This window comes from Leptodactylus fuscus, chromosome 6 (genome assembly GCF_031893055.1).
Source record: "Leptodactylus fuscus isolate aLepFus1 chromosome 6, aLepFus1.hap2, whole genome shotgun sequence".
NCBI lineage: Eukaryota > Metazoa > Chordata > Amphibia > Anura > Leptodactylidae > Leptodactylus > Leptodactylus fuscus.
Genome location: NC_134270.1, coordinates 142574865 through 142719043, shown reverse-complemented (window position 1 = coordinate 142719043; position 144179 = coordinate 142574865). Strand labels below are relative to the sequence as shown.

Genomic DNA, 144179 nt, shown 5'->3' with positions numbered 1-144179 from the left:
GGAAAATGAAAAAATCTATGGAAATGAAAAAATCTTTACTAGGTGAAGGATAAGATCTAAAGCCGGTCATACACATTAGATTAATGGGGTTTCACAGACTTCTTAATTGATTACCTATCCTTAGGATGAGTCATCAAATGAAGATTCAAGGCGGTCGAACACCTAGGCCCCTATGTCGATCAGAAGCTTGAAGACCAAACAAGCACCAACATCCATATCATAGTGGTTGTGCTTGGTGTAGCAGCATAGCCCCTTTCATTAGCATGGAAGTATGCTGGGATCTATACATGAGACTGATGTCACAAAGCCTGTAAAAGATAGGTCATCTATTGACAAGCCCAAAAAACCCCTTTAATACTGGTCAAATCCTAATGAAAGTAGGATCAGTTTACCATTTAAGGGTGCATGCACACTACGTAACGCCGGGCGTGTATGAGAGCCGTACACGCCGGCGTTACAGCAGGGCTGCCGAACACTTCCCATTCACTTCAATGGGAGCGCTCGTAACAGCGGCGTTTACGAGCGCTCCCATTGAAGTGAATGGGAAGTGTTCGGCAGCCCTGCTGTAACGCCGGCGTGTACGGCTCTCATACACGCCCGGCGTTACGTAGTGTGCATGCACCCTAAGGCAGCATTCACACTGAGTAACGCTGGCGTTTTTTGTGCTTATTTTGGCACGTAGCGCCGCGTTTGCACCGTACAACACTACCGCAAAATAGCACGGCGCAAACACGGCATAAACGCGGCGTTTATGCGGCGCTACGTGCCAAAATAAGCACAAAAAACGCCAGCGTTACTCAGTGTGAATGCTGCCTAAAGCTACACTCACATTGGCACTGGCATCTCCGTTCAGTTTCTCAATGCAGTGTCCGGCAGAAATCCTGGACGAAATCCAGCAATGTTTGGTCAAAAATAACAAAAACAATGGCTCACAGACGATTTTTCAGTGCCTCTGTTAAATTGACAGACTAGAACCTAATGCAATGTGTATGGAGGCCCTACACTGTCGTAATGTGAGAAAGAAGGATGGGCCTAGCTAAATTTCAACACCCAATCCTTATGTTCTCAGGCGATAAGCCAACATTGGAAATGTCTAGCATTTTTCGGTTCTCATTTTTGACTCCCCACCTTCTAAACTCCATAACTTTTTTATCTTTGCATTCATAGAGTCATATGAGGGCTTAATAGTGGAATAGAAGATTAGGTGGCACTACTCATGCAGCAACTAAAAATCTGTATGGGGATGAGCAAAAAACGCATAAAAAGGTAGTGCTCTAAGCAGAAAAATCGTCAGAAAATTGATGAACAAGTAGAAAAATACTTGGCACTCACCCAAATGCGTAAAATTCAAACTTTATTTCTCATAGTCCAAGTTTTAAAAATACAGCTCAGTGAGCTTGAAAAAGTGCAATATAGCACGAAATGGCTGTCGCTCAACTCAGAGTGTGCCTCCTCCCGTGTTGTTATTATTAATTATTATTATTATTATTATTTATTTATATAGCACCATTAATTCCATGGTGCTTTACATTTGGGGGTTACTTACAATTTGGGGGTTACATACAATACACAGAATACACAGGTAGATATTATACTAACAATGACCGACTAGCACAGTGGGGTAGAGGGCCCTGCCCGCAAGGGCTTACAGTCTATGAGGGAAGGGGGGTAGAGACAGAAGGAGAGGGGGAGACTGTACAGATGGCAGTGCGGTGATAGTGTTATTGGAGGTTGTAGGCCTTCCTGAATAGGTGAGTCTTCAGGGCCTTCTTGAAGCCTGTGATTGTGGGGGTCAGTCTTATGTGTCGTGGTAAGGAGTTCCAGAGTATGGGGGATGCACGGGAGAAATCTTGGAGGTGGTTGTGTGAGGAGTGGATGAGAGAAGAGCGGAGTAGGAGGTCATTGGAGGATCTGAGGTTACGTGTGGGCAGGTAGCGGGAGATTAGTTCAGAGATATATGGAGGAGACAGGTTGTGGATGGCTTTGTATGTTAGCGTTAGTAGCTTCAACTCAATTCGCTGGGCTATAGGTAGCCAGTGGAGGGACTGGCAGAGGGGAGCAGCCGATGAAGATCGGGGGGTGAGGTGGATTAAGCGAGCAGCGCAGTTTAAGGTGAACTGGAGGGGGGCGAGGGTGTTAGCTGGGAGTCCATGGAGAAGGGTGTTGCAGTAGTCTAAGCGGGAGATTATGAGGGCCTGGACGAGCATCTTGGTAGTTTCCTGGGTGAGGAAGGGGCGAATTCGGTGGATGTTCTTGAGTTGGAGGCGGCAGGAGGTGTTGAGGGCTTGAATATGTGGCTTGAAGGATAGGTCGGAGTCCAGGGTTACCCCAAGGCATCGGGCCTGTGGGACAGGGGTAATTGTGGTTCCATTAACTTTTTTTTTTTTTTTTTTTTTTTTTAAATGTAGATTGTGAGCCCCACATAGAGCTCACAATGTACATTTTTCCCTATCAGTATGTCTTTTTGGAATATGGGATGGAAATCCACACAAACACGGGGAGAACATACAAACTCCTTGCAGATGGTTGTTTGCCCTTGGCGGGATTTGAACACCAGGACTCCAGCGCTGCAAGGCTGCAGTGCTAACCACTGAGCTACCGTGTGGCCCCCTTGGTTCCATTAACTTTGATAGATGGGTCAGGTGGAGGGGCCATACAGGATGGGCTGAAGATGATAAACTCTGTTTTCTCCATGTTGAGTTTGAGAAAGCGGGAGGAGAGGAAGTAGGCTACGGCCGCTAAACAATCTGGAACTCTGGCCAGCAGGGAGGTAATGTCTGGTCCAGAGATGTAGATTTGGGTGTCATTGGCATAGCAGTGGTACTGAAAGCCATGAGATTCTATGAGTTGGCCCAGGCCAAGGGTGTAGTTGGAGAACAGGAGGGGTCCTAGGACAAAGCCCTGGGGGACACCTACAGAGAGAGGGCGAGGTGAGGAGGTGGTGTGCGAGTGGGAGACGCTGAATGTGCGGTCGGTGAGGTATGAGGAGATCCAGGAATGGGCCAGGTCTGAGATGCCAAGGGATGAGAGAATTTCTAGCAGGAGGGAGTGGTCAACTGTGTCAAAGGCAGAGGAGAGGTCGAGGAGGAGGAGGACAGAGTAATGGCGCTTGGCTTTGGCGGTTAGCAGGTCATTGGTGACCTTTGTTAGGGCAGTTTCAGTGGAGTGCCGGGGTCTGAAGCCTGACTGAAGTCTGTCAAAGAGCAGGTTGGATGAGAGATAGGAGGAGAGTTCGGAGTGGATATGCTGCTCAAGTAGTTTTGAGGCGTACGGGAGTAGTGAGATGGGACTGTCTCTGATGGTGTCAATTTTAGTTTTAAAGTAAGAGGCAAAGTCGTCAGCTGAGATAAGTGATGTCGGAGAGGGGGCGGGAGGACGGAGGAGGGTGTTGAAGGTGGAGAATAGCTGTTTGGGGTTGCGAGAGAGTGCAGATATGAGTGTGGTGAAGTAGACCTGCTTTGCAGAGGTAAGTGCGTTATTAAATGAGAGAACTGCTTCTTTCTACTTGAGGAAATCCTCCTTGGAGTGGCTTTTCTTCCAGAGGCGTTCTGCAACCCGCGAGGCACGTCTCAGTTTTTTAGTCAGGTCAGTGTGCCAGGGTTGTCTATTGATCGGTCGGGCTCTGGTGTATGTGTAGGGGGCCACAGAATCAAGGGCTGAGGTAATGGTGGTATTATAGAAGGCAGCAGTGGCATCTGTGTCCTGGCGTGAGGATATGTCAGCGAGTGGTAGGAGAGAGTCTGAGAGGGTACAGGTGTCAAGGCGGTTGAGGTTCCTGTGGGGGCGTGTTGGTTTAGCGGTTGGGGTGTCTATTGGAGAGGAGAGGGTAGAGAATGTCAGCAGGTTGTGGTCCGAGAGCGTGGATGAAGAGTTAGAGAGGTTGCATATGGAGCAGAGGCGGGTGAATATTAGGTCTAGTGTGCCCCCCTTTATGTGGGTGGCAGAGAAGGACCATTGGGAGAGACCAAAGGAGGCGGTGAGGGCCAAGAGACTGGAGGCGGAAGGGTGGTCTGTGTTAATGGGGATGTTGAAGTCACCCATGATGATGGTGGGGCTGTCTGTGGATAGGAAGTGTGTGAGCCAGGTGGTGAAGTGGTCGATAAAGGCAGCGGTAGGTCCCGGCAGTCGATATATGATGGCCAGTTGGAGGTTGGAGGGTGAGTAGATATGAACAGAGTGCACTTCAAAGGAGGGGGGGTGAGGGCAGGTAGCACCTGGATAGGGGCAAATGAGCACTTGTCTGACAGGAGGACGCCTACACCTCCACCAGGTTTGTTGTTGGGGCGGGGAGTATGTGAGAAGTGCAGACCTCCATAGGAGAGGGCGGCGAGGGAGGCTGTGTCTGAGGGTGTCAGCCATGTTTCTGTGAGACAGAGAAATGTAAGTTTATTAAGAATAAAAAGGTCGTGGATGTAGGCAAGTTTATTACATACGGAGCGGGCATTCCATAGTGCACCAGGGAGGGCAGGGGGAGGGGTAGGAGTGAGTGTGATTGGTTTGAGATTTCGGAGGTTCCGTGTGCTAGCGCCAGGTGTGGGGATTTGCTGGCGAGGTCCAGGGTTAGGAGATATGTCACCAGAAGTAAGGAGGAGTAGGGAGAGTGACAGCAGGTGTAGGTAGGAGAGGGTGCGGGGGGGTTGTATGTGTCTGGGGCGGAAAGCCTGCAGGTTTGTGAGGAGCTGTGCAGAGAAAGTTATATGGTGGGGTAGGAGAGAGATGAGGATTTATTTACTGACCAGGCTGGTTTGGGGTGGAAAAGTGGTTTTTACAAGGAGTGGGAGAACAACAGTGATTAAAATGAGAAGCATTTCTGTTAGACAAGTGAGCAGTTTACAGCAGTTGGATTATGTTACCTTCTGGTTCAATTCTGGTATAATTCTGAAGTCTACACTTAGATGCACATTTGGATTGCACACTGATTAGCTCAAATGACCAGAGGCCTTACATTTATACAAGCCAAAGTTTGTATGATGTCTATCAGGTGTGAATGGGCTGTGCATATAAGCAGACACAATCAGGCCAGAATCAAAGTAAAGGAAATGAGACCAGGGGGAGCCCAGCAGGGTGTATAGACAGGTATCACAACTGATAAAATGGCTACAAAATGCTTAGAGACATACCAACAGAATGCTTGATTGATAATAGCAGGTAGAAAGAAATACAGTTAAACTGGACACAGGGGTGACACTGAAGATATATGTTCATGTGATAGAGACATACCTGTGGAAAGAGAGAGGAACAGGGTCAGATCACAAAAATGGATTGTGGATGACAGTCTACTTCATTCTGTTAATGTATTTTTAAACTTGGACTATGAGAAATAAAGTTAGAATTTTACGCATTTGGGTGAGTGCCAAGTATTTTCCTACTTGTTCATCAATTATATGAGGGCTTAATGTTTGCGGAACACATTGTGCTTCTTAATGGTACCATTTATTATTCCATGCAATATACTGGGGACCTGCAAAGAAATTGAGAATGGGGTGAAATTGGAGAAAAATACGTTTGTGCGTCTTTCTTATAGACTTTGTTTTCACAGTGTTCACTGCGCAGCTAAAATGATATGTCACCTGTAGACTATGGGTATGATTATGGAAATACCAAATGTATATAGTTTTTTTTTTTGCATATTAACCCCTTGAAAAATGTAAAAACATAAGAATTACTTTGAGTCACCATCTAACACCCGTAACTTTTTTTAGATTTCTGTGTATAGACATGCATTAAGCATCTTTTTTTTTTTAAAGGTAGATTGTGAGCCCACATAGAGCTCACAATGTACATTTTTCCCTATCAGTATGTCTTTTTTGGAACTTGGGATGGAAATCCATGCAAACACGGGGAGAACATACAAACTCCCTGCAGATGTTTTTTTTTGCCCTTGGCGGGATTTGAACAGTGGGACTCCAGTGCGGCAAGGCTGCAGTGCTAACCACTGAGCCACCATGTGGCCCCTATTTAGCATCTTTTTTTTTTTTGTGGAGTCAGATGTACTTTTTAGTTATACCATTTTTGGGAATGTGTATGGCTTTGATTATTATTCATTGAAATTTATGAGATTTTCAACTTGTTTTATTTTTTTTCCCCATTACTGCATTCACCATATTACTGTATACTGGGTGTTTTTAGAAACAGGGATAGTTAATGTGTATGTGTTTCACTGTATTTTTTTAGTTTGAGTTTTATATGTGTTCTAGGGAAAGTGCGGTGATTAAATTTTTAATTCTATTGCGATTTTGGTTTTTTTTTACTGTAACTTTTAGAACCCCTAGAAGTCTTGAACCTCAGGAATCTGAACACTAATGCAATGCATTGTTAAAAAAAAAAAAAAAAAAAACAGCTCTTCTATTACAGGTTGCATAGAGACTGGGAGGCTTCAAAAAGTGGTTGTACCCATGCTCCACTGGGAAAATGGCACTTTGGTCAACTTTTGAGGTACCAGGATATTTAATGCCTGCCATCAGTGCAGACAATGGTTGCAGGCATTGCAGCTGGCTCTCTGTTGTATTATAGCTATGTTGGCCGCTCAGCTCCTGACCTTATGCAAAGTGGAGGCCAATATGGATACTATCAAGGCCCTTGAAATAAGTCCAACTCTTTAGTCCCTTCATGTTTGCAACAACCTGTTATGTTGCGGTATGACATGGCAAGACCAACCATGCAAAATTAACCACAAAAATGTTCCTTCTGGCGACAGAAAGACTTCCTACTCGCATTCACTTGTACAGTAGACTCGGTCAGAATCCACCAAAAGATCAAGCAACATGTTTTTTTTTCCGCTAACTGATTTTTTTAGCTGGTGGAAAATGAAGCATATTGAAATGAATAGGAGGTAACACTTTTGTAGATTCCTCTGCAAAAATTTTATCATGTGAACTTAACCTTAGGATATGTTCAGATGGAGAAATTTAAGGGAGTCTTCAAGCTCAAAATCCTATCCAAAAACCATCCATATTCTTGCTTATCTTGTGTTCAATAGGAGGCAGTGCGGGACACTTCTTTTTTTCAAAAGAGAAGCGTCTTGTGCAATTTTGGCATGGTAGAATCAATGTGGAAAGTGTGACAAGTGGCTTCACAGTGATCATACACCTTGTATACGAAGCTAATTATGGATGGAAACCCTCACCAGAAATCTGATTCTTAGCCTCCATGTTCTGACCCAGGTTCCACAGAGATGGTTTTGGGAGAAGAGGTTGAGGAGTTGGAGGCAACGTGGGGCCTCAGCCTTAAAGACTCTCCATTCTAGAGGAACTGCATTGTTAGCAAACAAGGACTGAGGACTTGACCTAAGGGTCATCGGACTTCATAGCACAATAAAGTTCACTGATAAAGAAGATTATTGTAATAAAGAAGATTATTGTGAAACAATCCAAGTACAATATAATCTCCAGCATTTTATTGGACATCGCCTGATCTCATATAGATTCATGGAAGAGGAACAGGATGAATCACAGGTTACATAAACGGGTGCCTAAGACCATAAACCCAAGAATGAATTGCCTAGAACCACAACAACAATTGTATTGTCAGTGTTGTGTTATTATAACAAGGAATTTCTTAGTTAACAAGCATGTCTTCTCAAGCTAAAGTAGATGGTTAGCCAGGCTCATCCAGTCCCTGCTCACCTGAGAAATATTAAAACAATGCCCTGCCCAAAATGTTTGGGGCTCAGTCATTTTACAAAACATTCAGCACAAAAAAGTCACAAGAAACAGTGTCACGCTTGTCACTGGGCTGTCTGGTATTGCAGATGAGGAACATTCAAATGACTAAGGCTGAGACCACACGTTGGGGAAAAGCAGCATTTTTTTGTTGTAGTTTTTACTGCAGTTTTTGAGCCAAAGTCGAGTGACTGGAAAAGTAATGGGAAATATATAATAAGTTCTTATACTTCTTCCTTCTGCTAAATCTGCTTTTGGGTTTGACTCAAAAAATGCAGCAAAATCTGCAACAAAAAATGCCTAATACTGTGCAGTGATACCAGAAACAACCAATGGACAAGAGCGCTGCTATTTCTGGTGACGTTTTGAGATAATGTGTGACAATGGTGTAAATAATAGAGATGAGCGAGTAGTTAAATATTCAATATTCGATATTCGTTTCAAGTAGCCCCTCAATATTCGACTACTCGAATCGAATATTGAATCCTATTATACTCTATGGGGGAAAAATGCTCGTTTCAGGGGTAGGCAACATTCAATCAAATTATACTTACCAAGTCCACGAGTGAGGGTCGGGCTGGATCCTCCGAGCAGTCTTCTCCATGCAGCGTCCCTGCGGCGTCTTCCGGCTCTGAATTCACTCTGCCAGGTATCGGGCCTGGGCAGAGTCGACTGCGCATGCCCGCAATACAAGAAAATGGCCGCTTACAGTCAAATTTGTATCAGTCTCAAAACTTTTGGCTACAACTGTGTATCTAAAGTTGGGTCAATGGGAGACTATGACTGTCCGGCATATGCTTTCCCAGCACATACGACAAAATTACAAATATATCAGGATATGAATAATGCCCAATCTACACGGGGGATAAGAATCAAGGAAGTCAGCACCGCAGAAGGTAACATCTAAGAACCGAGAAGTTTAATTAAACCAGTATAATTGGACACAGTGAAGTGGAATGAATATACTAATAGTTCTGTACAGCTTAATTCAAGACATACTGTAGCTATCTGATCTGATCTTATGGCTTCATGTAAAGCTGTACAATAGGATTAAAGTTTAATATTGTCATTCCCATAACTTGCAAACCAACAAATCTATATGATGAAATATCTGACGAACACATTGATCTGTCATTGATATCGTGTCCTACTTCGCAGATATATAAGTGCCATTATGTTTGAAACAAGATACCAAATCTGTACAAATTCAATAATTTATGGCTGCAGTAATACAGAGTATTGGTGCCGGGGTGATGTAACTTTTTCAAAAATTTTATTACATACATCCAAACGCACTCATTGACAAAAATGTCCGACTGCTGCAAAATTTGTCATGTAGTTATGTCTCAGACAGATATATAAGGGATTACATATGTGGCCAGATAAGACATTGGGTTTTAGGTATATGAAGGCCCTAAAGACCACCAGCAGAGAGGATTGTTTGGTCAATTGTTTGGTCACCGACAAGCATGAGCAGGGACCACAATTTTCTTGTCCACCATCTAAACACAGATGGCACCTTCATTACACATTCTTGTCTGTGCCTGGACCATGTCCAGGTGCTTTTCAGATGGAAATGTAGTGTCACGTTGCCCATTACGTGCTCTACTGTTGTCAGCCAGTCATTGTTGCCTTCAGTTGCTGTGGTGTTGTGAACAAGGAACCTGAACTGCTAAGGACTGGAACGTATCATCTTTAGCAATGTATCCAGGTTCTGTTTGGGATCCGAACAAGTCAGGATTGAGTATGAAGGTCTCGTGGTGAGCATCCAGGAGCTTCAACCTATTACACATTTGAGTGTCACCTTCAAAAATATTAAAAATAATACGCCCAGGACAGACCCCTGAGTTTCACCACTTTTGACTGTACACCATTCACATTAATACTCTGACATCAATACATCAGTTGACACTAAGTTCACATTTCCTTTTCCTTTTCCATTATATTGGTCCACCAAGTCAGACTTGGAGTTCTTTAAAAACTCCGGTGGAGGTTAATACTTCATACCTGTGGTTTAGTGGGTTACTCACCCATCCAGGCTCCAGGAATGTCCAGGCTGTAACAGGAAAATGGTCACTTATTGGACACTGGGACTCCAACCATTCCATTGCTCAGTGTAGATCCAAGTGATCATACACCTATCTTGAAGATAAGGAATACCTTGTGATTGTAGGACAATCCTTTCAAAATAATATATTTTTTATTTAAGATCATGAAGTTATACAATCATACCTCTTACACTACATTCACAATCTTCTGAAGAACAGAAAAATGGACTGCAAAAATAGTGGGTGTGAACAGAGCTCAAAGTGTCCCATTGAGTATAATGGGGTCCACGAGATGGCCCTTTTTTCCACTGAAGAAAGTCAAGCTTGTAGAATTTTTTTGGACAATGCTTTCTGATGGATACTGTAATGGAGACTCCCTTACTTCCACAGGTCAGGTATAGAACTTATTTCCAGTTACACCAATGTTTTCTTGACAATTGATAAGACATATTATTGGATTAATATAACTAAGCCTATTTGTTATGCCACTGTTGGGTAGTGTAATATGTTGCCGTTGCAGATTTATGTAACAATGCATATTGTGCTTACTCATAACCCAATTATCTGATCTGACTTATTAATCAATACTGTATAGATCACCAAGGTACGTATTTACAATGCAAATGTCAGCAAGGTCACATGATACATGCCAAAAACTTCAAAGGGAGGGAATTGAAACCTCAGGATAATCCAGATGTTCTTGATTTCATCTCGTCATGTACTAGAGAATCTAGTTTAACAGGGTGTGTTTTCCTCCACAAAAGATGCCCGGCACTGACTAACATGTATTAATAATTTGTTGCTGATTGAGATGAGGACACCAACGAAGACAGAAGTCTGATTCAACATCGGTTCTACACTTTGATCTCTTACCCTTTCCAAAAAGGCAGCATCCTCATTGGCCCAAGGACGGTGTTATGCTGGAAAGCTGAAGTTTTTTATCGGAAGCCACTAAAAGTCAACAGGTAATGAATACGATGTAGAACTGTTGCTATGGTCTCCATGTGTCTTTTTGATGGTTGAAGCTTAGTTCCATTTTTTTCCATTTTGATTTGTCCATTTTTATTTTTTTGTTATTCACTGTATGGTTTACATCGTTTAGAATTGTAATAGTTTGGGCATTTTATACGCAGAAATGCCTAATAGTTTTTTTCTTTATTTTTCTATGTGATTTAGAGAAAGAAGGACAATCAAATTTTGTTAAAATTTTTTTAAAAATTAAAAAAAAAATAAGTTTAATTGCTTAAACAATATACTGCAATAGTTTTGTATTACAGTATATTGTGTATATACTACTGTTACACTACACTATACCTCTATAGAGCATAATAAAAGCTATATAACGATAAACCTGAGAGCCTTTCATAGACTCCCGACTCATGACAATGGATTGAAGTCCTGAAGGGCAGTGATCGTTCCAGGGACACATGCAGCAGATGATTTTTAGGGTGGAATCTAGGCTTTCCTTCGCCTGACGCACTGGCTCAGTTCACTACCCTTACTCTATATCTAAATAGATAAGTAGCTTGTGGGTGGCCCCCTGACACTTGGGGAACATGCCTTGGTTGATCCCCATACCTACGTCTACGTCTTGCTCCCCATAGCTACACTCCTGTTAAATGGTCACAATTGACTGTGGCATTTAAATGGTTATCATCTGCGCCGACCACTCCATACCCCCACCTGACGTCATGATGTGCTATTATACACATTACACGTCAAGTGTCTAGATGTTTTTGATTATAATTGATACTACTTTGTTGGGCATTGTTTAGACTATATGTGTCTGTGAGAAAATTTAGGGAATTTGTATCATGAAAAATTGGGATCCAAACATCTCCAAATTCATGTTGAAGCACTTTGAGACATGGCAGAATTGGATACTGAGGCCCCTCACAATTTTTCACGTTTTGGATGGTGTTAAATGTCGAAGTTATGCCAAATTTTTGGACTTTTATCAACGTAAAAATTTATACTAAATATAGCTTTGTCCCCAACTGGATATTTCGGTTTCTGCATATTAATCAGGGTGTCTCCCACAGCGGTATTCTCTATATATTTATAATTATACTGTTCAATCCTCAAATATTTTTATTTTTGTTAAGCTACTGAACTTTGACTGCCCCGAAATTGCATGGTACCAACAATTTATACAATAGCAATTTCCAATTGGTCTCTGGTCACGATTTGGAATAAGAACAGGTAGTGAAAATGCAATAGGGCGATAGGGTCAACATCATAACAGATTACAAATGATCATTTCATATGTCCATATGTTAATCTGGATAAAAAATGGTAACAAAAAGATCAAAGAAGGTCTACACAATGTAAAAGTAAATGTTGTACATCTCTAATAGTAGTTGTATAGGTTGTAGCATTGACTGGGGAGGAATGGATGTCTGCAAAAACTTCTATCACTTAGGGACAGTGAATGTAGGTATGGATTAAACTGACAGAGTCCTGGAAATAATGGTTTTCTAGAGAATTGGTAGACTTAGGTGTCGATTAAGTCACCATTGTAATGAGCCAAGAGAAGAACTGCAGTAGCCACTACACCCTGCCAAAAATAAGTGGTAGGATGACCACCAAAGCCTGTATTACGAACAGTACATATGTGAAAGCAATGGATATGTAAAATTATAAGGATAAAATGGAACACAAAGATTGATGAGGAAAAAGGGGAGATACCGGGGTCCATGAGATCATTGATTGATCAACCATTATGTATCATACCAAACGTACAAGTATGACTTCTGAAAACTTGTCCTGTCTTGTTTTCTCTATACAGTTAATACTGTATAACACAATGTTACATTTCACAGGATCTATGACTTTACCAAGCTGTCTATACTTTAATAAATATGCAATATAATTATCGTAAATTGGCAGATGCAAAGCAACTACTGCCAACAAATCGGGAATCTTTTTATATGTTTTTGAAGGAACTCGGCAAGGAGATAGTTTCAGATCTTCTGTAGATGTAGGCTTGCTCCAATCCTTCTGTCTCTTCATGTAATCCCAGACAGACTGGTTGATGTTGATATGAGGGATCGGTATGGGTCATATCACCAATTCCAGAACTGTTCATCCAAAGGGCAAAGGTCACACCAAATAATGATTTGATTTAGAATTCTCTTTGGTTCATTGACTTAATTTTCTTTAAACTAAATGGATTTTTCTCTCTGTTCATTTTTACAATATAACTATAATAACAATTAAACCAACATTATACATTATACCGCTCAAAAGCTAACCTATGCATTTCCATGGTTATAGGCCATAAGCAAACCGTGTGATCTAATCGTGCAGTCATACTCTTTTTCTATGTACCCCCTTTCTTAGGAAAACAGGGTTCAGATGACTGGAGGATCAGACTACATACATGGTTTGTAGTCTGTAATCATGGAGACATTAAGTCTTGTTGCTTTTTGAAAAATTTTGCAACAAAATGACAAAGTATTGCAAAGGTTTATGTAGTCTCTAAATTGAATAAGATACGCATTGCTTTATCTCTCTTTTATATGATTTCCATGCAAATATAGTATTGTGCTTGGTATGAAAATACTAACTCGCTCTTATGTACTGGGTTATGAGCGGAGGTCAAATTATAAGACATCCAGGCACAAATGTTTGTTATCCTACCATGGTAACTTCAGACTTGTCATGTTAGGATACAAATTATACTACAGGAGTACAAAGAACAAGAAAAAGATGTAAAACAAGCTATAGGTATATAGAGTTCTTAGGAAATTAAAGTTCCTTTCTCTTGTATTGACTCCATATATTGTAGGCTAGTAATGTTAACACTTTAAGTGCTAGTCTAACCACAGTAGTTGTGTTAAATACTTTGCTATATGGTTGCTGCAGCCATTTTTACAAAAGTGATCGGCCACATTGGCTGTCACTTGTGAATTTGCTTCTCCACATTACATGTGAATGTCAATTGTAATTCAGGGACAAGCAAATATGGACGTGGAACTTTTTGGTTGGTTGATACTGTATGTCTCATAGCCAGTACCTGGAAGAAATTATTTGTGTGACCCCCACCCCTCAACTATGGGACATTTGTAACTATAATGCTAGTTCTCTGTGCTCACCACCATACCATATTTCCCAGCAGACTTAGCCACCTGGATACCTCTGTGAGCACACCTATTTCTTTTAGGATTACGTGCTGACTTGCTAAACTTCCTCCTGCTAATGCTTGTTTTCTTGTATGCATATTGGTTTATTTAGTCACAGCCTAGCTTTTGCAATGTCTTTGTTGTCATTTTTATGATCTGTTATGTTTATGAGTTATGTTATGTTGCGTTATGTTTCTGTCGGATACCAGAGTCACGTCTGCAATTCTGGGGATGGGTTTGTCCTTCCATTTGTATCTTGAAGCAATGCCTTGGTTTTTTTCTGTATGAACATGTGTCCCTTCTGTATTTATGAATTTTGCCCTAGTCTCTGCCTGCTATGTTTGGTCACATATGTCTTTCTGTTCTGTATGATCTTTGGGGTACTGTTTATACTCTGTGTTTGTGTTCTGTCTGCTTTGATATTAGTTTGTATTCACGTTATGTGTTTTACGCATTTAGAGGATCAGTTTTTATTAACAGAATACACCTTTAGGCTCATGCCCCACATTGCGGAAACATGTCTTTTTCTGCTGCAGATTTTGATGCGGTTTTTTGAGCCAAAGCCAGTCAGTCAAGAACGTCCTTCTTCATAGCAGCGTCTATAGCGCTGTACAGAGTGAGCGGGGAGGAATGCCCCCTCCCCTCCTGATAGTAGTCATCTATGGACGAGTACTAGGGCAAACGAGAGAACTGGTCAACAGCGTTACAACTATTCCTGTGGTGCCGCGTCCCCTCGCTACTGACACCTGCATTTTTACTATTACTAAAGCGGACCCTTTTGGAGACGAGTGGAGAGTCTGCTGTTACGTACCTTTCTCATGAACATATGGGGATATTCCCTCCGTGTTTCTAACAGCTTACATTAAGAGTCTGATGAAGGTATTTGTATATACCGAAAAACGTTTAACTCTGTCTCTACTGATATCACGAGTGCTAAATAAAAAAACTACACATTTTGGCACAACTCAAGTGTGACGTTCCATCATTCCTATGAGCTACGGTACCGGCACTGATAGCTCTTCACCCGGGGCACAGAACGGGAAAGACAACAGTGCTCTGAATTCAGCGCACTGTCATCTTTCCAGCGGTATATAAAATCGCATGTGCCCCAACTCATGAAAGGTCCTCTATAAAAAGCGGATAGACACAAAAACCTGTGCACCCCATAGATTATACGGTTTCTGACGATTTTATACTGAAACTGAAGGCGAGAAAAGTCCTCCTTCATTGATTTGACTGGAATTTGGAACAGGGTGCACGAACACTGCCCGAATGCTAGTGTGAAGCTAGCAATATACAGCCCCATGCACAGAAATATAAAAATGTTACGGGTCCGGATACGATGACTCCAAGAACTTTAAAGGGAACTCAGCACCTTATGGCTCACTGCAAATACATTCAACTCAACAATAAAACAGAATGCCGAGTCTCCCTCTAGTGGTGACTGCAGTAAGAGTCCCCAGATTACCCCGCGCACACAAGTTGACTGACAGCTTTACAGTATGTGTACGTACAAGGTTGTCACTCTCTATGTATGGGTGGTTTAAGGTTCTAACAATAGGTTGTCTAAAGCAAACATTTGCATCCAAGTTTTTATATGGATGTTATTCCCACTCTAGGAAAATATTTTCTCGCTTGTTTATGTAAAGAAGTGTTCTATTCCTGTGGAAATAGTAATTTTAGTAATTGGCTTAATTACCTGTACTTATGTAGATTACATAGGCAGATTATATGACAGCATAAAATGACCATCTCAACTATTCACATGTAAAAATATTACAACATTGTTATGAGATGCGTATAATGTGATTGATACACAAGGTTGTGTCACTCTGTTATATGGAGTTCGGCTTCCTACACACAACCATGAGCATTGTCAGTGTACTAGCTGTGTTGTTCATGGCAAACACACTGATCCATTATATTCTAATGGTCCATATACATACTGGTGTATTATCCAGGGTCTGTGTATGTGTCTGTGATCCTGGGGCAGATTCTCAGGACGGGGCCTTATACCTGTATTTTTTGTGTCTCAGGCTCATTGAAGATATTGAATGTGTCTATGGAGATATCATCCATGTGCCCTTTCACCATGCCATTCAACCTCGTACCCGGGACATGCAAGCGAACCTTACTCTGAACCTATGGCCCATTTTAGTATTTTTCCTTTGTTGTATACCAAGAACAATCATATATTTCATTTTTCCAATTGCCCTGTATGAGGACTTGTTTTTTTGCGGGACAAGTTGTAGTTTTCAATGGCACCATTTGGGGTTACATACAATATATCTCTTTGATGTTCCCTCTACCTAGATTGACAGGATCAGAGATTATTTCAATCCTGGGCATTAAGAGCCAGTGTCTGGCTATGACTACATAGTTAAGCAACAGCTTTACCCAGCACATGAGGCATGAGGCCCATAGGAGGGCCATACAAAGGCATATGTATAAGTTTAAAGCCTTTTAGTGGCCACCTTACAAAAAAGTAAAGTGGTCTTCCATAGGATAGGTCATCAATATCAGAATTACAGTGAATGGGAGAGACTTTCCATTGGTATTCATTCCAATGTTACAGTAACAATGGATGATCTCTTCCTTCTTATATACATTACAAAAAAAAAAAACAGAAATCACAAGGAATGGGTCTTCCATGTTGGGTTCCTATCAGATGCGAGTGGTCATTTTGCCAGCAGTGTGAACATAAGGTCCCACATTGGGGTTTTTAGCCGCGTTTTTCTACATGGAAGCCTCACCCAATATTCCTTTGACCCAGAAACTGAAAGAGGGCAATATGTCTCATAATTTTTTTGTGTGAATGGCTATGTTTATAAAGTTGAAAACTTGTGTCTGGCCTTTATTATTGTCACCCACACCCATGTCACCAAACCAAACAGAGAGGTAGTCTGATCACAGTCGTGGCATTGTGTAAGACTTATCAAAAAAAACCACAAGCTAATTGGTTGTTCCCTTAAAATAAAGCGTCTCCTCTCATGTACTTTGGCTCAGTCCTATTGTGTGAGTTGATTTATTAACTCTGTAATGTCTCATTTTGTCTGTAGTTTACCCCAAGAATTTGTAAAGAGCTGCGGAATATGTTAGCGATATAAATAAAATGTATTATTATTATTATTATTATTATTATTATTATTATTATATTAGGGTATTTCAAGGTGTCTTTAGAGCATTGGACAGTGGATAGTCTCACAAGCACGTTCTTACATTTTTATTTGCGAAGCCTTTATTTGTACAAAAATTGGAATGTTCCTCATACGGAAATTAGAATAAAGTGCTTTGGAGCCATGGCCGAACCTTGATGGCCTCGATTTCCAGCTCTGCTTCTGCAGAAAAACACAGTCCAACCCTGAAAGATGGATAGATGGATATATAGATGCATAAATAGATAGAGAGATAGAGAAATAGATACATATCTGTACCCCTATACATCCACATATGCACCTTTGTATCGATCTTTCTAACTATGTATCTATGAGTTTATTCATCTATGCATCTATCTACCTATGTACAGTATGCATCTATATAAGCCTATCTATCTATCTATCTATCTATCTATCTACCTATCTATATATCTGTGTAAACAGATGGCCATTCATTTGCCTCCATTTGTGTCCATTTTTGAATCCATTAAATGGATGTAAGAAATATGATCTCAATAGAGCCTGACTAGGCAGCGAGCTATCAGATTGTAATAGTGTATAAATGGTGCTGGTGTATTTGATGGTGGATAAAGGGTTGGTTCTTGCCAGTGTAATATTATTATTATTATTACCAGTGTAATGTTCCCCTGGATGCTGGGAGGATTTTAGCTGCTTCACAAAAATACAAGCATAAGGGGACTTGTGAGACTGTCCATTGCTAGGTACTAGGGCTGGCTGCATCACAATCTTCGTGATGGTAGAAACCCTTAGGTAATAACTAAGCTAAAGACATCATTCCTCATATACAAAAAGAAAGCTCCTGGGCCCCAATGCCAAATCTGTGTCAGGCCCCCCAACTATAATGTGTTGCTTAGAATGCTGGTCCCCTCAAATTGGGAACAGACATCTTATGGACCCATTAAGGCTCTTGGGCCTGGATGCAACTACACAAAAAACAGGAAAATAAGTTCTATTACACATACTAAATTATTGGCACGGTCACCTTGAGAAGTAATAACCTCTGATCCAGTAGCCGATTACTGCAACCGTAGCCAAAACCTGCTGGTGGTGACGGAGGTTTTTGGAGGACGGTGTTGTATCCCCACACCAGTGAAGTTTTGGTCACCAAGGGCCCAGGGATCTGCTCATACTGCTGTTATTGAATGTTCCTGTTCAGCTGTATATGCCTATGTGATGATAGTAGGGAACGCTGCAGCACAGGCCTAGGTGTCTCTGGCATATGTGTTCTGTGTCTCTCCATTGCTCCACCCGCAAGGAGCACAGTTAAGTGACCTGGGAATGGGCAGTGCGGTTGGGAAGCTGCTCCCTTAAAAACAGCCAGAAAAGCAGTACATCAATTGCTGAGGAATGCAGGGCTGGACACAGCCAGATAAGCGCCATATTGTGCACCGTCCCACCAACATGTGTGGCTAGACTGCAGTATGCATCATTGACACCACCATCAGTGAACTTAGCTTTGGCACCCAATACAAGTGAACTATCAAGAGGGTGGTCTCGACCGCTCAGTGTCAATGGTTGAGGACGTTGTGATGAGAGTATTAAATAGTGACTTGCATGTTATACCCGCAGCAGGTCAATTATTGCAGTATTTTTCACCTACAGTTTTCAGCCTTGCAATGCCATAGTTAAAAGCTGTAGGGGGCTCAATTTCAAGTGTTTTTTTGCAGTGGTGGGTTACCATTTAATGTCAAAATAATACTGCTATACACAGCCAACACAAAATCGCCATAAAGTGCCCAATTAATTTGCAATTTTTATAGGGATCCATAAGAAAAGATGATCAGTGTATAAGAAATGACTTGGATATTTTGTGATGCCAACTACACCCTTGGGTGGATCTGGCCTCTATGACTAGTCATTTATCACAGGATTATTAGACTAATTAGCTCTTCTTCTGTCTTTTGTTTATACCTAATCCAACGATTTGCTTGTAACAATTTATCAAATGTGCCGCACTGAGTCACCCTGATATGAGTGGATTACTTATCTTTATGCTAAATCTGTATAAATTATTGCCAACCATGCAAGTGATGTCGACACTGTAGAGCATGCTCTGCCAGAACAGGCAACAGGATCGTCTTCTACAAGCTCATTGGGAATCCAAACTTGTTAGAGAAATCTGCTTCAAGAGGAGCGATGTTCCACGCAAGCCCCATCCATTAACAGCTTCCACCTGGGCCTTGGTGCTTGATGTGGTACAACTGCCCCTTTGCCACATAGAAAGACATCCAGTATTATAAATGACACATGGCAGATGAGGGGCCCTGGTATAAATTTTGCATTAGGGCCCCTGAAACTTTAATTTACTCCTCTGATGGGAGTCAAGATGTTGCAACCGTAATACTAATACTAAACTTTGCTTATTAAAGGAATCCTATCATTGGATACTCTTTTTTTCTCGATAACACGTCGGAATAGCCTTAAGGAAGGCTATTTGTCTCCTACCTTTAGATTTCTTCTCCGCACCGCCGTTCGGTAGAAAATCAGGTTTTCTTCTGTATGCAAATGAGTTCTCTTGCAGCACTGGGAGCGGGCCCAGCGCTCAAACAGCACTGGGGGCATCCCCAATTTTGCGAGAGAACTCTCCAGCGATGCCTCTATCTTCTTCAGGTACCTGCCTCTCTTCTTCCATCCTGGGTTTTCAATTATCTAGGCCTCGGGCAGAGCCGACTGCGCATGCCCGGGCCACAAGAAAATGATAGGATCCCTTTAAAAGGAGTTGCACAAATGGTCAAAAGTTAGACTAAAGCTTTTAAACTCGTTTCTTTATTTTTACCTAAAAATTGGCTCCAGGGTTAGTTATGGAACCTTGATACAATCGTTGTCCCGGTCTTCTTCCTGTTCACAACTACATTTTTCAACATAAAAAGCTATAAATCTTGTCATTTCCTTATAATCCCTTGCACAGACGGAGTGCCCCTTTGTGGTCACTTGCTCGTTTTTTCATGGTTGAGATAGCACCAGTGTGGCATCCTGTTTTTTCGCAGAACCATTGACTTTCAATAAGAGACTCGGGACTGTGAAAATGTATCCATGTTTCTAATCCATCAAAAAGTAGACTATTCTCTCTTTTTTTTATGGATCGGGGCATCATTCGGCCATGAACCTCGGTAGTGTGAGTAGAGCCTAGAAAGAACAGCGTCTTGTTGTGGTCACATGCTTCCCATCATTTATGGGAGGGTAGGTAACCATTAATCACATGGGGCATATCACCAAAAAGAGAAAATTACCCAACTTCTGGCAATTCAATTCTTATTTAGACAGACATGATGTTAGGATAGCAGATGCAGATCTGAGCCAACAGTACAATGATCAAAATGGTTAATATGGCACTGTGTCCAACACCCTCCAGGCTGCACCAACTTCAACCCTACAATGGTGTTGACCAGAGCCCCAGATGGTGGGGATGGACCTGGTGGCACTGTTGGATGGAGTGGTACGAGTCGGGAAACGCCAAACACACAGCGCACCACAAATCACAGTAGAATCAGATATTGAGATCTCTTACCAGCAGGTTTCTTGGGTAGCAGTGTAGGTCCAAGGATTCAGAAGGCTGTGGTGGGCGGTCAGCAGCTGGCATCAGAAAGTCAAAGCATAGTCGTACAGTCCGGAACATCAGGCAGGCCGGGTAACAGGAGCGGTAGAGCAGTACAAAATCGGTGTTCAGGAAGCAGAGGATTATAGGCAAGCCGGGGTCATAAACAAGAGCAGGCACAGTATGCAAATCACGAGGCAAAGGCAGGGTCAAAGGTCAAGGCAAGGGGGGTCAGAACACAGACAATCAAGACAGGGGAAATGCTTGCTACCCATACAAAGAGTGCAACTGAATAGCCAGCGGCGGTCCGGAGCCAAAGACCTCCTTAAATAGGCTGCAGCCCGCCGCTAGGTTGAAAACCGGAAGGCCCCAGTCCGGCTGAGCAGGAGACGGCAACCCCCGCACAGCGCTGCAGAGGCTCCGACCCTGCTTCTAATATATGAAAGTTGCTTGGTACCGTAGATGACATATTGACATATTAATTTTTTTCTATTTTTGCAGGTATTTTAGGACAGTCTGAAAATGGCAGAAAAGATGATCCTGTCTTGTAAGTCTCCCTGCCTTCATGAAGAACTGGCAGGAGAGTTTAAGGTGCTCAGCGCAAGAGAAATTGGCAAAGACGTGGTTCTGAATCTATCGATGACAAACCTGACTACTGACCCAAAGCTGGTTAATGTAGACATCAGAGCATGTGCAGTTCTGTACACAAAGAAGGAGATCAATGAGCTTCTCAAAGACAATAAGAAAATTTGTGTTGAAGCCTGTGAAGGTAAAATGACTTGGAAGGACTATATTTTGAGAATTATTTTTTTTTAAATTAGATGCAAATTAGTTCTTCTTCAGAAAACTGTCTGTCTTGTGCAAGTAAGTCAATATCCAACCCATTAAAGAGTCTTGAAACTTGAGAAGGAACTTTAGTGAAACCAGAGTTTCCAAAAGGGAGAGTCACCCACCAGTAGACAGCTATGTAGACCCATGTCAGTACAGGACAGGGTACTGGTTGGCTTGATGAGACGTATTTGATGTAGCTTTCAGGGGGTCCTTATGAAATTCAGCTTGAGTAGGGAGTCTTATCCACAGCTTCTCCAGGTGTTTCTTACTTTCCAAGGAATTACATTCCTTAGTCATGTCTAGAGGCTTTATTATGGATTGGACATTGATTTACAGGTTGCGGCCTAGTTTTACCCCTCAATTTGCATCAACGTTAAAAGGGCTTATATCTTTGGACTGGCTGAACAGATTTGGATAAACAAAACACCATAATCTGTCATTGGGCTTTAGGCCTGGTAACAGGTCCTTTTTAAGGACTAGATGTGGCAATACCTATTGTGACTCTTAAAGGATTTGAGAAAGTTGTCTGGGACATAGGAGACCAGGATGCATACAAAGAGATCTTTGGATCCAGAAAAAATAGTCCTTATTATAAAGTGTCAATTGATACTCTCAGATAATCCATTGGCGCTCCATGAAGATTTTATAAATTATTTGTAGCTATTAATTCTGAAGCTTTGTGTTTCTATCATGGATTTGCCCATTATAATGGCAAAACGTCTACACGACACTAGTGTGAATGTCTCTTGTGTGTTCAATCATGGCACGGAGAACCATTTTTACATTTAGTTTTGGTGCACTCCAGACTATGCTGATTTTTGATCGGCAGAGGAACAATGTCTGACTTCTGTGACAAATTGGTGTCAGGAAGGCATTGCGCCACTTTGCTTCGGACTCTGCTTGCGTGCACGTGGTAGGTCATAGAAAAAGTGCCATGGAGGACAACAGCAGAAACAACCAAATTCTAGTTTTCTCTTAGGCTAAAGCCCCACGTTGCGGAAATCCAGCTTTTTTTGTTGCAGATTTTGTTGCATTTTTTTGAGTCAAAGCCAGAAGTGGATTGACCAAAGGTAGAAGTATAAGAACTTCCTATATTTTTCCCATTCTTTTAGAAGCCATTCTTCACTTTGGCTCAAAAAACCGCAACAAAATCTGCAACAAAAAAAGCTGTGTTTTTGCAAGTGGCGCCTTAGCCTTAGGCTGAGCCTTGCACTGCGGAAACGCAGCTTTTTTTTGTTGCAGATTTTGTAGCGTTTTTTTGAGCCAAAGTCAGGAGTGGATCGATCAGAAGAGAGAAGTATAAGAACTTTTTATAGAGTTCCCATTCCTTCTGTAGCCATTCTCGGCTTTGGCTCAAAAAACCGCAAGAAAATCTGCAACATAAAAAGCTGCGTTTCCGCAACGTGAGGCCCCAGCCTTAGAGAGATTTTTACTTAGATACAACAGGCATGTGTCGATTGCGATAAACCCACATTTTAATACTATAGGTGATCATGGATATTAATTCTGTCATTATGCTATGTGTTTATTTAGGGGCAGAAATACCCGTGGTTATAACCTATGCTATGTATGATAACTTACTGACTGCCGATAACTCAATCGAGGTGACAGCCGTATGCACCTGTGAATCATATGACGGACTACTGATCATCGAAAAAAATGTTGTCCTGGATAACCCAAAATTTGAAATAAAGGTAAGATGTCGAATTTATACTAAGGCTGCATCTTTTTCATATTGTAAAGATATATTAAAGGGATAGTCCCACAAAGAATAAATCCTGCCTATAATCGTAGAAATGTTTGTTTTTGCACTTATTAAATTGCTTATATCCCCGGACATTCTGGGGGTACTATCAAAATAGTGCTACCTTTATTTCTTTGGATAACCTTAGGAGGTGTAGGAATTTGACGCAGAATTTGAGGCAGTATCCGTCTCAAATTCTGCCTGAAATCTAACTCCTAACATTCCTGCATGCGAACACCCCCTTAATTATGTCCACCTCAATAAACGTGTTGAGGTGGACGCACATGCTCAGTCATACTTTTCTCTCCACCCCACTACTGAAGCAGAGGTCTTGCTGGTGTTGTCAGACGATACCTAAGCAAGTGCATATCAGACAGACTGTCTTGTTCTCTTAGGGTACATTCACACGGAGGAAAATGGTGAGGAATTTGGTGTGGAATTTCAGCGTTGAAAAAAAGCCTCCCATTGAGTTCAATGGGTTTCTTTTTCGGTTATGGCAGGCTTTTTTTTCAGCTCTGAAATTCCACACCAAATTCCTCGCCATTTTCCTCCGTGTGAATGGACCCTTACATCTCATCTCGTCTGACAAGCAGAAAAGACACCGCAGTTTCAGAGGCAGCTGCTGTACAAAACCAGAGATTCATCTGAATACTTGGTAGGACAGAGAAAGAAGGAAGAGAGTCCACCATAGCACCTTTTGTAGAAACAGCAAGGGGATGCTATTCTGAAGTTACTCTTAGAATATCTGGAGATATAAGGGTTTTTTAAGTGTAAAAAATTGTTTAGAATTATGGGTTGAATTTAATGATATGTAATATATAGAGATGAGCGAATAGTATTCGAAACAGCAGTTTCGAATACCTTGCTCCATAGGAATGAATGGGAGTGGCCGGCGCTTAACCCCTTGCAGTTCGCCCCCTCCCATTCATTCCTATGGGAGCGAGGTATTCGAAACCTAGAGTCTCGAATAGTATTCGCTCATCTCTAGTGGCAACCCCTTTAAGGCTGAGACCCCACATTGCGGAGATGCAGCTTTTTTTGTTGCAGATTTTGCTGTTGTTTTTTTTTTTTTTTAACCCAAAGCCAGGAGTGGATTGAGCAGAAAGCAGAAGTATAAGAACTTCCTATATATTTCCCATTCCTTCTATAGCCTCAGCCTGAGCGTTGTGAAAGCAAAGGCAATGTTAATATGATTGTCCACTATTGAGCATTGTTTCCTAGGTTTTATATAGAAATCTAGTCCAAATAATCTTCTCCTATCATAAATACATGGGAGAAGATCAGAACATCAGACCACTGCTTTACTTAAGCATCCAGCAGTACTGTTAGCTATTAAATCCCCAAACCCTAATGATAATGAGAAGACTCTGTGTATCCTTTCACAGTCTATACAGCAAAGCTGACAAGTGAGGTTCAGAAACATTTGTTAGCTGTGACTGCTCTAGAATATAAAGCATACAGTGAAGGAAATAAATATTTGATCCCTTGATGATTTTTTGAGTTTGCACACTGACAAAGACATGAACAGTCTGTAGTTTTAAGAGTGAGAGATAAAATATCAAAAACACAATCCAGAGTCACATTGTATAAATTTTATAAATGCATTTGCATTTTGCATAGAGAAATAAGTATTTGAAATATTGAAGTATTTGGAAAACAAAACTTAATACTTGATGGCAAAACCCTTGTTAGCAAGCCCAGCAGGCAGAGGTGTTTGTAGTTGATGATGAGGTTTGCGCACATGTCAGGAGAAATTTTGGTCCGCTTCTCTCAGCAGATCATCTCTAAATCATTTTGAGACTGTCACTTGGCAACTCGGAGCTTCAGCTCCCTCCATAAATTTTCTATGGGATAAGGTCTGGAGACTGGCTAGGCCGCTCCATGACCTTCTTTTTGAGCCACTCCTTTGTTGCCTTGGCTGTATGTTCTGGGTCAATGTCCTGTTGGAAGACCAGGCCACGACCTATTTTTAATGTTCAGGGTGGCAGCGCCGATCATTTTAGGTATGTCATTGAGACAGATCCAAAGGATAGGTCATAAATATAGCTGGCCCAGAAAACCTTTTTAATTATTGAGGCTGTAATGACTATCGCATACGTGCAAAGATGAACACCAGCTTGTTGACAGTTTCCAGATAGTAATCGTATGGTCATTAATTTCATGCTTACCTTTAGCTAAAGAAAAAAGCCATTGTGAACAAACCAACTGAAGTGGACATCGTCTTCACCAACCCCCTCAACAAAGTGTTGTCTAATATTGTGGTGACAGCAGAAGGAAGCGGACTGCTAAAAAATCCCATCACAGCCAAGTAAGTGATGGATTGGAGATTAACAACCTCAGGGCTCGTTCACATCTGCGCCCGGTCTCCGTTCTGCAGGTTTCCGTTTCCTGCACAAAACAGAGGCAGGAGACGGAAACCTGCAGGATTCTTTCAAGCCCATCTATTTGAATGGGTTTGAAAGATGTCCGGCTGTGAGCGTTTTATGCTCTCCGCCGCGAAACCGGTTTTTTAAAATTGGACACAGAGTCGGACATGCAGTACTCTGTGTTCGGTTTTAAAAAAAACGGTTTCGCGGCTGAGAGCATAAAACGCTCACCACCGCTCACGGCCGGACCCGGTCTGACAGCTTTCCGTCTTCTGCAGCTCTGAACGGAGATTGAACGCTAGTGTGAACCTAGCGTCAGACGGTTCAGCTTTGAATGAACTTCCCAGACTACTGGGATCCTTCTCCCCCCACTAATAGAATGGAGAACTCATAATAATGATAAGCCACTATAATACTATATAGATCCCAGAGTATAATAGGTATAGATACAGGTGTGGAGCAGAATCCTAATAAACACTTATACACCTGTTCCCTCACCTCTCCTGTACCTGGTTCCTCTTTCAGTCTTTTGGGTGATGTCACAGGCCATAGGAGGACCACTGCGGGTCTGCACCAACACCATGATACTTTATCGCAAGCATCTTGATGTAAGCGCAGCCGTGTGATCCCAATCAAAGGCCTCAACAATCCCCCCCTATGGCCTGTGACATCACCTAGGAGGCCGGAGGAGTACCCTAAGGGGGCGCCGGATGCAGTCAAGGAGCCCAGGAGAGGTGAAGGAACTGTTTATTAATTTTCCGCACCTCCCGTGACTTTCCCGGTCTTCCTGTAATAAGATGTTCCATTATGCATTATGTTGTACTTTGGCTATAATTTTTGGAAATGCGGCAAGGGTTATATATTTCTAATTTGTAGTTATAGTGGCTACTGTAAGAACGTGATATGACTACAAGGTCTGCACGGAAGAATTTTCTATAGCCGTGTTTCACAAGTGTACCAGCAGATGGCAGTAGTGTAACAAATATAACTGAAAACCTTCTTTGCTTTGTGGCTTAGGCCCCATTCACATCTGCGTTTGGGTTTCCGTTTGGGGAGTCTGCATGGGGACCACCCAAACCGAAACATATACGCATTAAAAAGCATATATCTGGGAAACCCGTGGACCCCATAGACTATAATGGGGTGCATATGGTTTCCACTCGGTGTCCACATGAATCATGTAGAGTTTAAATTAATGCAAGCAGCACTTTTCTCTCAGCGGAAACCGATCAGAAACCACACGGACCTCATTATAGTCTATGGCAGGGGTCCTCAAACTTTTTAAACAGTGGGCCGGAGGCAGAGCAGGTCGCACAGACATCGGGAGCGGTGCCCTCCAATAGGTAAAGTAAAGTGCACCCATGGCCTGGCCCGAGCTCCCCAGGAGCTTCATTATAAATGCATGCCTGCCGGCGTTGTCGGCGGGGCCAGACAGAAGTGCTTGGCGGGCCACATGTGGCCCTCGGGCCGCAGTTTGAGGACCCCTGGTCTATGGGGTCCGCGGGTTTCCTTAGGCAACCACTTTTTAATGTGTATAGGTTTCTGTTCGGGGGGTCCTCAAGCGGACTCCCCGAACGGAAAATCGAACGCAGATGTGAATAGGGCCTTACATTATTTAAAAAGGGGTGTCCCAAGGTCACCTATTTACAGGATTGTGGATAAATGTATCACTGGGGGCACTTTATTCATGAAAATGGGGCCCACATACCCTTTTTAAAGGGGTTGTCAGGGAATTTGACACAACCTGTCCATGTGAGGCTGATGACTTCTGGCATCCAAGCACCACCCGGGACTGGTGAGTATGCTATATTTTTTATTTTCCACCTCCTACGGGTTGCTCTAATTTGTGGACAACCCCTTTAAGTGGAGCAACTATCAATCTTGGGACAACCCTTGCGGCAAAAAGATAATGTATTGTACCTCTGTTACTGTACCTCAGCTTTTAAATGCAGCCTTAAATCCATAAAGGTAGGACTTTGGGCTCGGTACAAGATCCAAGTCGTATTGTAGCATTCATGTTTTGCTCCATTGGATTCTGTATTATGGAGATCTTCTCCCCTGAAAATTTGGAGAGGCTCTGCATAGAACACATGGAGCTCCTATGACAGAGAGATTCTGCGTGCCGCCATATCCTGTATGTGGCTTTTGATATCACACTAGTGTACCTGGAGTATACGAGTCTCTGTGATGCCCACATTTTATGAGTAATGTAAAATTCGGACTTCTTATAACATGATATATTTGTATTTCTTGTGTGTGTGTGTGTGTGTGTGTGTGTGTGTGTGTGTGTGTGTGTGTATGTATATATATATATATATATATATATATATGTGAATGAATATTTATATTGTATTTTTCAGGGCAGACTCGGTGAAACCAAATGAGACCATTACAATTACCTTGTCACTACAACCATATAAATCTGGCACCAAGCAGCTGTTGGTGGACTTCTCAACTAGCGGTTTCCAGAATTCCAAAGGATATCAGGAGATGGAAGTTCATGATGACGAATAATTTATTTATGGCGATTACATGTCGAACACTACGAGATAATTTATAATTTATGCCTGTATTTCAGCAGGTTGCCACACATTATGTAGGACACCATCACTTCCCATTCGAGCAGTGCTTAATCCGTCTTATCCTGTACACTTGTGTTCCCTGACAGCACAACAATTCCCCGGATTCTGTTTAACACAGTTTCCACTACGTTGCCAAAACCGCTACAGGCATGTTTTATAGACTGCTTACCGGATGCTATCAGCTTTATGAAGGTCACGTACCGCTACGTGACAGATAATCTTTCTGCTGCTTTTGCTTTACAACTATGGTCATTTGCAAACCGCGAAAAGTAAGCGACTACCAACATCTCAGACCAAGAAATGAGTCGGGGTATACAGAGAAAGACGTAACGCCCAAGTAAAAGGGAAAACTGGATTTTGTCTATTATATCTACAATAAAAATGAAGCAACTTTACAAATCTCCTACTGTTTTGTATCTACAGATTCTATGCAGGCCAATGTGTGTCCATGGTAACAGACTACAAACAAACTGTGTGTGGTCTGAGCTTGTGTATACTCCATCACATCTGTCATAATGAGAATACCCCTTTAAGACTGCCACATGCCACCCTTGCTCATTCACATAATAGAACTCACATGGCCCCATAGATATCCATAGATGTCCATTTGCTCATTACTGCTCCCTAAGACATGAAACTATGATATGGGGTCCTAGGGTGTAGCACATGCACTACAGTACTGGGCCAAAGTTTCGGCACCTGTGGGAAAAATTCAGCAAAGTTAGTCTGAGTTTACATCTGCACTGGGTGACTATCCAGCACAGGTTTGTCGGAAATCCTTGGTAAAAAATATCCTGCAAGCCTGACATTTTCGTCCTCCAATTTCAGGGGGAAAAATGTTCAAATGACTGACACCATTTTAGTAAGTAGCGTCCCTTGGGATCCGATTACAAGGATCATTTTTCTGTTCTCTTCGTCCTGCGATGAAGCGAACTATCCAGATGCAGATATGAAGAGAGCATTAGGGTAAGTTCACACGGAGGAAAGTGTGAAAATCATGGGCGCAAAATAACGCAGCGTATACGCTCCTAACTCTCATTGAAATGAATGGAAGCATTTTGAGCGCGTCATCTGCCGGCACGTGTATACGTGCCAGATTGCGCTCCACTTTCCTCCGTGTGAACTCCCCCTTAGAAAGCTTTCAGAAATAGAAGGGTTATTAATTTATTATTGTCAATTAGAAAAATGAAGTGAATGAAGAAAAGATAAATCTAAATCACATCAATATTTGGTGTGACCTTCGTTCTTTATATTCCATCAGTTCTTCTAGGTAGACTTGCAAACAATTTTTGAAGGAACTTGGCAGGGGGGCTGTAGATCCTCTGTGGATGTAGCCTTGCTCCAACCCTACTGTCTCGACATGTCATCCCAGACAGACTGGATGATGGTGATATCAGAGCTATATCTCTGGAGGCCATATTGACATGACTTCCAGGACTCCTCCTCCAAAGGGCAAAGGTCACACCAAATATTGAAGGATTTAGAATTCACTTTTCTTTCTCATTTTGCTAATTGACAAAAAATAAACTACTCCCTGCGTGACCACTGAGTTCCAATCATAGGCCTCAGCAGTGAGCTTGAAGCACTTGACATCAGAGAGACTGGAAGAGGGTACCGAGGAGTGCCAGATGTCCAGGAGAGGTGAGGCAAAGTGAGTATGATATCTTTACTCACCTCTCCTGGACCTCCACTTAGGCGACCCCAGAGTATATTAGTTTTTCATGGGTGGCCAATCCAGATAGTCATTTGCATTAATAACCCCCAGGATATATTTACAAGTTCAGGTTTTCAGATGCAGATTTTGAAGTCAAAACCAGATATGGATCCTAAAAGAAGCAAGTATTTAGGACATGGGCTACTTCTGTTTGTTTTTTTTAATCCATTTCTGGTTTTGACTTCAAAATCTCCTGAAAACATGAGCTTGTAAATATAACCTACTTGTACTGCGATATCCAATAAAACAGGAATTATTTACACACATTTTGGTGCATTGTGCTTATTAATGTATGTGCATGGACTAGAATCAAGAAACTAGACTAGAAACAAAAGAGAAATTGTATTCTCTGAAGTTTCTTAAGACCCCAGAATATAATAGGTGGAGGCCCAGGGGAGGTGTAAAAAGTACATAAGATTTATACTCACCTTCCCTCTCCTCTGTTGGGCTTACCTGTGATGCTCCCTTGGGTCCTCTTCTGGCCCGGGATCACCACTGAAGCCATCTTAAGTCACAAGGGGCACAGCATACATGTACAGTAAGGAATAGAAGTATACTTGCAGCCATACAGTACACACACACTTACACAGTATATACACATTCATATACAGCATATAGACACACATATACTTATACACTTGTACACATATGTATGTATGTATGAGTATGGAGGTTTCTGCTAGAGCTGTTGTCCATCTTTACTGCAGGTCTTGACAGGGAACAATACACACTGCCAGCCTGCAGAGATGAGAGAAAGCAAGTGCCAAAGTGGCGGTTGAGATTGCTGGAGCCTCACAAGTTGGACCCATAATGCCCCTGCACACAGTATTATGCCCCATAATGGCCCCTGCACACAGTATTATGCCCCATAATGGCCCCTACACACAGTATTATGCCCCATAATGGCCCCTACACACAGTATTATGCCCCATAATGGCCCCTGCACACAGTATTATGCCCCATAATGGCCCCTGCACACAGTATTATGCCCCATAATGGCCCCTACACACAGTATTATGCCCCATAATGGCCCCTGCACACAGTATTATGCCCCATAATGGCCCCTACACACACAGTATGATAACCCTAGAGTATGATAATCGAAGGCCCAAGGGGGGAATACAAACATAAAAGCCACTGTTATTTACCTATCCCCAGCTCCACTGTACTCCCTGCTGATATCAGCCATCTTCAATAACATACGGGACATCACATGACCCAAGCCTGCGTCACAATGCATATTGACGCAGACCCCGGTCATGTGACGTCAGGGATGTTACATTAGTAAGCCCGAAACCTGCCCAGAGCCCGGAGAGGTAAGTAAATGTGGCCTGTTATCGGCTGGAGTTATTCCAGCCAGCATTGGCCTATTTAAAAAAAATGCAGCGGTATCAGCTGTCGCCGGGCCCCTTCATGTCCCGGGTCCTGTGGCAGCTGCTACCGCTGCTACCCCGGTAGTTACACCCCTGGATTCTTAGGACTTACTCATTTCATTACATATTGATAGAGGCGTGAGTATCACTATACATGAGTGGAGATATTGGGCACTAGATATAACATCTACACTCACCGGCCACTTTATTAGGTACACCATGCTAGTAACGGGTTGGACCCCCTTTTGCCTTCAGAACTGCCTCAATTCTTCGTGGCATAGATTCAACAAGGTGCTGGAAGCATTCCTCAGAGATTTTGGTCCATATTGACATGATGGCATCACACAGTTGCCGCAGATTTGTCGGCTGCACATCCATGATGCGAATCTCCCGTTCCACCACATCCCAAAGATGCTCTATTGGATTGAGATCTGGTGACTGTGGAGGCCATTGGAGTACAGTGAACTCATTGTCATGTTCAAGAAACCAGTCTGAGATGATTCCAGCTTTATGACATGGCATTGCATTATCCTGCTGAAAGTAGCCATCAGATGTTGGGTACATTGTGGTCATAAAGGGATGGACATGGTCAGCAACAATACTCAGGTAGGCTTTGGCGTTGCAACGATGCTCAATTGGTACCAAGGGGCCCAAAGAGTGCCAAGAAAATATTCCCCACACCATGACACCACCACCACCAGCCTGAACCGTTACCGATACAAGGCAGGATGGATCCATGCTTTCATGTTGTTGACGCCAAATTCTGACCCTACCATCCGAATGTCACAGCAGAAATCGAGACTCATCAGACCAGGCAACGTTTTTCCTATCTTCAATTGTCCAATTTCGATGAGCTTGTGTAAATTGTAGCCTCAGTTTCCTGTTCTTAGCTGAAAGGAGTGGCACCCGGTGTGGTCTTCTGCTGCTGTAGCCCATCTGCCTCAAAGTTCGACGTACTGTGCGTTCAGAGATGCTCTTCTGGCTACCTTGGTTGTAACGGGTGGCTATTTGAGTCACTGTTGCCTTTCTATCAGCTCGAACCAGTCTGGCCATTCTCCTCTCCTCAACAACGCATTTTCGCCCACAGAACTGACGCCCTGAATGCCCGCCCAGGGTGCACATTCGGTAAGTAGAGCACATTCTTTTTTAGGTTATTATTTTAAAACGGGGGGTAGTTTAACCCCTTCCCGACATGCGCCGTAATAGTACGGCGCGTGTCGGGTCTGTAACTATGGCGACCGCCCGGGAGCCGGGCGGCCGTCATAGCCGCCGGGTGTCTACTGCTTTAAGCAGTAGACAACCGGCTCTAATGCCTCCGATCGGTCCCCGGACCGATCGGAGGCATTAACCCCTCCGGCGCTGCGGTCAAAGGCGCCGGAGGCGCCATTTTCCCGGTGGCGCATGGGCGCCGCCATTTTGGCAGGGATCGCCGGCTCCTGGAGCATGCTCCAGGGCCGACGTCACGTTGCCATGACAGCCGGGAGCCTTATTAAAGGCTCCCAGCCGGTCTGCAAATTCTCTCTTTTGCAGGCTGGTGTATACAGCCTGCAAAATAGATGATGATTTTTTGCAATGCATTGCAATGCATTAGCATTGTAATGCATTGCATTAGTGATCAGACCCCCTGGGGTTCAACACCCCTAGGGGGTCTAATAAATGCAAAAAAAAAAATAAAAAAAAAAGTAAAAAAAAATATAAAAAGTATTAAAAGTTCAAATCACCCCCCTTTCCCTAGAACAAATATAAAAGTAGTTAAAAACTGTGAAACATATACATGTTAGGTATCCCCTTGTCCGAAATCGCCCGCTCTACAAATCTATAAAAATATTTTTCCTGTTCGGTAAACGCCGTAGCAGGAAAAATAGTCAAAAGTGCCAAACCGCCGTTTTTTCACTGTTTTAATTCTGATAAAAATTTGAATAAAAAGTGATCAAAGCAATAGCACTTCCCAAAAATGGTAGAACTAAAAAGTACACCCGGCCACGCAAAAAAAAAGACACCCTATGCATCCCCGTACACTTACGTATAAAAAAGTTACGGCCGTCGGAATATGGCGACTTTTAGAAAAAAAAAATTTTAACACCGTTTTGGAATTTTTTTTAGGGGTCAAAATGTAAATAAAACCATATAAATTTGGTATCCCTGGAACCGTACCGAAACACAGAATACAGGGGACATGTCATTTTGGCTGCACAGTGAACACCGTAAAACCAAAGCCCGTAAGAAAGTTGCAGAAATGCATTTTTTCTTCAAATCCACCCCATTCTGAATTTTTTTCCTGCTTCCCAGTACATTATATAGAATAATTAATGGTGACATCACGAAGAAAAAATTGTCCCGCAAAAATTAAGACCTCATATGACTTTGGGAGCGGAGAAATAAAAAAGTTATGGGGTTTAGAAGGAGGGGAGTCAAAAACGAAAAACGAAAATCAAAAAATGCCATCGGCGGGAAGGGGTTAATATAACTTTTACGGTGCCTGAATAGCCTTTTTAAAGGCTATGCATGCATATATGGGGCTCTATCAGCATGATTTTGCTGATAGAGCCCCTTTAAGTATCTTCATTATTGAGGTCTTTTATTAGTACCTCCATATGTCTCACATATTAGTAAACTTTATATGAGTCACACAGGGCTTAATATGAGGGACATGATGGGGTTTATTCCTATTAATGTGAGGCACACAGGGGTTAATATGAGGGACATGATGGGGTTTATTCCTATTAATGTGAGGCACATGGAGTTACTAAGACTAAACTAATAACCCCAAATGCCTGACATTAATGAGAATAGTAATCCTATGTACCTGTGTGTTTCTTACCTTCACTTTGCTAGCAGCTTCCTGTCCTCCTCGGGAACGTTTGCAGGATGCAGATGGCAGGAGCTATCACTATAGCAGGCAGAGACCTGAGCGATTAAGCTCCACCCCCTGGGTTTCCTGCACCCCTCTCAAAGGGGAGTGTCCTTATGCCTCAGCTCTAGCACAGCACTGAAGACTCGGACTTCATTTAACTCTTGCAGGTCCTGTGCTGCTGGCGTGCCAGTGAAATATGGCAGGAGTGGCACTTTTGGCACATGTGCCAGGGGTTGCTGACCTCTGCTGTAGAGGGTAATATGAATTTTGTGGCTTGCTATGGACCAAAGTGTGTGAGATTGCAGAGATAATGATGTGAGTTTGGGTTTTGTGGGGGTCCTGGGAAAAACGTATGTGTGCTATTGTGACGAAAAGTAGCCTATTGCGCAATCGAGTGTAGTGAGCGGGTTTTGCGTGATTGAGGAACAAACATACAAACATCCAAACACACAAATCCACAAACATCCAAACTCACAAACTTTCACCTTTATAATATTAATAGGATGAATAGGCAGCCAATGTAGCGACTGGCACAGACCAGAGGCATCGCTGTAGCGTCTAGCCTGATAGATGAGCCTGGCCGCTGCATTCAGAATAGATAGTAGGGAGGAGAGTTTAGTAAGGGGAAGACCAATTAGTAAGGAGTTACAGTAGTCAAGGCGAGAATGAATCAGAGAGACAATAAGTGTCTTTAATTTATCTCTGGTAAGGAAAGGGCATATTCTGGATACTACTAAGGAGTATTTATGTATAGGTCACAGGTAGATACTGAGAATTACACCAACAGCATACAGTGAACATTATACACACAACACTCACTCTCACAAAGCAAACACAGACTCCTACATACACACACAACGCTTTAAAGTGGTTTTCTGCGTGGGAACCAATTTTGATACCATTGGCCTGTCCTCCAGATAGATCATCATTATCAAATTGGGGGTGAGAGGGGTTACTCAAGTGAATGGGTGCAGACTCAGAACACTACTCCAGGAAATAAATGATACAGTAGATCTCCCCTCTGTTGTTTGTCAGCAACATTTTCTTAACTTTGTTAAAATTCGGTAGGGAACAATGAGGTTTCTCTACTGATGTCCATTTTGACTGGAGCAGACTTAGGGGAATTGGTCTAGAAAAGGGGATAAGTTTAACAATATTAATGTCCTACTGTATGCAGACAGGGCAGAACAGGGAGGCTCCTGCCCCAGCCAGTCGTCTTACAGACAGAAACTCGAAGGTGAGAAGGAAGAGGAGACATGGTTTTGCTCTCAGGACACAGATAAGATTTCCTTTTCTTATATATTTCTCATCTTTAATTGTTATTTGAAATAAAATATTATGAAAGGAAATGAAGAAATGAAAGCTGGAAGTGCTGGAATATTTACTTATTTTTTGTGCATTTTCTATATTTAGTGTTCTTTTAAGTGATGCAAATAGCACTGCCATTATGGTAACTTTTCTGCCTGAAGTGCTTTCTTCCTAGAATTGCATCCAACTCTAATAAATTAGTCATGATACAGTGAGACATTACATGATAGCTTGTCTATGCAGAAAGAAAAATGAGAAAAGCGATCATAGACAGGTTGAAACACAAGTAGTACTTTTCCTGGAGGCATTTGGTGGGGGCACTATGAAGCTTGTCACCGGAGTACAACAGGAGGATGCTACCATATCGTAGAAGAACGTACACCCACTGTCTGAACCTGCTCCAACCGGGCATACAGATAAAGCCAGAGCCACCTGCTTATTCCTATTAGCAGGTAACAATATCAGCTGGTACATACAGACATGACAGGTCTCATTAGATTGATAAGTGCTGATCACCTTCAGGGAAATCCAGGGTTATGGATAGGTTAGGTTTAGCGTAAATGCAACATAATTGGCAAGTCTATGGCTTTTAAAACATCAAATTAACTGCATGAAATGACCCTAAGGGTACAAAGTTGGTCAAGCTCATTGATCTTGGCAGGACCGGTTAACTATCTCATGTGTATGGGGGTTTACTAGCTCTACCCAGCAACTGATCTAAGCGAGAAAAAGAAGGATCAGGCATGTTGAATTTCAATATGACTGATCCTTTGTTTTCACTGGAGATAAGTGTCTGGCAGCAGCTTATTCCCCTTTTCCCATCAACAACACATGCATGGTTGGCCAAGCCAAGAGTGTTTATCTATGGTGGTACCAATGGATATGACCATGAATGTAAGAACTTCCTATGGTCTGTGGGGAACCGCTCAGGTAGATGCTTGTAGCAGTGCAGAAAATAGGGACACAGACGCTGGATTGCACACAAGTTCAGGCTTTATTCACATGTAATGCATACACTGCTTTTACAAAGCCACAGGATAAACAAAACAAAACCCTTCTCGGCTGAGAAACTAACTTAAACGTAAGGAAACTTTTCCCTGACTATACAGGAGACTGGCTACGAGTCTCCCACCTTGGCAACAACAATGGGTGGCACAGTACCTGCTTTGGAGGTCCAGCTCTGTCAGTGTGGTGCCAGACTCCTAGTCTTCACACACAGACTGTTATTAGGGCCTGATTAGTCAGCTGACCTCCCTGGTGTGAGTCTTTACCATACACCCTTTAGGTGCCTGGCTGGAATATAACTTGTCTTCCCAGACCACACCCTTCACTCTCTCACAGGTCTGAGAAATGTTAAAATCCCAGCCAGAAATTCATTATTGTTAACAAGTTATCAGGCAGGGACACTACAAGTATAAGAAGATAAGCCGGCCACAATAAAGACAACCTTGGCTGGGTTTCAAAGTATAGAAACATCCTGCATTCATGGTCGGATCAATCGGGAATTGATCAAGGCAACGGGTCCGCTTGGAAACCCAAAAAACAGAAACCCAATCTGCTTAAAAAGTAGTTACCCGTGGAAACCTGTGGACCCCATAGATTGTAATTGCTTGCAGGTCTTTACTCTCTGCAGTTTTCATGCAGAATGGGGGACAGCATCCCTGAACAGAGACTGAATGGCGGTGTGAACCTAGCCTGAGAGTAGCAGCATAGAAAAGATAAAGAGCCAGAGATCTGTCAGGATGTGACATGCCATGGGATCAGGACAACAGACTGTTACCACTAAAATAGTTAGAGAAAATCTAGGTACTATTCCGTTATCGGGCCAGCAGCAGCGCATTTCAGCACCAGCTTTCGGGACAGCAGTTCAGTTCAGCAGCGGGAATTACAATGACATCCGAGGACTGCTGGCCCGATGCTTGTGCACAGTAGCCAGTTCATCAATGACCCCCCCTCCATCTCCTCCTCCTTCCAGTGCTGCCCCCCAGCTCTCCTTACATCTACCCCGTACCCTCTCCCCGCCACATGACTAAGCCGATGCTGGCCCGATGATAGAGGCTGTGCTTGTGTGTAGTAGGCAGTACATCGATCGATGCCCTCATCCTCCTCTTCCTTCCAGTGCTGCCCCCCAGCTCTTCTTACATCTGCCCCGTACCCTCTCCCTGTAATAGGCCTCACCGTAAATCTTGAGCAATGAATGCTACTAGATAGCCGCCGGACGCTGCAGAAAGTTTGTCCCTCCGGCTCGCTGTAGCTCACCGTTCCTATAGTCGGCATGTTTCTTGTCAGGGCCTGGATTGAGCCCCGGTGTCTTTCCTTTCGGTCTCGGTACTAGCGCTGAGGTGAGGCCTAGTCGTGTGGCGGGGAGAGGGTACGGGGAAGATGTAAGGAGAGCTGGGGGGCAGCACTGGCAGGAGGAGAAGGATGGGGGAGGGGGGTCATCGATGTACTGGTTACTGGGCACAAGCATCGGGCCAGCAGTCCTCGGATGTCATTGTAATTCCCGCTGCTGAACTGCTGTCCCGAAAGCTGCTGCTGAACTGCGCTGCTGCTGGCCCGATAACGGAATAGTACCAAAATCTATAAATCTCTGAAAAATGTTTCTTATTTATATTTGCAAAATGTTTAACTTTAATTGTCTACAAATCCAAATATGCTTATGTTCATGGGAATACCCCTTTAAGGATGAAGACTGGGGATCTCTTAGACTCTGCAGTCTAGTCTAGCCAATGACAAATGGACTGTGGATCTCCTGTAAGTGACTACAACACTTTCCCACTGCTTTCACATTTTCTGCACTGAGTCACTGTACCTTCACTTTTATACAGCATACATAACTTTTCTTCTGAATTTGAGTCTATATATTCTATATATCTGAAATCTCCACTGCAACGCATTTAGGCTGTAGGATCCATACCATAAGAGTCACACAGCCTCTGTGCATACTCATATGGGCACCGTGCAGTGGTCTAACATGTACAGAATTATTAGGCAAGTTGTATTTGAGAGGATTCTTTTAATTATTGTTCAACAACTTTGTTCTCAATCAACCCAAAAGACTCATAAATATCAAAGCTTAATATTTTTGGAAGTTGGAGTGTTTTTTTTTTTTTTAGATTTGGCTATCTTAGGAGGATATCTGTTTGTGCAGGTAACTATTACTGTGCAGAATTATTACCTGATTTACATAATTGGTAGTTGGCTTTCAAGCCTATGCAGCTTGGAGTAGGACAACATGTATAAAAAGGATGATGTGATCAAAATACTCATTTTCCTAATAATTCTGCACACAGCGTAGGAATGGGGGGGCCCCGTTGCGAACTATTGATAGACCCCAGAGAATAACAATCAGAGACCCAGGGGAGATAACAAACATAAAAAACACTATTACTTACCTCTCCTGGGCTCCAGGGCACTCCCTGCTGATGTCAGCCATCTTCAATGACGGAAGAGCCGTCACTTGAGTTGGGGCTGGCATCGCAAAGCATAAGGGCATGGGACGTCTGGGACGTCACCAAGTAGACCTGAAGCCTTCCGGAGCCCAGGAGAGGTAAGTAACAGTGTTTATTATGTTCCCTAACCTCCCTTGGGCCTCCAATCATTATACTCGGGGTCTGAAAAGACCCCCCCAAGTATAATTATAGTGTTTGTGGGGTTCGTGGGCTTGCGGCCTTACTTACTGATATCCCTCCTGCTCATGGCTGCTGGCACTTCCCCTTCTGCATAGGCGGAGCCAGAATAGGCGGAGTTACCAGCAGGTAATGGCCGATTAAAAAAAAATAAAAATCTGCAGCGATAGTGGTTGTGGCCCCCTAATGTCCTGGGCAGCTGCTACTGCTGCTACCCCAGTATTTACGCCCCTGGCACTGTGCTAGTGTGCGTGACCCTAAATGGCTTCTGTTCACATGAGTTCTTAAACAGTATCACACTGTTAGTTTCTGTGAACTTCCCCTGCCCTGAACGCACAGACTGAAAAACTTTTTTGTTCACTTTAGTGACTAAGACATTTACTACTCAAGTATTCTCACGTAGGACTCACAGGTAGCATAGTATTTCACAACCACTGTGGATATACAAAACAGTTCCTTATAATTTCGGGTGTAATTGGACATGTTAATCTGCCCTTCTTGGCATTTATCAACAGAGCTGCTGGCAATAATGTATCCTTATTAGGCCGAAAAGGGTAAACCCTTAGGTGTGTCCCTTCTTGACAAGTGGGAGCAGCGTATTCATATTGGAGCATGGAGAGGTTTTGTCGGATTCACTGCACTGTAGCCCCGAGACTATGAGAAGTAAGAGTCATACAACAGTCAGCAGACGTTTGGCGTTATTTTAGTGCCATTTTGTGCAATCTAAGGACATTGACATCACAGGTTTTCGAGCTCAGACTCTGCTGTGCCACAGTACAATCCTGGGTGGAGAGAGAGAGAGTGGAAAGACTCACACATACATATTTAGAGAGTCAGACCAAAGAGCAGGCTACTGGAACCACCATTGCCAAGGTCACACCACATCTTATACTTCCATCATTGTGAGAGCTGTTGGTTGCATGTTTTGCATCATAATCCACTACAGTTGTATGAACCGTTTTTCTACAACCATCTGTCTCCTGAGACATTTATCATCGTCTACCATCATAGGCATTCCAACTTCCATCTGGCCCAGGAGGGCTGAAAACACCTCAGCTCTGCACCAGCCCAGGAGGAGAGGTGGAGGAGTTTGTTAAAGGGGCTCTATCACTGGGAAAAGTCATTTTTAACTAATCACATCCTTGCATAGGCTTTAGAAATGCTATACACGGCTAAATATAGGGCAAAGATTGGCAAAGCAATGTAAATAGAACACTATGCTAAAAAAAGCGCACTGCCACAGAAAATGTTTAGCAAAAAATATATAAAGCTTTATTTAAATACATTTTAAAACATATATAAGACAGAAATAATGAATGGGGTGATACAACCAAACAGAACAATGAAGGCCCAAGATGGAATACTAATGGTTGATGATGAATAAATGACACTTACATTACATATATATAAGGATATGTAAAACATCCATAGTTTCTAAAGTGCATATATAACATACATAGTTTTTTAAAGTGCAAATATTCTGTGAAATAACATGATGCCAAGTAATAAATTACCTATGGGTGGACCTTCATGTAGTGAACGCGCCCCGACGCGCGTTTCGCCACTACCGTGGATTCGTCAGGGGGAAAAAAAAATAAAAAATTTAGAAATGCTATTCCACACCTACCTTTAGTATGTAGATTGACTCAGTGGTTTCTGAATAAGTCTGTTTTTATTCATATGCTAATGAGCTGCCAGCCAGCACAGGAAGTTTCCAGCAGCACTCGTCTCTCCTATTATCTCCTATGTGTGTGCAAACAGGAAGCTGGGTCATCAGCAGTAGCAACAGCCTGTGCTGTGCTCATAGGAAACAATAGGAGAGGAGTGCACGATGTATCGTGCACCAGTTTAATTAGCATATGCATAAAAACTGACTTATTCAGAAACCACTGAGGCAATCTACATGCTAAAGGTAGGTGTGGTATAGACTTTCTAAAGGCTGTGCAAAGATGTGATTAGTTAAAAATGACTTTTCCTAGTGATAGAGCCTCTTTAAGCCATCAAGCCACCATGTCCATTACTACTTCAACAACTACTACTACTACTACCAGCCTCCAAATATCCTTCAACATGTTGCTGCACATGGCATGGCATGTATGTATATATGTATGTATGTATGTAGTATTCGTCTAGAAGTATTACTTAAAAGGAAGAATAGCTCAGTACATATGACAGCTGGAGGAGCCTGTATTACTTGGAAGCTCTGGGTAGTTCTGCCATGTAGCCTTAACTTGCAGTGAAATGGCCAATGGTAATTTTTATGTATATGTTATTGGCAAGAATGAACAATCCTTCTATGGTGTAATAATAATGTGTAAATTTACAAAGTGCAAAATTGTTGCAATCACTTAGAAGAAAGACAACGATAATGATAATTGCCTAGTGAAACAAAAGCTATTAGTAGTTCAGCGCTGAATATTAATCCCTTCATGCAATGGAGAATTTATATGTTTCATTTGTTCTTTTTTATTGCCTAATTTCTCATACTCATAAGTTTTTTATGTTTCTGTTCACATGGCCATATGAGGATTTTCTTTTTGAGAGAAAGTGTATTAAGCTTTATTTGTACAATATAATGTTCCATACAATGTATTGCTTAAAAGGTAAATAAAAAATAAAAATATTTTTATATATATGTATCTTGTATTTTATACTAGCTGGTACCCGCGACTTCGTCTGCGGTGATTGTAGAAGTGGGTAAATACAGGCGCGGGTACGGTTTTCGTACTGTGTATAAGGTATGGGATATGAAATGTACCGTATTTTCTGGACTATAAGGCGCACATAAAAACCTACGATTTCCTCAGAAATCGTAAGTGCGGCTTATAGTCCGGTGCGCCTTATATATGGATGGAAGCGGCGGCAAAGTCTGCGTGCCGCTTCCATACATACATAAAAGGCACCATAAGGGTGCATTCACACTACGGAACGCCGGCGTGTATCACAGCCGTACACGCCGGCGTTACAGCAGGGCTGCCGGACACTTCCTATTCATTTCTATGGGAGCCGGCATGCGAGCGCTCCCCATAGAAATGAATGGACAGACACTTCCCATTCATTTCTATGGGAGCCGGCATGCGAGCGCTCCCGATAGAAATTAATGGAAAAAAGCAGTCCATTCATTTCTATGGGGAGCGCTCGCATGCCGGCTCCCATAGAAATGAATGGGAAGTGTCCGGCAGCCCTGCTGTCACGCCGGCCTGAAACAGAACGTGAAACTTACCGAGCGGTGCAGGGCGGGCGGGCATTCAGGCCTCCTCTTCCTCCGATGTCCTGACCACTTCCTCCGGCGCTCGCTAACTGATAATGGCCTGGGCGCATGCGCAATATCATAATGCTTCTACTACGGCTACTGCGCATGCGCCCAGGCCATTATCAGTTAGCGAGCGCCGGAGGAGGAGGACGGAACATCGGAGGAAGAGGAGGCCTAAATGCCCGCCCACCCTGCACCGCTCGATAAGTTTCACATTCTGTTTCAGGCTTTTATTTTAAAACGGGGGGGTAGTTTAATCTAACTTTTACGGTTGGGCTCTATCAGCATGATGTTGCTGATAGAGCCCCTCCTCGCCTGCCGAGCGCTTCCAATAGAAGCGGCTGGCACGCGGGGGGTTAAGCGGCCACTGGCAAAGTCTGCCTGCCGCCGCTTTCAATAACATATAATGCGCACCGGACTGCGGCTTATAGTCCGGTGCGCCTTATATATGAACCGAGACGGACTATAAGGCGCTCATGGGCAATGCACCTTATAGTCCAGTGCGCCTTATAGTCCGTAAAATACGGTAACTGTGTATCTTGTTTTTGCTGTAATTCTGAGAATACGTGAGACTTTTGTGTTGAATGTAATTTGTATTTCAGCTGCTGTACGGTGTTCTGAGAAACTGTACATAGTGTCTTTGGGACAGAAGTATTTCAGGTTAATATACTTCAATATACAACATTGTATGATTTGTTATTTTCCGCCAGTACATGTAAGTTTTGGGCACAGGATACTCTTGAGCAAGCCACATAAAGTCTGGCCCTGTGCATGACAGTTCAGTAACTCCATGTGCCTCTTAGTAATAGCAATTAACCCCATCATGTCCCTCATATTAACCCTTGTGTAAGAGTTACTGATATGTGAGAGACTTGGAGGTAATAGTTAAGTATCTTCATTATTGAGGTCTTTTATTAGTACCTCCATATGTCTCACATATTAGTAACCCTTATATGGGGCCCACAGGGGTTAATATGAGGGACATGATGGGGTTTATTCCTATTAATATGAGGCGCACAGGGGTTAATATGAGGGACATGATGGGGTTTATTCCTATTAATGTGAGGCACATGGAGTTACTAACACTAAACTAATAACCCCAAATGCCTGACATTAATGAGAACAGTAATCCTATGTACCTGTGTGTTTTTCAGTTTCACTTTGCTAGCAGCTTCCTCTTCTCCTCGGGGAATGTTTGCAGGATGCAGATGGCAGGAGCTATCACCATAGCAGGTAGAGACCTGAGCAATTAAGCTCCACCCCCTGGGTTTCCTGCACCCCTCTCAAAGGGGAGTGTCCTTATGCCTCAGCTCTAGCAGAGCACTGAAGAGACTCGAACTTCATTTAACTCTTGCAGGTCCTGTGCTGCTGGTGTGCCAGTGAAATATGGCAGGAGTGCCACTCTTGGCATGTGTGCCAGGGGTTGCTGACCTCTGCTGTAGAGGGTAATATGAATTTTGTGGCTTGCTATGGTCCAAAGTGTGTGAGATTGCAGAAATAGTGATGTGAGTTTGGGTTTTGTGGGGGTCCTGGGAAAAACGAATGTGCGCTATTGTGACGAAAAGTAGCCTATTGCGCAATCGAGTGTAGTGACTATGTTTGTGGAAAATTTCAGCCAAATCGGTGGAGCGGGTTTTGCGTGATTGAGGAACAAACATCCAAACACACAAACCCACAAACATCCAAACTCACAAACTTTCACCTTTATAATATTAATAGGATATATATATATATATATATTAGAGATGAGCGAACAGTGTTCTATCGAACACATGTTCGATCGGATATCAGGGTGTTCGCCATGTTCGAATCAAATCGAACACCGCGTGGTAAAGTGCGCCAAAATTCGATTCCCCTCCCACCTTCCCTGGCGCCTTTTTTGCACCAATAACAGCGCAGGGGAGGTGGGACAGGAACTACGACACCGGGGGCATTGAAAAAAATTGGAAAAAGTCATTGGCTGCCGAAATCAGGTGACCTCCATTTTAGACGAATAGTGGATTTCAAATCCGGGTCATATGAGAATGTGAACTTTGTGACTATGAGACAGGGATAGCTGTACAGGCAGGGATAGCTAGGGATAACCTTTATTTAGGGGGGAATGTTATTAAAAATAACTTTTTGGGGCTCTATCGGGTGTGTAATTGTGATTTTTGTGAGATAAACTTTTTCCCATAGGGATGCATTGGCCAGCGCTGATTGGCCGAATTCCGTACTCTGGCCAATCAGTGCTGGCCAATGCATTCTATTAGCTTGATGAAGCAGAGTGTGCACAAGGGTTCAAGCGCACCCTCGGCTCTGATGTAGCAGAGCCGAGGCTGCACAAGGGTTCAAGCGCACCCTCGGCTCTGATGTAGGAGAGCCGAGGGTGCACTTGAACCCTTGTGCACCCTCGGCTCTGCTACATCAGAGCCGAGGGTGTGCTTGAACCCTTGTGCACACTCTGCTTCATCAAGCTAATAGAATGCATTGGCCAGCGCTGATTGGCCAATGTATTCTATTAGCCTGATGAAGTAGAGCTGAATGTGTGTGCTAAGCACACACATTCAGCTCTACTTCATCGGGCTAATAGAATGCATTGGCCAGCGCTGATTGGCCAGAGTACGGAACTCGACCAATAAGCGCTGGCTCTGCTGGAGGAGGCGGAGTCTAAGATCGCTCCACACCAGTCTCCATTCAGGTCCGACCTTAGACTCCGCCTCCTCTAGCAGAGCCAGCGCTGATTGGCCGAATTCCGTACTCTGGCCAATCAGCACTGGCTAATGCATTGTATTGGCGTGATGAAGCAGTGCTGAATGTGTGTGCTTAGCACACACATTCAGCTCTACTTCATCGGGCTAATAGAATGCATTGGCCAGCGCTGATTGGCCAGAGTACGGAATTCGGCCAATCAGCGCTGGCTCTGCTGGAGGAGGCGGAGTCTAAGGTCGGACCTGAATGGAGACTGGTGTGGAGCGATCTTAGACTCCGCCTCCTCCAGCAGAGCCAGCGCTGATTGGTCGAGTTCCGTACTCTGGCCAATCAGCACTGGCCAATGCATTTCTATGGGGAAAAGTTAGCTTGCGAAAATCGCAAACTGACAGGGATTTCCATGAAATAAAGTGACTTTTATGCCCCCAGACATGCTTCCCCTGCTGTCCCAGTGTCATTTCAGAGGTGTTGGCATCATTTCCTGTGGTGTCATAGTGGACTTGGTGACCCTCCAGACACGAATTTGGGTTTCCCCCTTAACGAGTTTATGTTCCCCATAGACTATAATGGGGTTCGAAACCCATTCGAACACTCGAACAGTGAGCGGCTGTTCGAATCGAATTTCGAACCTCGAACATTTTAGTGTTCGCTCATCTCTAATATATATATATATATATATATACATATATATATATATATATATATATATATATATATGAGAAAATAATGCAGAAGTAATCTAGATTTCATATTGTTCCCTACTTACAAAAAAAAAAAAAGCAAAATCCAAAAAGTAATTTGGAGTAATTGCAACATTCATTATGTGATAAAGTAATTTTAGAGTTCATTAGTTGACATTTTCGGATGCAACAATATGTTTAGTTTTTTCATTGGTTAGGTAGTTTTATATGTAAAATGGAGATGGTGGGTGATTTAACTTAAATTTTGTTGATTTTGAAAAACTTTTTTGAAGTTTACGTGTTCTTGGTTCCCTAAGGGACTTTAATCTTCAGTCTTTTGATCACTTATACTATACACTGCAATGCTTTTGTATTGCAGTAAATTGTTCATAGATCCGTAGTCTATTACACCCTGCCCAAGTGGGATTCACAAATGGTGGCAAGTCTGGAGGCCTTCATTTGGTCCTGAGCTGCAATGGCTGGGGCATAGCTGGAGCCCCTCCTTCTAGGTAGCTGTTCAGATCCTGCAATCACATTTGACCATTGTAACTGAGGAGTTAAACTACCATCTACTACCAACTACTATATCACAAAGAGTTCTGATGCCATATACTTTATAATACAGCTGGCACGCAGTGTATGGAGCAGCAGTGGCGTAACTAGAGGCCTAAGGGCCCTGGTGCCAAAGTCCAGAATTGGCCCTCCACAGAAGTTTTATTTCCCTTTTTCTCCCCCCGCAGAATCCGTCCTTGACTATGCTCTGACCAGTTGCTCCAATTGGCATGGAAAGGTCAATTTTATCTTTTTTTGACAGTGGAAGGCTAAGTGTCATAAATCTTCTCATTCCAGTTCACCAGAGGACAGGGGTTGAGAGTCATTTTATGAAATGAGAGGTGGCGTTGGGCCACAGTGTATGGGTAACTTCATGGTGGAGAATTTGGAGCTGATTTTGGGGTGGATTCTGCCTCAAAATGAGCTCTGAAATCTGTCTCCCATTGTTTTCAATAGGATTGAGAGATGCGACTTTTTCATCACTATGAAAAAAGAAGCATTGTGTTCAATTTAGCCATGGTTTCTGCAAAAACTGTGGTTCGAGGTTCATGTTTGTTTAGCCCCCATTGTAACCCAAAGCTCTGCCATGGGGCAGAATGGGGGCAGAAGACTGCCTCAGATTCCTCTCCAAATTCCTCCCTAAAGATGGAGCCCCATGTTGCAAAAACATCATGTAAAATGTTGCATTTTACATTACCTGCAAAGTTAAAGCGATTCTAATGGCTGGCTAATCCCATCCACATATTGTAGAAAAAAAAATTGCAGCAGAAAAGCTCCAATTCCAAAAACGCTCATGTTTTTGGAAATCGCAGCATGTCAGTTATACCTGCGGAAACGCTGTAGTTTTCCTATAGGTATAATAGGGGCAGAAAGTCCGCAGAAGTAAACCCTGCAGAAAAAATGTGCGCTCTTTTCTGCAGCAATTCGCTGTGTGGGGCTCTAGCTTGATAGTGTGATAACAATAAATAATAAGAACATAGTTTTATAAATAGTATAAAATTAAGATGATAGGCAAAAGGTAAAATAAAATAAAAAACACAAAATGTAAAATGTAACAAATTTAAGACATAAAACCCAGAAAGCTACAATGTTATAACCCGTCCACATTTGTGAAATTGCATATAGTTAGACAATGTAAAAAAAAAGTGCTTCCCCATGAAAGTGATGAAATCTCGACAAGACCCGGTAATCCGTCACCACACCTACGTTCAAGCAAAGCTGGCAAGAAAAAAATTGTTTCAAGTGAGAAAACCAGTTGTGATCTACCAAGTCAGAAAGTCAGCAATGACTCCTGCCGCCCCACCTCGCCTCCTCTGTTTTATATTCCATCCAGCAGACAACAAAGCCAGCAGTGTCACCACGTCATACACCTGGTGGATGTGTCTCCAGGAGCGCAGGAGGAAATAAGACGAGGCAGAATGACACAAGGTAAGTCACATCGAGCACAAGTAAAGCCCTTTGTGATGTGGGAATAGATTGTTTGTGACGTATTGATGGAAGGTTTGTGGGGAGGAACCTGTACTTGGAGCAGTAATCCTGCAAGATAAGGTCAAGTGAATGTTGACCATGACGGTCTCCTTTATCTACAGGGTATAGCTATAGGAGGTGCAGAGGTAGCAGTCACAACTCCGGTGCCACATAAGAAGCGTCTAGTACTATAGGGGGATGGATTGATAACTTGCATTGGGGCACGGAAACTTCTTGTTAGGCCTTGGCATTCGAAGAGTTGTGTTTTTGAATTTGTTATATACGTTAATGACTAATGTTTCATTCCAGACCTCAGTCTGGGGTTACTGTACATGCAGATTTTTGTGACGTGGCCGCTTCAATAGCATTACAGCAATATAAACCACATGTAACATACTCCTGCGTAGTTGATACTTTTGCAAGACAGTTGCATTAAAATCTTAGCATGAAACGTCCATACTTATGTAACAAATATGAACTTTTATAAAGTGAAAAATGTTACCTCCGGGTTGTTAGACTACAACTCTTTGCATCCACACTCAGTTGTTCTTTGTATCCACATAAAAATTAACAAGCAGGCTGGGAGTTGTAGTGTTACAATGGCTGGAGTGCAGAAGTTTGCAGAATTCTGCAAATAGATTGATAGATAGATAGATAGATAGATAGATAGATAGATAAGAGATAGATAGATAGATAGATAGATAGATAGATAGATATTAGAGTGAATAGGTCTCATATATTGCTATGTACGGGGTTACACAAAGTTAGAAAAACCAGGCGTTTCTCTTCCAGAAAGGGCAGTGTCTGATATCCCATATAAACACCATTCACTTGAATGCAACCATACTATACACGGCCCAAGGACAAGTGTCTGGTATTGCAGAACAATACAGCATATACATAAACTAGAGCGAGCTCCGTGGTCAGGATAGACAGAACAGAAGCTAAATCCTAAGGTTGAAACAGAAACATATTATTGAGGAGAAAGTATAATGAATGTTTTGGAATTCTGCAAAGATCTCTTTACCTCTCCGCACTTCAGCAATGATCTCACCCATCAATTATTCTAAGCTTTACAGAGGGTTTCATTGCGTCTCCGCCATGTCGCAATACACCATTCTATACCATGTCACAGCACGTCACAGTGTAATCCACTAACACTGCCAGCAAAATCTCTATGCTCATGGAAAAGAACATAGGTCTTAATACATAATATCATATTGACGACCTGCAGGTAAGGGGATCCACTGACATCTTAAAGGAAGTCAACAGAGATCTTTCTGTACATAAGGGACTAAACTAATCATTCCCATCCATTACTTCTGTGCTTAGTGTAAACTATTGCCGTATACAAGTTCATAATGGGAAGGCCGACAGTCATTGGCTGGGACCACCCACTGGACTCCTAAGCATAGAAAAAGTAGAAATTGCTTTCAATTACTGGTGTATTGGTAGATCTCTATTCTTTCTATGCTTGGGAGTCCAGTGGGCGGCCCCTCACAGTGACAGTAAGTCATCACTGCATGCATGTTCATGCAGGGAAGGCTGATCATTGAGTGAGACCACCCACTGGACTCCTAGCATAAAAAGAGAATGTCAGAGAGAATGCCTCCTCCAGAGAGTCAAACCTGGAGGAATCAGAGACCACAAGGAACTTCAAGACCTCCACATTGTAATCCCAAATTTATGAACTAAAGAGGGCAAAACTAAAGGTTCCTATACATATAAGGGCAAAGTTGGCTGAACTCACCAATTTCAGTGAGTTCAGTGAAATGTTTTTGTGTATGGGGTTGAGCTGGCTTTGTCCCAAAAGATGATGTCAGAATCGAGAAAGTTCAATTTCAACATTCCCAATCCTTTGTTCTTTCAGGAGATTGCCAAAGACGTCTGGCAACAACTTAAATTCCTTACCCCACTGAAAAAACTTCCATGTTTGTGCAAAAAAGAGTTAGAAGGAATAGCTTTTGGCCAAACAAGTGTTCGGCCAACTGGTATTGAATGTGTATGGCCAGCTTAACATCAATTACATGCCTTTAGATATACTTTGACCTGTAAAATGCTAATGTCTAAACAAGCTAGATCCCATAAATCCTATATAATAATGGAAGATCCTCCTGGAAAACTTTCCACCCATATAACTGCTATTGTACATCGGAGAGTCACATGAGGAATATACTCCAAGTACAGCAATTATTATATAATTATATGTCTCATATTGAGATTTACAAGCTTCTTGGATGTCTTGTAGCCTCAGCTCAGAAACCTTTAATATAATATACCATTGTTCAAACCATACAAGTGCTCCAGGTAACTAACAATAATTGAGCAGTTCATCATGTTTCATTGTTGGACACTGAAGCTATTTTATAGCCTGTAGTCTCAATTATAATTTCTATTTAGTCTATGACTATACCTAGAGAAACATATAATATAAAGAGGTATAATAATTTTGTAGCATATATAGTGGATGAAATACAACTGCCTCCGTTACTGGAGGTCATTTGAGGTCATAAGAAAGTAAGTGGGCATACTCCTCAAGGTGATTTGGCTACGGTGAGTCCTGGCAGGCGGATGTCTCATTGCTCCAGTGGGGCCACCTGGTTTCTATCATGACCCTGCTGGATCAAACCATGGCTCTCCATCTTAGTCTGTATGGCGGCATCAAATCCACAAGATAAATAGCCTCCAAAAATGATGAGTGGTTTTGATGGTCTATTTAAAGGGGACTTCAGCTGCGCCATGTTGCCTGCTTATTGAGGTTCATACCTATTCCTGGCTCTGGTTGCCGTGTGTTATGACTATGATCATAACTCCCGTTTTGACTGTGACATTATTGGAAATGTATTAGACCTTGTCCAACTGTATTCTATCATACAGGGCATGAAAAAGTCAGACCTCTTTCACTTTCACACTTCATAAATAAGTTGTACCCACCACCCGTGTAGTGGATATGAAGTCTGGGGTTGAAAATGCCATGTTCATAAAACTGCCCCAGTGACTGTGAACCTGCTTCTGGGTATTGTTCATACCTTGCCCTTGGATCCTATTCTGGAGACCTGTTGTTCTACTGGCACTGACCCTAGGTCGCCTCATGGTGACAACTTCTCAGTTCTTGAGTGTATTATTGGTTTATTGGTGCTAGTCATGTGGAAACCAGTCTGGGGTTACCACAGTCAAGTACAGTATCTGGGGTTACCACAGTATCTATCTGAAAATGTTCACACCTCCTAGTGTGGGTTAAAGGCGAATAACAGATAGATTTCTTATATTCCACACCCTAAGCCTGTCAGCTCCAAACCAACTAGAAATTCTCAAGGATCCAAGGCATGAACAATATCTAAGAGCAGGTCCACAGTCACTGAAAAGGATTTATGAAGATGTTTAATGCCAGTCAGTGGCGTAACTAGGAATGGCGGGGCCCCGTAGCGAACTTTTGACATGGCCCCCCCTTCCTGACCGACACTGAAGACCTTGACCGACCGACCCCCCGCCGCATACCTGCGTGCTCTATTATGCCCCCATAGTGGCCCCTGCACACAATATTATGCCCCATAGTGGCCCCTGCACACAGTATTATACCCCATAGTGGTCCCTTCACAAAATATTATGCCTCATAGTGGCCCCAGTACATAGTATTATGCCCATAGTGACCCCTGAACAAAATATTATGCCCATAGTGGCCCCTGCACACAGTATTATGTCCCATAATGAACACCCATGAACAATTATTATACTCTGGGGTCTTTTCAGACTCCAGAGTATAATAATTGGAGACCCAGAGGAGGATACAAACAAAAAAAACACTGTTACTTACCTATCTCTGGCTCCGCTGCAGTCTTTGGTGGTGTCGGACATCTTTAATGACGTATGGACGTCGCATGACCCGGGACACAAGTTCCGGTCAAGTGACGTCAGGGTCGTCAGACAACTGGGCCCGATGCTTGCACGGAGTGTGGAGAGGTAAGTAATAGTGTTTGATATGTTCGCTTACCTCTCCCGGGCCTCCGATCATTATACCCGGGGGTCTGAAAAGACCCCTTTGAGTATAATAATAGTGTTTTTGTGTGGCCCATGGGTCTCCTGAAGGTTACCGCTTTTTAATGCGTATAGGTTCCTGTTTGGGGGGTCGCAAAGCAGACTCCCCGAACGGAAACCTGAACGCAGATGTGAACCGGGTCTAAGCATCACATTATAAAATACAATTCTAGTATGTATAATGGTAGACATATATAGAAGCAAATACAGATAGATAGATAGATAGATAGATAGATAGATAGATAGACAGACAAACATTGATATGCTGTATATACCTACACATATACACATCTATTCACACACATACATTCATATACAACATATACACACACCTATGTACACACATACAGGACTCACACAGTATATAAAACACATAATGTTAACACATATACACATCTATACATATTTTACCCAAAAATATACTTACATTTGGCAGAATAGCTGGGTGCTCAGGACATGGAGGAAACTTCTGTGCAGCTCTGTCTGGCAGTGAAGAGAGCAGCTACATCGACTTCTCCTCTCACACTCCGATGCTGAGGGGGAGGGGCAGCACAGGAAGCTACTCAGTGCGGGGGGGGGGGGGGGGAACTTTACAAGAAGCGTTCGGCAGTCCCTGGATCTGGCAGTGATTTCTCTGCTACCAATCTTGTCCTTATGGTAGGGAAAGTATGGGGCTCCTGGACAATTGCAACCGGTAACAGCCTATTAAGGTAAAAACCTGCAGGGGTAGCGGCTGTCGCCAGGCCCCTAATGTCCCGAGCCCTGTGGCAGCTGCTACCACTGCTACCCTGGTAGTTACGCCACTGATGCCAGTCTTATCCCATGCACCAGTGGAAGATGCACCTTATTTATGTCTGCTCTTAAATCAGGCGAATCCTCCCCCGGGCAGTGCACTTGTATCAAAATTTTAGGAATCATTTATGGCAATAAGTCTGAAAAATCTATAGAAGTCCTTTATTATTTTTTATCAGAAATATTTTCCTTTAATAGGTATCTGAGTTTTTATGAAAGGGTCTTGATGGGCAGTCTGTTTTCTGGCTGTATAAGCCTTCCTACATGGTGTCCTATAAGTTTTTCTGTTGCTAATAGTCCCATTAATGCTGCAGCACATTTTACATTTCTCTCTCAGCAAGAAACGTATAGTACAGAGCAGTGTGCCCCCTTCCCCATCCATTATCTTAATTTATTATATGTAATTCTGCCAGGAGTAACTGTAAAATAGCAAACAAGTAGTTAGGAGAAGCGCAAGTTGACATATTATGGGAGATACAGGGACACTGGACTCCTAATCTAAATTATGATGCATTTAAAAAGATCCCTGACTCAGAAAAAGAGAAATCTGAGCACAAGAAGAGAAGCTGCTTGCTGTATATGACTAACATCCTGTCAGCAATATCACAAGCAGCTAGTTAGACTCTCCTTACACTCACTTTAAGTTGTGAGAAGCTGCAGACTCATCTCTGAGCAGTTCACAAGCAGAGAAAGCTGTGTGCTGGCATGCAGAGGCAGTGAAGAGAAGCTTGTCCCTTCCCCATCTGATGGTTTCTAAAGACAGAACTTCCCTTGTAGTCGGGATTGAACATCAAATTAGCAAGCAGGGAGGCCCCTTGTGGCAGGAACTTTAGAGAGGTTTTTCATGCTGAAATCAGGAACATTTTCAATTAAAGTGCTGCATTACATTTCGATCCAGAATCACATGGTCCATTAAATGAGACTAAGTTGTCTATTTGAGAGTAGTACCTGGGACACCATGAAGACAAGAGGAACAAATGTACATGACATTAATATCTCACATGTATTTGTTTTCTTTCTCTAGCACTTGGAATTTCCTACTGCAATCTGCAGAGCCAAAAAAATAATGTTTTACATCACACAGAGGAAATCAGTGACAACCGCCTCATCATTCGGAGAGGGCAGCCATTTTTAATTGCCTTACAATTCAATGGGAGGGAATATCAGGAAGGAACAGATAACATCATCTTCATGGTAGAAACTGGCAAGTGCAAGAACGATCTACAAAATAATTGTTACTATGAAAACAAAGACTCCACGTGATAAATAAAAGTTTTATACGACACCTTTGAACTTTAAGGTGGATCATTCCTTTGTTCTTCCCTAACACCTATTATCCTCCTGCTTTGTATTAACAGGGCCATGGCCAGATGAAGCTTCTGGGACTAAAGCAGTATTCCCCTTAAAAAAGGCTTTAATAAGGAGGACATGGAGTGCAGCGGTAGAAAGGAGTGGACCCAACTCCATGATGGTGGTCATCATGCCGTCTTCTAACGCTATAATCGGGCAATACACTCTAAAGGTTCAGATTGCCAAAGGAACCAAAGCCACCACCTATAAACTGGGGACATTTGTGCTACTATTCAATCCATGGTGTGCAGGTATGATAAATGTGTGTGCGCTTGGGAGGGGGTGAATGAGAAGTTGTGTGACATCATAAAAAGTTTATCTTAATTTTTTTACAAAAACTCTGTTGTGTCTGGTATTGCAGCTTGGCTCACTGACTCACACACAGTCCATGCTGCTTATACACGATGATAAATGAACCTTTCACAATGACCTCAATAAACCTGATACTTTTTCAGAAGGACTAAACATAAGGGGAACTTGTTAGGGTCACCATTCCTCACCATTTTCCTCCGTGTGAATGGACCCTCAGGGTGATTACATTAGGGCACTAAATTGTCCACACCCATTTTTTTATTATACAACTTAGAGATGAGTCTGATGAGTCCCATCAGACTCATTTCTGGTGCTTCTGGTCCTTATGGATTGATGTTTAGACCTCATACACACGACTGAGTGTGCATCTGAATTGGAATCGAGTTTGCAGGGGGATGCACTTGGATGACACTTGGAGTGACAACTGAGTGTCACCCGAGTGCAAACCATACTGCATTCATGTCTATGGGGGCTTCCAATTCATTCCATTCCAAAAGACATGGATGATTATAGGATTATAGAGCAGGTTCTATCCTGTTTCATGTTATTGGAACACAACAGACTGGAAGGCCCATAGACCCCCCCCTCCCCCTCCCCCTCCCCCTCCATACTCAGCCCCACTTCAGATGCACACTTGGTTGTGTGCATGGGGTCTCAACACAAATCCATAAGGACCATTGGATGGTTGCGTGTCCTAAATCCCCCATACAGGTATCCTTTAAACTGGAAGTTCTAATCCTAGTGATGCATTATACATGTATCTAATGGTTAATATTGTGCTTGAACTCCACAGATGATGATGTGTTTCTGGATGATGAACCCAAGCGACAAGAATATGTTATGAATGACTATGGATTTGTCTACCAAGGCAACCGAAAATGGATTACTCAATGCCCATGGAACTATGGACAGGTAATGTGGTCTGGGTAAGGGGTGGTCTTCTCAAATAGGTGGTCTTTTGGAGAAGCTTCAATGTATTATTTTATGTCATTTCTATCAATTCTAATCCCATAGTAAGCAGGACATGAATGGAGAATGTATTAATTTTTCTGCCATTGATTATTGATTGTAGTTTGAGGATGACATTGTGGATATCAGTCTAAGAATACTTGACAAGAATCTGAATTATCTACAAGATGCATTTAAGGATTTATCACTCAGAAACAACCCTATGTATGTAAGCAGAGTGGTGTGTGCCATGGTGAGTATGTACATGACTAATGTCCGGTTTGGCTTAGAATGTAGCTTAAGTATATTACAATACAGAAACCAGCCATAGTATTAAAACCAGTGATAGGTCACGTAAATCATATTGTCTATCTTGTGATGATGACACGTTTCATGGGGTGTGATATATTAGGCAGCAAATGAATAGTCAGTTCTGGAAATTGCAAGTGTAAGGATTAAAGCAACTTGACAAGGGCTAAATAGTGATGCCTAGTTCAGTACATTTCCAAAATGGCAGATCTTATGGTTGTCTTCTTCTAGATCTTTGTGGAACTGTTGTATTAAGGTGTCATTATAGTGACGCCATGAGTCTAACAGAAAATCCACTGGTACTCGTGTACCCTGGTCTGATCCTGGCTAGTGACCAGGTTACCCGTAAGTTATCTTTTTCTAATATTATCTAGAGTCCGCAGTCTGTCCATCTCATGTTTTATTTTGACTACTCAATGTTGCTCCAGTTCTAATACCCAAAACAGTACACAATACGCCATACGCGGTATAACTAGATAATCGTATTAAAGGGGTTTTCCATAACTATGATATTGATGACCTATGCTTAGGGCAGGCCATCAATATTAGATAAATAAAGTCTGACACCCAGGACTTCATCGATCAACTGTTCAAAGAGCTTGGCCACCAGGGAGAGCGCCAATTCCTCTTCTCAGGCCAGTGACATCACATCCAGTGGTCACATAGCCGTGCTGCAACAATGGGACTGAGCTGCAATACCAGACACAGCCACTATACAATGCATGGCACTGTGCTTGTTAAGTAGTGAATACTTAGTGAATATAATTTTATTATAAAATATTGATGATCCCTCCTTTCTCACTTCAGTATCTATGCTAGTAACATCTGATTATTAATCTCATAGATCAACTCTAATGATGATAATGGAGTCTTACAAGGAAACTGGGGTGAAGACTATGAAAATGGAGTCCGTCCATCTGCCTGGAATGGGAGTACCGCTATCTTAAGGCAATGGTATAAAAGGGATTGTGAACCTGTTAAATATGGCCAGTGCTGGGTCTTTGCAGCGGTCATGTGCACAGGTAAATATAAGATGAGGCGTAAATATCTTTGGGATATTGGAGTAAAGAAAAATGGCCAATGATGATATTTATAGCTGCCACGTTTACAGATAAAATTCAATATATGAACTCAGTATAGCGGCCTATATAGAGGAAAGTGAACACCATATCACACCGCGCCCTTTTCTATAGTGTTTTTGGGTGATGCAAACCTGTACAGAAGAGCCTCATGTTTGGTTGCTGTCTCTATTCCATTTTAGTCCCTCTTGTTAGGGCTCTCTCTCTATGGGTCCAATAGCAGCCACATGGTGTTAATATCCTTGTCTCAATATACTCCATAATTTATCTGTTTTTAGCCAGTCATTGAGGGTTTCCACAAAGACCAGAATCGGAAATCAAAAAGGATTTTTAGTACACTAACATTATACGAGATAATAATCTGCTTTTTTCCAGCATATCAAATACATATACAGTGGGGCAAAAAAGTATTTAGTCAGTCACCAATAGTGCAAGTTCCACCACTTAAAAAGATGAGAGGCGTCTGTAATTTACATCATAGGTAGACCTCAACTATGAGAGACAAAATGAGAAAACAAATCCAGAAAATCACATTGTCTGATTTTGTAAGAATTTATTTGCAAATTATGGTGGAAAATAAGTATTTGGTCACCTACAAACAATCAAGATTTCTGGCTCTCACAGACCTGTAACTTCTTCTTTAAGAGTATCCTCTTTCCTCCACTCATTACCTGTAGTAATGGCACCTGTTTAAACTTGTTATCACTATAAAAAGACACATGTGCACACCCTCAAACAGTCAGACTCCAAACTCCACTATGGTGAAGACCAAAGAGCTGTCAAAGGACACCAGAAACAAAATTGTAGCCCTGCACCAGGCTGGGAAGACTGAATCTGCAATAGGCAATGGATTGAAGAAATCAACTGTGGGAGCAATAATTAGAAAATGGAAGACATACAAGACCACTGATAATCTCCCTCGATCTGGGGCTCCACGCAAAATCTCACCCCGTGGGGTCAAAATGATCACAAGAACGGTGAGCAAAAATCCCAGAACCACGCAGGGGTACCTAGTGAATGAAATGCAGAGAGCTGGGGCCAATGTAACAAAGCCTACCATCAGTAACACACTACGCCGCCAGGGACTCAGATCCTGCAGTGCCAGATGTGTCCCACTGCTTAAGCCAGTACATGTCCGGGCCCGTCTGAAGTTTGCTAGAGAGCATTTGGATGATCCAGAAGAGTATTGGGAGAATGTCCTATGGTCTGATGAAACCAAACTGGAACTGTTTGGTAGAAACACAACTTTACGTGTTTGGAGGAAAAAGAATACTGAGTTGCATCCATCAAACACCATACCTACTGTAAAGCATGGGGGTGGAAACATCATGCTTTGGGGCTGTCTCTCTGCAAAGGGGTCAGGATGACTGATCCGGGTACATGAAAGAATGAATGGGGCCATGTATCGTGAGATTTTGAGTGCAAACCTCCTTCCATCAGCAAGGGCATTGAAGATGAAACGTGGCTGAGTCTTTCAACATGACAAAGATCCAAAGCACACCGCCAGGGCAACGAAGGAGTGGCTTTGTAAGAAGCATTTCAAGGTCCTGGAGTGGCCTAGCCAGTCTCCAGATCTCAACCCTATAGAAAACCTTTGGAGGGAGTTGAAAGTCCGTGTTGCCAAGCAACAGCCCCAAAACATCACTGCTCTAGAGGAGATCTGCATGGAGGAATGGGCCAACATACCAACAACAGTGTGTGCCAACCTTGTGAAGACTTACAGAAAACGTTTGACCTCTGTCATTGCCAACAAAGGATATAGAACAAAGTATTGAGATGAAATTTTGTTACTGACCAAATACTTATTTTCCACCATAATTTGCAAATAAATTCTTACAAAATCAGACAATGTGTTTTTCTGGATTTGTTTTCTCATTTTGTCTCTCATAGTTGAGGTCTACCTATGATGTAAATTACAGACGCCTCTCATCTTTTTAAGTGGTGGAACTTGCACTATTGGTGACTGACTAAATACTTTTTTGCCCCACTGTACTACCAGGGGTAGAGCTATAGGGGTGCAGGGGTATCCGATGCAACTGGCCCAAATGCCCCTTTGCCTCATTAAAAGGAACCAGTATTATATGTAAAGCACCATGGAATTAATGGTGCTATATAAATAAATAATAATAATATATGGTGCATGATAAGTGGGGGACTATCCTACAGATTCTCAATTGGGAAGAATCAGCTTCAAGTCACGTCTTGCACCTAATTCCCATAGTTATAAAGTATAAGTAGAGAGAAACCTTCCCCCATCACACCTCTAAATAAAAAGATTGCTTTTCACTGACTGATGGAAATCTATAATGAAATTATTCTTTGTCACTAGTTATTAGCAAATAACACAAATTCATCACCCACCATTACCTATAGAACATTGAAAAAGTTACTGAAACTGGTCTAAAATTATTTGTTATACGATGAGCCCCACTAGGGTAAGCTACCATACCTTACTATTCTACAACCAAATGTTACCCTTGATTTGTGTCAGTCCCCTTGTACTAGTTTCCTTCCGTACTTCAACACATGGAAGTAGCCAATAGCCAGAATACAGATCCCTATAACATTATCCAGAATAAACAGGCTTCAAAATGGGCACTGAGAAGTGACATCACATAACTATAGCCGGTAGCTGCAGAGCACTGGCTGAGCGGGGGTGGGACTTAAACCACAACTACAACCCCTTTGTGCATCGGTAGTTGTTCTTCTTAACGGCAATGGACAAATGTATTTCCTTAGAAAGCTGTAGCTTGATAAAAGTGTATTTTTTTGGGGGGGCAACATGGTCACTCATTGGTTAGCACTGCAGCGCTGGAGTCCTGGGTTTGAATCCCACCAGGAACAATATCTACAAGGAGTTTGTAAGTTCTTTCTGTGTTTGCATGGATTTCTTCCCATTCTACAAAGACATACTGATAGGACAAAAAAATGTACATTGTGATCCCTATATGGGGCTCACAATCTACATTTAAAAAAAAAGTGCATTTTTTCCTTACAATTTTTGTGACTGGGAACATGTACAGATGTAGCAAAGTTTAACATGACTGTCATTGAGTTAAATAAAAAGGCATCTTCATCTTGACTTTTCAATGTCTTTTATTTTGTGATATCGCAATGCAACAAGTTATCAAATTCAAGTTAAACAAGATTATATTTGTACCTGTATTATAGAAATAGCCTTTATATAAGTAGAATAATCCATCTTACTTCCTATTCTCCAGTGATGAGAAGTTTGGGAATTCCGACTCGTGTTATCACAAACTTTGATTCTGCTCACGACACTAATAACAATCTGATTATTGACGAGTACTATGACTCCACCGGAAAGAAACTGCCTAAAGAGAGCCATGATAGTATCTGGTAAGGAACAAGATAGCAGTTCATCTGGGTAATTCTACCATTCTGGACGTGTTCACTAGAGATGAGCGAACAGTAAAATGTTCGAGGTTCGATATTCGTTTCGAGTAGCCCCTCAATATTCGACTACTCGAATCAAATATCGAACCCTATTATAGTCTATGGGGGGAAAATGCTCATTTCAGGGGTAGGCAACATTCGATCAAATTATACTTACCAAGTCCACGAGTGAGGGTCGGGCTGGATCCTCCGAGCAGTCTTCTCCTTGCAGCGTCCCCGCGGCATCTTCTGGCTCTTCATTCACTCTGCCAGGCACCGGGCCTGGGCAGAGCCGAGTGTGCATGCCCGCACTACAAGCAGACATGCACAGTCGGCTCTGCCCAGGCCCGATGCCTGGCAGAGTGAATGAAGAGCCGGAAGATGCCGCAGGGAAGCTGCACGGAGAATACTTCTAAAGGTAGGAGAAGAAGCAGCATTGATTGGCCGACTGTATAGCATTCGGCCAATCAATGCTGGTTCTGCATCGAACTTTTCCATTCGAATAGCTAGTAGTACTCGATCGAGTACGAGTATTTCGAATACCTTAGTATTCGATCGAATACCTACTCGATCGAGTACTACTCGCTCATCTCTATTGTTCTCATCACGCTTTTTTTTTTTAACATATGTTTTGCAAGAAGTTCAGGCTTAGGTGCCAATACATAAGAATAACCTATAGAATATAATACATTGTGTAAATGAGAATCATTACAAGACATATACATGTATTATAATTATGTTATACACTGCTACAGTCAGATATGACAGGGTAGGGCGCTGTATATCATAGAGCGGCACCATCCTAATACAGAATATTTATATGTCTATTAGATGACATGTATATTAAGATGTTGCCGTTCCTATGATTTTTATGAGTCTATGACTGGTAAGACGGGCTACTTTTTTAATGGGTATGCAAGTTCTGCTCTGCCTTGTATAAGTGCTGCGTCAATGGAAAACCTCAAACTCTTGTGTAACAGTTTCCCCATTATGTTATCCCAACTAGGAATTTCCATGTTTGGTGTGAATGTTGGATGGCAAGAAGAGACCTACCGCCAGGCTATGGAGGGTGGCAAGTCCTGGATCCAACACCCCAGGAGACAAGCAATGGTAAGATCTGGATAACTTTGGCAGTAAGTCATTAAGAAAAAAAAATCTGCTCTGATATCTTCAATGTTTGCCTTCCAATAGGAATCTACTGTTGTGGTCCTACCTCTGTCAAAGCCATAAAAGAAGGAGAGGTCCACCTCAACTATGATGCTCCATTTGTGTTTTCCATGGTGAATGCGGACTGTGTGACTTGGACTATATACGGCACAAAGAAAGAAAAACATTTCTGCGACCCACAATTGGTCGGAAACCGCATCAGTACGAAGTGTGTGGGGACAGATGAACGTGAAGATATTACCCATACTTATAAGCATGATGAAGGTATGGGGCACATATATAGATGAAATGTTCCAGTTCCAGACCGCCTATAGACTATATACATCCGGGCAGTCCACTTCTAGTCCTGCAAGGACACAGCAGTTAGTCTGCTGCACCATGCATTTGTGGGATTGGGATGCTGGCTGTTACTACAGCCGGTCATCCCATAGGGAAGGCAAGGACAACCTATAACCATTCCTGTCTTCCTGATCACTGTGTGTACAAGTATGGAAGCTGCCATGATGCAGCACCCCTCAGCAGGGCCGGCTCCAGGTTTTTATGGGCCCTTGGGTGACAGAGCCTCAGTGGGCCCCCTTGTAAAGGAGGTGGGGGAGTCGAGACACTGTGCGTCGCAGATGAAGCGAGTGACGTCATGCAGGAGTGTGGCGTCACCAACGCCATACCTCCCAATCTTTTAAAGAGTAGAAAGAGGGGCAAAATGTGCGGCGCGCTCTGCACGCCGCTGCAAATTTGGCTCCACCCACTTTTATGTTGATTCCACCCATTCTCATTCATTTATCATGTGCTCCCACACAGTATAATCCTCCTACAGTCACCCGTAAATTATATGCCCCCCCTCCATCTCTCCCCCAGTTTCATATACACCCTTCCTCTGCCCCCAGTTTCATGTCCCCCCCTCCATCTCTGTTCCCAGTTTCATCACGTTCTCTCCCTTCATCTGCCCACAGTTTCATGTCCCCCGTCTCTGCCCCAGTGTCATGTTGTTCCACCCCTCCCCTTCATTTGCCCCCTCAGTTTCATTGGGCCCCCTCCATCTCTGTCCCCAGTTCCATGCTGTTCTCCCCCCCTCCATCTGCCCCAGTGTCATGCCGTTCCCCCCTCCCCTTCATTTGCCCCCTCAGTTTCATTGGGCCCCCTCCATCTCTGTCCCCAGTTTCATGCCGTTCTCTCCCCACCCCCTTCATCTTCCCCAGTGTCATGCCGTTCCCCCCCTCCCCTTCATTTGCCCCCCAGTTTCATGGGCCCCCTTCATTATGTTTCATCTTAATATGTAATACAAAACAAACACTTACACTCACCTTCTATCACTCACCTTCCATCGTTCCCCCGACGCTCCTCTCTCTCACTCCAGTCACATACGCGATGCAGGAGCTGTGAGATCAGCTCCTGCTTAGCTCCGGCCCGGCTTGCGTGTGTAGGCGTGATGTGATGACGTCATCGCGCCTACACGCGCAAGCCGGGCCGGAGCTTTAAAGCAGGAGCTGATCTCACAGCTCCTGCATCGCGTATGTATTCAGCTCATCGGCGGACGGACGCCGATGAGCTGAAATTGTGACAGGCAAGTGCCGGGGGGGCCCCAGAGGCTCTGTGGGCCCCGGCACTTGCCCGACTATGCCGTGCGCTGACGCCGGCCCTGCCCCTCAGACTTGGCGGTCACATGACCACTAGATAGACAGATACCCTGGACCCGGATCAGCTCTGGAGTACAGTATAACAGTACATATATATATACACAGTATATATATATACACAGTATGTATTCCTCCTGTAACTGGGGCTGCATGAATTTTTAAAAAAATTACGTTAAATCCCCCTTCTCTACCACTACCCTGTCACAGGTTCTAGCCCCACCCCTAGTAAAATAACAAGTGTTACCAAAGTTAAAATTACCATAACAGAGAGAGAATATTTTTTAGTAGCGCTTTGTGAAAAAAATGTGAAAAACAAGACATTTCCCCTACTTTTTGTTTACATTTCCTCGGATGTTAAAATAATATAAAACATGTAAAAATAAAAACAACATAAATGTAAAGCCCTATTTATTATTGAAAAAAGATGCAAAAACTATTTGAATAACCCAACCCTCAAAACTGCATGTACAAAAAAAAAAACAAAAAATATTTCCTGTCTTGAACCAGAGAAAATAGCCTGGGACTGAAAAGGTTACTCTATTTTCATATGAATGCAATTCTACAAGGAACCTAAAATATACCTAGGCCTTTTTATCGTATGAAATAAGACAACTGAAACAGCCATAGAACTTCTTGAAGGGGGCCACACGGTGGCTCAGTGGTTAGCACTGCAGCCTTGCAGCACTGGAGTCCTTGGTTCAAATCCCACCAAGGGCAAAAAAACCATCTGCAAGGAGTCTGTATGTTCTCCCCGTTTGCATGGATTTCCATCCCATATTCCAAAAAGACATACTGATAGGGAAAAATGTGCATTGTGAGCTCTATGTGGGGCTCACAATCTACATAAGAAAAAAAAAAAACTTCTTGAAGATCCAGAACCTGTCTTGACCTAAGAGTCAGATCACAAACCCCAGCAATATACAGCAAAACCTCCCCAAAAGACTACATTTTTGAGAAAACCACCTACTAAACCAAACCAAGTTTCCTATGGCTCCATTATAAATCATAAATACTGGCCATTTTCTTTGAGAAGACTACCTCTTAGACAGGGCCATCCTTCACCCGGGAGCAAAGGTTCAGTTCATTGCTCTGCATCCAAATACGTAAAAGTGGCTTGTTGGTGAACCTCTTGACAAGTAGCTCTTGGGGTTACCCCTTCTGGCTATGCCCCTGCCCTAGAAGACGACTTTTTAATGACATTTTGGATGGTTCTTTTAAAGATGATTATTAATTATTATAGTCTACCAAGAACACAAAGCGTTTATTGGAAATACTGAATAAAATCTTAGTTGTATCTAATACCAGACGAGGTCAAGTTTTGTTAGAAAATGCCATTTTATGTTGTCTCATGTTATTAAGGTACAATTGAAGAAAGGAAGGCCTTCCTGAAAGCTTTGCAAAGACTAAGTAGAAGAAGCATAATGTCATCTTCAAATGGCGCTCCACATAGTGACATCAGCAATGGATTCTCCTCTAATGGCATGGCGCCTGAACATGCACCGCTTCCTGATCATGATGAACAACTGAACCGTCCTCTAAGCGATGCAAAACTACTGCTTAAGTTTAAGCTGACCGAGTCTCCGCAGCTCGGACAAACCATCAGTTTGGCTTTATTGTCTATTAATCTGCTCCCTGTTGCCAAGACATTAAAGCTGAGCTTTAGTGCACAGTCCTTGAAGCATCGGGGAAAACCAGGTGTCCAGTTCTGGAAGGACTCCAAGTACATTGACCTCGGGCCTAAAGAAGGTAAAGGAAGTCAATTCTATCTATCCTTAAAAAATAAATAATTGATTGAATGTATGAAAGGGGTTGTCAAGTTACCTATACACAGGAGAACAGGGGGCTCAAGGTCCATGTCTGAATGTAGCAAATGTCATACTCTATAAGTGACTGGTGAAGGAAGCCAAGCTTTGTAGATAGTTATCTCCCTTAGTCCTATATAGAGAATGAAAAGAGTGTCAATGTATCTTCATCACCATCACTCCTCAGGGCCCTCATCATCGGTGGGGCCTGGAGGTTGGAGCACTCAAATACTTATTACCTATCCTGTGGACAGGGACCAATAACATGCAGTATATTACTATACCATGAAAGTGAATACACACTCTGGTGAAAAACAGACTAAATATACATCCCTACAAGTTGTGTTACACATTTACTAATGATTTTCTGTATGGGTGAACTACTATTAATGTCTGGTCTATCCTGTTTGCAGAGAAATGGCTGTTGCTGCAAATTCCATATTCACAATATGGAAAGTACCTCGAAGAGAACAACTTGATAAGAGTGTCTGCTGTGGGGGAGCAGAATGTAACCTGGGAGAAAGTTCTAGTAGAAAGGGACATCACCTTAGCAATGCCGCAGATTACAATCAATGTAAGTCATGTATATTATCAGATATATCTATTACTGTGTCTAATACGTATGTAGATGTTACTGTAGTATGCATTGTGTCCTCAGTAGTGTCCGTCTTCACAAGGAGTTTTATTACCCACCAGACCTACCATGTCTTCCATTAACAAAGGTATAGATCTTAAACACCTACCATGTAGGTCTACCATGGTCCTATGTAGGTCTGTAACTTGTCAACTAATTGTAAAAAAACAAAACTATTTTCAATTTTCGAATAGGTGTTCCTTATAGAGAAGACTCTCTAGCATTACCTGGCCCTCCTTTACCCACCTAGCAGTCCCCATAAGGAGAAGCAATACCTCTTTCCTAGCTAGGCTCCCATCACTTTGGTGCGCTAAGTTCAACATAGAGTTGAGTAGTACTCAAAATCAGCCCCAAGACCCCACCCCCTTTTTTACTTTTTTTTTTTGGATATATAAAAAAAATTACCTTATATAACAAAGAACCAAAATTGTATCCAGTTATGAACCAGGGAAAATGACCCATTAATGAACTGGTTAAATTTAGAGTTTTTGTTGCCGTCTCCTACAGGTTGCTGCTATAACCTTACTTTTTATGTTTGTACAGCCTATGGGATCTGCACAAGTAAATAAACCCTGCAAGATACAACTCACATTCTCCAATCCTCTGAATGAAGATGTTAGCAACAGCCTGCTGGTGATACAGGGTAGCGGGCTGGTGAAGAGTCACATGAAAATACTGTAAGTAAATCCGTAAAAGCAAAAAAGTTACCTAGTAAGAAATGTATTCTAGAGATACATCAGTGGCTTAAATGCCTTTTTTTTTATTTTTTATTTTTTTTTTTTACACCAAAATAGCATTAATATTTAAGGAAATATATAGAATGCTTACCTTCTCCACTCACTCCTTCAGCTTTTTCCAAGCCCTTGGTTGAACTTCATAAATCAAATACAAGATTAAGATCTTTAGCAAAAGGTGTACATGTGTACAGTCGAGGGTGCAGCCATAGCAGCCACTACTGGGCCCAGGATTCATAGGAGACCCAAAGGGTCCATCTTCCACATAAAATATACCACTATTCTAAACTACAGACAGAAGGAAGGGCCCCATTACAGATTTTTCACTGGGCTCCAGAAGCTTCAAGTTACGTCTCAGTGTATCGTGCATCTGTACATCTCAGCAACATGTCAAAAATTTTGACCGGTCGGATTCTAAAGTCCCCTGCCAATTGCTGAACAAAATTCGAACCAAAAACACACTGCTGAGCAAAAAATATGCAAATCTATTCTCCAGGATGTAATTAGGAGAACAGTGCCTCTGTATACTACCCTCTAGGGGCAGCCCCCTTAACATCATGCATGACTCAGTTAGCCTACTGACATGATGCGGGGTTTATTGCCAAACTAGTATTTCTATTCCAAAAGGAACAGATTCCCAGCTATGGACAGCGCTGTTTCAGTCCTTTGGACCTCGTTAGCATAGCGCAGGGATACTAGTTTAGCAGAGTGAGAGACTATAGACGAGGGTCAGGGGATAATCATACACATTAGGGAGAGTGTGTGCCTACATAGCAAGTGATGTACTGACCCATAGGCTTGAGCCCGTACATAGCTTGTCTCACCCTCTGTGGAGCACGGAGTCAATTGGTGGCTTATCCTAAGTGCTTATTCACACTGTGTGCTTGCCAATTTATTAATGGCCCTATAGAAAATAATGGATCTATATACACGACCATTTTTCTAATGGTCCGTATGTCTGTTTCATTACACGCATTTCCTGGGCTGTTTTCACGAATTCTCCAGTAGACTGAAGTCTTTGAGGGATCTATGAATATGGGTTTACCTTCAGGTGTACTTTTATATGGCCAAGTGTACAGCGTTTTCATGTAAATATGAAGAAGATATTAATATTAAAGCCCCAGAAATCCTCTTTGACCAAATTTTTGGTATCTCCTAACATCTAGCACCAGGTCAAACTTCATGAATACAACCTTGATTTCTGGGTGAGATATATACTATAGGGTTAAAGCTGGTGCTAAAAGAAAATAAGCCTTCTGAAGTGATTGGAGATGACCATCCATGTTATTCCATACTTGTAGGCATTATTACATATATACTATATACATTGTCATAACTAGGACCTTCTTTATTATTTTTAGTGTTGGCTCCATGAAAGCAAAAGAAAGATCAGTCCTGGAGTTTGAACTGGTTCCCTACAAAGTCGGCCTGAAACAGCTTCAAGTGCACTTCGGCAGCAACAAGTTCCAAGTCATCAAAGGCTACAGAACCATCATAGTTAACAATTGAGGACACTCATTGGAAACCGGAGGGATGGTGGTATCGAGCAGACACCATTGACATGGAGACTTGACCAATCACTTGGTTGGTGAAGGTGGCAATGAAGACAACATGAAAGCCCTACTGATCATCCCTGGATGCTCTGAGGCAGATGTTCTGGATCATATAAATGGCACATGAGCTGACATCTACCTGTAGGGTTTATTTAAGTACTTTCATGGAGCACGAATAAATGAATCGTCACCTAGTCACGGCATCATGAACAAATGCTTGGATTTTCCAATCTTGTTATGAATAGGCTGTGGTCCGGCTTAGTTTTTTAAATTTTTGCATTAATATTTTTGTTGCTTAAATGTAATAATTTTAATAATAAAAAAAGAAATTATATAAATAAAAATACACAGAATTACAAGTTAAGTGAAATATTTATTGTCTGTATGTGCATTCTTGCATTCGGTCTCCATGGGTTTGGAGGATCTGATACCAGTTGAGCTATTGCCATATGATCTGACTCGGTCAAATACATTTTCCTGGCCTGGTAGTTCCACCACTGGTGAAGAGTCTCACCTTAGAGAATGAGGAGCCATGTGGATTGATAATTCATATACCAGGAGGCATGAAGTTGGTAGCATGGACTAGTGGCGCACCTGTGAAAAATGTGGCCAAATAAGTGACAAAGGATAAGTAACCTGCATTTGACTATAGACATATATCTGAGGAAAACAGACTTGAGTGGGTCTTTTGGTGTTTGTTAAAGTTCCTGGTTGTTGAACTCTTTTATAATTGCCACACCTTTTAAGAAGGTTACTCTCACTTTTGCCGTGATCTGTCATTCGCGTACCTATTAGAGATGAGCGAGTACTGTTCGGATCAGCCGATCCGAACAGAACGCTCCATAGAAATGAATGGACGCACCTGGTACTTCCGCTTTGACGGCGGGCGGCCGCTTAACCCCCCGCGTGCCGGCTACGTTCATTTCTATGCGAGCGTGCTGTTCGGATCGGCTGATCTGAACAGTACTCGCTCATCTCTAGTACCTGTCCCAGGGGTTGATGTCGCTGTGTAAACATAACTGAGATCCGCACTGTCTCAGTACAGGTAATCTACGGAGGTCCTGTGTGTCAGAAACCCATATTGATAGTCTATGGCCGGATAACCTGTTTGAGGCCTGGTTCACATCTGCGTTTGGGGAGTCCGCTTGGGGACCCCCTGAATGGAAACCTATATGCATTAAAAAGTAGTTATCTAAGAAACCACATGGGCCCCCAAGAACTAAAATGGAGTCTGCTTGCAGTACTTTAAACTCCACATGATTTGCGTGGACACCCCATTATAGTCTATGGGGTCCATGTGGTTTCCTTAGGTAACCGCTTTTTAATATGTATAGGTTTCTGTTCGGGTGGTCCCCAAGCAGACACCCTGAATGGAATACCGAACGCAGATGTAAACCGGGCCTTACTGGAGACAGGGTATGAGGCAATAAATAATTACGTTTACTAACGAAGTTATGGCAAACCAATTTTTCAGATATTTTGTAATGTTTCTGTAGTTGAGGTAGTATATTCACTATTAGAGATGAGCGAACACTGTTCGGATCAGCCTTTCCGAACAGCACACTCCCATAGAAATGAATGGAAGCACCTGGCACGTACACTTTGCCGGCGGCCGGTCGCCGTGCCAGGTGCTTCCATTCATTTCTATGGGAACGTGCTGTTCGGAAAGGCTGATCCGAACAGTGTTCGCTCATCTCTATTCACTATAGGTTTAGAAACTAGTGAAGACGTCTTGCAGAAGCTGCTCTGAGAGCCTCAGGATCTTATCTATAATGTACACATGTAGCATCAGCAGCCTTCAGTCCAGAGCCATTATCAATACTCTCCAACATGGTACATTCCAGAAATTGGATTAAACTCTTGTGAATATAGCAGTGAGCACTTTCGGTACTTGTGTATGGGATGTCCCAATTTGGCAGATATTGGGTTAAAACATAATTGCCTTTAGGCAAAAAGAAACCGAATTTCCCATTCATGTGCGATGTGATTATAAAACTTAACATTTATTACATATATACAAAAATACTACTTTGTAGAGCATAAGAAGAAAATTAAAATGACCAGCAAATGTATTTCAGTGCAAAAATATTAATGTGCTTCACAGAGTTGCCAGAAATCCTCTAGGCCGCTATATTGTGACTGATAATAGAAATATGAGATACAAGAATGGAAACAACAAACCAAGACTAGGTTCACATCTGCGTTGGAGACTCCGCAGCATGATTCCGCCTAAACCCAGTGGAGAGAAAAGTCCTACATTATAGTTAGTCTATGGGGTCCACGGGTGTCCTCGGGTATTTAAGTGGACAGCCTCTCCGTCTTTTGGGTTCCCATGTGGACCTGAACTATGGAGAGCTGAACGTGAGATCAATGTGAGAGACACATTGCTAATGTTTGACATGTTGTCTCCAAAGAATAGGCGTCCACAGGGGTAACATGCTTGGGTCACGAGTCACAAAAAGTTATCAAAATATGGGACAAAAACATACTACTCCCACTTTCTAATATGTCACGTCTTCAAGAGATTCCCCAATGACGCAGCTATGAGCACAACTCCACCCAGACAAGCCTCGAGCTGCCGCCACACAGGCCAAGAGGCTGCTGTAGTAACTGATAACATGGTGTGAATGACAGATAAGAATATACTCCAACCTCGAAGAATTAGAAGAAGACAAATAGTCATCTGGCAAGCTGCAGGTGCTGCTGTGCCCTGGGCGCCAAAGGAACCATGAAGCAAGGTAAGACGTAGGGTATGAAAAGGGAGACCCATCCTGCTCACCCTTGTTTATGTTGATTATGCTCTCCATGTTTTTGCCCCCTGGGCACCAAACGGCTGGGTGAAGAGGACACAGAGTTAGGATGAGCACTACGGTATCTTCATTGAATACCACTGTGTACACATATCTTAGGGACTATACTTAGTATTCCAGCTCAACCCCATTCACATGCTATTGTAAGGTGGTGCCAATGCAGATTTAGAACAGATGCTATTTCTTCTATCCAAATGTGTGGTTTGCTTGGAACAGGTGTGGGAAGGGTTAAGGTAAGAAGAGCGAGCTGTGCACATAGTAGTACCATAAGCACAAGACTACTTATGGTGCTGTGAATTGGTGCATAAGAATATACTGCATAACTGGTGCCTCATGGTGCATTGTTGTATTGTGCTCTGTTTATCTTGCGTTATATTGTATTTGGTATGCAAAGCGTTTGCATGTGTGCTGTCACTTTAAGAGGTGCACGTCATTGCAATGTCAGTCATTTTGGTAATTCCTGGAGCCTGTATAGCACGGTGACTCCATAAAGGTAGAATGAAATTGCGACCAAAAGTTGCATTACTGGAGAAAGTTTTTTATTGCTCACCTGCGGTGTGACAGAGTAAGTTCACATGTAGAATTTTGACGCTGAATTTGAAGCTAATTATGACACTGAATTTGAAGCCGAATTTGGAGACAAAATCTACTGTATTTTGACTTTAGGGGGAACAGCCAAATTTCAAATTCTGTGTCCAATTCTGCGCCAACACAAAAGGTATATTTTTCTGCCTCCCGTTCATTTCAATGGGAGTTCCTAGGCAGGATGCGCCTGAAGAACAAGAAGGGCTCTAGCTGAAAAAAATCTGCTGCTGCCTCCCATTGAAATGAATGGGAGGCGGATTTCAGGCAGAATTTGAAGCTGATTCCACATCAACAAACCAGCATACTTCTAGCATTCATTTGGTAGGCAGGAGTACAGGTCCTACGGTTCCGACCTGCACATCACTTGTGGTAGAAGAAGCGTGTTATTTGTCACAGCAGCCTGAAGACCTTCACATTCTCCTCACTGTCTTTGTCAACCTTTCTCTTTAATGTAGACTGTGAGCCCCATATAGGGATCACAACATACTTTTTTTTCCTATCAGTATACCTTTGTAGAATGGGAGGAAATTCATGGGGAGAACATACAAACTCCTTGCAGATGTTGTTCCTGGCGGGATTCGAACCCAGGAATCCGGCACTGCAAGGCTGCAGTGCTAACTGGGCCACCATGTTGCCCCCTTCAACCTTGCTGTACTACAGTCATCTGCTGCACATTGGTACCTGTTACAATGCAACCAGGGGACTACAAGAGCTGAAAGGTGTCTTTGGCCACAACTCCCAATCTCAACCTTCTTCACTCATATTATTGAATGGCGTCACATTGCAACTTTAAGTCACAAAATGAAATCCCATCCAATACACTGGTAGTGTGTATCACAGCGGGCTAGCCATAAGCGATTCTACTGATGGTTAAACCTCTGTGACAATGATACAAGTGGCCCAAGTCTTAAAGAGAATTGTCACTATAGAAATGTATAACTGTATGTTGTATCTTATTTTTCACCAGCTTTGCCTGTGAGATGTGACCTTCAAGTCTTTAGAAACAATAGTGATCATCGGACCACTGCCTTGAGTAAGGAGACTTGTCTTTTCCTCAGACGGGGGCAAGAATTTACCATCAGTTTGTCGTTCAAAGACAAAACTTTGCGACAGGAGGATCTGTGTAAATTTACTCTCATTACGACAACAGGTATAACATGGCGTCCATTCCTATGTCACATTTATTCTATGTACACCTTTCACTTTTTTTCGTCTTAACTTTTTTACATGGATGTCTTCAGGTCCAAATCCTTCCAAACTAAATAGGATCAAGAACGCTTTCAAAATAACCAGCGTGAGTGACCGAAAAACTTGGAGTGCCAGAGTTGTTGACTGCATCCAGGACACATGGAAAGTGTCAGTCACTTCGCCAGCTGATGCCATCATTGGAAAGTACTCAATTTCAATTAAACTCAACAATGGGATAGTTCAAGACCTGGGGGAATTCATGATGCTCTTTAATCCATGGTGTGAAGGTAAGCCTAAGTATTGCTCAATAGTAACATGGTCCCTTGCAAAGGACATGTTAAAGAGTTCTTGGAAGGGTTGTCCCACCACATTTGTGCATTACGATGACACATTGATTCCAGTGATACCCTATATATTGCAGCTCACCTCTAGGGGGAGTAGAGTTACAAACTGTGATCACTAATTTTCAGTACACCCTTCTACCAAAAAGGAATTATAAAAAGTGGACATCCCCTTTAAATTTGCATATTTTTGTAATAAATAAGTTATAGCTTTTGATTATTTATTTTTTTGCCTGTTTTCAGATGATCAGGTATACCTCTATAATGAAGCAGAAAGACAAGAGTTTGTTCTCAGTGAAGATAGCATCATCTATCTGGGAACAGAGAGTTCTCCTCAGCCTCATCCCTGGCACTTTGGTCAAGTAAGTTTCCCGTTTAGCTCCCACATTGAAAGGGTTTGTCAGGTTTCTGCAACAAGGTCACGAAGGGTGAAAAATAAAAATAAAAAAACATACCATTCCCTTGCACTCCGGTGTCTTCCATCACTTTCCAGTCCAGTTGCTCCCATTGGCAAGTTCCAGAGGAAGCTCTCAGTGGCCTAAGGACACGAACTGGGATGTCACAAGTGAAGTATGTGAGTGTCGTCCCAATTCTTTTCCTTAGTCCACTGGGACAAGCCCCTGGAAGCAGCTGGACTGCCAGCGGTGGGAGACACTGAAGAACCAGGGACAGGTTATTTTTTTATTTTTCACCTTCCCCGGCCTCCTTACAGAAACCTAAAAATTTTAGATAACCCCCTTAAGGACCCCATACATATAAGGGAAAGGTCGAGAAAACTCACTGGATTTTGACAACTATATGTATGGCAGTTTTCCTCAACAGATTCTGTTGAGGTAAGGAAGGGTTGGGCATGCGAAATTTTAGTAGGACCAAAGCTTTGTACCTCCTGGAGACAAATCATCTCCAGAGTTGTCTGACAACTATGTATTCTCTTCTGCTCTTCCCACTCAATGAACACGCAAGCTCAGTCAAGCCAAGTGGAGCACATATGGGAATAGGTGTTTGGAAGAACAGATTTCAGCCAATAGCTATTGAATGTTTATGGACACCTTGTGCTCTCCACCTTACACATCTTGAAGCAGAACCAAGATATATATATTCACTTTTGGATTGAGTTGGATCTCCAACACAACCCTACCATCCTTATCAGTCACTCTTACCCAGTGTGTAATTCGTAATCCCAACTTGGATGCCATCATAGTGCCCCAGTGGGTGCCAAACAGAATAGGTCACTAATGCTGGGACTACTGATTTACTGGTACTGTGTGACCCAGTTTGAAAATTGAGGAAATCCAAAAAGGTAGACTTAAAAAATATACTTTTAACATCTGAAGGAGGTTCTGATGTCCAATCACCAGCCAAAACCAAGTTTTGGGATGGAGACTGATTTTAACCCACAATCACTTCCAGCAAACACTAATATAATTTTTGTTGGACATGTGAGGTTATGACTTATTAGAGCTAAACCTATGCTTTTAAAGTTGCTGCTTTTTGGGTTTCTAATACGGAGATGTCTACTTTATTCCACAGTTTGAGGTAGACATTCCCAATATTTGTCTTAAGTTTCTCAATATGAGCCCACGTTATCAGGCGGATCTAGAAACTCACTATGTGAAGAGAAGTGACCCAATTTACATCATCCGAGAGATTGGTGACATGGTAAGAAAAAAATAAAATTAATCAAAGTTTTCCTTTTACCCCATTTATATATGGCTTATGTTTTTTTGTACAGATTGGCAGATGGGATGAACAGGACAGGGTCAATTTCATGTGTGAGAATGGAAGACTATCCTACTCATTGGTGAGCAGTGTACCCATTCTACATCAATGGTTCCATGATGAGACCCAGCCGGCTTATGGACATCACTGGGTTCTCGCAGCTGTACTTTGCACAGGTAATGGTAATATCTTCATAACCATGTCACCATAACAATGCCATGCAAAAGTATAGGAAGTATTTTTAAGTTAGGCCCCTTTCCCACCATGTTAATTGACCAACATCATTAAAGAGGACCTTTCACCACTTACGCCAATTTTCGCCAATTCTAATTCTTATCATCTGTTAATAAGCACTGCTCCACTGATTCCAGCACTGTTGGAATTTTCTTTCTAATCCCCACCGATCCTGAGCCACAAGTGCAGTTAGTTTTGGTGCCTGATGTGCTATTTAAGCTCTGTAATTTCAGAAGGGCGGTGTCAGGCAGGGGGTGTGATTCAGAGCTCCAATCAGAGGCAGCCAGTGTCAGATCTAAGAGTCACGCCCCTTGTCTGCTCCTACCTAACACCACCCTCTTGACAGTACAGAGCCTAAATAGCATCTCAGGCACCAAAACTAACAGCACTGATTGCTCGGGTACGGTGAGGGCTCATAATGAATGTATGTTCTTCAAGCACTAAACACATCATTGTATTTGTTGTAAGATTTCCATACACCTGATGATTTCGGTGGGACTACCTTGTGTGTTTGGAAGCGTCCTGACCCACCTTGCTTCAGAGTCACATAAGTTGAATTTCAGCCTATCCAATGAAGGGCTTAAGCTGCCACCAGAAGCCCTAACTCAGAATACATGCATGTTCAGCCAAGCCAAGCATGTATGTGTGTATGTGGATCAGACATTCAACCACCAGCGATTGAAGATTTGTAGATGCATTTAGCTTGTTCAATTGTGTTGCTTTGCGTTGATTTTTTCAGTGTTACGTTGCCTGGGGATTCCAACACGAGTTGTCACAAACTACAATTCAGCTTACGATACAGACCGAACACTGCAGAAAGATATATACTATGATAAAAATGGAGCCCGAATTCATAGATCCAGGAATGACAGTATCTGGTAATGATTTGTATGTAATAACATATGACTGTACATACAGTGATGCGCAAAAGATTTAGGCAGGTATGACAAAATCCCAAATTTGAATCCGCACTAATATTAGGTTCTGATGACATCATGACTCCTGAGTTTAGTCTGATGCAGCTCAGAAGCTAGCAGTCTAACAATATGCAGTCAACCTCTATGGAGCTAGGCCCCTAGCAGTAGAGGCTGATACATAGCTGGATCAAACTCTATGGAGGCCCCTGGGTAAAAGATTATTTGGGACTCTTTCCCTGCTAACTCAAGAGAATCAGACTATGAGTGTAATACTGTATAAGAATTTTATAGCCACAAGTACAAAAATAACAACATTCAAAATAGGCTTTCCAGAAAAAAATGGTTCACATATAACAATGCTATACAAGTCCAAAGAACATCAGCATAATGTCCAAGTAATATAATCGCAATAAACCCTTATACACTATCCTATCACTATACATTGCATAACTAACAATGCTGGACAATGCTGAGGCAATATACTGTAGATGCGCTCCAAGCCAAGAATTAGGCATTGGGTCACAGTGGAAGTGGAAGCCATGGGACATCAGACTGCTAGGACAATAGTGTCACCAGTGTCCCCTGATGTCACTTTATAGAGTACATTAAATGGTCAAACTGCCTATATTAGGTTTTTATGTAACACAATGTTATCGTTTAGGCATTTCCACGTATGGAATGAGTGCTGGATGGAAAGAAGAGATCTCCAGAAAGAATACAGTGGATGGCAGGTCCTTGATGCCACTGCGCAGCTGAAATACAGTGGTAATAATATCTATATCTTCAGTTTAATACATTGAATTGAGATATAACCTCCATAGAGTGTCTGAGAAACACTGCTATATCTATGAGAATGTATATGCATGATAAAGTATCCAGATATATAGGAGCTATGGGTTAGTTGCACATGAGATGTCCTCCTTGGTAGTGGTTGGACTCCTACTTTAGATATACCGACTGAACTAGTACCCACCATGACTGATACTATGGATATACTGTGTAATGGATACTAACAGAACGTGATGGCCCATTGACTTATAAAGGATCCATCAGGTTTTCCATGTACACGGAAAAACAACAAAGTAAGACTGTTCTATCAAAATAACCTAACACTAGCTTAATACAATCTTGAGATGACATATATGACATAGAACTTAAAGGGGTTTTCCAGTATTACGATATTTATACAATTCCAATGAGCTGTTTGACATGTCACGACTCCTTCAAGCATTGGACCAGCCAAGGATCGGAGAGTGGGTCCCCTAATGATTATATAATGGTGACCACCATCAGTGGTGTGAACCTGAAACACAGGTAGGTAACCACAAAAGTACCACACCTATCAAGATTCTCTCTCATAAATTGTGTTGATATTGTGTTCAGTTGAGATCAAACACCATTATAGCCATCGTTCGAACCCTCCATATGTGATTATATAATGTATCTGCTATCTCATAGTCAGGTATACGTCACCATTGGCTATGCTTATATTACAGGTGATCTGTATTGTAGTGGACCTGCCCCAGTAAGAGCCATCAAAGAGGGTCATGTGGACCTGGATTATGACACCAAGCTGATCTATTCTAAGATATATACAGACACTGAGTTCTTGGTAAGGGATTCTCTAGGACAGTTTAGAAAGGCGTATAGCAAGAGCCGACATGTTGGAGATGGAATCAGCACGAAGAGTGTTGGAAGTGATCTTCAAGATGACATTACCTTTGACTACAAGTACCCAAAAGGTGGGTGGCATTTTTCTTTATTTCATAATCTGAACCTGTTATCTCTAAGAAGAAGGTTCCTTTAAAATAAGCTTCACAATTCTGAGGCCAAAATGTTCAGTTTCAGTAAAAATGTCTCTATACATTTAACACATGCAAGTGACTGTTGTGAGTCGAGAGTCAGACCCCCCAATGACCTGATATCCAATGGATAGGTGATCAATATTAAAATTTCCGAATATCTCTTTAACCTGATTCATTACAGGTTCTAAAGAAGGTCATGAAGCTATGGAAAGAGCCAAGTCGCTAATACTTAAAAACCAGCAGGACACAGATGACAAGTGCAACCTCATGTTCCTCAGCCCCATTGTGGTGTCTATTACATCCAAGAATGAACAGTTGTATGGAGAAGACATTAGTCTCAGTGTGACAGTAAGCAACGTGAGCGGAGTGAAGAAGAACCTGGAGCTTGTGCTTGGTGCTCAGTCTGTGCATGACAATGGAATCACACGGACACAGTTCTGGAGTCAGAAGTTTCACTTCCATCTTTCACCAGGGGCAGGTAATTTAGATATGTAGCTATTAGAAATGAGCGAACAGTGAAATATTTGAGATTCGATATTCGTTTCGAATAGCCACTCAATATTCGACTATTCGAACGAATAACGAACCCCATTATAGTCTATGGGGAAAAATGCTTCGTTTCAGGGGATCCCACCATTCGACTCAGGAGAGTCACCTTGTCCGCTATGACACCCCAGGAAATGATGCCAACACCCTGGAATGTAACTGGGACAGCAGGGGAAGCATGTGTGGGGGCATCTAACATGCCCAAGTCACTGTATTACGTTGGGATCCCTGTCAGCTTGCGATATGCGGGAGCTGACTTTTTCACATAGGAATGCATTGACCAGCGTTGATTGGCTGAATACCATACAGAGTACAACATTCGGGCAATCAGCGCTGGTTCTGCCAGAGGCTCGTCTGTGAGGAGGCGGAGTCTAAGATCGAACCACAGCAGTCTCCATTGTGGTCCGATCTCAGATGTAGCAGTGTTGAGCTCACAGCTCTGCTACACCAGAGATGTAGCAGAGCTGGCCGTGCGCTGAGCTCTGCTACACCAGAGATGTAGCAGAGCTGATTGTGCGCTGAGGTCTGCTACACCCGAGATGTAGCAGAGCTGAGTGTGCGCTGAACCCAGCTACATCTGAGATGCAGCAGAGCTGAGTGTGCGCTGAACCATGCTGCATCTCTGGTGTAGCAGAGCACAGTGCACGGCCAGTTCTGCTACATCTCCAGTGTAGCAAAGCTCAGCACACAGCCAGTTCTGCTACATCTCCAGTGTGTAGCAGAGCTCAGCGCATGGCCAGCTCTGCTACATCTCTGGTGTAGCAGAGCTCAGCGCACGGCCAGCTCTGCTACATCTGCGATCGGACCACAATGGAGACTGCTGTGGACCAATCTTAGACTCTGCCTCCTCCGGAAGAACCAGTGTTGATTGGCCGAATGCTGTTCATTGTATGGCATTCGGCCAATCAACGCTGGTCAATGCATTCCTATGAGAAAAAGTCAGCTCCCGCATATTGCAAGCTGACAGGGATCCCGACGAGATAGAGCCCCAAAGAGCTGTGTGAGTAACATTCCCACCTAAGTAAAGGTAATCCCTAGCTAACCCTGCCAGTACATCTATCCCTGTCTCACAGTCACATAGTTCACAGTCTCATATGACCCGAATCTGAAATCCACCATTCGTATGAAGTGGAGGTCATCTGATTTAGCCAGCCAATTACTTTTTTCCCTTTTTTTTACGATGCCTCCATTGTCATAGTTCCTGTCCCACCTCCCCTGCACAGTTATTGGTGCAAAAAAAGCGCCAGGGAAGGTAGGAGGGGATACGAATTTTTAGTGCGTTTGCCTCGTGGTATTTGATTGGAATCGAATATCTCGAGCAGTCTGATATTCGATCGAATATCAAATCGATCGAACGCCGTTCGCTCATCACTAGTAGCTATAGGAGTGTCACAAAAAGTGGAATTGTTTCCAATAGAAACCAAAGTCCTCATTTCATTCTGATACTGGGTAAGGGGCACTATTCCATAACTTTGCTTGAGACCCTAATAATACCAAATCCAGCCTTGAATAAAAGTTACCAATATCATGATCTTGCAGAAGGAAATGTCTCTGGAAGGATGACTTATTCTACGTATAACAGGGAACTGCTGGACAATAACCTGCTGAGATTTACTGCTCTGGTGAAAGAACCGGAGCTTGACAATGGCTGCTATGCCCTGGCCGATCAAGATATGACCCTCTGTAAACCATCCCTGGTCATTAAGGTAAGAGTGTAAGATGGTGTAACTCTCTGGGGCAACTCGTTCTCATGTGGTTTATTGTGTTGTGCTTCCTATTGGTGTATGTTTTGTATGCTAATGCTGTATGCATTATTTGTAGGGTTTTTGGCTATCATAGACAATTTTATCTATTGCATTTTTACATATTATGTCAGGATGACCCTTGTTTTCTCTTATGTTGAGGAGACTAAGAGAGATATGGAAGAATGACTCCAAGTGCCATTAATGAAAGAAGGTGGTTTAGTAATTCAGCGCCTTCTCCATGAGTGGGTGTGGGGACACTATGCTGTTACATTATAAAGGACGGATTATGGGGAGTAGAAACAGAGTGGCCAAACACTGTTGGGCATATGTATTGGGGCAGATCTGTAGCTCAACCTTCTCCTGATGAAGGCTGAGAAGTGGTCAGCATAGTCACACAATAGAAACTCCAGGCCACAGAGACAATGGGAAAGATGCAGCATATTAACTGGAGTTGTCTAAATGAGACAGCCCTGATAATTCAGGAAAATGTGACACCAATTCATGCTAGATCCAGAATAAGTCATCGGTACTCCATGAACAAGTGGCAGACAGGTAATGAAGGGGCAACATATAGTAGAGTTGTAAGGGATATCTACTTTGGACATCTGTTCTTTGTTGGAGGGGATTTGTGGCAACAAACTGTTTATATGATGTCCTATTGCTTTAAAGGGGTATTCCCATGTACATAATCATATCTATATTTGTAGTTAAGGAAAAGATAAACATTTTTTTGCAAATATACCGTAAGTAGTTAAAAGTTCTGCAGAGTTTTAAAGATTTTATCTAGCTATCTTCGTGGTGACAGTGTGTTATATTGATTGGTTGCCAATGGATATGATCACAAATGCAGAAGTTTTCTATGGTCTGGGACTTGTCAGGAACCCAGCTATGATTTCTTATTGTAGCTGGGATATCAGGCAGGGACACTACATGTATCAGAAGATATCTCGGCCGCAATAAGGAAATCACAGCGGATTTTCTGACCTTAGAAAGTCCCTGCGTTCATGGTCGTATCCAGTGGCAATCGATCAATATAACAAGGCTGTGACCAATATATATTTAGAGAAAATCTTTAAAAGTCTGCAAAATGTTTAATTACTTATATTTGCAAAAATGTTTAACTTTTAATTGGCTACAAATTTTGAAATGGTTATGTTCATGGGAATATCCCTTTAAGACCCACTGATCATTGAAATTGAAATTAGCAGCAAGTGCTTAATTTCTCTGCAGCACTCCCGCAGGAGAAATGAAGTATTACACAGCTTCCATTGAAATTAATCTGTTGAGCCTTATAAATGTACTGGGTCCTCTGGAACGATGTTTCTTAATCTGTGATACTATACCCCATGGGTACACCATGTGGCCTCACGTTACACACCAGTTTTTTTGCTCACATAAAATCAGTCACAGGATATGTCATATGACGGACACCACAGTAGGGGTACTTGGTTAGAACTTTCCTCACGAGGGGGTACTTGGCTTGAATAGATTTTAAAGCACTGCCCTAGAGCAAGAGATGCTCTCTGCATTGGCCGTCAGATTTATGGCTCTGACCCACTTAAACCCTCCCCAACCCTGTTTGCACAGAAATCCCTAAAAGGTACACATAGGTGATTTACATTGTATAACTCCTTTAGTCTATATGGTTTCTATTAGGAGAATATAATATTATTACGTACCAATTTTTATATATATATACTATATATATATATATATATATATATATATATATATATATATATATATAATTTCTCTACTCATCTACTGAAACAAAGTGTAAATGTGCCTAGTCTTTGCTATTTTATGCCAGATGCCCAAGGTCGCTGTACAGTTTCAGCCGATAACCGCAATGGTGGCTTTAACCAACACCTTGAAGGAGACTCTGAATGAATGTACTATAAGAAGTAAAGGCAAAGGACTGCTGCACGGAGAGAAGGTCTATAGGTAATTAAAAAAAAGATGACTTTGGTCTGCAGAACCCAGAAGTGCCTCATGTATATATCCTGATATTACTAGTATCAGTCGTTATAGTATGTACTTCTACCACTTCATAGATGTAAAGATGTGTTACCAGGGGACAACTTACTCTACCCACTTACCTTCATTCCAACACAAGATGGTGAACGGAGGCTCTATGTGCAGCTTCAGAGTGACAAGCTTGGTATCATCAATGGATTCCAAGGTCTACAAGTTTTATCCAGTAATGTTCAAGAATGTAAGTAACCACTAACCAGCGGATTTCTGCTCTGGCTCATAGAGGAGGTCACAAGCAATCTATGATTGTAGCACCCATTGGGGTGGCCATGAACTTGGTATAGTAGTGGTCAAAGTGGTCGTGGTGGCAAAAACTTGGGCTAAATCCTCTTGCTCTTCTCCTAGGCTGGTGAAGTGTCGAGGGGCGGTACCTGATGATGGTAGTAGCATTTCCTCTTAGGCCCGTTTTAATGGTTTTAAGCCTCCCTGAGCTTGATGGTGCTTAGAATGGCCATGATGGTTGTGAAGGAATAAGACTTGAGAGACAGAGTTTTTGTACAACAAAATAAGTGTTTACTTGTGGTAGAACAGGGTAACTTCAACAGCTCCAGATACTGGAGTTAGGGGTACAATTCTGGCAGAGCATTCACTGAGGACTGGGGCTGAGCTGGTTGAAGGTACACCTGTTGACTGTCTTTGTCTCCCTTCAAAATGCACAATTTTTCTACAATTTCCAAGCTGCAGGGTATAATTTCCCTTAGGTTTCCTTGTTTGACCTCAGACTTCAGGCAAACTTGTAGCCACGAGGCCCATATAATGTCACCTTCATATACTGATCTTGCGCATGTTCACTTTGACAAGATGAGCAAGGATAAATCCCATCTCATGAGTGCAGAACAATAACACGACTATCTGAGTTGGTGTCTTCCAACCTAACTTGGGTCTCCTAGATTCTACTCACTCTCCTCTACACAACGTCCTCCTTCCAAATTGAAGAAGAGATGACCAGCTATCTCATTCCCTTCCTACCCAGAACTCTAAGTCAAGGTTGTATCATTAACTCGGCACCCACTTTCCAGTGGTTCGCTCCAGAAAAAGGTGCATACACATATGTATATGACAATGCAAACTTTTTGTAGTGTTCCCAGTGGGATTGTACATGATCTTCACATCCATTTAATGTGTTCCAATGGTCTGATCCTAATATGATCACATTTGGGACATTTTATGTGCTTTGCATTCCACCCATCTGCAATCCCACACCACCATTGACCTTCCTGGCATGGAGGAGAGACTTATTATTTTGTGTGGCTTGAAATATTAGGAGTCTCAGGCTATCCATAGTGCTCTGGTGCCTCTGCAGAAATCCTCTGCAGCTACACTACTTATTCTGTCCATGCCCAGCACATCTCATGTCCTATCCCATCGTCACTTCTGTCCTGCCCCATCACACCTTTGTTCTGCCCATAATGATTTCTGTTCCTCTCACCCTCTCCTCCTGCTTCCTTTATACACAGGCACATTCTGTCACTAGACCCCATGTTTGACTCCACCAGCCAATGTGAATAAACATCAGCAGGGCTGGCAAGTACAGCCAGCCCCCGATGGTCCCCACATCCCTTTCATTAATGTTGTCATTAATATATGACTGCAAGGGTCTTTCAACTACAGTGTAACCAGCCTCTGGAAGTCACATAATCTATGATGATCCAACACCGACGGGTGGAAGAAAATTCCCCCTCCTATGATAAGGTGGTCGTGTTGTCAGCAGCATTTAAAAAAAACACACACAAAAAAAAAACACAACTTCTTGTAAAAGGCCCAAAAAATACAGAATTAAAAAAGAGAACATGGTAATAATACGTTTATGTTGACAGGGTCCACTCACCACTGGGAAGAATTCCATAAATACGCAGGAGACAAGTCCAGGGATCCGGCTTATGAAGACGCCCAACTTTCTCTAAACATCAGAACATCAGATGAAGTCTTCTTTGGGAAAGACATACCTATTACAATGAATGTGTCCAACCAAAGTCAAACAAAGAAGGACGTGTGTGTGTTTCTTTATGCTCAGTATTTGGATGACAATGGGATTGGTTGTCCATATTTCTGGAAAGAAAAGTCGGAATTGTCTCTAGAGGCAAAAGAAGGTAACTACTCTACAGAATACATAAAAGTACATGCCATAAGACATTGTGAGACTGCTCTATCATATAACCCTATATATCACAGAGCTCATCTTCTCTCCTCTATCATATAACCCTATATATCACAGAGCTCAGCTTCTCTCCTCTATCATATAACCCTATATATCACAGAGCTCATCTTCTCTCCTCTATCATATAACCTATATATCACAGGGCTCATCTTCTCTCCTCTATCATATAACCCTATATATCACAGAGCTCAGCTTCTCTCCTCTATCATATAACCCTATATATCACAGAGCTCAGCTTCTCTCCTCTATCATATAACCTATATATCACAGAGCTCAGCTTCTCTCCTCTATTATATAACCTATATATCACAGGGCTCAGCTTCTCTCCTCTATCATACAACCCTATATATCACAGAGCTCAGTTTCTCTCCTCTATCATATAACCCTATATATCACAGAGCTCAGCTTCTCTCCTCTATCATATAACCCTATATATCACAGAGCTCAGCTTCTCTCCTCTATCATATAACCCTATATATCACAGAGCTCAGCTTCTCTCCTCTATCATATAACCCTATATATCACAGAGCTCAGCTTCTCTCCTCTATCATATAACCCTATATATCACAGAGCTCAGCTTCTCTCCTCTATCATATAACCCTATATCTCACAGAGCTCAGCTTCTCTCCTCCTATCATATAACCCTATATATCACAGAGCTCAGCTTCTCTCCTATCATATAACCCTATATATCACAGAGCTCAGCTTCTCTCCTCTATCATATAACCCTATATATATCACAAAGTTCAGCTTCTCTCCCTCTATCATATAACCCTATATATCAAAGAGCTCAGCTTCTCTCCTCTATCATATAACCCTATATATCACAGAGCTCAGCTTCTCTCCTCTATCATATAACCCTATATATCACAGAGCTCAGCTTCTCTCCTCTATCATATAACCCTATATCTCACAGAGCTCAGCTTCTCTCCTCCTATCATATAACCCTATATATCACAGAGCTCAGCTTCTCTCCTATCATATAACCCTATATATCACAGAGCTCAGCTTCTCTCCTCTATCATATAACCCTATATATATCACAAAGTTCAGCTTCTCTCCCTCTATCATATAACCCTATATATCAAAGAGCTCAGCTTATCTCCTCTATCATATAAACCTATATATCACAGAGCTCATATTTGCCCATTTTTCACAGTAAATGAAATTACCTTGCTAACTTGTTGCGTGTATTAACTCTTGATTCACCATTCTGCTATTAGATAACACAGTGAAAGCACAAATTCATGTCCTGGATTATGCAGTTGCTCCATCAGAAACCAATGTGATCAGGCTTATAGGCCTTATCAAAGATGTGGTTGGCACACATTGTATAAGCAAGCAGTTGATCATATGGAAACCAAAGGTTGCAATCGAGGTAATAACTATGAATGACAATATAGCACATCAGAATATAGACATCTTAGATATAAACCACATTTCCACCTATTTCCAGATGCCAGAACAGGTGTTACAGTACCAGCTCAACACAGTCACAGTCCGTGTCACCAACCCACTGGCAGAGGAACTAGACGACTGTGTGATAACAGTATCTGGCCAAGGTCTTATACACAAAGAGAGGTTATATAGGTACGTGAAACTGGTCTTATTCTGAGGTACAGACATAGTCATGTGGGGAATTGTCAAAATTTTGGGGATTTCGTATATATTTTTTTATTTTTAAATGGTGAAATATGTTCTAAAAAATAGGTTTGATTTTAGACCATAGTATCAGAGCCTGCTTATGCAGTAATGACAAGTAACCTATTGGGTCATACTCTGGCATCAGAGGGGTTAAACAAATTACATCAGAGTTTTTGCTGATGTCAGCTGTCATAGCAGGAGCACAGCCAAGTTCCTACCATTGACTTCACAGGCACAGCCATTATAGCCACCATGATGTACATATACAGCATGGTGTCCTAAATGTTGTCATGTTGCCTAAAGGGGTTACTAGGAGTCTGCTGGGGATGTCAAGCATCAGTTTGTCCACCTTTCCCTATTACAGATGCATGCTTACCTGAACCAAGTGTGCATGTTGAGTCTGGAGGAATTGCAGTCATTCTGCTGACTACTATTTAAAGTACTGTATATGGCCCGATCAGTTATGTAGAGCCTAAATAAAGCCTCGAGAATCAGGGTGTTTTTCACCCCATTTCCAACAAGGCCACATAGTCGTACAGCACGTGCCTCTTCATTCGGGGATCATGGGGACCGCAGAGACATCTAAGTAGGCATTCTGGATGTTTGCTAATGTTTTCAACATAGTCACACCAGTTCGTATGATATTTCCTCTTTTTGTGTTGTCTCTTCTGATTTAGATGTGAAGCTATTGACCCAAATTCAACAGGTCTTTACACCTTCACCTTTTCTTCAAGCCAAAGTGGTGCCCCAAAACTGCATGTCAGGTTCAGCTGCAGACAGTTCTGTGATGTGACAAGTAGCCATGGTCTAGACGTCGTCCCGGCTAAAATTCTACCCTTCAAGTGAAGAAAAGGAAAGGGCAACTATAGACAGCATGTCATACAAGCATCTACAATGTAATCCTGGACCTAATCCATATGGCTCCTAATAAATAAATTATATATATCTGGTCATTCACAACCATTCATTCAAGAACTGAATTCACTCCTCACAACTCAGTTAGAAGACATTACAATGAAATGCTGGCGTATATAAAATATTGCATTCATAAATATAACAATAGACTTAATACACAAGTCCTAAAATGCAGCCACCTATTCCTACTGTGGTTGATACCATAGGATAATACAGTGTACTGAATTACAAAAGAAAATGTTAAAATTAAAATTCCCATTTATTCCATCACTTCATGCTAGAGAGCAATGACATGGCAAATTTTCTGCTGGTCTAACTTGTGGGACTCCTGCTCATCCACAGAATGAAAGAGCAAAGGTGTCTTAGGCCTTAGTGACACGATCATGTCCGTTTCTTAGTCATAAAAAAGGGACAAATCCGTCCGTGTTGTGCATCTATCTTATGTCCATTGGCCTATTATTAATAGATGAATGTCATCCATTTTTAATACAGACTTAAAAAACAGATTAATTTTATTTGTTTTTTGCAAATATGTCTGACTTCAATGGGGACTGTCAAAACGGACAAAAGACGTGTTATATGGTCTGTCAAAAAAACAGACGTGAATAGAGCATACTTATTAAGACTGGAATTTCATAAGCCAGTCTTAATGAAGGTCTCAAGAGGATAGGACACAGCTGATTTAGGAGGAGGCTCCGGCTTCTTCATAAATCAGACACACACCCATATGCCAGAGAGCTAGACCAGTTCTTAACTTTCCTAAATGTCCATTATAACTCATGTGAGTTATACTAAATATGGCAAGCATTTTATAAATCTTAATCAAAGACGTCCTGGTTCTGCTCTGTCCATATTAGTGCAATGTAAGGCAGACGATAGGTCATCAAAGGATAGCTCAGCAGTATGTGTCGGGGGACTCCAGCATCTGAACCCTGCACAGATCATATATTCCATAGCCTCCAGATGCCAGAAGTTATGTGCATGCAGGCTGCTCCTACTCATACCAGGGTATTTTCACACTACTGTTATTACAGTCCGCTGCTGTCATCCATCATAAAATGACAGCAACGGACATTAACGGCAGAACAGTAATGGACATAGACAGAGCCCCTACTCCATCTGCGACTGCTGTCATTGACTATAATGTAAAAAAAAACAAAAAAAAAAAAAACACATGTTTTCTTCCGTCATGTGGAGGTGAACCCAGACAGCGGGGTCCTCCATCTGCATCTATCACTCTCTTCCTGTGATGGATGAGAGCAACAGACATTAAATAACAGCAGCGTGAATAATCCCTAATAGGATTAGCGCTGCAGTCTTGTCCATTGTGTATATCATCAGTATAAAAATTCCTTTCACTTTTTAATAGGTGCTGCTCCACTGGGGCCATTGGAATTTCTCCTCTAGCCTCCACCCTTGCAAAGCAATACTTTTGGTGTCCAATATACTACTTAAGCTAGGTTCACACTAGAAATGGCGGACAGCTAAAACTGAGGTTATACAAGGAGCCCAGCAGACTATAATGGGATCCTTTGTATTGAAACAAAGTAGCAGAGAAAAAAAAAAAAAAAAGTCCTCTGTGCAGGACTTTTTTTTCGCCACTGATTTTTGGTAGACTCTGCGACATAGTCTCCAATGGACATTTACGTCTAAAACTGAACGCAGTTCCAGATTTTGAAACCAAGTTTTATTTACATCCCTCTCCATATATGAACTATGCAAATTCTGTTGACAGCAAGGAGACATGGGAAGTAGTAGTAACCTGTAATCCACGGTACCAGAAGTTACTCTCCAATGCTGTACTAAAAGCTAGAGACAGTAGCAGCATTTGTCATGTTGAAGGGGTGCCTGGTGGCATCATTTAATTTTTTTGTAAAGAGGTACGTCGTGAACAAGAGTTACCGTCTGATAGGAGAGCTCCTTAAATTTCAGCATTGGAAAATATAAGAAGAAAGAATCTATATAAATAATTCAGTTTTATCACAATATAGCGGCCAGGTTTACTGTAAAGTATGATGTATGGGGTATAAGAGTAATAGGTACACACAAACAGGCCGCTCAGCACAGTCTTCAAGCAGTTGACGTCTTCCGATACATGAGACATCACCGAAGATAAGAGAGCAATCCTTATAATATGGACGTTGATATATTGAGAATGTCTGGTTGCATGTGATAAGTCATCAAGCATCGTGTATGTTCTATCACATCCTAAACAGTGATATAGGCCCAGGCTTCTGCAGGTTTGGCATTCCCTTATATAAGCTGTGGACTTTACTTTTAGGCGACAATGATAAGCGGCAGCATGTTCCAGCAGTGATGTGGGCAAATATCAGAGAGCGTCCTGGGTCAGGCTTTTCACTTTGTTCATATTGTGGTCAATGGCGTTGTGGAGGAACTGAACCCAGCTGGACTCTGTGTTGGGGCAAACATGGCTGGCACTGGAAGAAAAAGGAATACAACGTTGTACCAAATGTTTAACTAATCAATAGAATTATGGCACCAGTTTACAGCCTGTGCTAGAAAAATGACGGCTAGATTCTGAATATCTGTGATCCTATGATATCAATGAGCTGCCACAGCACAACCAGTGTTATCATAGGGACAGAAACCATCAAGCACTTCAGGGAGCCTGAGACTTTACAACTGATAGCCTATCCTTAGGATAAGCCATAAATATAACATAGCGGGGGTCCAAGTGTCAGCATTCTGGTCAATCTGCTAAGTGATGGGGCCGCGGTTCTTCGGCAATTGCTGCAGCCTGTTCATTGGTTTCCAGACACAGCGCCATATATATGTCTTACTGGCTGTACCTAGTACTGCAGTATAATGCACTTTAGTTCAGTGCAAGTCAAAGAGACTATTATTTATTATTATTATTTATTTATATAGCACCATTAATTCCATGGTGCTTTACATTTGGGGGTTACATACAATACACAGAATATACAGGTAGATATAATGCTAACAATGACCGACTGGCACAGTGGGGTAGAGGGCCCTGCCCGCGAGGGCTTACAATCTATGAGAGGGCTTACAATCTATGACTGAGCGACATACAGTAACAGGCACAGCCACTACAAGATAAATTGGCGCTGTGTCTGGTAATGAAGAGGTTAAAGCGCTTGTGCCACAGTCACTTCAATCATTTGATCAGAAGGGCTACCAGGAATCGGGGACGCCCTGATAATCAAAAACAATGTGATATGTTAGGACATTGCTGGACATCTGGCAGCATCTATGCCTGGTATTACAACTCAGTCCCATTCCCTTGACTGGGGCTGATCTGCAGATAGTTTCAATACTACAAAATGTACACAGCTGTGCCTGTGAAGGGAGCATGACGCTCAGACTGCCACGGCCCCTTCAATCAGCTGTTTGCTGTAGGTGCCTGGAGATTTGATACTGATGGCCTAGTTTTAGTATATGCATTGATATCAAAGTCTCCAAAACGACCCTTTAATAGAGTTTGCCAAGACTTTTTAATTATCCTATACCGAGTCTAGGTTATAAATTGAAGATCCATAGGAATTCAATATCTAAGACCTTCATGAATCTGCTGTTTAACGCAACGGTGCCACTCCACTTCACAGGTCAAACTTCATCAGTTACATGTCCTAATAGCAGCACAGTCCCATTCAAGTGAATGGACTGAGCTGCAATACAGCACAAATGTATGAGCTGTGCTTGGATGTAGTGAAGAGGCCACAGCATTCACCCAAACACTGCATCCCCTTTAGCGGGGATGCTGATCAGTGGGGGGACCAGGTGTCAGACCCCTACTGATCTATTTTAAGGATAGTTCATCAATTTAGACTAGAAAATCTCTTTTAGATAAACTGAAAAATATCAGAAGACAGACCTTGTGATCTCGAGCACTTTCTTCAGCACAGAGGATAATTTTGCTGCCTGTAAAATGGAGGGAAAAAATTTAGGTTAACCAAAGGACAGGTGGCAAATAAGAGACGAAAACCCTGCAACATGCATACTGTATATTAATACAGGGGTAAATATGAGAGAGCAGGGGAAGGGACAATGTCGAGATCAGATGATAGCACAGATCAGCTGTAGACCATAAAACACTTACATTAAGCCGTACAGCCGGGTGGTTCATCGGAGGGTACATGCTTAGAGCCAATTCATCCACACTAAATGAAGAGAAAAAGAAAAAAAAAATTGTACTAATAATTATACCCCATAGGCAAGAACAGAAATCACACGATTCATATGATAAGTTAAATACGATTTTCTTCCCTTCATCTTCATACCTTGGACTGACTTCATGAGTAATATCTGCCAGGTCATCCAGCTGTGCCACTTGTTCTGATGTTTCCACCTTGCCATGGGCCTTCAGGGTACCCAGCACTTTCTTCAGACAAGCCTTAGAAGCTTTCATTAAGCCTAGACAGGGCGCTATAAGCCTGCGATCAGCCTCTGACCAGTATGTGTCTTGGTTACCCCGAGCTCCAGTATCTTCATCATCTAAGACGTCACTGAAAGGATCCTCTCCTCCTGCCAAGGCCTGAAAACATGTAATAATAACCACTTATATATTACTTTCAACTAATACTTGGTGCTAGGAAAGCTCAATGGCTATTTATGGTTGGAACATCCAGTGCCGCTCTGCTGAAATACACTACACGCAACAAGGGTGTGTTCACATTTGCAAAAATGTATGAGAAAACAGTGCAGCATTCTGTCCTCTTTTGTATAGTGAAATATTGGCCACCATAGTGGGATCGGTCCGCCACAGTTAGTGTCCCGACACGATCATCATTTAGTATGGAGATGAAAAACACATTACCCTGTAAATGGGAGATGATCGATTATCCCCAATTACAGGAGGAATAAAGCCTCCTAGCACTTACTGCAGAGCAGATGTGGCTCCTCTAAGACCCAGCAGCTCCTGCAATGACCTGGTGATCACATGACCACAAGGCTGGGAGGAAGCTAAAACATGATGGAGTCCAAAATCTGTATACACAGCACTCAATGAGTGGTTTGTATACAGCAAACAGAAGGCAGGGACAAACTACTCGTGTCTTCTCTTTGGGGAGTGCAGCTGCCACTGACCGCAGGTTCCAATGCTCTTGCATCTGCTAACTCTGCAAGGTTGTATCAGTATGTTTTTGCAGTTATATGTTGATCTCTTGGACCTATATAGCGTACAGGCGGTCTGCAAGAGGTTAAACACAAAAGGAGGTACTTGTCCTGTGCCCATCCTTCCTCCCCCTCCCAAAACCAGCTTTGAAGCATCAGCTCCATTCATTTCTAGGAGACTGTCGGAGACAGATGTTGAACATGACAGTCCCATTGAAATGAATGTAGCAGCAGTGCACAGTAGCAGCAATGTTAGATCACTGCTCCACTCAAATGGGGGACACAGAACTCCTGTTCTCTTGATGGTGGTGGTCCCAGTGGTTGGGCCTTCACAGATGAGACACTTACCATACTGTGCATACTCACTATAATGTATTATGATATAAAATGACAAGCAAAAGGAAATAAATAATTCTCCCATGGACATTAGTGTTCATTATATAAAACCACATTGATAATGTCCTGACCATATGCCATAACTGTTATTAGACAGAGAATTACCTCTTCCATCTCTTCTAAAGCATCCTTCACAACGGCCAGATAACCGGATATAATCTTAATGACTGCTTCACGGTTATCTGTGAAGGAAAGACATAGAGGAGCAGGACATTTATACTGGAAATGGGTGTTTGGTGCTGGGTTGCAATGATGAAAAGTACATTGGAGGCATATATTGATTTACCTTTAGGGATGTGTGGAAAGTTATCACAAGCTTCCCATACGCTGCCTGTGGATATGAGCTGTGCCTGTGACAAACTAAAATGATATCATGTGAGGAGAAGATACAGGAACATGGGCAATGTGTCAACTCCTTACAATTGTGTCCACACACCTCTGAATGCGGGCGCTCAGGATGACATCTATCAGCTGCATGGTGCCTTCTATGACATCTATCACCGCCTCTCTGACGGTCTTGCGTAACGTGGTACCTGGGTATAAAAGAAAACTCATTCCACTTTCATATCTGGAAATATTTCTTATATAGAAAAGAGGTTACATGGTTTACTATGGAAATAACATGGAAAGAGAACAGGGCACTCCAGAGCAGAGATAAAAACTGTGCCCAATTTAGGTCCTGTTGGATACCATCAGGGTCAAAAAATCTAAATGTGCTGCAATCCTACATTAGAACTTGCACCATGTAGAGGGGATCAACCGCTGTAAAATGAGTGTTGGACATACTATATTATTAACTTACTTGTCAAATGTCAATATCTGACCCATGTAATAAAATAAGGTCTTACATTGTCCAAAAATGGTGACAGGTAAGCGCACACATACATCTAATAAGAATGTTGATTTTAACAGGTCTAAGGAAATCTAGTAATACTCAATGGTGCCGCTGTAGGATGGTGGAAGGGACTCTGTTGTATGTCTTCTAGAGCTGCTCCAGACTCAGGTGCTTCTAGACTGATGGCCAGCCATGACACCAAGGATTGGTCCCTAGGTGACAATCCCGACTAGACATTGCACCATCACCATGATGTTTCCTTTGGCTGATACAAACGATCCTTCCTCAGACAAATCCTAAATGCAGCAAAGCATTCCGCGAGATGGAGATCCTCCGAGCCCCCATCAAGTAAACAAGATGCCTCACAAAGAATTTAAAGGAATATGAAGAACGATTTGGGAAGACATGGCACTAATGGACCAAGACCTGCCTGTCGCATTGGTATGGGGATTATTAGGCCATGCCTCAGTCCCTGGAAAACACCTTTTTTTTCTTTTCTCTCCTTTTCCTCTTCCTTCCTTACCTTTCTACGCTTTCTTTTCATCATCTCCCCTTTATCCCCTCTCAACGCTCTACTCGATTCTGTTTTGTAAATCGTTCCTATTGCTAACCCAATGTTGGATGAGATGCATATGTGTCCCCCTATGATGAATGAGGCTCGCCAATCCACTTCCACTAAAACTCTCAGATACCTTTGCTGTTTTATCATGGATGATTATTTTTCTTGGACTCTGTCTATTCCTCCTACTTTTACCCCTATGTTGTTTATTCTCCTCCTCACCCCTATTGCTTCTTTATACACTGTTTCTGAAAAAACTATTTATAAAGCAAAAAAATACTCAATTGCTCACCTTGATCCTTTGGAAGGGTATAATATAAAGTGGAAGCTGCCAAAATAGTATTGAGAAGTCCATCACTTAACTTTTGACAATCCTATGAAAAAAGGATAAAATGAGTCACAAACCTGTTATGAATAATGACCTAGTAGTATATATCATAGCACTATAGATCATCATATCCCCCTCTTACTAAACCGCGCCAACAACTATAGTGAACAGCTCCACAATACCACTAGTCTCACAACCTTTGAACCTTGGTGAAGTTGCCATACAGACTTCAGGGCACGGCTATCACTGATTTCACAATTATCAAAAAAAAAATTAGACTTCTGCTCCTCTGAAATGGCAAATTAATGTAATAATTGTGATTATTTGCCCAGTTCTACCTCCAACATAGTCTCCAAATCAACGCCAAATACTACCTGTGGACTCACCTCTTCAGAAGGCACTGGGGGCTTGGAGTAAGCCAGGCTGATTTTGGTGGCTTCCTGAGAAGACGTTTTAAATGCTTGTTCTACAAAGAAGCATAATCTATATGACACTCGGGGCAAATTTATGGAGGCTTGAAAAATAAACCATATACTACTGTATATAGACATATACAAACATAACATCATCTAATCATGTCATGTAAAGTAAAAAATAGCACAGAAAGGCCACAACCAGGATCTATCTTTCCCTTCCAGATCTAGACACCGCCCGTAATTCTGTGTAATCTTCAATATCCCACGGACATGTAGGCCACTGCTTTATCTGACAGTTCCGCTTCCAATATCTTGGTGTATGCAGCCAGAATGCGCTTCTACCTAACTTGTCCTATTTATTTCTACAGGTCTATGTGGGACAGAGGTCTCCAACCTTTTTTTGTACCAAGGACCACAAGTTGATTTTCCCATAGCCCAGCAGGGGGGGGGGGGGGGGGGGGGCGCCAGGGGGTTCAGTGGGAGGGCAGGGTCAGGGCAATCTCTCTACATGCATAACTTATTGGTGGCACAGACGGCTCCCTTAATAAAAGTAGGGGTAGGGTGGGGATCTCACTCAATTTGGGATGATATGGAGAGAGCTCTCTTAATAAAGTATAGGTAGAGAAGAGGGCATTCATTTTCTCTACATGTTACACAGCCCATACTCCATGCACAGTATCATTCAGTGAGAGGCAGGTACAGCTCTTAATACAGAAGCAAACAGAAGAATAAAGAAATGCAGGATTTCACAGATGCGGTGACCTCTCACATGTATCTTACCCAATGTATTCCAGAAGTGTTGTGGATTAAAGTTATTGTTACTTTCTTTGGATTCTCCATCTGCAAAACACAACATGATAGAAAAAAAATTACTTATTACAGGTAATATACCCCAATAAGGCTAAGAGATCTACCACCAAGGCTGGGTATTCACAGTCAGGTTTTGTTAAGGTGATCTAAGTGTTGGATTGGTCACCCCAATGAAGGTTACTATTGAATGTCAGCAAGCAGAGATATTATACAGTAGAGGATATGTAATACTAAGTGCTAAACACAATAGAGCAGTGAAACAAGCGGCTGGTAAGTTATACCCGGTAATGCTGAGACTCTATGTGACTAGCAGTCAGTATATCAGTACTCTGACAACTACCTATATACTTTACTACCGCAACCTCCAACGTGACATGTGACTGCCGGTGTGTACACCTGTGCGGCCCCACACCCCGCCTTGTTGCGGTACCCCCGTGCTCTGTGTGCTTATGGATATGGGATAGAGAGTATAGACTTGCCTCGAAGCTTCTCCTGTATAACGCGGAGATTCTCCAGCACTCTCCGCAGCGGCTCCATGTTTGCCCGGAACCATAAGACACCTGATACAGACACCGAGAAGAAGGGTTTGATTGTAACACATAACACTTCCTGCACCATAGAGCGGCGCTAAGCGAACATAGGACCATCAGTAACCATGGAGACGTTGTTAAATAGCTCAGGAGCGCCCTCACTGTGCGGAGGACGAAATGACTTGTGGTTAATTTCTCCATACTACACTTCCTGGCACTGGGGGTCACGCGGTGGTTTAGTAGCACCACCTGCTTTGTGACCTGCTGAAAAGTGGTGAGATTTGTGAAGCTTACTGTTATTAGGGCTTATCCTCTTCTCCTCATGACTGTAAACATGTATATAGTCAGTGTGAGCAGCAGAGGCGTAACTTGAAAAATGCGGAGAGAAAAGGCCCCCCCCCAACAGAATACCAAATGCAATTGCAAGCGCTGTGCAGTAAAAGCACACGGACCCCATAGACCAGGGGTCTCAAACTCAATTTCCCCCGGGGCCGCTGGAAGTAGAGTCTGCGTGAGGCTGGGCTGCGTCAGGTTTTCCCAATTTTTTTTTTTTCTAAAAGTCGCCATATTCCGACGGCCGTAACTTTTTTATACGTCCGTGTACGGGGATGCATAGGGCGTCTTTTTTTGCGGGGCCGGGTGTACTTTTTAGTTCTACCATTTTGGGGAAATGCTTTTGCTTTGATCACTTTTTATTCAAATTTTTATCAGAATCAAAACAGTGAAAAAACCTCGGTTTGGCACTTTTGACTATTTTTCCCACTACGGCGTTTACCGTACAGGAAAAATATTTGTATAGCTTTGTAGAGCGGGCGATTTTGGACACAGGGATACCTAACATGTATGTGTTTCACAGTATTCAACTACTTTTATATGTGTTCTAGGGAAAGGGGGGTGATTTGAATTTTTAAGACTTTTTATATTTTTTAATTTTTTTTTTTTTTAACTTTTTTTAAAAAACTTTTTTGCATTTATTAGACCCCCTAGGGGTGTTGAACCCCAGGGGGTCTGATCACTAATGCAATGCATTACAATGCTAATACATTGCAAAAAATCATCATTTCTTTTGCAGGCTGCATAGACCAGACTGCAAAAGAAAGAGCTTGCAGACCAGTCGGGGAGCCTTGTAAAGGCTCCCGGCTGTCATGGCAACGTGACGTCGGCCCTGGAGCTTGCTCCAGGTGCCGGCGATCACCGGCAAAATGGCGGCGCCCATGCGCCGCCGGGAAAATGACGCCTCTGGCGCCTTTGACCGTGGCGTCGGAGGGGTTAATGCCTCCAATCGGGACCGATATGAGACATTAGCGCCAGTTGTCTACTGCTTAAAGCAGTAGACACCCGGCAGCTATGGCGGTCGCCATAGTTACACACCCGGCATACGCCGTACTATTACGGCGGATGTCGGGATGTCCGCCGGGGGCCGCAGTTGGCCCGCGGGCCGCGAATTTGAGACCTCTGCCATAGACTATAATGGGGTCCATGTGCTTGCCGTGTGCTGCCCACTCGAGTCATGCGGGCAGGAAAGGAGATTGTGAACTAATTTCCTGTCCGCATAATCCCTGCGGAGATCTGGCGGCAAGCACACGGACCCCATTACAATCTATGCTTTCACTGGCACACTGGTTGTAGTTGCGTTTGGGGGGGGGTCCTCATGTGGACTCCCCTGGACGGAATACCAATGCAGATGTGAACGAGAGCTTAGACCAGGCCTAGCAATGATTAGGATTCTTCACCCTGCAGCTTGGACAATTGTAGGTGTTTTTTGCTGTTTTGGCTGAACCTTAGAAACTTACTGAAACCAGGGAATTCCATGTCAAAGCCTCCGCTGCAGCAAAATGGTGTCCTAAACTGTCCATTCATTGTTATGGAAGATTGTTGTTACAAATATTTATCTATTTTGCTGAAAACTTTGATAAAATTGTGAGTTGTTTGCACCGTTCACATTTGCTTCTTGAATCCTCAGTCCTGCACCAACACGAGGGAACTTCAACCAACAACTAGCACTCCTATCCTCCCTATACTCCACCACTGTGCTGGTGCAATAGCTTTAGGTGTCACTCCACCTCTGTTAACATCTCATTTCTTATATGTGTCCGACATATACATTAGGAATATTCCAATACTTGCTAAGGGCTCGTTCACATCTGCGCCGGCACTCCGTACTTCAGGTTTCCGTTTTTTGCATAAAACAGAGCAGGAGACGGAAACCTGCAGGAGACTTTCTCACCCATTCATTTGAATGGGTGAGAAAGATGTCCAGCCGTGAGCAGCGGTGAGCGTTTTATGCTCTCCGCCGCGAAACCGGGTTTTGTAATCCGGACACAGAGTTGGACATGCAGTACTCTGTGTCCGGATTAAAAAAACTGGTTTTGCGGCGGAGAGCATAAAACGCTCACCGCTGCTCACGGCCGGACCCGGTCTGTGGTTTCCATCTTGTGACATGCAGAAGACGGAAACCAAAACCACAGAACGGACAGCTGAACGCAGGTGTGAACCTAGCGTCACTGACCCTTGGTTCACATCTGCATTTGGTAATCCATTCGGGGAGTCTGCATGGAGACCCCTGAACAGACTACTGAACGCATTTGCAAGTGGTGTGCAGTGAAAGCACACAGATCCCTTAGACTATAATGGGGTCCGTGTGCTTGCCGCGAGATCTCCGCATGAGTCATGCAGACATGAAAGTAGATTGTGAAGTACTTTCCTGTCCGCATGTTCCCTGCAGAGATCTCACGGCAAGCACACAGACCCCATTATAGTCTAACGGATTACAGAACCCAAACAGATTACTGACGCAGATGTGAATGAGGCCTTATACATGCTGACTTCTGGGAGACCCAGCAAGCAAACATTTTCCAGTGGTCATCCCACTTTTACTAAAGCTTGACCCCTTTTGTGAGTGCAACACACCCCCTTCTTGGTGCTTGTCACAACTTATGATGTGGACACAAAATGTGCGGATCACAATCCTTTGTCATGACGTGTCCACACCACATATAACTAGAGATGAGCGAACACTAAAATGTTCGAGGTTCGAAATTCGATTCGAACAGCCGCTCACTGTTCGAGTGTTCGAATGGGTTTCGAACCCCATTATAGTCTATGGGGAACATAAACTCGTTAAGGGGGAAACCCAAATTCGTGTCTGGAGGGTCACCAAGTCCACTATGACACCCCAGGAAATGATACCAACACCCTGGAATGACACTGGGACAGCAGGGGAAGCATGTCTGGGGGCATAAAAGTCACTTTATTTCATGGAAATCCCTGTCAGTTTGCGATTTTCGCAAGCTAACTTTTCCCCATAGAAATGCATTGGCCAGTGCTGATTGGCCAGAGTACGGAACTCGACCAATCAGCGCTGGCTCTGCTGGAGGAGGCGGAGTCTAAGATAGCTCCACACCAGTCTCCATTCAGGTCCGACCTTAGACTCCGCCTCCTCCGGCAGAGCCAGCGCTGATTGGCCGAAGGCTGGCCAATGCATTCCTATGCGAATGCAGACTTAGCAGTGCTGAGTCAGTTTTGCTCAACTACACATCTGATGCACACTCGGCACTGCTACATCAGATGTAGCAATCTGATGTAGCAGAGCCGAGGGTGCACTAGAACCCCTGTGCAAACTCAGTTCACGCTAATAGAATGCATTGGCCAGCGCTGATTGGCCAATGCATTCTATTAGCCCGATGAAGTAGAGCTGAATGTGTGTGCTAAGCACACTCATTCAGCACTGCTTCATCACGCCAATACAATGCATTAGCCAGTGCTGATTGGCCAGAGTACGGAATTCGGCCAATCAGCGCTGGCCAATGCATTCTATTAGCCCGATGAAGTAGAGCTGAATGTGTGTGCTAAGCACACACATTCAGCACTGCTTCATCACGCCAATACAATGCATTAGCCAGTGCTGATTGGCCAGAGTACGGAATTCGGCCAATCAGCGCTGGCTCTGCTGGAGGAGGCGGAGTCTAAGGTCGGACCTGAATGGAGACTGGTGTGGAGCGATCTTAGACTCCGCCTCCTCCAGCAGAGCCAGCGCTGATTGGCCGAATTCCGTACTCTGGCCAATCAGCGCTGGCCAATGCATTCTATTAGCCCGATGAAGTAGAGCTGAATGTGTGTGCTAAGCACACACATTCAGCACTGCTTCATCACGCCAATACAATGCATTAGCCAGTGCTGATTGGCCAGAGTACGGAATTCGGCCAATCAGCGCTGGCCAATGCATTCTATTAGCCCGATGAAGTAGAGCTGAATGTGTGTGCGCTGGCTCTGCTGGAGGAGGCGGAGTCTAAGATCGCTCCACACCAGTCTCCATTCAGGTCCGACCTTAGACTCCGCCTTCTCCAGCAGAGCCAGCGCTGATTGGCCGAATTCCGTACTCTGGCCAATCAGCACTGGCTAATGCATTGTATTGGCGTGATGAAGCAGTGCTGAATGTGTGTGCTTAGCACACACATTCAGCTCTACTTCATCGGGCTAATAGAATGCATTGGCCAATCAGCGCTGGCCAATGCATTCTATTAGCGTGAACTGAGTTTGCACAGGGGTTCTAGTGCACCCTCGGCTCTGCTACATCAGATTGCTACATCTGATGTAGCAGTGCCGAGTGTGCATCAGATGTGTAGTTGAGCAAAACTGACTCAGCACTGCTAAGTCTGCATTCGCATAGGAATGCATTGGCCAGCCTTCGGCCAATCAGCGCTGGCTCTGCCGGAGGAGGCGGAGTCTAAGGTCGGACCTGAATGGAGACTGGTGTGGAGCGATCTTAGACTCCGCCTCCTCCAGCAGAGCCAGCGCTGATTGGTCGAGTTCCGTACTCTGGCCAATCAGCGCTGGCCAATGCATTCTATTAGCCCGATGAAGTAGAGCTGAATGTGTGTGCTTAGCACACACATTCAGCTCTACTTCATCAGGCTAATAGAATACATTGGCCAATCAGCGCTGGCCAATGCATTCTATTAGCTTGATGAAGCAGAGTGTGCACAAGGGTTCAAGCGCACCCTCGGCTCTGATGTAGCAGAGCTGAGGGTGCACAAGGGTTCAAGTGCACCCTCGGCTCTCCTACATCAGAGCCGAGGGTGCGCTTGAACCCTTGTGCAGCCTCGGCTCTGCTACATCAGAGCCGAGGGTGCGCTTGAACCCTTGTGCACACTCTGCTTCATCAAGCTAATAGAATGCATTGGCCAGCACTGATTGGCCAGAGTACGGAATTCGGCCAATCAGCGCTGGCCAATGCATCCCTATGGGAAAAAGTTTATCTCACAAAAATCACAATTACACACCCGATAGAGCCCCAAAAAGTTATTTTTAATAACATTCCCCCCTAAATAAAGGTTATCCCTAGCTATCCCTGCCTGTACAGCTATCCCTGTCTCATAGTCACAAAGTTCACATTCTCATATGACCCGGATTTGAAATCCACTATTCGTCTAAAATGGAGGTCACCTGATTTCGGCAGCCAATGACTTTTTCCAATTTTTTTCAATGCCCCCGGTGTCGTAGTTCCTGTCCCACCTCCCCTGCGCTGTTATTGGTGCAAAAAAGGCGCCAGGGAAGGTGGGAGGGGAATCGAATTTTGGCGCACTTTACCACGCGGTGTTCGATTCGATTCGAACATGGCGAACACCCTGATATCCGATCGAACATGTGTTCGATAGAACACTGTTCGCTCATCTCTACATATAACCTCATAGAGCCTGGCAGATATGGGAGCTTACTCCAGCAGTCCTGAGAGATTCACCCACAAACTTCTGCAAGCTCATATCTTTTTGCAGGATCCACCCAGATGTTTTTCCAGGAGAGTTAGCAAGTATAAGAAATCCCCTTTAACCCCCTGAGGGAAGCCTTCTTCCTATTCTATTGTATAGGTACACATTGGCATCCATCTGTCATTAGAAAAAACATCAATTGTATATTTTTTCCTGTATCGCTCTCTATAGGAAAGTGCAACAAACTATGTCTCCCATACCATAAAGTCTGACTGGAGCACTACGCATTAAAGCGCAGGGAACATGACGGGGGCCTGTCATAATCCTCCTACAGTCACCCATACATTATATGCCCCGACATTATAATATTCCCTTCCAACTAACCCACAACAACCCTCCCTTGGTGCCCCAGTTTAAACTGGGGGAAACTAGAGGGGGACATTAAACAGTGGGGGTAGTTGGAGGGTGAAAATATATTAATGGCAGCTGGAGCGGGACATTAAACTGGGGGCAACTAGAGGGGGACATAAAACTTAGGCAGCTGGAAGGGGATTTTAAACCATAGAGGTAGCTGGAGAGAGACATTAAACTGGGGGGCAGCTAGAGGCGGACAGGTCCACCTCCAGCTACTCCCACAGTTTAATGTCCTCCTACAGTAACCCCCATTTTTTAATGTCACACTCCAGTAGTCCCCAGTTTAATGTCCCTCTTAATATCCCCCCAGTTTAAGTGCCCCCTTCATCTTACACCAGTTTAATTGCACCCCTTCATTTGTCCCAGTTTAATATCCCTCCTTCATCTGCCCCCAGTTTCTTGTCCCCCCTCCATCTCTGCCCATAGTTTCATATCCCTCCTTCATCTGCCACCAGTTTAATGCCCCCCTCCATCTGCCCCCAATTTCATGCCCCCCTTTATCTGCCCCAGTTTCATTGCCCCTCCATCTCTGCCCCCTCAGTTCCATGACCCCCTCCATCTCTGCCCCAGTTTTATGCACCTCTTCATGTGCCCCAGTTTAATGCCCCCAATTTAATGTTCCTCATCCATCTGCCCCCAGTTTCATGTTCCCTTTTCATCTGCCCCCAATTTAATGTTCCCCCTCAATCTCTTCCTCCAGTTTCATGTCCCCACTTCATCTGCCCCAGTTTAATGCCCCCCTCCATCTGCCCCCAATTTAATGTTCTTCCTTCCTCTGCCCCCAGTTTTATGTTCCCCCTTCGTCTGCCCTTAATTTAATGTTCCCCTCCATCTCTGCCCCCAGTTTCATGCCCTCCCTCCATTTGCCACCAGTTTAAGGCCCTCCTCCATCTGCCCCCCTTTATCTACGTCTAGTTTCATGTGCCCCCTTCATCATGTTGGGAGGTAAGATTATGCCTTGGTCTTGGATAACCTGTTTAAAGAACAACTCTAGGATTGCTATAAAGAAGAGAAATGTGTCTACATAGATAGCAAGAAATATTTGACAGCACTTTAATGTTAGTTTGACAGATGTGTTGCATTGTGTGCCATCTCTTCCTGTATGACATGACACTATGATACAGCCCCGGTCGGTATCACCACTGGTGACAGTTGGGATATTTCCCATACAAGCTGTTGGGCGGCTCATGCTCTGTTGTTATGGTTAGTACAGGTTTCAGCTGCGGCCTAGTAGAGGACATTAGTGGGTCTCCAACATGGTGCCATTCTGGTAGTTGAGATATAGGGGGCAGTAGTTGTCAGAGTTTCCCTGGGGTTAGACAGTAAAGCAGAGCTCCAATGATTTTGATAAGAAGATATGAGAACATGTCTCAGGGTAGATAGTAAGTAATAAGGACCTGTTATCCCTTCATTTCTACAGACGTCAGGACTTTGGGACTGTTCACATCATGAGATCACAGTCCCATGACTGTAGTTGTCACAGTGATTCCATGGAAACCAGGACCAGGAAGGCAGCCATTTTCAGCCCACAAGATCAAACAGCCGCTCCATCAAGATCTCCAGTACTGAGGTGTGCTGTCTGTGAATTAGGAGGAGGAAGAAGCCTGCACAGGAACAGCCGAGCCCTGACCAGAAGGACGTCACAGGTACTGAAGGACTTAGGACCAGGAGGGAAGTCATCATTAGTAGCTGGAGGATCGCTGTAAGCCAGGGGAGAGCTGGGGGAGAGTAGGGGTCTGTCCTGCTTATTGGGCTACACAGGGGGAAGAGGGAATGGCAATATGAGAGCATGGAGCAGGCACATATATATCACTGTATAGGGGTATATGTCTGACATATATATGGATACATGTTTCTCTCACTGTATATGGTGGTATGTATATATCACTATATAATAAAGCATGCGTCTGTCATGGTACATAGGACATATGTTTATTACTGTATATTAGGGCATCTGTTTGTATTAAGACATGTGCCTAACACTGTATATAGGGGTGTATGTCTATCATTCTACAGTATATATGGGTATATATGTCTCTCACTGTATTGGTACAGGCTTATAACTATACATGTGGGTATATAGCGTACATTGTTTATTGGGCTTGTGTTTGTTACTGTATATTACGGCATTTGTCTATATTGGGACGTGTGCCTGACACTGTATATGGGGGTATATATCTGTCATTATATATATGGATACAAGTGTCTCTCACTATATATGGTGATATATGGATATCAGTACTTATAGAGGCATGTGTCTATTATTCTACATAGGGCATGTGTTTGTTCTGCACATTAGGGCATGTTATTGACACTGTATTTGGGGGTATGTGTCTTTATATATATATATATATATATATATATATATATATATATATATATATATAGGCATGTGCCTCTCACTCTATACAAGGACATGTGGATATCACTGTATTTAGTGGTATGTATATGTCATTGTATATCGGGTGCCTTTCACTGTATATAGGGGCATGTGTCTGACATTGTATATGGCTTCATATAGTCATGACTATATGTCAATATTGATGTTAAAAATGTAGTAACTATAAGCTCCTGGGCCCCAAAGTAAAATGTGTAGCGGCTCAATTGCCATGTGTAGTTACAATGAATTGTTTCTTCATACTTGGCAGAGGGGCCATCTGGGCTACCCTGCAGGTTTGAGGGTCTGTATGAGGTTGCAACCTCTCTATTGATAGGCCCCTGGTTGTCATGTATATTAGGACCTAGGATTAGGATTAGGGGTTGTCCGGGATAAGATAAGATAATCCTTTAATAGTCCCACAGTGGGGAAATTTCAGCATGTTACAGTAGCATAGTAATACCTAAGAAATGGTGCCCGAGTGAGGACCAAAAAAATGGTTCCCAAGAGAGGCTTAAGAAATGGTGCCCGAGTGAGGACCAAAAAAATGGTGCCCAAGAGAGGCTTAAGAAATGGTGCCCGAGTGAGGACCAAAGAAATGGTGCCCAAAATAGGCCTAAGAAATGGTGTCCAAGAGAGGCTTAAGAAATGGTGCCCGAGTGAGGACCAAATAAATGGTGCCCAAAATAGGCCTAAGAAATGGTGCCCGAGTGAGGACCAAAGAAATGGTGCCTGAGTGAGGACCAAAGAAATCGTGCCCGAATGAGGACCATATAAATGATGCCCAAGAGAGGCCTAAGAAATGGTGCCCGAGTGAGGACCAAAGAAATGGTGCCCAAGAGAGGCTTAACAAGTGGTGCCCGGGTGAGGACCAAAGAAATGGTGCCCAATATAGGCCTAAGAAATGGTGCCCAAATGAGGACTAAAAATGGTGCCCGAGTGAGGATCAAAGAAATGGTGCCCAAGAGAGGGCTGAGAAATGGTGCCCAAGTGAGGACCAAAGAAATAGCGCCCGAATGAGGACCATAAAAATGTATGCCCAAGAGAGGCCTAAGAAATGGTGCCCGAGTGAGGACCAAAGAAATGGTGCCCGAGTGAGGACCAAATAGTGCCTGAAAGAGGACCATAGAAATGATGCCCAAGAGGGGCTTAAGAAATGGTGCCCTAATGAGGACCAAAAATGGTGCCTGATTGAAGAACAAAGAAATGGTGCCCAAATGAGGACCAAAAAAGGTGCCCGAGTGAGGACCAAAGAAATGGTTCCCAAGAGAGGCCTAAGAAATGGTGCCCAAGTGAGGACCAAAGAAATAGCGCCCGAATGAGGACCATATAAATGATGCCCAAGAGAGGCCTAAGAAATGGTGCCCGAGTGAGGACCAAAGAAATGGTGCCCAAGAGAGACCTATGAAATGGTGCCCGAGTGAGGACCAAAAAATGGTGCCCGAATGAGGACCAAATAGTGCCCAAATGAGGACCATATAAATGATGTCCAAGAGAGGCCTATGAAATGGTGCCCGAGTGAGGACCAAATAGTGCCTGAGTGAGGACCATATAAATGATGCCCAAGAGAGGCTTAAGAAATGGTGCCCGAGTGAGGACTATATAAATGATGCCCAAGAGAGGCCTAAGAAATGGTGCCCAAGAGAGGTCTATTTAAATGGTGCCCGAGTGAGGACCAAAAAATGGTGCCCGAGTGAGGACCATATAAATGATGTCCAAGAGAGGCCTATGAAATGGTGCCCGAGTGAGGACCAAATAGTGCCCGAGTGAGTACCATATAAATGATGCCCAAGAGAGGCTTAAGAAATGGTGCCCGAGTGAGGACTATATAAATGATGCCCAAGAGAGGCCTAAGAAATGGTGCCCAAGAAAGGCCTATTTAAATGGTGCCCGAGTGAGGACCAAAAAATGGTGCCCGAATGAGGACCAAATAGTGCCCGAGTGAGGACCATATAAATGATGCCCAAAAGAGGCCTATGAAATGGTGCCTGAGTGAGGACCAAATAGTGCCCGAGTGAGGACCATATAAATGATGCCCAAGAGAGGCTTAAGAAATGGTGCCCGAGTGAGGACTAAATAAATGATGCCCAAGAGAGGCCTAAGAAATGGTGCCCAAGAGAGGCCTATTTAAATGGTGCCCGAGTGAGGACCAAAAAATGGTGCCCGAATGAGGACCAAATAGTGCCCGCGTGAGGACCATATAAATGATGTCCAAGAGAGGCCTATGAAATGGTGCCCAAGTGAGGACCAAAGAAATGGTGCCTGAGTGAGGACCAAATAGTGCCCGAGTGAGGACCATATAAATGATGCCCAAGAAAGGCTTAAGAAATGGTGCCCGAGTGAGGACTATATAAATGATGCCCAAGAGAGGCCTAAGAAATGGTGCCCGAGTGAGGACCAAAGAAATGGTGCCAGAATGAGGACCAAAAAAGGTGCCCGAGTGAGGACCAAAGAAATGGTTCCCAAGAGAGGCCTAAGAAATAGTGCCTGAGTGAGGACCATATAAATGATGCCCAAGAGAGGCTTAAGAAATGGTGCCCGAGTGAGGACTATATAAATGATGCCCAAGAGAGGCCTAAGAAATGGTGCCCAAGAGAGGCCTATTTAAATGGTGCCCGAGTGAGGACCAAAAAATGGTGCCCGAATGAGGACCAAATAGTGCCCGAGTGAGGACCATATAAATGATGTCCAAGAGAGGCCTATGAAATGGTGCCCGAGTGAGGACCAAATAGTGCCCGAGTGAGTACCATATAAATGATGCCCAAGAGAGGCTTAAGAAATGGTGCCCGAGAAAGGCCTATTTAAATGGTGCCCGAGTGAGGACCAAAAAATGATGCCCGAATGAGGACCAAATAGTGCCCGAGTGAGGACCATATAAATGATGCCCAAAAGAGGCCTATGAAATGGTGCCCGAGTGAGGACCAAAGAAATGGTGCCTGAGTGAGGACCAAATAGTGCCCGAGTGAGTACCATATAAATGATGCCCAAGAGAGGCTTAAGAAATGGTGCCCAAGAAAGGCCTATTTAAATGGTGCCCGAGTGAGGACCAAAAAATGATGCCCGAATGAGGACCAAATAGTGCCCGAGTGAGGACCATATAAATGATGCCCAAAAGAGGCCTATGAAATGGTGCCCGAGTGAGGACCAAAGAAATGGTGCCTGAGTGAGGACCAAATAGTGCCCGAGTGAGTACCATATAAATGATGCCCAAGAGAGGCTTAAGAAATGGTGCCCGAGTGAGGATTATATAAATGATGCCCAAGAGAGGCCTAAGAAATGGTGCCCAAGAAAGGCCTATTTAAATGGTGCCCGAGTGAGGACCAAAAAATGATGCCCGAATGAGGACCAAATAGTGCCCGAGTGAGGACCATATAAATGATGCCCAAAAGAGGCCTATGAAATGGTGCCCGAGTGAGGACCAAAGAAATGGTGCCTGAGTGAGGACCAAATAGTGCCCGAGTGAGGACCATATAAATGATGCCCAAGAGAGGCTTAAGAAATGGTGCCCGAGTGAGGACTATATAAATGATGCCCAAGAGAGGCCTAAGAAATGGTGCCCAAGAGAGGCCTATTTAAATGGTGCCCGAGTGAGGACCAAAAAATGGTGCCCGAATGAGGACCAAATAGTGCCCGCGTGAGGACCATATAAATGATGTCCAAGAGAGGCCTATGAAATGGTGCCCGAGTGAGGACCAAAGAAATGGTGCCCGAGTGAGGACCAAATAGTGCCCGAGTGAGGACCATATAAATGATGCCCAAGAAAGGCTTAAGAAATGGTGCCTGAGTGAGGACTATATAAATGATGCCCAAGAGAGGCCTAAGAAATGGTGCCAGAATGAGGACCAAAAAAGGTGCCCGAGTGAGGACCAAAGAAATGGTTCCCAAGAGAGGCCTAAGAAATAGTGTCCGATTGAGGACCAAAGAAATGGTGCCAGAATGAGGATCAAAGAAATGGTGCCCGAGTGAGGACCATATAAATGATGCCCGAGCGAGGACCATATAAATGAAGCCCAAGAGAGGCCTATGAAATGGTGCCCGAGTGAGGACCAAAGAAATGGTGCCCAAGAGAGGCCTATGAAATGGTGCCCGAGTGAGGACCAAAGAAATGGTGCCCGAGTGAGAACCATATAAATGATGCCCAAGAGAGGCTTAAGAAATGGTGCCCGAGTGAGGACCAAAGAAATAGCGCCTGAATGAAAACTATATCAATGATGCCCAAGAGAGGCCTAAGAAATGGTGCCCGAGTGAGAACCAAAGAAATGGTGCCAGAATGAGGATCAAAGAAATGGTGCCCGAGTGAGGACCAAAGAAATAGTGCCCGAATGAGGACTATATAAATGATTCCCAAGAGAGGCCTAAGAAATGGTGCCAGAATGAGGACCAAAAAGGTGCAGTAGAAACCGGATAGCCCCGAATTTAAACAAACAAACAATTCCAAGATAAGAATAGATAATCAATATTACAAAATGGATTACCCCTTTAAAGGGCTTGTCCACTTTCAGATCAATATAGAAAGACTAATGTTATTATTCTGATATACTTTCTGTGTTAATTCCTCACAGTTTCTTAGATCTCTACTTGCTGTCATTAATTCTGCTTACTGCCATTGGATATAAATCAGTCTATGGTCATGTGATATATATGGTCTATGGTCACGTGAAATATGAGTCCATCACATGACCATGTACCTCGTATATCACATGGCCATAGATTAATTTTTATCCACTGGAAGTAAGAATGAGTGACAACAAGCAGAGATCTAGGAAAATGTGAGGAATTGATACAAAAATTATTGGAAAATTGTCTAACTCTTCATTATACAAACAGTAACATTATTCTCACTATATTAGTCTGAAAGTGGACAATTCCTTTAAGTATTCAGCATTTTTTTTTTACCTTTGTTTTCTCACCACCCCATTCTGAGACCCAGAACTTTTTACTTTTCACATTAACCTCTTGAGGATACAGCATTTTTTCCTTTTGGGCATTTTCATTTTTTACTCCCTGCCTTCCAAAAGTCACAGCTTTATTATTTTTCCGTTCTCAAAGTCAATTCAGGGCATTTTAGGGGATAAACTGGACTTCATATTTAGTATTCCACATATTGGGAAATTAAAAAAAATATTCTGAATGGGGAGTTATGGGAAAAAAAACTGCAACTGTACCGAATATATATAGTTGTAATAAAAAATTTTTTAAATTATTTGCATCGTCATATTCTGACACCTAGAACTTTTTCATATTTCTGTGTATGGAAATATATAAAATAACTTTTCGGCCATCTTTCTTTTTTTTCCCTTTCCGTGTTTACAATATGGGTAATATTTTTTAGAATTCAATAGTACAGACATTTTCAGACTTGAGGACACCTAACTTATAGTTTACTTATTCTTATATGTGAACTATGGCAGTAATTAGATTTTTTTTATTCTTTTAAATTTTTTGAGCATTTTCTATCCCCTATCCCCTCAGGGGGCTTTACATGGAATCATTGGATTGCTTATATCACACACTGCCTTCAGTCGCCTCCACAGAGATACAATACACATAGCACTACACATGTGCTAACTCTCTAAGGCTGTATTCACACTGAGTAATGCTGGCGTTTTTTGTGCTTATTTTTGCACATAGCGCGGCGTTAACGCGGCGTTTGCGGCGCGCTATTTTGCGGTCGCGTTGAACGGCGCAAACGCGGCGTTAACGCCGCGCTATGTGCAAAAATAAGCACAAAAACGCCAGCGTTACTCAGTGTGAATGCAGCCTAACTGTACCCAGGGTATCTCTATTGAGGCCACTGATGGGCACGTCAGGTCACATGACCCATGGCAAGCAGCCATGTTTGGGCCATATCTTCATACATGCAGTGAAGAGAGGTGCATAATGGAGAGGTGTAACAAGCACAGACACCGCCACCGACCTTGGACCTACAGTATATGGGTAAGTGGTATTATCTATTATTTCCAGCATATTAAAAAACAAAGACGAAGTGGTCAACACCATGTATTAAAGTGATGAAATAGTTAAGAACTTTAAGGGTATGTTCACATGGCAGAAAAGGTGGCAGAAACCTTTTCCGCTTTGTGAACTTTCCGCACGGCTAGTCATGACCAATACAGCATCGGCATTCATTTGCGGCAACCCGCTCCTGTTTAAGCCGGAATGAATGGGCGTGGACAGGAGCGTGTCTCGAGCCACGGAGGCCGTGGCTGACTCAGCTGCGGAATTCACAGGAAGATACGTCATGTCGCTTCTCTTTTCCGCTACTAGCTAGTGGAAAAATCGAGCAGCTCTCATTGAAGTCAATGGGAGCCATTTTTGCAGGCGGATTCCGTGTCAATATCTGCCTTGGAGTTGGAGTTGGAATAGCTGCCTTGGAGTCAATATCTGTTTGGAGTTGCATATGGCTGAGCTGACTATTTGTGACTAGATGTGACAGACTATGATGGTCACAATACATGTAGCAGCGCTGGATTTGATAATATGATAGTGGTAGAGTCAGTCTTGAGAACATGGGAATGGCAGTGCTGGATTTGTCAAAATGGAAGTAGCAAAGTTGGATTTGATATAGGGATAGCGGCCATAAGCAGGACTCAAATCCATACCTCAATAGCAGACCTCAAATGGAACAAGGAGACCACCAGGAGAAGTGACCAGAAGAAGTCCTTGGATGGAACAGGTGACACTTGGAGTAGTGACCAGAGGAAGGAATAGGAGGGCACAGGACATGCCAGCAACAGGGACCAGGAGTTGGCCAGGGGCATAACCAGGAGATACCAAAAGAACGTATGGAAGATAGCAAGAAACAGGTCTAGGTGCTTTACTAGTTGGGGCAGGAATTTGATATGGGAGTTCAGACAATATTGGAGCAAAAATCTTTGCAAGTCTTGTAAGTGCTATGAAGAAACCAAGAAGATCTCTGAAGCAGAGATTGGAACTCCAAGGGACAGCTCAGATACAACAGGTACAGTTATAGAAACCCTTGAAATTGTCAAAAGGGGAATTGAAGAGGATGGTGGAGCAGACACTAGAATTCCAGGAGGAGATCAGACATTAAAGTGGGTAAGAATTTCTTGAAGAAGTTGGAGTATCTAAAGTCATTCGTTCACAGCTTGTACAACATATTCTACAAGAAAATTTTGGCTCCCTGTTGATGGCATTACCTGCATAGCGTCATGGCCTGAGGACACTCTTACAGTTGAGTGGTCAAGGTTTAACATTACTTAGTGGAAACAGAACAGACATCAGGAAAGAGTTTAGGTATTAACATTTATCAAGTGGAGGATGTGGATCCTTAGGTAGATGCAGCAACGACCACAACAAATATGGAGACAGTCATCCAGGAGTCCTGAAATAAACAGTGAAGGTCCCAGCATATCCAAGTTCATAATTGTGAATAGTACCTAAGTGCGAAGCAAGGAATGGATGTGGAGTACAAGGACACAGGTGTGGAAGCATGGAAGACAGTCACAATACAGGAGTAGCTGACTTGGCACCATGAGAGTAGCTGAGATGGATTTGGCAACATGGTGGTAGCAGGCCAGATGTGGCAGTATGGAAGTAGCATCCAGGAGGACACCTCGGATGGGACTAGATAACACCTGAAGCAATGACTGGTAAAAGATGTAATCAGGAGACCACCAAGAGCAACAGCCCAAGCCTTGGGACAATAGCAGGAGACACTGGCAACATTGCCACAAGTCAGAACGGCAAGCAGAAGTTCAAATCGCGGAACAACTGATCAGGCCCAAGCCCACCAGACACTGACTACAACTATAATTGGTTCTTCCTATTTTGTTAGGGATTTGGAAGTTTCTCGTGCATTTTGTCACCCTCTGCTCTGAATGAAGCATTTCCTGCTCTTCATATCTGGAGTTTTTCCTTCTCGTTGCCGTAGACCGCAGCCTCGGGAGCCGAGTGCTACTGACATCAGACTATGTGGCCTGCACTTGTCTGTATATACAAGAGACACTTACTGTAATTACTTACTACTAACTTTCCCCATAGTCTTTCATTGCAGGAGCTGTACAAAGTAGACTATCCAGGAGATTGGAGACTGGATGAGGAGGACACAGGATACTCCCGAATACAGTACTGGTTAGGTGAGTAGTCTCATCTCCCCCTATTCCCCCATATTGGATTGTCACACAACAACTTCATGTGTAACGGCCGCAGAAATGGGAGGTGTGAACGTGTTTTAATGGGTTGTCCATCACCAGAACCCGGCATATCACCCCATGCCCCGCTGATACATAGGATGGGTCACCTGAACCAGTGTTTTTCCCTTGTGAATTGCCAAGATATCGCTGTTATTGTCAATATGCAAATTAGCTCTTTGGACATGCTGGGTTCTGGTGAAGGACGACCCTTTAAAACACATTCACACCTCCTTCTTCTGTGGTTGTCACATATAAAGTTGTAGACACTTCAATATACTGTAATATATGCGGATTTCTGTCCAGATTCCACCATCCCCTTGAAGTGGGGGAGTGGAAAATGTGGGTATCACACCAAGACATGTGAGGACACCAGCTATTTTACCTTTGCATTATGCATTTATTGTGAAATTTTTATCTTGATCTGGAGGATCCCTTTAATTTAAATCTCACCCAAGAGAGGAACTCTACTGATACTATTATCAAAGGAGAACTCTGCTTGTAGTATTGTTTCAGGGGACAGTTTGCTGGCTCTTTTTAAAGGGATGCTCTTCTTCTTTATAGGTTCTATCTCATGGCGCTGTTCACTGAGCCACTTAAGCTATCTGGGCACTCACTGTCCTTATGGGGTAGATTATAGATTATGGAACTGTTATATGTTTGTAGGTCAGCCTTGGTTTAACTCAACTGAAGTGGACCTGTGGACAGGGGTGATCATGTGATAAAAAAAGAAAACTGAAATGTTGTGGTCAGAGGTAGCTATGGAGGATTTAGAGGCAGCTGTCATGTCAGGGCCCTGGTGCCTGGGCCTAAAGACAATTCAAGATCCTAACTAGGCACCAGTATTATACATGGTAGGTGGGAAGTCCCAGGGGCTTCTAGTTATACCTCTGGTCTGGGGTCTTAGTTTCTAAAGTTATTCCTTGTTTACTTCTTAGATAGGAGGAATGAAGTGATCGGCAGATACAAGATGAGGTGGGTTAGTACAATGACATCCAAGTCAAATTTGTAAAGTTTCCTTGTGTTCCAAAACTTTTTTTTTTAAAATTACAAACTTAAAAAAAGGTCTTTTTTTCCTGAGCTAGTTGTAGTTTTTCTTGATACCATTTAGGGAAATGTGAGGCCTGATTCCCATCTGCGCATGGGTTTCTGTTCGGAGAGTCCATTTGGGGACCCCCCCCCCCCCAAACGGAAACCTAATCCGCATAAAAAAGTTGTTACCTTAGGAAACCCATGGACCCCATAGATTATAATGTGTCTGCTTGGTTTCCGCATGAAAAATGCAGAGAGGAACAGAATGGCTTGAATGCAGATGTGAACCGGGTCTGAGATGTTTTTAGCATTTTTTATTACATTTTTTTGGGAGGCAAAGCGCCCCCCAAAAAAATAGCAACTCGGCTATTTTGATTTTTTTCACATTAAGGTGTTCACTGTATGGGATAAATAGTTTAATAGTTCAGGCATTTTCGGATGTAGCGATATCTAGGCTTACACAGGAGGTGCTCTCCATCAAGACAAATGATATATTTAATCTGTTTTTCAGAATTAGAGCCAATGTAATGCATCTGCTAGAGGAACCCTTCTCTGTGTTACCAGTTGGGCAAATGGAACATCCCAGAGCAAGGACATGAAGCTGGTTCTGTAGAATCTACAGAGTGAGTGTATAAGATCCACCACCCTCACTTAAGGATGTCATGTGTTATCTATGGCCGAGTCCTCGGGTTCCCATGTCCTACTGTCTGGAAGAGTTACCAAGATCCACCCAACATTTAGAAGCTAATCCTACAGAATCTGAAGAGTGAGCAGATAAGATTCACCACCCCCATTTGAAGGACCTCACATGTCATCTGTGGCCATAACTCTACATTCCCATGCCCGTCTGAAATCCAGAAGGGTCACCAAGATGCATCCAAGGAATAGACAACCCTCCAGAAACCTTTGAAAATAAACTCTTGTCCATTACTTGGAGAGTCATGGTGAAGACTAGTATGATGGTCGTTTCATGATAAGTCTCTAAAGATAGCTGTCGCTATGTATACTATTGATAATGAACTTTTCCCGCATCCATTAACAACTTGTATAATGAATTTATAGTATCATTCAAGGGAAGAAAAATGGTGTCCCATAGTAAGCCACAATAGCATGCCCTTTTTACTGGTTCCCACACAGTAGAACACCTGTTACAGGTTCCAATACTGTACACTGTCACCATTACAGGCAAACATACAGTATACTGTCTCCATTAAAGACCCCCATAGACTGTACTGTCCCCATTACAGGCCCACCTACAGAATACTGTCACCATTACATGCTCACATACAATATAATGCTTGCCCCCATACCATACCTCCCAACTTTCAAAGAACATAAAGAGGGACAAAATGTGCTATGCACGCCGCAACAAATTTAGCTACACTGACTTCTACATTGACTCAGCCCATTCTCAGCCATTTTCCTTTGTGGCCCCACACAATATAATGCACTTACAGTCACCCTAACATTGTATGCCCCCACATTATAATGTTCCCCTCCAATTTGCCGACAGTATGAAGTCCCTTTCCTCATGCTCCAGTTTAACTTGAGGGCTAATGGGGGGGCATTAAACTGAGGCAGTTAGAGGGGGGACAAAAAAAAACGATTGGCAGCTGGAGTAAACTAAACTGTGGGCAACTAGAGGAGACAATAAACTTGGGGTAGCTGGAGGAGGACAGTAAACTGGGGGTAACTAGAAGCGGAAACCAGTTTAAATTGGGGGTAACTAAAGGGGGACATTAAACTGGGGTAACTGGAGTAGAACATTAAACTGAGGCCACTAGAGGCGGACATGTTGTGCCCAGTTTAATGTCCCTTTTCAGTTGCCCGGATGCAGATGAGTTGAATCTGGGACATTCCTCCCACTGACTGAGACCATGGGACATGACCCACAATCTGGGACTGTCTCACAGAATCTGGGACAGTTGGGAGGTATGCTAATAATTAGAGATGAGCAAACACTGAAATATTCGATATTCGTTTTGAATAGCCCCTCAATATTCGACGTATCGAACCCCCATTATAGTCTATGGGGAAAAAAGCTTCGTTTCAGGGGAAACCACTCTTCGAGGAGAGTCACCAAGTCCAATATGACACCTCTGCAAATGAGGACAACACCTCTGGAATGCAACTGGGACAGCAGGGGAAGCATGGCTGGGGGCATCTAACATGCCCAAGTCCCTGTATTACGCCACTAATAATGCGGGAGCTGACTTTTTCCCATAGGAATGCATTGACCAGCGTTGATTGGCCGAATGCCATACAGAGTTCAGCATTCGGCCAATCAATGCTGGTTCTGCCAGAGGCTCATCTGTGAGGAGGCGGAGTCTAAGATCGGTCCACAGCAGTCTCCATTGTGGTCCAATTTCAGGTATAGCAGAGTTGACACAGCTCTGCTACATCTCAGGTGTAGCAGAGCTGTGCGCTGAACTCTGCTACACCTGAGATGCAGCAGTGCTGTGTCAGCTCTACTATACCTGAGATGTAGCAGTGCTGTGTCAACTCTGCTACATCTGAGATTGGACAATAATGGAGACTGCTGAGGCCCTGGACCTCTAATATTATGTGACCACAGCTATAAGACCCTGCACCAAGGCCGGCTTCAGGTTTTTGTGGACCTTTGGACTACAGAGCCTCAGTGGGCCCCTTTTGGAGCAACCCATGTGCACTGCGACACACTGCAGTGTTTTTTTGTTGAGTTGGACCTTCTGGAGTGGAGTGTAATACAGTCCATTCCATACAAGTAGATAGAACCTGCTCAGACTTCAGAAAGTAAAGAGGAATTTTAGGCAGACATCTACCTCGGATTCCTCTTAATTTTCTGCTCCCCAGCTCATGGTGGGGCAGAGCATCAGTTTTCTTCCACTGCTTAGGTCCAAATGACTGAGTCTAATCAGGGGTGAGTCTCAAGCTGCGGCCTCCAAATCAGCTGCAGAATCCGTGGCAAGACCATACCTCCCAACCGTCCCGATTTCCGCGGGACAGTCACGATTTGGGTGACATGTCCCGCGGTCCCGGTTGGAGGGAGGTATGTCCCTATTTCAACTCAGATCTGCGTCCAGAGGACGCAGATCTGAGTTGAACACATTTGCGGCTGAAGCAAGGAGCTGACACAGTTCAGCTCCTCGCTTCGCCGCTGCCGCCGATCTCGCTGACACATATGCGGATGAAGCGAGGAGCTGACCTGTGTCAGCTCCTTGCTTCAGCCGCATATGTGTCAGCAAGAGAGGCGCGCAGAGAGCGGCGAGGGAGCGGAGGAGAAGGTAAGTTTAATGTGGAGGTGGAACGTGAAACTGGGGGCAGATGATGGAGAGGATGGCATGACACTGGGGGCAGAGATGGAGAGGACAGCATGACACTGGGGGCAGAGATGGAGAGGACGGCATGACACTGGGGGCAGAGATGGAGAGGACGGCATGACACTGGGGGCAGAGATGGAGAGGACGGCATGACACTGGGGCAGATGAAGGAGGGGATGACATGACACTGTGGGCAGAGATGGAGAGGACGGCATGACACTGGAGACAGAGATGGAGAGGACGGTATGACACTGGGTGCAGAGATGGAGAGGACGGCATGACACTGGGGGCAGAGATGGAGAGGACGGCATGACACTGGGGGCAGAGATGTGGGGACATGAATCTGGGGGCAGAGATGGAAGGGGGACATGAAACTGGGGGCAGATGAAGGGTGTATATGAAACTGGGGGAGAGATAGAAGGGGGACATATAATTTACGGGTGACTGTAGGAGGATTATACTGTGTGCGGGCACATGAAAAATTAATGAGTGGGCGGAGTCAACACAAAAGTGGGCGGGGCTAAATCTTATGCGCGCCGCACATTTTGTCCCTCTTTCGGTTCTTCAAAAGTTGGGAGGTATGCAAGACCCAGAAGTACTTTTTTTTTTTTCAGTGTCCTGCACTAACAGTTTTAAAGGTATAATGTCCCATAACAGCCCCTGCACGCAGTATATTGTCCTATATCGGCTCTTGCATGCGGTATAATGTCCCACAGCGGCCTTTGCATGTGGTATAATGACCCATAGTGGCCCCTGCATGCTGTATAATATCCCATAGATGCCCCTGCAATGCGGTATGGGGTCCCATCGATGCCCTTCACGCGGTATGATGTCCCACAGCGGCCCTTGCACATAGTATAGTCCTCTTGCGGCCCCTGCACACAGTATAATGTCACATAGTGGCCCCTAAGGTGGTTCTTGCAAATAATACATAAATTTCAGGTTCGGTAGAACCCCCAAGTATCATGATCGCAGGCCCAAGGACGTGACAAACATGAAAAAAAACATGTCGCTTACCTCTCCCGGGCTCAGACGTCTCTCCCTGCTCAGTCTTCAGCCCTCCTTGATGACATCAGATGAGGGTTTCGCCTGGGTCAATATGCGTCGCAACGCCAGTCTTACCAATGTGAGGTCATTGAAGTAGGCTAAAGATAGTAAAGAGCATTGGAGTGCAGGATAGGTAAGTAACACAGTTTATTATGTTCTCTCACCTTCCCTGGGCTTCCGATCATCGCAGAAATGTTTTGGACCTATTTGGTCTGAACAAACTGGCAGGTGATCCCGGCCTTACTTACTGATTCTCCGCTCCTGCAGCGGATAACGGTAAGTAAATAGGGCCCTTATCTGCTGAGGTTATTCCAGCAGGTAACGGCCTATTTAAAGAAAAAAAAACAACCTTAGTCGCACCCGGCAAGTGAGTGAGCCCCCTCAAGAGCTTGGGAGTGGCGCCGCTATGAGACCCTACACCTCTGATAATATGTGACTGCAGCTGTAAGACCCTATGTGACCATACCTCACAACTTTCAAAAGACAGAAAGAGGAACAAAATAAGCAGTGCACATAGCGCTGCAGCCTCGCGGCAGCACCCTCCCGACTAGGCCCATTCATTTGGACCTACTCCGGAGCGGGAAGCCGCGTCAGTTGCGGCAGGCACATGTTGGTCCTATTCTGACGCGGCTTCCCGCATCAAAATCAAGATCAAAATACGCCATCCCGTGACACGGGGCCTAAGCGTTTTGTTAAATTATGTTAATTTATGGTAAATTATATTTATACTTATTATTATTTATTTGTTGTTGTTAATAAATAAAGCTGCTGTGGCTGATTTAATCCAAACCCTGGAGTCTGTTTATTACTTAATAGGTGAGTTATTGGGTGATGGTGGGGTGCAGGGTTAAGCCATATGAGGTGAAGGATTTAGGCCAGGCGGTGTTTGTTAAACATTGGGATTTTCTTATTTGGGGACCCCGTAATCTGCAAAGCCCAGTCATGCATAGAAGCACAGAATATGCCTAAAGGACACACTCTTGGCATATATTGAGGCTATGGGAGCCCATGGATACACACCAGGATACACTAAATGTGGATAAAAGTATATTGGGCTGATCATAGGGTCACTATGGGTGCAGACTCAGTATCTGAGATTGGAGCTTATATGTAATGCTGCAGCTACATTATTGTTGAGCAGTATCGTCAGCTATAGATTTAGTGCATATGATAAGGAAAAAAACACTGGAATACAAGTGCCATGTCAAAAATGATTTATTTTTTACATTATGATTTTCATAACAATTCATGAATTAGTATGTAGGAATGTAGATTTTTCTACCATTTTATCAGTTAGTCTTTAATAGGAGCAGAAATCTATCTTTGTGGCCACAAACCAATGGAGTAATGTAGAGATAATCATCTTTTTATGAATATGCATATCAGCCCGTAGGTGCACTGGAGGCGGGCCATATCTTTCCTCTGGATTTGCCACCCAACACTGCCCCCTTAGTTGTGAATAACATGTGTCAGCCTCTGCCTGCGACTATAATATGTATGTTTTTGCTCCAATTAAAGGCTCTTAAAGGACACTATAATTGGTTAAGGAGGTATTTAGGACCTGACAGATTCCATTTAAAGGGTATGCATCTATTTAAGAAATACATGACTGTTGAATGTAATAAGGAGCCATTTCCCTGAAGGCAGAGATGTTACACTACACTTATTACAGACACATGTTTTATAACAATGTCAGTGTGACATTATATACATTTATATATGTGTCTGTGATAATGTTACTTAAAGGGAGTCTGTCACCAGAACCCAGCATATCAACCCAGCCCTGCAGATAGCTATATACAAATGGTACACTGAGTCTGATGGTTGGGGGTCTCCTCAGCTGACCTACATCAAGTGGTGCTGTCCATCTGTTCCATGTGGCTACATCAATATCCTGCAGTATGAGTACGCATTACAGTACATTAAACTGCTTCTTACACCTGATGCATGTAAAGGAAGTGTCTCCATTGTTAAAATCAAGTTCTTTAAATTACACATGATTTAAGATTTTTTTTTCCATTTTCTATTTTCAATATCTGTATTAAAAAATGAAATCTTGCGGCTTTCACTCTGACGATTGAGCTTACCAATAGACCCAATACTTTCTGTTCTGTAGAGATAATTTCTCTGCAGTTATCAGATTATCATCAGGATTACAATGACATATATCACTTCTATAGAGATATAGCACAATAGGTGCTGACACCTATCCCTCCTTGCATAATAAGCTCTGCATAGGTCACAGAGCATGCCCACAACTCACTCCCATAGAAGTTAATGTGTTATCTCCAGATTACAGGTTCCTTTGGCTGCTGTAAAAATATATCTGGCTGCTGTAGAGAACAACTCAGGCAAGATGGCCAATCCCCACATTCACATATAGATATAGAGTTTTTAAAAAATCTGCACTTAGAAAATAAGAATACGTATCTTTCTTTTCTCTTTTCTTGCTTGGAGGCTCTTTAGAAATGTTCATAGATCCCCTCAGCTGCTATAAAGCTCAGTAGCTTACTAACATAGTAACTAAAGGATAAGAGGATGGGGGGATGCAACTGAAGTCTGAAGTTAATCAAAATTCCTTAAGTCTTCAAAATTCATCAAGTTATTTGCAGTTTCAGACCATGCTGCATGTTGTGCGCCATCCATTTCTGATGCCAATCTGTTGGTGGCTTCAAGTGTGTGATTCACTCCTCCAATGACTGCTTTGCACTCGGGACATTTAGAACGTTCCATTGCCCCCCCACATTCTGTAATGCAGTATACATGGCCATTGGGACACTTAAACCAGTGACCGCTCAGAAGACCCATGGCACCTACAATCATAATCCGCTCACACTCTGTAATCCCAAGTCCAGAGCGCGGAAGTTTCCTGTCCAACTCTTTTAGTTGTGTCTTCACAAATTTCTCATCCTCCTCCGTGAATTTTTTACTTTTTTCTAAAACATCTCTTAGGGCTTCAATCTCTTTTCGGATCTCCGGAGTGATTCTAGGCTTGGCCTCCTTACATCTGATGAGTAAATCTAGGAGGTGGGTGAAGCGCATCACTTCAGATTGAAGATCAGACAGCTCTTGCTTTGTGAAAAATGAACGGGTTTTCTCCAACCATTCCTTAATTTCGAGCAAGCGATTCTTCAACGCCCTCTTCTCCAGCTCATCCACTTTGCCTATGTTGATGAAGAGCTTTGATATGGTTTCATAGAACAATATCTTGTTTTCTAAGTTGACCAAGGTTCTTAGTGGTGTATCTACATTCTCCAACTCTTCCTTTAACTTGACATATTCCTCTGGAAAATTTCTCCTCATATCCACCATCTGCTGCAGGGTTTTTAAGAGTCGGTTTTTGGTGTCATCTCTGAGGTCCACGGAGCCATTTATTCTTTTTTTAACGTTCTCGATCTCATTCAGAGTTCTGTTGATGACGGTACCGTATCTCAAGTTCTTCCTTATGGGAGTCTGACATCTTGGACACGTTTTCAGTTTGATTGCGACTCCCTCTTCGGAATCATTGCCTCCGCTCATGTATGTATCCATCCCTTGAGTCTCAAAAATATGTCCACAATCCTCCAGCTCCACAAAGCGAGCATCATCTTCATCTTCAAAACCAAAAAAGATCTCAGTAACTTCGTCTCTATGGCAATACCGACACTTTTTAGGGCAGGGCTCGCCGCATAGACCAATGCAAGGGTGTCCACATTTCAATTGCTTTGTACATGGGGCATTGCACAAAGGGCGGTCACATGGCTCAGAGCAAAGCTTCCTGCACGTATAGTGCTCACATCTCCAATTACAAGGCTCCATACATGGAACACAGACTTCCCCACATTTCTTTTTACATTGGCTATGGATACAGCGGTTTCGGCATGGCCTCTTGCATGGAGGGCATTCTTTTGTACAAGGTTCTTTGCATTCATGTGAACAGATTAAAATAGCTTTGCATGGATGTCGGCAACTTTCATGGAATCGGCCTTGGAAGCAAGTATTGCATGTACCACGGCATGTGTGGTCACAACTTAACTTAATCTGGCAGGGCTTTTGGCATTTTATGGGCATACCAAACTCTATGTCTCGTTTTTGCCAGCACTGAATCTTCTGACTATGCCCACACTTTAACTGTATGTTGATGTTTTGTTTACAACGTTCCTCACATTCCTCTCCACAAAGCTTTTCACATTGATGACCACACGACAAGAGCTTGCTACATGGTATAGTGCAACAGAATTTATTTACAGGCACACTACATGGCACCATTTGTGGGTGACCGCATAGTGGCATGAGCTTCTCCACTTTCTCCATGCATGATCCACAGGGCTGAAAACATTTTCGCTTGCATTTGTGTCCATCCCCACACAGTACCTTCTGACAGTCCTTGTTGCACTGATATTCTTTGTGCTCCGGGTCATACGGGTGGCATACACGTGTACACACATGACCACAGTTGAGTCTGAAATCACATTTTAGGCTGCATCCTCCTTCTGGTACCTTCTTAAAATCAATAGCTCTACTCACTAGTGTACGAGTGTCAGGGTGATTCTGACAACAAAGCATAAGGTGCTCTCCAACTTGTGCCCCCTGTCGTAAAGTATATAGGATCCGGCTCCAGAGGGGCACAGTGCCCAGCATTTTCATGTTTCCGATACAAAACAGCCCTTTTTTAGCTCTTGACAACGCTACACAGATGCGGTTAGAGATCTGAAGGAATCCAACTTTTCCTTGCCTGTTGCTACGGACCAATGAGAGAATTATTATATCGTTTTCCTCACCCTGATACTTGTCAACAACATGCACTTTGACACCAGAGAACGTCGCGGCTGGCATGAGGTTACGAAGACAGAAAAGTTGCCCTGTGTAGGTGGTGAGGATGGTAATCTGAGAAGGTTTATATTCTTGACAGAGAAAGTACTTGCACAGTTCCACTACGAATTCTGCCTCATGTATGTTCTGGTGACTCTTCCCATCTTGGATCTCGTGCTCCAGAAATTCATGTTGGACAAAGAAGAGGTTCGATGAAACCCCCTAGAGTAAGAGAAATTAAAAATCCCATTAGTATAAAAAAAAATTGTAACACAGTCTTGTCTGAGTTTATATTAAAAGTTGGGAGGTTTTCCGAGAAACAGTGCCACTTGTGTCCATGGGCGGTGGTTGGCGTTCCATCTTAATTCCATTGACTTGAGTAGGTCTTGGCTGGAGTACCAGATACAGCCCATGGACAAGAATAGCGCTGTGTCTGAGATCATAGAAGTTTTTCGTAACATAACGGTTTCGTAACGACCTCAGAATTGAATGACTTATCCCTAGAATAAGTAATTAATCACGATCAGTGGCGGCCCGATACCCAGCCCCGGCACCAATCAGCTGTTCTTTGCACAGTGTACAGAGCCAGGAGGTAAAAAGAAAGTTGGGCTACAATATCGCAACTCGACCACTTCACAGTATATAAATCTACATATACTATGCAGAGAACAAATGATTGGTGCAGGGGTCAGGAGTCAGACCCCCCCCCCCATCTTAAAGAGTAACTAGACTTTTATTCATTTTTTTCATAAATCCATAGTGTAGGTGACAATAACAAACTTTGTAATATACTTTATTGAAGTAAAGTGCTTGTTTCTTCACTGTTTGCCTCTTTCTGCCATTGATCACCTCTGTACAGTAGAAGTCAATGGAAAAGGGAAGTGAAGGAAGAAGACAACAACTCAACGCATAGAGACATCTGTAGTGTAGAGAGACAGTATTCTTTCACAACACAGCTGGGATTACTATCCAGTCTTCTCCTGTGTCTATCTCCTTCTCCTCCCCTCTTTATAGACTTCATGATAAACTGAAACTACTTCTGTATAGAGTGCAAACTGACGGTCATACCTAAGGTCATTAGTGAAGATTTATGAAGATTGAGATTGTCAACGCCAGTAGTTTTTCCTGCAAATGCAGGACGGAAACAAAGTGGACAGAATTTACTTAACCATCTACACCAGAGGTCTGCCACATTGCCTTTTCAGCACTGCACTCCCCCAATCGACAGAGCAAGGTGGAGGCCAAGCGGCAAATTTACTTTATCCCATGCCAGAAAGCTGCTTTGTGTTATGCCTGAAAACTACACCAGTTCCTGCCTGGCGTAGATTTCACTTTTGGCGTAAGGGAGTGCACCTGAATTATTATTATTATGCCGAAGCCTCTAAATAATTCATGGAGTATCTCTCGTCAGTCAAGGACTTCACTAAGGATGGCGTACAGATCTCCAGTCTTAATAGATTCGCTCCAGTGGCACGGAGTCAGTTTTTATTGTGATATATCATCAATCTACCCATATAGAATAGGTGGAGTAAAATCTACACTTTAACCATATTGTATATTATTACCAGGGATGGATCTCTCTCACCTTTATGTTTTCATAGCTTAGTACAGATGGGTGGTTTTCCAGCTCACTGTAGATGTGAGGAGTCAATAATTTTGCTATCTCAGGTCGCATCCGATGCTAGAAGGAATGACACAAAGTGTTAAGATGAAATGTAGTAATCCCCTTCTTATAGAGTAATATCCCAGAACCCACCTAGTAGTTGTGAGTAAAGTATATTTGTATGGCTTTCCTTACCTGGTAGTTGAGGCGAACATACGGTAGATCTGATTGAATAAGACGCTCAAACAGTGACACTTCCAGGTTGAAGTTTTTGGCCAGGTCATATACATTGGCACTTGGCCGTAGCTGTAATAAAATGTACATATAAGATAATGTTTCCATGTTTTCTTAAGACTGACTAGTAATACCCTAGCAAATTCTGGGAAGGTTTAAATTGAACATACGGGAGGACCAGATCTGGGGTTAGCATAAGATCACGGTTACATGCTTTGCTAATTTTACATTTACCCCAGAACCAAAATTCTTAGATTTCTGGGCACTGCCACCAAATATGTGGACGTAAGCTCTCATATTTTGCGCTGTGCTACCATGAAGGGTCAATAAAATAGGTTATTGAAGTATACTGAAGGAGGTCCTACCGAGATCGACCAGAGAGAACAGGACAAGCATGTGTTTTCCCTCATTATAGAGATGAATGAGTGTGTCAGAAACAGCCGAACGTGCTCATTCACATGTATCAAGAGGAACAGCGCATGTTCTGCTCTCTAGCAAAAATCAGGGACTTATATATCGATGATCTATCCTTTAGAGAGGTCATCAATATGGGATCGGTGCAGGTCTCCAGAACTCCCGCTGAACCGACGTTGGAAGAGGCCATGGCGCTCATGAGCACTGTGGCCTCATTCCTGAGCCGATAGCGTCAAGTACACCTATCAACTTCCTGTGGTTTTGTGTTTTTTGGACTCACCTGTTGATGGTCCCCTATGAGGATGAGATGTTGGCAGGCTGAAGTGAGAGTGGTTATGGTATGAGCTTCTAGAACTTCTGCTGCCTCTTCCACTATTACAATTCGTGGCTCCACTTCTTGGAGGATTCGCCTATATTTTGCAGCGCCTAAGCAGATAACAACAGCGCTATTTACTGGCACAAGACGACATGTAACAAACGCCCTTATTTCCACCATTTATGAGATCAGCTCGCTAACCTGTAGTTGTCATGCCAATCACCGTAGCTTCCTTAAGAATTTGCAAGTCCTGTTTTTGTCTCAACTCAGATAAGCGGTCTGCTAACTCCTGATAATTTTGTTCACGACCAAGAATTTTCTGTCGAATATCGATCTGATAGCGTTGTATCCAAAGTCTGTGGATTGAAAGAAATATTACAAATTCAGTATTGGTGTCCTCAGCATCTACAGAGAAATCATGTTTAAAATGATGACCATTTTAATATGTTAGAGGGCCCAGTTCAAAAACTTGATAAGTGGGCTCCCCATAATGTCCCTGTAGTGATGTCTCCGGCTTGATGCTCATTGTGTCTTCCTGCCACAGATATAATCAGCTGGCGCTGGAATGGTGGAGCTGATCTCTCTATGCCCCACTATTAAATTCAACTTCATCTGCCTCCTAAGGAGGTAGATACAGTTGAAAACACTGCTTGCCACCCAGAACAGCAGGACAGAACCCAAAGTGCGGGACTGTCCCACTCAATCCAGATAGGCAGAGGGGGCCCCCTGCTACAGTTAAATCAACCCTGACCCCAAGACTGGTGTCCCTAATGCCAAGTGCTTAATGTGACTGCCCATATTTATTTTTTTCTTATCTTTACAGCTGGTCATTTAGGACAGAGCTGTGATCCGTGACTACAGCCTAGCTACAGTGCCTACTGGTAGTCTGAGATAGTCTAAGACACGCCCCTCTGCTTCATACTGCTCCTTTCTCCCTCTGTCTGCAGCTCTGCTTTCTCTGATTGGCTGCTGTGTATAAACATGTTTAAAGTTCAACAGGGCATAGCTAGGGAAGAAATCAGGATATGAGCCCCAGGTGCAGGTTGTCGGGGGGGGGGGGGGGGGGCGCCAAAAAGTCACTTTTATATATTTAGATGCAGAACACTGAAAGGAACCTCTGCCTCAGGTGATGGAAAACCAAATCACAGCGCTGAATAAACCACCAATGAGAAAAGCTGCCATATGTATATTGAGGCGATAAGCCTTAGTAAGGGTAATCCTGCGGATCGCTTTAAAGAGAGTGTATCAGGACGTTTTGGGACTCTAAACCACCTTTTTATTGCATGGGGGTTTAGTGCCCCCAAATAGCCATGTTATAAAGCTGTCTGCGTCTTTATTGAAAATAAACCTTTTTTTTTATGTAGATTGTGAGCCCCATGTATGGACCACAATGCACATTTTTTTCCCCCTATCAGTATGCCTTTGCAAAATGGGAGGAAATTCATGCAAACACAAGTAGAACATACAAACTCCTTGCAGATGTTGTTCCTGGCAGGATTCAAACATAGGACCCCAGCACTGCAGTGCTAACTACTGAGCCACCGTGTTGTCCCCTTTACACATACCTAGAGAGGATTGTGATGTCTCATTGGAGTCCTCTCTGGTTATTCTGATACCAGCGCAATTGTTCAGTGAAGCTTTTTTTTCCCTCCGAAATCTCATTCACTTTTCTAGCATTGTAACTCAGCGTTTTTTTCTTTTGTGTTTCCTTCAATTTACGCAACATGTGGCCTCTGCCATAATCTTTATGCGACCTACACAATTTATCTGTGAGTCCTTCCCCATTAAGGTATAATTTGGGTGACTAGAACATAAAATTTTGTGGCAAGTTGTGGATACTTGTGTTAACCTGAAGTGATTACCTGTACAGCCTCCAGCGTGTATTAAGGTCCAGACTCCACAAATCTGTAATCCGGTCAGCCTCAGCTTCAGTCATTGCTTCTAACTTCCTCAACTCAGTCTTCACCCTTTGCTTTCTCTTCTTTTTCTGTTCCCGTGACATCTTGACAGAAAATGTTTCCATTAAGAAATGTACGTACTTAAGTCTGTCTATACACTGTCGATTCTGATACTACTTACTTGCCACCCCTCCTCATTGTCCTGTGTGCCTTCTGGTTCCTTGCTGTCTAATGACATTGCCTGTACAAGCTTTGCCATTTCATTTTCCTCAGTTCTCTTGTACTTCTTCCTGGGTCTTCCAACCTCATCATGATCATCATCCAACACTCGTTCATCCTCGATTATGTCGGCCTCCTCTTTTATGTCAATCAGGTCGTCTTCTGGTTCCTCATCCTCTAAATCATCAGGCTCGGGTTGTTCTGAAAGATTAAACATGAGAAAGCTGAATACACAAACTTGGTAGAAACCCAATTTCTTAGTAGAAATGTAGTTTCACTGGCCCCACCAAAGCAGAGTCTTCCGGGGTGAACCAGATGGTGGGGTGCTCTTCTTGAATATCTCAATAAGTGCCAAAGAGAATGAAAGCAGCATTGGCATGCATGGGTATCTCTAGAGGACATGAACCCTTTTTCTTGTGATCAAGGGGTTCCTCCTGTAGACACTTACAACTTATCTTTTGGATAGGCCATATGTTTTTAATAGTTGGACATCCCCTTGACTTAAGTACAAGCAGATGCTCTCCCTATGGAATATGCTCAGATTATGGCTATCTTAATAAGGGAAATGGATATGGTACAAAGGAAATTGTTAAACTTTTAGTTTTTTCTTTCAACCTTGATGAATTATATTTAGGTCACATTCACTATACAATTGTATGTGGCAATTTAACCTTACCTGCTGCATTTGGGTCTGTTGTTTGGGTAAATGGGAGTATACCCAAACCGAGCCACTCCACGATTATTGACGTCTTCCCCGTGGGGAAAAAGAAATCCTCATCATTCTGAGAAAAAAAGGAAAGTATTTAGGTCAGTACGTGTTTCTATTAGAGATGAGCGAGTAGTTAAATACTCGATATTCGATATTCGTTTCGAGTAGCCCCTCAATATTCGACTACTCGAATTGAATATTGAATCCTAATATAGTCTATGGGGGGCAAATGCTCGTTTCAGGGGTAGGCAACATTCTATCAAATTGAACTTACCAAATCCACGAGTGAGGGTTGGGCTGGATTCTCCGAGAAGTCTTCTCTGTGCAGTGTCCCTGCGGCGTCTTCCGGCTCTGAATTCACTCTGCCAGGCATCGGGCCTGGGCAGAGCTGACTGTGCATGCCCGCACTACAAGAAAATGGCCGCTTATTGTCAAAACGGCCATTTTCTTGTAGTGCGGGCATGCGCAGTTGGCTCTGCCCAGGCCCGATGCCTGGCAGAGTGAATGAAGAGCTGGAAGATGCCGCAGGGACGCTGCACAGAGAAGACTTCTAAAGGTAGGAGAAGAACCAGCGTTGATTGGCCGACTGTATAGCATTCGGCCAATCAACGCTGGTTCTGCATCGAATCTTTCCATTCGAATAGCGAGTGGTACTCGATCGAGTACGAGTATTTCGAATACCTTAGTATTCAATCGAATACCTACTCGATCGAATACTACTCGCTCATCTCTAGTTTCTATGTTTGGCTTCTACTAGGCATATTCTAGTTTTTAATTCTTAGATGCCACCTACAGTTTAGAAGCAAACATACAGTCCTATGAAAAAGTTTGGGCACCCCTATTAATCTTAATCATTTTTAGTTCTAAATATTTTGGTATTTGCAACAGCCATTTCAGTTTGATATATCTAATAACTGATGGACACAGTAATATTTCAGGATTGAAATGAGGTTTATTGTACTAACAGAAAATGCGCAATATGCATTAAACCAAAATTTGACCGGTGCAAAAGTATGGGCACCTCAACAGAAAAGTGACATTAATATTTAGTACATCCTCCTTTTGCAAAGATAACAGCCTCTAGTCGCTTCCTGTAGCTTTTAATCAGTTCCTGGATCCTGGATAAAGGTATTTTGGACAAACAATTCAAGTTCAGTTAAGTTAGATGGTCGCCGAGCATGGACAGCCCGCTTCAAATCATCCCACAGATGTTCAATGATATTCAGGTCTGGGGACTGGGATGGCCATTCCAGAACATTGTAATTGTTCTTCTGCATGAATGCCTGAGGATTTGGAGCGGTGTTTTGGATCATTGTCTTGCTGAAATATCCATCCCCGGCGTAACTTCAACTTCATCACTGATTCTTGAACATTATTCTCAAGAATCTGCTGATACTGAGTGGAATCCATGCGACCCTCAACTTTAACAAGATTCCCGATGCCGGCATTGGCCACACAGCCCCAAAGCATGATGGAACCTCCACCAAATTTTACAGTGGGTAGCATGTGTTTTTCTTGGAATGCTGTTTCTTTTTGGACGCCATGCATAACACCTTTTTTTATAACCAAACAACTCAATTTTTGTTTCCAAAATGAAGCTACCTTGTCCAAATGTGCTTTTTCATACCTCAGGCAACTCTATTTGTGGCGTACGTGCAGAAACGGCTTCTTTCTCATCACTCTCCCATACAGCTTCTATTTGTGCAAAGTGCGCTGTATAGTTGACCGATGCACAGTGACACCATCTGCAGCAAGATGATGCTGCAGCTCTTTGGAGGTGGTCTGTGGATTGTCCTTGACTGTTCTCACCATTCTTCTTCTCTGCCTTTCTGATATTTTTCTTGGCCTGCCACTTCTGGGCTTAACAAGAACTGTCCCTGTGGTCTTCCATTTCCTTACTATGTTCCTCACAGTGGAAACTGACAGGTTAAATCTCTGAGACAACGTTTTGTATCCTTCCCCTGAACAACTATGTTGAACAATCTTTGTTTTCAGATCATTTGAGAGCGGGCTGTCCATGTTCGGCGACCATCTAACTTAACTGAACTTGAATTGTTTGTCCAAAATACCTTCATCCAGGATCCAGGAACTGATTAAAAGCTACAGGAAGCAACTAGAGGCTGTTATCTTTGCAAAAGGAGGATGTACTAAATATTAATGTCACTTTTCTGTTGAGGTGCCCATATTTTTGCACCGGTCAAATTTTGGTTTAATGCATATTGCGCATTTTCTGTTAGTACAATAAACCTCATTTCAATCCTGAAATATTACTGTGTCCATCAGTTATTAGATATATCAAACTGAAATGGCTGTTGCAAACACCAAAATATTTAGAACTAAAAATGATTAAGATTAATAGGGGTGCCCAAACTTTTTCATAGGACTGTATGACTGCTGGTCAGGGTGTCATCACTATTTTACTATACAATTTTTGCAATATAATGTTATGATTCTATTATTCACACCCACCATTCAGTGGGGTGCACAGAAGAGGGGAAACCCCATAAAAATATCAATATAAACCCCTATTATGGTACTTTCCATCCACACATTTACTAACTTTACTAACTACAGGAAATGCGGACGTTTAAAACCTACCCCATAACCACCCATCTATTCTACCCCAAACAAGGCCAGAATGTCTATTTGGGGCGGAGTTAGGGCAAACGCAATCCCTTTAAAGATAGGATTTCGTAAACCCTGTCCCTTTTAGGACAGGATCATGCCCAAATATTAATATATATAGTTATATAAACTTTACACAGGGAATGTGACTCCAGTAATCTGGTACTTTTTCTTACCATGATGTTAAGCAAACTCTCCATGTGCTCCTTCTTTATGAACCTCTCAAGAAACCTTTCATGAATGATCCCAGTGGTAGAGCATTGTAGGAGCTGAGCCCCCTCCTCAAGTTTTATTTCTGATTCCTTCATCTCGTTCATGAGCTGAAATAAGTAAAAAAATAAATAAATAATAATTAAAAATTAAACAATAGAGGAGCCCTGATTTATGGGCATTGAAAGGATTATAACTTACACAACTCTCTAAGTTATATTGTGCACATACTACATGAATAAAACAATCTAGAATATTGTTGTAACTCACTTCACCAACTGCTCTTCGTATGTGTATTGGATAATTTCTACGGAACCCCGGATTTGCTCTTAGTTCTCTGAGATTAAACTTTTTTAGAATCTCACTGCTGCTGCGCCCACCAACACGCACAAGTCCATCTCCCAGGAACTGGTGGATTCCTAAAAAATAAGTATTTGTTTAGAATAGGCATTAGGGAATAGTACTTACAGACACCAGGGAATATTGCTTACCCCATCCATGATACTCATCTAAGTTATTTGTCATCCTCCTGTTCTGCTAGACATCAACCTACCAGTTTCTGCAAACCCAACCACATTCTGCCTTCTGCCCCTTACCAGCTCTGCTACCACCACCGATAACTCATCCACTCTTCTGATGGAACACCAGGCAAGCTCTTTCACCTTACACTCCTTATGAACCCCAAAGAACATTCCACTTAAAACTTGACAACAAGTAAATTATCTAATCCCTTGTTTTCATTGCACACCACAGAACACTCCATGTAGCAGTGGACCCCTGGCAATCTAACCTAACCCCACTGTGCACCAGGTAATACCAGGTAATGTTCTCAAACTCCCAATATTGTCTATGTCATTTTTAGTATAAATTGTACAAACCTTCAAGAAACTGATCCAATGCATGGTTTGTGTAACACACTACAAGCATTGGAGAAGACTGTCCATTTGTTTGCCACACATTAGTATTAGTAAGTAGAGCTCGTGCAATCTTCAGTCCTACGTATGTCTTGCCTAAAAGAAGGAAATAAGAGTCTATTAGTCTCTCGTATGAATATATATGATTGTTTTTTCCTATCTGTAAACATCCAATATCCGTTTTGGACGTTCTATTTCTTTCTAAGTTTAGATATTCACCTGTGCCTGGTGGTCCCTGGATGATGGCAAGTTCCTTGGTGAGTGCCAGCTGTACTGCTTCTATTTGAGAATCATCAAAGCCCAGAATTTCTTTAGACGGCCAGTCTCGAGGATTTAGAACATTGATCTTTTTCTCCATAGTTGAACTTATCAGGTCTTTATTTAACAAACAGTTAAAGTCATAATGTATACCAGCATTGAGATAGCGTGGAGGTCCAACATCCTTCTCACATGATACTATATATTTCTGGAAGGGTACATCCTGGACATTCATCTCCTGTAACCCCTCCAGGACATGACGATATGCCTCAAAGTATGCCGTGGTTTCCACCATAATAAAGGAATCTGATGGACGCACTCTTGCAAGTAGTCTTCTGCTCTGGTCACTGAATTGCAACTGGACCTCACCTTGCTCCAGTTCTTTCGGATCACGATTAGAAACCATGGCAAAGAGAAAGGTTTCAAAATTATCTTGAGATAAACATACTAGAGAGCCATATATGAGACGTTTGGAGTTTTGCCATCGAATCCTCTTAAATGGGGTAGTATCAAACTGCACTTTGTAGATGATACCCGTCGATGTGCACATGGGAACCACCACACGTGTGTCAAAGTAAATTCGAATATCATCAAACTTCATTTTGCGAAACCCTCTTTCGTCGTGATGCATCAGAATCTCCTGGATCCCTTTTCGTAATGGTCGTACAAAATCTTCCCTCAAAAGTCGGAAATGAGTGTCTAGGTAGAGCTCTGTGCTTTCATATTTGTTCTTTAAGGTATTTGGCCTGATAAAGGGGTTTTCATTCAAGTGAATTTCATCATAATCCGGATACACACTCATGGTTCTGAAATCTTCTGCAGCAACCTCTGCTCCAAGGACCATGTGTGTGTCCTCTCGTAGTGTCCCTTCTCTTCTTCGGCCTTGAAGGTGTTCAATTAGGTTGGATATTCTCTCTAGGCTTTGCTCTATGTTCTGTCCAACATTTACTCCAGATGCACGCAAGGCATTTATAGAGCCAGGTATAAGAGAAACCAACATTGAGGTTTCTGGCAAGCTACTGGCAGGGAAAATGCTGGTCATTTCCTGGAGGAGACACAGTATGTTGGAAAGATTATCGGGGTAGCGATGTCTTCGTTCTGGTACAGGGTCTGTCATCATTCCAACTATATATTGTGGGAGGCAGATGCGGAGATATGAAGATGACTTGATCTGTCCAAGTAGATGCTGCACACTTTGCCTATCTAGCCTAGCTGTACACGCTCTACAAAGCACCTTACAAACCAACTCATTCAAATCTTGCCTCATTTCTTTGGCTGACAGCAAATTTTTAAGACCAGGGTGTGCATTCAGTGTTATAACCACTTCTGAGGGATCCTTTTCTAGTAGTCCTTCTAGAGCTTTGTAGCCCAAATTTATTCTAGCTTGCTGATCTTTTCCATTTTCTCTACCTTGTGGTGGTCTTTGCTGTCTACGACCTTGATCAGCTTCCTGGTTTTCTCCTCTCCGGATATAACCTTGTAGGCCACCAGCTCTTTGTTCCGCTTGTCTAGGCTCATGATGTCCACCAGCTCTTCCTTCATTTCTCCTTCCTTCTCCATGTGCTTGATGTCCACCACCCCTAGGATGATGTTGTCCCCGTGCAGCTTGCTCATTTCGTCTACCACCACGCTGATTTTGTTCTCCAGCACGTTGTTCATTTCTTCTTCCAGCTATGGGTTCGCCTCTTCCTCTACCTTGTTGTTCATGTTGTCCTCCGGCTCTCTGGTCTCGCATACGGTCAGCTTGCTGGACATTTCTGCCACGACCTCTTTGAACATGCTGTCCTCCCACAAATTCTTGCCTTCCACCATCATTTCTCTGCTGATTGTGATGACCTCCAACGTCTGGAAGAGAAAAAAAAAAAAAATCAGTAAATATCACAATATTTTTGTTTCTTTTAACTTTCCACCATTCTTCATAACCAAAAAGATGTCTTACGCAGTGTCATGGACAGCAGGAAGCATATTGTGACCTATGGTCATTTTCCGATAGCTGTTGCTTAAAGGGGTTGCACAGTATTAGAAACACCTGGCTGCTTTCTTCCAAACATAGCGCCACACTTGTCCTCAGGTTATGTGTAGTATTACTACCCATCTTCAATAAATTCAATGGAGCAGAGCTGCAATTTCAGACACTATCTAAGGATAGGAGCGGCATTGTTTTTGGAAACTTCTGTATATACAAGCCCTCTAAATATTTAACTTGTCCATTGTGGATTATGCTCATCTATGGGGCGGGGGGGTTGATATTTGTCCTATCCTTAAACTAGGTCATAAAGTTCAGATCATTGCGGGTCCAACACCCGGCACCTCCACTGATCAGCAGTTCTCAAAAACTTCTAAAGTTGGAACTAAATAGTGTACAGAGCCAGAAGTAGAAGGATCTGTATACTGTGTAGTGGCCACGCCAGAGAAGTGAAGCTCAGCACTCATATAGTAAGGGTACACTGCAGACACAGTGTAATAAGAACCAAAAATGAGAATTCAGTGACTACTTCTATACTGATCGCACTGTAACTGCCCTTTTTATCTTTCTCTAATTTTTATGAATTGTTTTCTTAGATTTTAGTGATAATCTATAGCTTACGTCTTTGATTCAGATGATGAAGATTACCAGGAGGTTGATCTCTTGGCCTTCTATTTGGATCCATGGATGGCTTTCTATAGAAAATAAACAGACCATAATTAAGTACCAGGTCAACAACAGGTTGATACATTTTGGACAATTTGCACCAAATATTTACAGACATATTTGCCTATTTTTCTAAGACTCTATATATTGTATGTGGTCTGTGAATCCGTTTATGAGATTGCTATGCACTTGAAATATAATCTATACAATCTCGTCAACTGATGTTTATGAGTCTATCACCAGAACCTGGCATATCAACTCAGTACCGCAGATAGACCTGAATCCTACAGTGTTGTCCACTTGTGGTTTGGTGCTTTCATTGCAGAGATATCACTTTTTATTGTCAATATGCAAATTAGCTCTTTGGAGTAATGAGGGAGGGTTAAAGAGGACCTTTCACCACTTTTGGGCACATGCAGTGTTATATACTGCTGGAAAGCTGACAGTGCGCTGAGTTCAGCGCACTGTTGGCTTTTCCGATCCGTGCCCGGTGTAAAGAGCTTACGGTGCCAGTACCGTAGTGCTCTATGGTCAGAAAGGCGTTTCTGACCATTAGCCAGGAACGTCCTTCTGCCTCGCGGCGCCTATCCCGCTGTACAGTGTGAGCGGGGAGGAACTCCCCCCTCCCTCTCCTGATAATACTCGTCTATGGACGAGCAGTGTGAGCAGAGAGATAGGCGCCGCGAGGCAGAAGGACGTCCCTGGCTAATGGTCAGAAACGCCCTTCTGACCATAGAGCACTACGGTACCGGCACCATAAGCTCTTTACAGCGGGCACAGATCGGGAAAGCCGACAGTGCGCTGAATTCAGCGCACTGTCAGCTTTCTGGCAGTATATAACACTGCATGTGCCCAAAACTGGTGAAAGGTCCTCTTTAAGAGCTTATTTGCATTATGACAAAAATGCAATATCTTGGCAATGGAGGCACCAATTCACAAGAGGAAAACACTATTTGATTCATGTGACCCTAACCTATCTATCTGTGAGGTTGTGTTAATTGATCCAGGGGGTTCCAGTCCTCCCTAAACTGATCCTGGCACAGTGAGAGCTAATCCCTACCTTATTGTAGATCTCACAGCAATGCTTGTTCACTAATAACCTACGGGCAGGGTGTTATAACACATTTGACTTATTACTTGCGTTACCCAAGAATCCATGAGGCCGGGGCCCCACGGGATGTAAACGCTGCGATTTGCCCGCAGCGGAGACACTGTGGGAAAAATCGCTGCGTTTTACAATGCAAGCAAAGGGGATGGGATTCACGCGAATCCCATGCCCACTTTGTGGAAAAAAAATGCAGTGCAGACACACTGCGATTTGCAAAGCCGTTGCGGCTTTGCAAATTGCAGCATGTCAATTATATCTACCGAAATGCTGGCAGCTTTCCCATATATATAATTTTACCAGAATGTCCGCAGAGGAAAACTCAGCGAACTTTCTGTTGAAAGCGCTGCGGAAAGAACTGCAGTGCGTTCACACCGTGGTTCTTTCTGCAGCGCTTTAGCGCTGCGATTACGGCCCTTGGGGCCTTAGCCTTAATATGAGTAAAAACAGCACATGTAATAGAAAACTTTGGAGTGTCCCTGCTACCCAAGCAATTTGGCTGGTAAAGTGCTCTCTACTTCAGTTTGAGGGCCCTGTATTATAGATATACTCAGTTTAACCCCTTATGGACGTCACTGTTTCCTATGTCCTGCAACTAGGGTTAATAAGAATAGGAAATGAGCATGCTGATCATATCACTTTTTCCAAAATAACGGGCAGGAAAGCATAGCCGCACATAGATATTCTGCAGCAGATAGTATTCTGGTGTCAGATTGTTTCCACTCCTAATATAATGTAAATTCCATAATATACTTGTATCTAGTGCAGAAGAAGGACATCCGGTGAAGTTCTAGAGTGGTTCGGCCATGCTGGAGGAGAGCTACAATACTCAGCATTGCTTTTGTCCTTGGTGCTTGTGATGACTTGTATTCAGTTTTACTGTATTGATGTAGATATGTAGAAATTCCAGGCCCTTATTTATACTTCACGTGATTTCCCCTCAATGATAATCGTCAATGAGGAACTAGCTAAAATTTAGCCAAAGGCACAAACTGAAGCTTTTGGGCCCAATGTACAATCTGTAACAGGGTTTACACTTTCCATATGAAACCTGGAGTCCCACAGGCATCATGGCCCAGGTGCTGCCAGATTCTTACCGCTTTAACTCCTATGGTTATACCCATGGACATGAGTCTGACTTCAGAAATACCTGGATCAGTGATCACTAGGAGAAGCTGGCTGTGCGTCTCTCATACATCATATCTAATAAACTATGTCTTTAACTCCTTTCAGTTTTCAAGATGTCTGCTTGCCGTCAGTGCCCATAATGTGGGACTTTAGCCTAAAACTTTTATCCATGTCTTTAAGTATCATCCTCAGAAAAAGTTGACAACAATATGAACAAGAAATACAGGTGTACGTTGCATGTGGCTGCAATACAGTTGCAAAAACAAAAAGTTGCAACAGCCCTTCATTAGCACCAAGAGCATTACTGCAAATACCTACTGTATATAACATGGGTGGGCAATTAATTTTCCCATGGGGCCACATGAGAAATTTTAACGGTTCTAGAGGGCCATGTGCGCCGTGGCAAATTTAGCTCCACCCACTTCTCTGCTGACTCCACCCATGCTCAATCATTTTTCCATGTGCCCCACGAAGTAAAATCCTCCTACAGTCACCCTAACATTATACCCCCCCCCCACACACACACACACACATTATAATGTTTCCCTCCAAATGTCCCACAGTATTAAGTCCCTCTCCTGGTGCCCCAGTATAAACTAGCAGAAACTAGAGGGGACATTAAACTGGGGCAGCTGGAGGGGGACATTAAACTGGTGGCAACTAGAGGCAGACATGCCCCCCTCCAGCTACCCCCCATGGTTTAATATCCTTCTTCAGCTGCCCCAGTTTAATGTCACCCTCCATCTGTCCCCTAGTTTAATGTCCCCCCTACATGTGCATTCAGTGTAACTGCCCCCCTACATCTGCCCCTAGTTCCCCCCTCTTGCTCACACATGCTGTCTCTTCTCTCTTCATGCTCTCACATGCCGTCTCTTCTCTGTACAGCAGCCTCCATTGCCGACGGCTTACAGAGAGCACACAGTCCCGTGTGGCTCCGCCCACTAACGAGTCATAGCCTATCGGGTGTTTAACTATGCTGGCCACCCGGGAGTCGGGTGGCCGCCATAGCCGCCTGGTGTCTGCTGGTGTCATCGGGTGTTTAACTATGCCGGCCACAGAACCAACCGTGGGCATTAACCCTTCTGGCGCCGGTGATCGCCGGCACCTGGAGCATGCTCCAGGGCCGACGTCACGTTGGCATGACAGCCGGGAGCCTTGTAAAGGCTCCCCGGCCTGTCTGCAGTGCTTTTCTTTTGCAGGCTGCTCTATGCAGCCTGCAAAAGAAATGACGATTTTTTTGCAATGCAATGCAATTGCAAAGGTCTGATCACTAATGCATTGCATTGCAAAGGTCTGATCACTAATGCAATGCATTGCATTAGTGATCAGACCTTTGCAATTGCATTGCAAAAAATCGTCATTTCTTTTGAAGGCAGGTTGCCTGTCTGTAATGTATTACAGGGGGTTAATAAATGCAAAAAAAGAAATATATATATATATATATATATATATATATATATATATATATGTATGTATGTATTAAAAATTCAAATCAACCCATTTCCCTAGAACACATATAAAAGTATGTAAATACTGTGAAACACATATCGTATATGTTAGGTATCCCTGTGTCCAAAATCGCCTGCTCTACAAATCTAGAAAAATATTTTTATACTGTACAGTATTTAATAAATATTAATTTTTATATTTAGCAATATATGTGAATTCTTCTTTGAAAAAAATAAGACACCCCCTGACCGTCTTATTTTCGGGGAAACAGGGTATGCGGGCCGCATAGAAGCAGTCAGAGGGCCGGATGTGGCCCGCGGGCCGCACATTGCCCAGGTCTGGTATATAAGGATACTGTGAGATGGTGACAAGTAAAGTTCTGGAAGGTCGCTATATCTCCCCCAGATTCCTCACTTATGTATAGTGAGTGAGGTCACAACACAGATCTAAACCTCAGCTGTGTTATGGCCTTTCTGTTAACCATTTCTTGTCCTACAGCAGGAGGGAGCCTTCAAGCACAGGTGGGCCTCATTAAAAGGCCTATAAAAGTTTGGCAAGACCTCAGTCCTGGGCAGTTTCTAGGAGAGTGAGGAGGAGCTGGGTTCTGTCTCCACATTCTGAAAACTGGTGAGAGTCCAGTGTGTTCAGCTGATGTTGTTTTTGCCCTATGTGTTGACCGTGTGGCTAAAGCAAGCCACAAGTACAGTTAGGATATTCTCTGTGAAGGCAGTAGCTCAGACGAGCAGGATTTCTGTTATTTTTTTGCCTGAAGTTAAGGCTTATTTTGTTTTGCCATTCTTGCAAAATAAATCTACAGGGTAAAACCTATTTGTACCTAATTTTTTTTTTTGCGTATGTCTCGGACTGTCTGGGTCCGCTGCTGCTACCACTGAGCCTATCCTCCCACAATACATAAAAATGAGGTCCTTGGTTTTTACACTTTGATAAAACTGTAATATTAAGCCTACCTGTCACAACAAAGTGACCTCTAGCCTTTGTCATCAGCAATAAAAAGAAAACTCAGGAGATAAAGGGAATTTCCATAGAAAAAGTTCAACCTAAACAAACTTAGCAAGCACAAAGTGGAATACTTAAGCAACAACAAATAGAAAATAATCTGTTTGCTAAGAGACAAGTGACTCAGAGTTTTTGCCCCGAAGCTATAGAATAGAAAGTTACGGCTGACAGGAGTTCATCATTGCCATTACACACTGGGGCAGATTTATTATTGTGTCTTAAAGGAAAACGGTCTTTGTTGCCCATAGCAATCAATCACAACGCAGCTTTAATTTTTCAAAGGCAAAATACAAAATTAAAGCTGTTCTATGATTGGTTGCTATGGGAAACAAAGAAAGTTTTAGACGTGATAATAAATCTGCCCCATAATCTTTTGACGCTTGATATTACAGACATGTATATGGCAATCTACTGTAATTGGGATAGCCAAAAGCTAAGGGGGTTTGTTGGGTTCACACTATTGATAGCCTATCCCTTGAAAAGTCAATCAAAATAAAACATATTTGTCAAGATTCCGCCACGGTTGTCCAAGAGAATGTTTTCAGGCAAAGCCTGGTTGTAGCTACATCCCCTTTGGGCACTGCCACATCCCTTTGTTTGGCACCATGCTCCTTTGGGCACTAAATCTGCTGGCCACATCCCATTTATGATGGTTTTCCTGGCTACCCAAAACATCTGTCTACTCTTCCAGGAGTCTGGAAAGTCACCCCTTTTTTTCGGAGCCACCCTCCAACGTATCTCGGTTTTTCCTGCAGTGCTTTTCAAAGAAAGTCCACAGAGGTTTCCTCTTCTGACTTTCTGCTTCAGATAAACCTATAGAAAAACCGCCAAAACTGTGATGGCAGGGCTCCAGCCTTGATCTGAAGATCTGACTAATCTGCAACAAACCACCCGAAACCCATACCCACTACCTGGGACTGAGTCACAAAGTCACAAAGATATTCACAGCTTTTCCGTTCACTTCTGTTAAAGTGCGACTATAGTTGGGATCCTTGTATGATGGGGCAAGCTGGTGGCATCTAGTTACGGTAGACTTTTAGTTCTGGAAATTCAGGACTAAATTATTGTGTCTGCACTAAGTGATACGTCAGCAGATGGGAATGTTCCCTGAAGGAGCAGATGATGAATTGTTTTTAGTATGCTTGCTCAGCTATCCCCGGCTGTCCTCATTTTAAGTGAATGGAGCAGAACCCACTGTGTGACTAGTCACTCTGGAGCGCAAATCATAGTTCATAGACACTCATGGTTCAGCAAGTTACGCCTTACGCTAAGGATAAGTTACTCTGACTGGAAAACCCCTTTCATACGTAAAGCCTAAACTAGTGTTCAGTGACTGACGTCACCAATAAGCGTGACAACCCAAGGAGCATGGAGTGGGTGAATAGGAGGAGGATACATTGCAGGGCACTGGACCCAGGACACGTGACTATGGCTACATTCAAGTGACCAAGGTGCAAAACGGCCATGAAAATGTACATGTTACAGCGGACCGTCAAAATATTGGTCACGTGAATAGCGCCCATTCACAGACGGTAAGATTAATGTGACAACCATTAAAAAAATATGTGTGACTATAGGGTAAGACATACTAAAAGGTCTCTCCTTGATAAGACATCTGCTGGTCAGACTTGCCTACTCTCCCAAAATATATAGATGGTTCTGTAAAGAGGGGTGACCTCCGAGAGTGCGCAAAGACTGGACAAATCTCTCAGATGTGTGTTCTCGCTTATATTATACATAATATGGACATGCTCTGTGTCAATCACTTTACCAAAAAAGGGGCATGACCAGTACATTGTGTGTCCACACATAGGGGTAACTTTTTCTAATAGGAATACCCCTTTAATTCATATAAATATTACCAGTCAGTTCTTTACAAGCAATGATATCCATGTCCTACCTGAAGCCTGCGCTTTGTGCTTGTCTCAGTATACCACGATCTTATGTAATAATTTGCTTCTTGCTGTGTGTCCTCGCACAGCTGACTGCAGTTTCTATTCTTTCATCCCTGGTATATATACACGAGCTGTGATCCCTCCCTCTCACCGCTTTCAGTTTCCATTCTCGCTTTTCTGTTCTGCAGAAAGGGAATCACACGAGGGAGGGGGTGAAACTGCAACTCAAAGGAAAGGGAAATACTGTATAATACTGATATTAAAGAAATTGTCACATCCGAACAACTTCTTATAGGGTATATGGACATTGTAGAGGGGGCCGCCCATTCAGAACCCCCACTATGAGTCATAACAGTGGTCTTTTTTTCTGGTATATGGGATCTGTAGGGAAACTGATCAGCTCTTCCCTGGCAAAATCAGGTGACCAACTGGCTGGCGGGATGATTTTTATACAGATCCACTAAGTTCTTGTCTGATAATGCTGGCAAAGCCTGAAGGGAATGGACAGACGGTGGTGGTATAGTATTTAGGTACAGGTAGCTGAGTTAGATATAGCAGAACTGTTCAGCATGGTGACCAGTGTCAGTAGCATGGCAAAGGCCTCGTTCACACGGTGTAACGTGCCGCGTGATGTGGCACGTGTACGCCGCGGGACCCTTTGCGTGCCGTACACGCTCCCTTTGATTTCAATGGGAGCGGGGATCGTATGCGCCGCGCTAGTTTGCGGCCGTGGATCCCCGCTCCCATTGAAATCAAAGGGAGCGTGTACGTCACGCAAAGGGTCCCGCGGCGTACACGTGCCACATCACGCGGCACGTTACACTGTGTGAACGAGGCCAAAATCAGACCAGTACTAAACCAGTACTAGAAATGGAGCAGTGGAGGTGAATCAGTAGGAGAGTCTGGGGTTAAAAGGAGTCTATCACCTCCCCCAAACATGTTCAGCTTACACCAGCATGTTATAGAGAACATTACCAAGATAAAAAGCATATTTGTTATGTATGTTTTTAGATTCAGAAAAAACACACGCTTTGAAGTGATATGCAAATGAGGCAGCTGGTGCACTGGGGGCGGGCCTTCAACTCCCGAAACACTGCTTTTGCCACTCTGACGCCTACCATCTTCTGCCTATTCCACCATTCACTGCAGTAACATCCTCCTTGAGCAACAAGAACAGCGCTGAAGGTCCGCCCCCAGTGCACCAACTGCCTGATTTGCATAAGACTTCAAAGATTTTATTCTCCAAATGTACAAAGGTGATATACATAACAGAGGTATGTTGTATATCACAGTCATTTTCTCTGTAATGTGCTGGTATCAGTTGAATATGTTTAGGGGAGGTGGTAGACTCCCTTTAAGCTGACCTGGCTCAGCGATGTAGGGTGAAGTCTCTGAGTGGAGCTGGTAACAGTGGCAGTGTAGCAGAGTGAGGTTTATACCTGGGGCTGTTTTGCAATGTAGTACAGCTAGTCGCCAGTATAGAACAATTGTTCAGCAATATGAAGAGCAGAAAGGTGGCAGGATGACAAAATAAGGCAGCAGGGACACAACTTGTTCAATGCCTAAGTAATGACCATAGTGGCTGGCATCATCCGTAAGGCCCGGTTCACATCAGCGCTCAGGTTGCCTGGATTCGCCACCGCCCCTGTGCTCATAATAACAAAGATTATATTTTTTCCTGTCATTTCATAATTATTATTATTTTATTATTATTTATTTATATAGCACCATTAATTCCATGGTGCTTTACATTTGGGGGTTACATACAATACACAGAATATACAGGTAAATACAAATGCTAACAATGACCGACTGGCACAGTGGGGTAGAGGGCCCTGCCCGTGAGGGCTTACAATCTATGAGGGAAGGGGTTTTTAAAGGAATTAAAAGGGTTATCCAGCTTCTAATATCGATGACCTCCTCCGACTCCCAAGACCCCACAGATCAGCTGTATCAGGGATGTGCAGTTCTCAGTAATGTAAACGTACAGCAAACCGTACTGCTCACTCATCATATGAATGGTAGTGGTGGGTTTTGGTACTGCAGCATTGCCCCCATTACAAGGAACTGCAGCTGATTTGGAGAGGCCTCAGGAGTCCAGACTGAGTCCCTGCTCCTGTTTAAGTTCGTGCCATTTCAGACTCCACTACTACAGTGTATGGAGATCCGTACACTGTATAGAGCTTCCAGACTGTATTGTGTAATGGCTTCCCTTGGAACTCCAATCTGCTCTCATACACTTGAATAATAGCCATATACCTAGTATATGGCTTTTGGCGGAAGAGACACCTGATTGGGATGGGGTCCAGGTCAGTGTAGGACCGTGAACAGTCTAGAACTGATGATCTGTCTTAGACAAACCCTATAAAGTCTATGGCAGAGTTTTCTAGACAATGGGGTGAATTTATTATTGAAACGGTAACAAAATGGTGTTAAAAAACTGGTGCATATGTGGTACACTACCTTTTCACTTTGCCTGATAACAGGGATTGTTGAAAAGGGAAGGGGCTTATTGGGAAAGAGGGCCTGGCTTAAGCTGTAACAGTATGTGTCAAAATTTTGCCCAATTTTGTTGTTGGAACCTAAGCCAACTAATAGATGGTGTAAAGACCGTCTAAAGATATATAGAAGAAAAATTAGTCCAGCACCAAAAGCGTATAATGTGCTAAAACATAGCTTTTAATTAGAAAGAGTAAAAAAAACATATAGGAGGATACAGAAAACTACACAATGTCTCTTGGATTCAACACATATTCATGAAAAAATCAGTAGATGGAAAAAAAGGGAGCATGACTGTGATATTGAAATGGAACAAACCACGTCCTTGTTCACATGATGAGAGCTGACGCGTTTCGAGATGTTAATCTCTTAGTCGTAGCCAAGCTACGTAGCCAAGCTACGACTAAGAGATTAACATCTCGAAACGCGTCAGCTCTCATCATGTGAACAAGGACGTGGTTTGTTCCATTTCAATATCACAGTCATGCTCCCTTTTTTTCCATCTACTGATTTTTTCATGAATATGTGTTGAATCCAAGAGACATTGTGTAGTTTTCTGTATCCTCCTATATGTTTTTTTACTCTTTCTAATTAAAAGCTATGTTTTAGCACATTATACGCTTTTGGTGCTGGACTAATTTTTCTTCTATATATGTTTTGCCGTCCCAATCCGGGGGACTGGTCCGTGCATCATCATTTATTCTATGTGACAGGCTGTGGACTCATACTATCGTGTTTGCTAGTCTAAAGATATACCAGATGTGTCACCCAATAAATATAGAGCAGTTTATCACAAGGCTGCTCATAGCTCTCCTAATTGGTCCGGGCGCCTTTTAGACTTGCATCTTTTTGATGTCATGAATTATAGATGCAGCAGATACTGTTTCCACAGAGCTGTACCATGAAGCTCCTGCGTCTCATGCCTCCCCAACTATAATGTGTACGTTGTAGTACTGGTCTCCTATTGGGGACAGACACTCTATGGGTACGCCAAATCTCCTGGACCAACTACATTTTCTAACTTCTGGATATTATATGATGTATAACCCACTCCACCAATGTGGCTGGTGCTACATAGCCTTAAAGAGCCTATCCTACAATCATACAGGATAGGTGGTAAGTGTCTGATTGGGTGGGAACTGCATTGATTATGAGAGGGGGTCCTGTGTCTTATACTTGAATAAAACATTGGTCGCATACAGATGATGCCACTATACTCACTTCTATGGGACTATTAAAGATTTTCAAGTGTTGTATCGGGCTGTGTCCATCAGCCTCATAGAGATTA

At 43.1% G+C, this 144179-nt stretch overlaps 4 protein-coding genes across 4 annotated transcripts; 2 read left to right on the top strand and 2 right to left on the bottom strand.

Moving 5' to 3' along the window:
• The first annotated feature begins 47464 nt into the window (after positions 1-47464).
• LOC142208783 (protein-glutamine gamma-glutamyltransferase 5-like) lies at positions 47465-67582 on the top strand. The gene is made up of 13 exons (XM_075277489.1): positions 47465-47549; positions 53440-53619; positions 53774-54016; positions 54871-54989; positions 55150-55278; positions 56179-56356; positions 59635-59773; positions 60816-60919; positions 61001-61240; positions 63970-64356; positions 64826-64986; positions 65590-65723; positions 67142-67582. Exons 1-13 carry the CDS (start codon positions 47540-47542, stop codon positions 67287-67289), a joined length of 2172 nt encoding a protein of 723 aa, XP_075133590.1. The 5' UTR covers positions 47465-47539; the 3' UTR covers positions 67290-67582.
• Positions 67583-69945: 2363 nt separating this feature from the next.
• On the top strand, positions 69946-86002 carry LOC142208753 (protein 4.2-like). The gene is made up of 17 exons (XM_075277444.1): positions 69946-70071; positions 71696-71878; positions 71970-72203; positions 72501-72619; positions 73788-73916; positions 73990-74152; positions 74950-75088; positions 75789-75892; positions 76624-76869; positions 77114-77410; positions 79018-79184; positions 81034-81167; positions 81278-81438; positions 83075-83347; positions 84639-84793; positions 84872-85005; positions 85737-86002. Exons 1-17 carry the CDS (start codon positions 70062-70064, stop codon positions 85903-85905), a joined length of 2817 nt encoding a protein of 938 aa, XP_075133545.1. The 5' UTR covers positions 69946-70061; the 3' UTR covers positions 85906-86002.
• A 1648-nt stretch (positions 86003-87650) lies between these two features.
• On the bottom strand, positions 87651-94972 carry CCNDBP1 (cyclin D1 binding protein 1). The gene is made up of 11 exons (XM_075278775.1): positions 94895-94972; positions 94386-94445; positions 93576-93655; positions 93154-93235; positions 91904-92000; positions 91754-91827; positions 91573-91649; positions 90240-90493; positions 90059-90119; positions 89834-89880; positions 87651-88412 (listed from the first exon to the last, which is right to left on the bottom strand). The coding sequence occupies exons 1-11, from the start codon at positions 94950-94952 to the stop codon at positions 88304-88306; spliced, it is 999 nt and encodes a 332-aa protein (XP_075134876.1). The 5' UTR covers positions 94953-94972; the 3' UTR covers positions 87651-88303.
• Positions 94973-118259: 23287 nt separating this feature from the next.
• ZNFX1 (zinc finger NFX1-type containing 1) lies at positions 118260-140486 on the bottom strand. The gene is made up of 14 exons (XM_075277442.1): positions 140398-140486; positions 133754-133827; positions 131128-133011; positions 130873-131004; positions 130265-130413; positions 129961-130104; positions 127127-127232; positions 126413-126651; positions 126196-126335; positions 124535-124689; positions 124298-124443; positions 123565-123675; positions 123352-123447; positions 118260-121988 (listed from the first exon to the last, which is right to left on the bottom strand). Exons 2-14 carry the CDS (start codon positions 133815-133817, stop codon positions 119541-119543), a joined length of 5814 nt encoding a protein of 1937 aa, XP_075133543.1. The 5' UTR covers positions 133818-133827; positions 140398-140486; the 3' UTR covers positions 118260-119540.
• Positions 140487-144179: the final 3693 nt, after the last annotated feature.

What these genes read in the sequence shown, in the direction of transcription:
- LOC142208783 (XM_075277489.1), top strand. An exon ending in ATTCAATCCATGGTGTGCAG is followed by an intron (nt 54,017 to 54,870) that starts GTATGATAAATG and finishes TGAACTCCACAG; the next exon opens with ATGATGATGTGTTTCTGGAT. An exon ending in TGACCTCGGGCCTAAAGAAG is followed by an intron (nt 64,357 to 64,825) that starts GTAAAGGAAGTC and finishes TCCTGTTTGCAG; the next exon opens with AGAAATGGCTGTTGCTGCAA.
- LOC142208753 (XM_075277444.1), top strand. An exon ending in TGCGCAGCTGAAATACAGTG is followed by an intron (nt 75,893 to 76,623) that starts GTAATAATATCT and finishes CTTATATTACAG; the next exon opens with GTGATCTGTATTGTAGTGGA. An exon ending in AACCAAAGGTTGCAATCGAG is followed by an intron (nt 84,794 to 84,871) that starts GTAATAACTATG and finishes ACCTATTTCCAG; the next exon opens with ATGCCAGAACAGGTGTTACA.
- CCNDBP1 (XM_075278775.1), bottom strand. Translation starts at nt 94,952, where the DNA reads ATGGAGCCGCTGCGGAGAGTGCTGGAGAATCTCCGCGTTATACAGGAG. An exon ending in ACTCATGAAGTCAGTCCAAG is followed by an intron (nt 90,120 to 90,239) that starts GTATGAAGATGA and finishes CTCTTCATTTAG; the next exon opens with TGTGGATGAATTGGCTCTAA. An exon ending in AAAGTGCTCGAGATCACAAG is followed by an intron (nt 88,413 to 89,833) that starts GTCTGTCTTCTG and finishes TTTTTCTTCCAG; the next exon opens with TGCCAGCCATGTTTGCCCCA.
- ZNFX1 (XM_075277442.1), bottom strand. Translation starts at nt 133,817, where the DNA reads ATGGATCCAAATAGAAGGCCAAGAGATCAACCTCCTGGTAATCTTCAT. An exon ending in TCATCATCTGAATCAAAGAC is followed by an intron (nt 133,012 to 133,753) that starts GTAAGCTATAGA and finishes TTTCTCTTCCAG; the next exon opens with ACGTTGGAGGTCATCACAAT. An exon ending in TACGAAGAGCAGTTGGTGAA is followed by an intron (nt 130,105 to 130,264) that starts GTGAGTTACAAC and finishes TACTTATTTCAG; the next exon opens with CTCATGAACGAGATGAAGGA.